Raw genomic sequence first — 126,472 nt, forward strand, 5'->3', positions numbered from 1 at the left:
GACTTCCCCATCTCAATTAGCTTCTTCTCTGATTCCAGGCCCATGGAAGCTAATGGAAGGACTCCCATCTGGGCCTTGTTAGAGTGTAACTGAGCATCACTTGGTGCTATTGTCCCAGAGAGGACTATACTGTTTGGTACCTCTAGGCTTGTGCTGCACTCAGGGATGAGAAGAGAAAGATTTAGGGCCTGTTTCCCCACACACTGCAGTAAATGGGGTAGCTGGGCACAAAAAGCGCACTGAGGAATTCCGGCCCCTAGCCTGGTTGACAAGCTCTGGTGCTGAAGGGGGATTTTTGATAACTCTAGGTTGTTTTATTGCCATGGGAGGTTTGAGGCCGACGTTCAGTCCTACACCCAATGCTCATATGCGCGTCCCAGAGAAAAGGAGAGGGGGTGCTAGTTTGGTTTAACTGAATGTTTTCCTTGGAGAGTGGACGCCTTGGTAGGGAGAGCCCAGCCAACTGCAGAGAGCAGCAGATTCCTGTCCTAGATCAGACAATTACGACCTGATTGGCAGGGGAGCTGAGCAGCCGCAGGGCCCATTGACAGCTCTGGGAACTGCAAGTGCTCAGCACCTCTGGAAATCAGCCCATTCCTTGCACCCATCTCCAGAGGTGTTCCCCTAAGGACTGCAAAGATGTTCCACTCGGCAAGCCAGGTCCTTTCCCTTAGATGTGAGGGCAATCCAGCCTAGCGCAGCAGCTCCCTGTAGAGACTTGCCCTGTAGCCTTGTGTCTCAGCTCTCTATTGTCTGTCTCCTACTGCCTGCGAGCCCAGGACCCACTGGTGAGATCTGCGTTTGTGAGAAGCCTCATGCTGGTGGGTGAAGCTGTCACCCAAGTGAGCAGGATTCCCTTGGTGAGCCAGGACACATACACCGTGCTGTCCCCCCTGCTGGTGAGTGAGCACGCTGGGGTCCTGGGAGGGGTCCCTAGGTCAGATGCACATGCCAGAGTAGTCGGCATTGAAGGCCATGTGCTGTGTTTGCGACCGGGTGCCCAGGGCTCTACATTGTGCACTGCAAAGCCAGTGCTGACACCAGATTCTTCTGGTGCGATTCCAGCCCAAGGAATTAGATGACACTATTTTCCATTAGTGGATTCATGCTGCTTACACCTGGGACAATTCCCCATCCCACTTCTGAGGGATCTGCCCGGCACCCAGAAAGTGCCCTGGGGATTAACTCCAAGGGTATTCACTCTGGGACATGATCCTGAGGCGTTAACAGGCACAGCCTTGCCTTGGTTTCAGGAAAATACTTGACCTCAGCTGTTCAGGACTCTAATGCTCCCATTCACAATATCGCCTCCGCCCAGATCCCCCTTCCCTGCTCCGTGGCAGATGCTGAAGTTTCCAGATGTGCCACCAGGAATGGCAAAATAGGCGCATTCTGGCCACATAGCAACTCCCAGGCCATCTTCCCAGCTCCGTGCCCCAGTGCACTGCACGCTGGGATGAAGGTTCAGTGGGGGCAGCAAACAGCGTTTGGAGATTCCAAATCTTGCTAAGTAACTGGGCTCCCTGAAATTCTTTTGCCTTTGACTCTCTGCTTTGCACTGCAGGAGATCCTCAGATGCAAGGACCGGGCCCGGCTGCAGAGCCCCGACCACAAGTGTGCCCTGCTGGCTGTCTCATACATAGGGTACGTCCATGGGGCCTGACTCACCTGCGGAGCTCAGCAGCCAGGGAGGGGCAGATGGAAGGAGAGGAAGTGAGGGAGGGACAAGCTGCACTAAGAACCAGAGAATGCTTCTCTCTGCTGGCTCACATACAGGCCATTTCCTCCTTGGCCTCCGGGTCACTTTATCCCGCCCCCATCTCTGCGTATTGCCTGGAAAGAGTGAGCCTCTCCTGTCAGCATGAAGTGCTGTGAATGGGTGCGACCGCAGAGCAGGGCCAGAATCATCCCTGAAGAGCAGCTTCCCCAGCAGAGCCCCTGCCAGGCCGAGGGGGCATAGGCATCTCCAGACAGAACCATTCCCCAGGTGGTGGCTCTGCTGGAGATGCCTCCTGGAGCTCTGCTGCTTAGGGTGGGAGCTGTCCCTCCTGCCATCAAACTCAACCTGACTCATGCCGGGACCTGTCTCCGTTCTAATGGCCCCATCTGCTCCATTCCTTCCAATCAGGAAATTCCAGCCTCGCCTGTCTAAGGAGCAGGTGGCTGAGACCATCAGCACTTGTATCGCCAGCTCCATGATTCAGCGTCCAACCCTGGCAAAGCTGAGAGGGACTAAGGTGGCAGAAAGCTCCGCTATCCGGGCAGAGGTTAGTGAGGCATAGACAAAGCTGCAACTTCCACCTGCATCCTTGGCTGGGAAACTCAGCCACCCCCCTGCTGAGTAGCTGGACCCTGGCCCAATGCAGAGAGCTACATGTCTAGCCAAATCCAGCCCCTCGGTTTATTTTCCAAAGGGCTGGTGACAAGTGGCTATGCAGTTAACTCTGCAGTTGGGTTGGCAGGGAGGACAGCTGTAGAGGTGAGTGTCTGTGAGACTGTACAGAATTACCCTGGCTTCTTGGCACAGGGTGCTAGAACCTACACCCAGTTTACACCAGCTGAGGTTCTGGCCCAGGGCAGTAAATAGCATATGGTGCAGAGGGAGCAAAAGCATGGATTCGAGACAGCCACATGGCCAGGCCATGACTCACTCTGCCACAGAAACAGATATTGGCTGGAGCGGGGATGAACAGCTCAGCCCATGGCAAGCCAGCGGGGTGTTGGGGGCAGCTGGGACCCCTCCAGAGGGGGAGGGAGGGGGCCTTCCCTCCAGAGCCCAGCACAGTACATGTGTTGCTTGGGGAGACCAGGTGGGAAGGATTCTTTGGGAAAGGGCAGCCCATGGTCCAGGTGAGACCCATGTCTATGTGCAGAGGAAGCAGTATCACCTGGGTAAAGGGACCCCGAATACCAACAGCACCTGGCTCCAGACAGGGGGGATCCACTCATCCCCCTGAGTCGTGCACCCCACCTCCCTTGCTATTTACTTCCCTGCTTCTCTCTGCTCCAGTCTCTCCAAGAACTGCCCTGGGAGGGCCTGGATCATGTGCTGCAGACATTCCTGGAACAGCACCTGACCCCCACCATGCTACTGCATCTGTTTCTGGTATGATCAGGAGGGGAGAGGGCGAGGGACCCATTTGCACTGGCCATCTGGGGATGGGCCGGCTGCTCAGGTTCTACCCAAACCACAAGAGGGAAGGCTCTAGTTGATCTCGGAGAGAGCTGAGCAGGCCTCCCAGCTGCTGTGAACTAGCCAGTCCCCACGGGGCATACACCCAACCCTGGGATCAAGCAAGACAATCCTAGTCTTGCTCCAGGGGGTGTCACTTTGGCCTCCTAAATTTGGGTTGGCACCCCTGTGCCCCTGAAGGAAACAGCCCTGAGACCCCACAGAATCAGTGGGGAGAATCCTCAAAGCCCCGAGCCCAAGACCCTCAGACCTGTCCCAACGCCCCCCAGACAGGAGAGGAGCACTGAGTTCCAGTGTTGGGATGCAGAGGAGAAGGGGCTAAATGCTCCATGTCCTCTCCCTGCTCGGGCGGGAAGCAGTTTCTGGGGGTTGCCCCGACATTGCTGCCACTCACACGGCTTTCTCCCTGCTCCCCAGCACTTGCAGCCATGGATCTGCTCGCCCCGGGCCCTGGAGAGGACACGAGCTGTGAGAGCCAGCGCCCGGCTCTTCATGTTTTATCGATTCAAGGCCATCACCGAGGTGAGCAGCGCAGACCCTTTTGCCCCTCCAGAGCACTCACGGGGAGGGAGGGGAGATGATACAGACAGAGCTGGACTCACCCCAACCCATGCCCTGATTTTCTGTTTGGTGGCCCATTAGGACCTGAAACCCATGGCAGAGCAGGGCTACATGGCCGGGCTGCTAACAAGCCAGGCCTTCGATGCTGAGGAGGCCACCCGATACTGGGCATCTCAGGCTCTCTACTGGCTCTTCACGCCTTGCAAAGGTAAGATGGAGTGCAAGCAGTCGCCACTTCTCAGCCTTTACAGCCCCAGCCGTTACCTAGTGAGCAGGGCTGCAGAGAGAACATGGCGCCTTCATCGCAGCCCTGACCTGGAGGGACAGAGCAGAAGTGGGTTGGTGCCTACCGGGCTAACCTGGCATTTGCCCTTCACCAGATGCCTGGGATCATATGGGACCTCCCCTGATCTCACCCCACCCCAACACACCTTCTACATCAGGGTGATAGGTGGGCAATTGGCCCAGGAGCCAGCTGAGAGCTCACCCCAGCTGCAGCCGGAGTCTGGCTCTTTGGCACCTCTGCCCTGGCTTCATGGGGAGGGGGAAGAATCTGGCCCGAGAGCTCTGCCTGAGTGCTGCTGGTTTCTTGTGCAGCCGTCATGTACAGCAAGACAGGGGCGGTGGTGACTGTGCTGAGCAAGGCGCAGAAGGATGCCAGCTGCAGAGAGAGCCCTGCCCATGTTGCTATGGTGAGTAAGAGAGACTGTAACTGGAGAGACAGACATGCACATTCCCCGAAGAGCAAACCCACCTCCCCGGGCCGCGGCTCGCTGCTCACACTCGGCCTGTGCCTTTCCCTGCAGCTCATCGCGGAACACCTGCAGTCACGTGACCTCATGCCCTTCAGCTTCACCCTGCTGGTGGGCCTGCTGGAGAAGGGGGAGTGTGCTGAGCAGCTGGCGGGCGTCATGGAGGCGGTGCTGAGACAGCAAAAATCAGAGCTACAGGGCCAAGTAATGGCTGGGCATTGGATATCTCGGGCAGCTCCATCTTTCCCCGTGCCTAGAATTCCTGGGACCTGAGGGAGGATGTGGAGGGGAGACATCTGTTCTCACCACCACTGATCAATGGGACCCATCCATGCCCTGTCTGCCGGGCGGACACTAGGCACGGCCCTGTAATCCTTTGCAAGCTTCGATCCCAGGAATCTGGCTTGCCTGGCTCAATCCCTGGGAAATGTGCCCTATTTCCAGACCCATCCCCCAGCTGGGGGAACAGAGCCTGCAGTGTCGTCCCCAGTGTCCACTGACTCTTTGCCCAGTGGACACAGATTGACGTAGGGCATGGAAATGCATCGCAGACACTTAGGTCCCACTCTGGTGCTGAAGCAGCCCAGGTGTGCTGTCACAAGGGGAGGTACAGCAGGGATATGCGGGGGGTGAGGTGTCACTGGGCAGCGGGATTGGGACTGTAGCAATGTGGATTCACCCCTGCGGTGCCTCCTGCTGGTCTCTGTCGGAAATTAGCTCTGCAGCTATTGGAGCGCCCTCTGCAGGCCAGTGATCTGCCTTACTTCTGGCCCTGTGTCCCTCCAAGGGACCCTTAGTGCTACGGAGCTGGATCACAGGTGGAGGTTTCAAAGTATCAAACCCAGAACCCCCCTCGGCTTGGTCACTCACTAGGAGAGTTTATCCACGGCCTCCACCAGGCCATATGACCGTTGACTTCTTTCTGAGCCTGACCAGCTCCTCCTGGCCTTTGCCTGCCAGCCACCCCTCTCAGCCCCTGCTTTGCTTCCACAGGTGCAGGATCTCCAAGCCGCTCTTTCCTACACACTGAGCCCACCCCGGGGGGGGCGGCTGAGTGATGGGACAAGAGACATCCTCCACCTACTGGCTAGGCAGCACACTAAGACTGCAGTCAACATCCTCCTGAAGATGCCCTGGCCTTACAAACAGTGAGTGCCGGCCCTTCGGAAAGGATAGAAAATCCCCCTCCAGCCTCCGAGCCCCCCTTAATGGGGTCACTCCACAGCACCATGGTTACATGCAGCACAGATCCTCCCTTTGCACACAGGACCCAAGGAACAGCCCTGCCCCAGCATGCGATCACCATTAGCCTCCCTGTCTCTTGGAGGGCTCCCTGTCCCTTGGAGGGCTTTAGAGCTATTCCTAGCACAGCTGTCACCCTCTCCCACTTCGTTCTGTGCACTGCTAACCAGTCCACCCCCTCCCGGTTCAGCTGTGCAATGGCTTGGCTGTCTGAAGGCCAGAACAATCTTCCAGGGCCCCTCATCACAACACAGATCAGGAAAGACCCCATGTGAGCAGGGTCACCCCCTCTGTCAGCATGGCCCCCCGCTCCCAGCAGGTCATCCCTCCAGGCTGAGGCAGGAGAGGGGCCAGCCTAACTGCATCGTTCCCCACAGATGCCCCTACACTGAGCATGTCCCACAGGGGCACCCCCTCCCCCCAGCTGGGAAATGCCCTCTCCCCCTGGAATCCCAGCCTGGTCCCTTCTCCATCCCCGCACACTTTTAGACACCTCATCCCACCCCTAGAGGCTGGTCTTCCCCGATTCACCATCCTGCCAAGTTCCCCAGGGCCAGCAGCGCTTTTCCTGCATCCTGCTCAGAGCCGACAAGCATAGAGCCCATTTTACAGCTATCTCTAAACCCCCCACCCCAGAGCCATGGCTTGGCCAGAAGTGGAGCCTTGTTCCTCCGGAACCCCCTGCCCTATGGGGAAGGAGCTCCTGTTCTCCTTGCCCGCAGCACCCACTCTCTGCCCCCCCAGCTCAGGTGATCCAGCCCATCACTTAACCTGAGCCCGCACCCCCCCAAGGGTGGGCACCTCCTCACACCAGCCCCCACCCTTGAGCCCGGAGTCACTGTTTCCCCCATGGGGGCTCTAACCCCAGCCCCTCTGGTTCCCATCAGGAGAAGGCAGCAAGGGAAGGAGGGGGCCCCCCAGCTGGGAGGAGTTAATCTGGCCACCTCTGCCCAGCCCTTGCTGTGACACAGCGCTTCCTGGCAGTGCCCAGGCAAGAGGGTATGAACCCCTTAGGACTGGCCAGGGCCTGAAGGGCCTTGAGGTCAGCCACCAGCAGGCTCAGCCTGCTGCTTCTGGTACGTCGCCCCTCAAAGGGCATCATCCCCAGTGTGTCCCAGGTTGGCCCATCCTCTGTGTTAATTCCTTACCTGCCGTCCCCCTGTCTGTCACAGCCACATCAAGGCCATCTGGAGGTTCCTGGGTGCAGACCCCATGCTAACAAGAGAGGTACTCCACATCCTGCTGTATGACAGCCCGGAGAAGGGCTGGGCTAACCCAGGACAGACCCAGGACAGGAACTGCCCCCAGCCAGCCCGGCTGCCCCCGGCAGTAAGTTCCCATCACTGGCATTCAGCCCCCTTTCCTGGCTCCATTCTGCACACAGCCACGGTCTTCTGACTGTATCTTTTCCCTTCCAGACCACATACGGCCTGTGGGAGCTGATCGGGGCCTTGGGGCAAGCGGACACCCTGGAGGGATGCGAGGACGACCTGTTCGCCTCTTGCTTCCTCGCCATCGCCAGCCCCCCGACACAACATCTCTCGGGAGTCCAGCAGAACCAGCCCAGTGACACCAGTCCACGCAGGTAATGTGTGGGGCTGATGGATCCCAGCACTCACGTAGTGTCTGTGCTAGCCCCTAGGAGGGGGAAGCTTCCTGCTTGGACCCTCATTGTCCAGGGACCTCCAACGCCTTTGGGGGACCGAGGGTTCAGATCAGTCAGGTTTCTTGTGCTGAGGAGCAGGCAGAGCTGCTCCCAGATACTCAGGGAGCCAGAGAGCTCCTCAGAGTGAGCAGCTCAGCAGGGTTATGAGGGAGCTGAACCGGGGGGCAGGGGGAGCAGAGCTGGGGAGCAGGGCAGAGCTGGCTGCTATCTCTATTTACTGTCTGCTTTGAAGGCTTTGGGACAGGCCGGGCCTGTCACTGAGCCACTTCATCCCTTTTCTGCCATGGGCCCTGGGGAGCAGGGCTCAGGACGGCAGGACATTCACGGGGGCACTGCCTGTACTTTTCTCCCCAGGGTCAGTTTCCTGGGGGGAGGGGCAATTTTCACATCTTTGAAGGAGAGCGAAGGTCACATCTGCAGACACCCCCCCACCTTGCCCTCACAGTTGCGGGGGGAGAACCAAAGGCAGAAGTGGGGCAGCATCTATTCCCATCCTGATCCTTTCAGTGCTGCAGCAAGGGAGTCCTACCCCTCAACCCCGCTCAGAGAGCAGGCATCCCCGCATCACCATCTCCTGCCTCCTTCTCTTCCCAGCATGGCCGTGCAGGCCCTGGCACGGGTGCTGCGCCTCAGGGGCAGTCAGCCAGCTGTGGAACTAATGGACCAGGAGCAAGGCTGGCAGCTGCTGGAGGAGGCCCAGCCCGAGGGGTTCACTCTTCTTAGCAGGTGAGGACAGAGGCTGGAGGAGTCACGTTCTCGCAGTGGGGCAGAGATGAGAGGGGGTGGCTGGGACCGGGCCGGATTCCGGCATGTGCAGGGTTGTCATGCACACATCAACACGAGCTCTCATTCTCTCCCAGAGCCATAGTGAGCCACCCAAACATGGCCCTGAAAAGCATCCCACAGCTTCTCCTTCCCAGCCTCCAGGCCAGCCAGGAGGGCGAACGCATGGCCTGCACCACCCTCTTCGCAGAGGTGAGCCTGGAGGACTAGGGGGGAGGGTTAACCAGGCCCAGAAGATGATGGAACAGGGGGCCAATAGCTGGTCAGCCAATGAAAGATGGTCCTGGTGGTGTATTGCTTGTAAATTAATCCCTCTGCTGGGGGATCTGTGGTGGGGTTTGGGAGCACCCCACTGGAACCAGAGGGAGCGCTCTGCCCTGCACATATCACTTCTGTTAAGCTCAGCTGAATCCAGCACCTCGTGAACAGCAGTCGGTATGGATCTAAGTCACCTCCTGGGTCCTGATCATACTCCCTTCCCCTTGCTCCTGCCGGGCTAGGACCCACTGGCCTCACCCAGCCCTCTCTGAGATCTCCTTTCCTTCCCTTTAGTTCCTCGGCAGCCCTCTGCTGATGGAAAATGAGCCCAAGGCCATGCGGAAGCAGGTGCTGAAGGCCATGCTGCAGCAGACGCAGGACAGCAACATCCACATTCATGGCAGAGCCCTGCATGGCCTCAAGAATGCAGTGATCGCGTTCCCGGACAAGGTGAGTCTGGAATGGCAGAATACTAGGCAGAGAGGGCTGGGTAGGAAGCTCCTGATTCCCCTTCTCCTCAGCCTATCGCTCCTATGGAGAGACTGGTCTGTAGGCTAACTTGACCGGACTGTGGTTACACTAAGGCTGACAGATCGTTGCTCACCGAGCGGTGTCCAACCCCTTCTCTGAAGGTCAGGAAGAAGCAAGAACAGATTCTGGCGAGCTTTGTCCACACCGTCGACCCCTGCGCCATTCTGGACGCGACGGAAGGGCTCTGCTGGATGCTGCGGGACCCCAAGGCGCCTCTGAAGGCGCATGTTGCCATCCCGCTGGCCATGCAGGCGAGAACATTCTTTGAAGATGTAAGTACCAAGCAGGGTAGGCCCCAGGGTGCTATAGGGCACCCCACGGGGGGGATGCTCAGGACCTGCCCTCACACAGAGGGGGCTCAGTGGCCGATGCAGGCACATTCCTGGATTTGTGGGGCAGCTCAGCTCCTCTGCCAGGGGAGGCAGGGATAGAATCATTCTTGGGCTCTGGGCCCACAATTGTTCGGCAGCCCTGGGGCCCAGCAGGAAGGAGAGGAGTTTGCAGAGAATTGTCCTGTCGTTTGAACTAGCTGAAACCTCTCCAGGCTCTGCAGCTGCCAGGCTGATTCCCAAAGCATGTAAGGGCCTGAGCCTGTTCCCCCTAACCACCCTGAACCCCCTGTCTGCAGGAGAACAGCGGCCTGAGGCGAGCCTCCATAGAGGTCTTTGGCCGCCTCAGCAAATTTGTTTCCAAGAGGTCATCCCTCTTTGGGGCTGAGGTGGAGAAGAGCATGGGGACGCTGCTTATCCACCTTCAGGACGGGGACCCCCAGGTGGCCCAGGTGAGTGCAGCTGAGGGCTCATACGGGCAGGGGTGGCTACTGGGGGCATTCTAACAACATGGCAAGGGTAGTGCAAACTCCCTCCTCCCAGCCCCAGATCTCTTCAGTGCTGCCCTGTGGCACCCAGGACCCCCCACTAATCCAACCCTCTCCCACCCCTCACAGAGCTCTGCCAGCCCTCAGAGTGTAGCTGTGGGGTAGATCTGTGAGGTTTCCTTCTCCTCCTCCATTCCCCACAGGCACCTCCAGCCTCCCTGCCCAACCAGCCTCTCCGAGGCTGTGGCTCTATTTTACAGGCTGCCCTGTTTAGTGGCCAGGCCCAGGTCTATCTCTGGCCCCTAGCAAGTGAACTAACCCAAGTAGGGCCTCAGGGAAGGGCAGGTCGCAGAGGCCGAATGGGTCTCCATTGCTGCTGCCCTGCCCTCACCTGTGTGCTAGCTCCTGCCTGGGAATGACCAGCCTCCTGCAGCAATCTCCCCTCCACCGAGTAGCAGCCCCCAGTAGTGCCTGGGATTGCGGGGAGGCCAAGTACGTTGGTCACCGGGCAGTGCTGTTAACCACCCAACAGGGACCCCAGGGAATAGCCCCTTCCCAGCTCCAGGAGTGTCCCTTTCCGGCCTCAGCACTCGGGCTTGGCTCCCCTCAACCCAGCCAAGCTGGAGATGCGGGCTGTGGGGGCCTGGGGAACAACCATCAGGCCAGAGGAGGTTCTGCAAAGAGCTGTCTCCTTGCTGCTGTGGCACAGCGGAGTCTCCCCAAGCCATGCAGAGCCTGCGAGTTGGCAGCCCGTTGTGTTCAGGGAAACTCATCCAGCTCCCTTCTTGTCCTCTCCGGCAGGCGTGCAGGGTGGCATTGCTGCACTGCACACCCTTCCTGAGCTACCAGCCCCTGCGCACGCTCGTGCGGAGCCAGCTGGCCGAGGGAGCAGCCCCCGCCATCCCCACCTTCCTGAGTGAAGCCTGCAGGATCCTGGTGAGTGAGCTCTGGGGCATGGGCGCTGCAGGACTAGGGAGTGGGAGGACCTAGGCACAGAGGATTTCCCTGCTCCAGGCCAGGCCGACTCTCACTTTTTGCCTCCCCAAGCAAAAAAAAGAGCGACGCCCCACCGACCCCCACCCAAGCGCCGCACCACGCCCCTGAAACAAAAACAACAACAAAAAAATCCTCCCCCGCTGAACCAAAAAACCAAAAAAACCTGACCACCCCCTGCTCACCCCAAGAATGGTCACCCCTTACAAGGTGCCGCCCCAAGCACATGCTTGGTCGACTGGTGCCTGGAGCCGGCCCTGGCTCCAGGGAGCCCCCCATTGACTCAGCCCCATCCCCCGCCCTTGCGGATGGCTCCCCTACAAGTCAGCTCTGTCCCATGGGAGGAGTCAAGGGGAAGAGGGCTCTGGCAGCCAGGGGTTCCTCACCTCCCTAGCAGGCAGCTCCCCTCAGCCTAGGGAGGATGTGTGGCTTGGGACTAACTGGGTTCTTGGCTTCCCAGCTCCAGGACTGCCCAGGGAGGCTGAGCAAGAAGGCTGCCCTGAGAGCAGCAGCTGCCCAGCAGCTGATAGGTAAGAAAAGAGCTGGAGCTCTACTTCCTATTATCCCTGCCTGCCCATGAGCCCAGGGCCCAGTGCCACATGCACACTGCAAACAGGGGGAGGGGCTGGCCGCCTCTGCCTGCACACAAACACACCCACCTCCCCCCACACACACCTTCCCACCTCCCTGGGATAAAGCGGGAACCAAGACTCCCTGCAGCCAGATGGCCAGAGGGTCTCTCTGTCCTGGCCCTGGCCAACCCCAGCACCTGCAGCAGGAGCAGGCCCAAGGGAGAGATCCTCCCTACAAAGGTCTCACCCTGGTCCCCATCCCACCACCCCCGAGGCACTGGCCCCAGCCTGGTCCCCCTGCAGCCTGTACAGGGAGGGCAGAGTTTCACAGGAAGCTCCAGGCCTACCCACCCCAGCTACCACCAGCCATGAAGGCAAAGAGTCAGGGCAGCAGCTCTGCCACACTGTGCTTCATGCCAACTCCCAGTGGGTCTTGTGTGCACAACACCTCTTTCCTAGCCTTTGTGGGGCACGAGGCCAAAGGCAAAATGATTCCAATAATCTTGGGGACTGACCCTCTACCCAGCTCCTTCCCCTCCTCTGCCCAAATGGATTGGGGGCAGGGGGCACCTTGAAGGACAGAAATACAAGTGGTAGCTGGTGCCCTGCATGCTGTTAAATAACTAGACCCGCCTGCCTCCCTTAGGTTACATGATGGAGAATTGAAGCCAGAGAAGAGCAGGAGGCTTGGACCACCCACCCTGCTGTAAGTGCCAGCTAAGGGGTAGTGTTGTGCTGGGAGGAGGGGCAGGGGGAAATCAGGGAGGGGCTCTAGGGGCAGGGGACAGCACAGTGGCTGGGAGCCAGAACCCAGATGGAGTGACCTGCAGAGTGTAGGAGAAGGGAGAAAACCCTCAGGGCTGGTTCTGGGGTATCCTCTCCCCGGCCATAGTTTGAACCTCCCTGCCCCATGAGGTGTTGCCATCCTGGCCTGGCTAGAAGCCATGGCTGGTCAGCAGAGTCTGGGAGTCAAAAGTGAGTCGTTCCTGGCAGGCAGGAGGCAGAGGCAAGCAGCAAGGGGGTGGACTCCACATGAGTGAGGGAAACAACCTCCCATGGGAGACCCGGATGCTAGAGGATACTTTCCCCCACTCCCTTACGAGCTGCGGTGCTGCTGGCAGGGACTCTGAGCAGCCCCAGCCAAGGGCAAGGCTGGGGATTGATCTGAGCCTTGTTTGGTGTTAACTCTGCAGAACCTAGCTTGGCATATGCCAGGAAGTCATGTTGCAAACCCAGCACTAACCATCTTTCCCAAGGATTGCTGCCAGCCCCCTGCAAGTGGCAGCCCCAAGAGCTCCTGCACACACAGAGCAGCTGACCCCCACCCCACCCCAGCCCCAGCTATGCTTATGGGGATACGAAATTCTAGCTCTGAGCCTCCCTGCCTTCAACAGCTGATCATGCCCCAAAGGGCTGCGCCAGAGCTGAGGAAACAGAGCCAGGTGCTAAGGAAACACATCCCAGGGCTGGAGTGTGCAGTCCAACCGCTCCCGTGCATCACGGGCATTAGTTCTGTCAGAGGCTGACCCTGCCAGCTGCTCACTAGGCAGAACCCAGCCAGGTGCTGAGCAGGTATCCTAGGCCTAGTGCTTAAATACCTGTAGAGGCGGCAGTCAGCCCAAGAAGGGTTGGCAGGGGTTGGCGTAGAGCAGTGGTCCCCAACCTTTTTGTCTGGCAGGCGCCAGACGAAGGACCGTGGCAGCGGTGGAGCATCTGCCAAAATGCTGTCGAATTTCTGCAGCATTTTGCCGGCGACGCCTCTCGATGCCGTCACTTGTCGGCAGCAAGCGGCATCATCAACAGGCGGCACTGCCAAAATGCCACAGAAATTCGGCGGCATTTCGGCAGATGATCCACCGCCGGCCAGGACGCGGATGCATTTAGATGCCCCCGCAGGTGCCATGGTGCCCACAGGCACCGCGTTGGGGGCCCCTGGCGTAGAGTCTCAGACTGAACTGCAGTCCACAAACAGAGCCAGTGTCACTTCTCACAGCCCCAGTCCACAGAGCAAGAGAGGACTAAGGCTGCTGCAGCCAGAATTTCCTTCACTCTGGCTGCACGGCATGGGCTCGCCCAACGTGTGACCCTGGCTGTCAGAAAACTCCCCAGCTCCCTTTAAAAAATGACTCTTCCCCTTCCCCCATCACGGCAGAGGATAAACTGCAGGGGCCAGCTCTTGCTTAGGGAGGGAGAGTTTGAGCTCCTTAGATGGCTAAGATGGCTTGTGAATAGCAACTAACTGAAGGAGTATAAACAAACACAGAAGCCTGTGAAAGAATGGGTGGATTCAAGAGAGCAATTAAAGATGACAAGGACATTGCTGAGAAGCTAATATTTTTGTGTGTGCATCTTCTACCTTTATCACAGAGGCTGTTGGAGAGAGATCTAGTAAGAGAGGTACCATCGGGGCTTGAGAGAACAGCAGAGGCGGTCCAAGACCAAGCTGATAATTTACAAAGTAACCCCCACTCCCACTTCTTTGAACTGGATGGGTTTCGCCCTCGTAGAAGCCCCCTGAGAGACGATTTGACCAATCAGGGGAGTTCCGGGGCTGGGTGACCTATTCAGAAGTGGGTCATGTGACCCCTCTAACAACTCCTCCCACCTTCCTCTACCAATGAGGAGGAAGGGCCCTACCATCAATCAAACCCAACCTCACCCCTTAATCCTTTAAACCCTGCCCACCTGTCACAGAAGTCCTGCCCCATGGGGATATTACTTCCACGGTCAAGGCGGCCACATGACTGGAAGCAAGGTGTGCATTGTGACCCCTCTAAGAACTCCTCCAACTGCCCTCTACCAATCAGGATGGGTTGCTTCCCCTGTAGCTCCGCCCCAAGTGGAGATTTGACCAATCGGGAGGGAGTTCAGGGGTGAGGTGACCCGTCCGGAAGTGGTTCCTGTGACTCCTTTAGGAACTCCTTCCATCATCCTCTACCGATCAGGAAGGTTTTCAGCTGTTGGGGACCATCCCCAAGAGGAGATTTGACCAATAGGGAAGAACTCAGGGGAAGGGTGGCCCATCCGCGAGTGGTTCATGTGACCCCTCTGAGAACTCCTCTCATCGCCCTCTACCAATCGCTTTGGGTTTCGGCTGCACAGGACCGGCCCGAGAGCAGATTTGACCAAAATAGTGCAGGTTCTGGGACGGGGTGAACTGCCCAGAAGAGGGTGGTGTGACCCCTCTCAGAACTTCTCCCAGTACCCTCTGCCAGTCAGAGCACAGCACCATCACCCCATAACTCCCAGCACCAGGCAGAAGAGGCCATCTTTTACCAAGAATGCATGTTTTAGAAATCATGGAAACTTGGACTCCTTCACCACTCCTGTGAGAACTTGGGCCTTTGTTTTAGCCCTGAGCACCTTTGGACTTGTGTGGAGAAAATGCTACATCAGCAACAGTTCCAGTGGGGGTCCTTTGACTCAACCGTTCATGGATACGCAGGAACCTGGCCCCGAAACCCAAACCCTCGTGAGGCACCCCGATGAGTGTGATGGCCTCTCATTGTCCACCCCCCTAGAGGTGGAAGGCAATCATGGCTTGGAAGAGTCACCAGCAGACAAGGAGAATGGAAAAGACGTCACTCAGGTAAATGAATGATTAAGAAGTGACGGTTGAGGATGTGGTGTAATGGGGTTAGGAACCAACCCGAGATTGCGTAAATCTGAAAACAAGCAGTGGGGATACTTATACTGTTTCTTTTCTGAAAAATCTCTCAACAGCTTGACAATGCCTTTCTAGGTCCCTGTCCAAGGAAGGAACAATGCTTTTGTCACTATCACCTACGATAAATCTCATTACGTCCCTATCAGTAAACACCACATCGACACCATCACCACTGAAATAAAGACAGATCAGAACAGATGCGTCTCATTTCGCTTCGGAAAGGTGATCGTCAAGCTGCATTTGCATCTGGAGAGACAGCGAGGTTTCTAAAAAGCAAAATGCTATTATGATGATCCTAAAAAATTACGACCACCCCCACCATCTACAGGAACTATTACAAAGCCCAGGCTGGATACGCCCTTCCTGGATATCATGGGGCTTCCGTGATGTACGGGGCTGGTGTGGGTGGAATATTTCGTAGCCTCTTTTGAAAGGCCGTACCGCTTTTGAGGAGGGGGCTAGAGATTATTAAACCCCACGTAAAAACTGCTGCTCAAAACATAGCTAAAAGATGTGGTTGGTAGGTCATGTCTCCCATGCTGTTCTGGAGAAGGTGGGGAATACAGCCTCACAGGAAGGATTGAGGATGATGTACATTAAAAGGAGGAAGAGAAAGAGAAATGCCTCATACCCGCGACACACAGGTCCCCCGAAACCCTTTTAAAGAAGGGCTTTGACATGCAGGGCCGGCTATAAGCGAAAGTCCAAGAGGAAGCATGGGCAAAAGAGGAGATGGTCTCTGCCTGATAAAAGAGAGATTTTAATCAACATGGCTTTTGTTCACTGCGCATCTGAAGAGTGCATCAAATCTGAACTAGACTTGTTCCAAATAGCTCCTGCGCAGACCGGCATCGAGAAAAGCATCTACACTGAGGTGCCACCTCTGTTGGCCGTTTACGGAGTCTGCCCCCATTGACTTTTTTATAGCAGGGAATGGCATAGATGATATGGATTTAAACAACACACTGCTTTACCTGTGTTGCATGATTGTAAAAGGAGACGGAACTGAACTCGCCAAGGATGCCACGGTGGGTCTGGTGAATTACCCCGTGGCCTCCATTTTCAGTCAGTTGGATGTCACACTGGGAGACCACCTCGTAAGCCAAAGCAACAACTGTTACCCTTACAGGGCCTTTATAGAATCAGTGCTCAGTTACAGCAACGACACCCTCGCCACACAATTTTCCGCTGGCCTGTTTTACAAAGACACTGCTGGACCACACAAAGAAATGGAGTTGGATGGAAGGAATCTAGGGTTTGTGAGGCGTGCAAAGCTGATGGCCCAGAGCAGAATAGTAGAACTGCTGGGTCATTTACATAGCGACCTGTTTTTTCAAGAAAAACTTTTGTTGAACGGAGTGGATGTGAAAATTAAACTGACGTGCAGTAAAGATGCTTTCTGTTTAATGGGCAGTGCGACTGAATGGTTTAAAGTGTACATTGTATCAGCGTCCCTTTTTGTGAAGAAAGTACAGGTGGCCCTGAGTATCCATCTTGGGCATACAGAGGCCCTGCTTACCGCTAATGCTAAATACCCTGTGGACCATGTGGGAATGAAAATGTTTAGCATCCCTGCGGGCAGCAGGATGAGTAAGCAGAAGAACCTGTTCTTGGGACAGTTACCCAACATGCTTGTCCTAGGGTTTGTGGATAATGATGCCTTTAGTGGAAGTTATGCTAAAAATCTCTTTCATTTTAAACATTATGATACTAATTTTGTGGCTTTGTATGTGGCTGGTGAACAGATACCAACCAAGCCTCTGGAACCAGACTTCGAGGCAGGATGCTACGTAAGAGAATACATGAATCTGATACAGATGGCTGGTAAACACATGAAAGATCGTTCTCTGTTAATCGACCGTGAGGAGTTTGCACAGGGTTACACCTTGTTTGCCTTTGACCTGTCTCCTGACCAGGAATGCGCCAATCACTAGTCCCTGATTAAAAGCGAGAACCTGAGAGCAGAAATACGTTTTGGGAAAGCTTTAATGGTCACCATCAAAATGATCATGTTTGGGGTTTTTGACAATGTCATAGAGATAATCAGAGGAGAAACGTTCTGTTTGACTACATGTGAAGATGAACACCGTGCAGCTCTCACATATCTTATCAACGGACCTTTACACAAAAAAGAATTTCTTAGATGTGTTCTCCTGTGATTGGCTCCCTGGAGGCAAGCTATCTCAGAGACCCTTAGGTTTGGTGGTCAACACGCATCCACACAACCAACTGGGTGAACATTGGCTCGCCTTGTATCTGGCAGAGCTTAACCATGGAGAGTTTTTTGACTCATATGAGCACCCCCCGAACAGTGTGTTGTTTCCTAAAAGAATTATGAAATTTAAAAAAAAAAATGACACGGACATTGTATTTCACAATAGACAATTACAAGGCCTCCACTCCATCGCCTGCGGCGATCACTGGGTGTTTTTCTTACATCAGCGTAGCAAGGGTCTATCTTTTGACCGGATTTTAAAACTGTATTCTAACAACTTAGTGCAAAACGGCCGGATGGTGATGAATTTTGTAAAAAATAAATTTAAATTCTTGGGCATGTTTAGCCTTGCTCAAAACATGTTTCAGCAAGCCCAGATATGTGTGTCTTGCAAAGATTTTCATAGCCACGTTACCCAATAAAGCACCCCAGGTTAGGGGTTTAAAGACAACTGATATTTGGTGGGATTTTTTGTTCTTTGTTTTTTGTTTGTTAGTTTGTTTGTTTTAAAAAAAAAGATGATCAATTCAGAAAAAGTACACGGATTTAAAAAAAAAGTATAGAAATGTTTTCTTTAAGGCAAAACATTACCAGTTTTAAACATTTTAGAACATGAAAAAACATTACACACTGAGCCATTCAGATCTTTAAGCCAATTTTCATTTTTTAGATGGCAAAAAAGGGGTCACCGTTTCTCGATCCACCCTGGTGTCAGCGGTCAAGGCCTTCAGGCATTCCAAAAGATCTCTGTTGGCTGCATTGCTCATGACAGAAGATGATACGTTCAGTTCCATCATGACATTCATAAACACATTCCATCCTTTAGGTACATGTCTGCTAGGAACAGAGCACGTCTGGGTGACAGCCCTGACTAAGTCGAGCATGTTAGACCCATTAACCACAGAGCCTTTGTACACAAAAGCCCCTTTATCATTCCACGAAGAGACATTTTTATTCTGGTCGTGCTTATTTAGCAATACTAGTGCATTGTTCTTATAATACTTATTCACATTATCCATCACCTCCCGAGCAACAGAGTCTGAGGTCTTTGGTGTTTCTGGGGGTTTGGTAGTCACACTCTATTCCTGTTCCGGTAGAAACAGACTTATTTTCCCTTTATCCGCATTGCTCCACTTCATGTACATTAGGTACCTTTGAAGCATGGACCTGTAAAGTTTAGCCTTTTCGTATTCAGCTAAGTCAGTTCTTTGAAGAACAGACTTCATTTCACCATCCAGTAAGGGAGTTGCCATCATTCTGATATTTTCCTCTGCCAGAGGGGGACCCTTAATTGTTCCAGTTGGCTGCTGGCACCAGGTATATTTTTTCTGCATACTCCGTTATCGATTAGTCAAAAGCCCCATTATCAGAGGGATAGCAAAACTTAACAGAGGTCCAATAAATCCCCCAGACTGCTTCATCAGATGATTCTTTCTTTTAAGTGAAACCCTTTTATTATAACAAGTTTTTATAAGCATGCATCTCTTTTTCAGCACGCACACTTGATTTTGTGTCAGAAGAACTAGGGATGAGCTGTCTGCTGAGGATTTCTAAAATCAGACCTCAAAGCTGCTACAGAGCAATAGAGAGTTGCATGTTGATGCGATGTTGCGCCTCGATGTGACAGTTGTAAAAAATGGGTGGGGCTGCTCGTAGAGTTTTAATTTCTACCCTCAGTAGTCAAATCATCCATAAAAAGATGATGTTTAGTAGACCTGACTTACACCAGTACTAGTTTGTGTTTTGCGGGTGGGTTCTTGGCCATTATGTCCAACTGTAAACCTCCAGACACTGAATTGTTAGTGGGGGCGAGAAAGTTGCATGAGAAACTGGGGTGGTCAGATCAAAAAAAGGTTCTGCTCAGTGACGTAGCAACGTTTGAACAGCATTATATGGATTTAAACAACACACTGCTGTACCTGTGTTGCAAGATTGTAAAAGGAGACGGAACTGAACTCACCAAGGACGCCGCGGTGGGCCTGGTGAATTACCCTGTGGCTTCTATTTTCAGTCAGTTGGATATCACGCTGAGAGACTACCTCATAAGCTAAAGCAACAGCTGTTACCCTTATAGGGCCTTTCTAGAATCAGTGCTCAATTACAGCGATGACACTCTCGCCACGCAATTTTCTGCCGGCCTGTTTTACAAAGACACAGCCGGACAACACCAAGAAATGGAGTTGGATGGAGAGAATCTAGGGCATGGATGCCCCAGGGCTCCATGAACTGGGTCAAGCAGCACTTTCAATCTGTTACCCTTATGTGTCCCAGATTCAGCACATCCCTATCCCCACTCTCACATCACAATTGTACTGGTGGTAACCTACTTGATGAGCAAACCCCACAGTATTTTGGACACTGCAGGGATCTTTAGCTTAGGTTAAAAAAGCATTGCTGTAGAATAAATGGGGAAAGCTAATAACATAAAAGAGTAAAGTTCAGCAAGAGAGAGAAGCAACCAGCTTAACCATAAAAGTTATTTATTGACTAATAGAGATCACTACACAAGGATGCCTAAACCAGTATAACATACATAAATAAAGGTTAATACCTAAGGTAGAGAGGAAAACAGAGAGAGAACGAGAGAGAGAGAAGGGGATCTCACCGCTCCCTGAAGCCTGAAACTGGTGGGGGTTCCCAGGTGATGATGGTAATTCAGTGTCCTGAGGGCAGGAGACAGGCAGAGCCCCCAGCACGATCAGTCAGGAGATGGAGTCCCAATGGAACTGATGCAGAGCTTGGGTCTATGCATCAGAACACTTGTTGGAGGGTGAGTAGGGATTTTTGTTGAGAAAATACAATGATTCAAGGGAGAACACTAGATTTGTTTCTAGGTAAACTGATGATTCAAGGGTTTTCTTTGGGCTAGACCAGGGGTAGGCAAATTATGGCACTCATGCCAAAGGCAGCAAGTGAGCTGATTTTCAGTGGCACTCACAGTGCCCGTGTCCTGGCCACCGGTCCAGGGGGCTCTGCATTTTAATTTAATTTTAAATGAAGTTTCTTAAACATTTTTAAAACCTTATTTACTTTACATACAACAATAATTTAGTTATATATTATAGATTTATAGAAAGAGACTTTCTAAAAATGTTAAGATGTATTACTGGCATGCAAAACCTTAAATTAGAGTGAATAAATGAAGACTCAACATACCACTTTTAACAGGTTGCCGACCCCTGGGCTAGACAATAGGATCTGATCACTCTTGGCTATGAGTGATGTTTTCTTCCAGGGAGCTCACAATGCAGCTAGGCTGCTTCAGTATTTTGGACATCAGTCAAGGATTCCTTACTAGAATTGGTCTGATGACTGCTGAGCTGGGCGTGGGCAGGCATAGGTTCATTAACATCTGGAGCAGAGATTCCCATGATGCAGTGCTTCCATGCTTTTTCTGGTCCCAGAATTCAGTGTGGTTCTCTGTTCTCCAATCTGCATGCAAATTGAGATGTCTCCCTGTCCCATCTTTCATGCAGATGAGGCTAGGGGAGTTGTCTCTGTTCTTCATTCTGTATGCTCATGGAGATGTCTTAATCTTGTCACCTTTGTCAGGAGGAGTCTAGGTGTGTCTCCCATCTGCCCTTCACTGCTCTCTGCAAGTTTTTTCCTCTGGTGGGTTTTGGTTTAAGCAGAGGCTGGTGGAGGGGTGTGTGTGTCTTTCATGAGTCAGGCTGGATACTGCACCCTGGTTCCCCAAGAACACAGAGCTGACTGGTATCTAACCCCCCCGTTGATGGGGTGCTTGCTCTGAGCGAGTATCCCCATCACAGCCTTACGCCGTGGTACTGGCTCTGATCTTCCATCCACTGCAGCTGCCGCATCAGTCGTTGTATCCAATAAATCAGCAGAACCAGACCAATCGCTTGTATAATTTGGAAACCAGTGATCACCACAATGGGATGAAGCATGAGATTCAAAAGACCTGTTGCACTGGGGCTCCACCCAAGAAAAGTCTCCCACCAGGAGTGATGGCCTATGTTCTTACCTTCATGGCAATGAGACCCATTCCCAGTAAAATGGGGGAAACCTCCTTGTAGAGCTCAGGATCGGCATTTAAATGTTGTACAGTCCATATAGGCACAGTAAACTTAATATCACAGCTAACAATGTTGGTTACATTACAGAAACAGCAATTAACGTAAGGCACGGTGGGTTGGATTCAATGTCCATTAATCAACACAATATTATATCTTGTCCTTACACACACACATGCTTTACAACATAGACAATAACAGACCCCCTTCCTGGATAACATCAAAGGAACAGTGAGACTTATCCCTAGGTTATCCATTCATCCCAACCCTTATGGCTAGTTCCAATCCATGTGAGAGATATTCATGCCCTCTAAGTGGATTTGAACCTCCTTCGGAGAAATCTGAGGTTGAAGAACCAAATGTTTTTGTTAATCGAATTTCAACACATGGGGTCCTGAAACTGGGCCTCTTAAATGTCAGAGGGAAGCAAGGTTTGTAATCAGAGGGTCGACATTTAAAACTGTTTTTTTGTTATTGGCCCAATTCCACTCTGTACAAACTGGGCTCATGAAATCCCCCAAAACAGCAATACACCCACAGAATATAAACCAAATTGCTAGCATGAGCTTGTCACAATGTGTGCCCTTTAATGGAACTACCCAGTCTGGGGGACCTTGCTGAATCAAGTCATGTCCAGCTAAAGTCCAGTTCAGCGGTTCCCAGTTTCCAAGGAACCGTGTGATATTGTTGCCTGCTGGCGTGATCAGAGACAGCTGCAATTCATCTCCAGATAACGGAAGTGTCTGAGTTCAAATGACAATGATGCCAAGGCTCGTGTACGGGACCTGTGAGGGGGCAGAGAAGAGAGAGAAACTTCCCACACTCCCCCCGTATATACTGGGAGAATCTGGGACCAATATTGCAGGGTGAAGGACTTTTCTGGCCTTTTCTTGTCTTAACATCGGAGTAGGCACTGACCAGCCCACTCGATGCGTATTTTCCAATGGCTCAAAGCCGTTCCTTCTTGCTGGCCAAGAAGGGTGGCCAACAGGATGGAGAAGACAGTCTTACAGGTCAGGTGGTTTATTCTTCCAGTCTTTGAGCCGTGAAGAATTAAACCATTTTCGCCAGGATTTTTCATTTTTCCCATTTAGGATTTCTACCTGACAAACACTGGGGCTGGCCAGATTCATAATAGAGCAGTGGCCATCCCAGGTGTGTGTAAAGAGCTACTTAGCAGTGACAGAGGCAATGTTGGTTTTAGTAGGGATGGCTTCCATCCTGGATCTTTCTAAAATAAAGTTAGTGGATTTATACACAGTTGAGAAACTTTGGCAGCTAGAAACTGAACCAAATTTCTCAGCACCTACACTGTTGATTGCTACAGGCAATGATTCATTCTGAGCTAACTTAGGTAACTCACTTCCACACCCTTCAGTTGCAGCAAACTGCTTGCAAAACTAGCATGAGGTTTTATTCCTTCAGGGGCACTTTTAGGCAACAATTCATTTTCCCCAGAAATTTTGTCCTTTCCCTTTTTAGTTAGGGGTTGCTCTACAGAAACATCTTTCTGGGTTTCACTTGAGTCCAGAACGACTTCTGAGACAACTGACATATCCTTAATCAGCATAAGCTGAGAGGCACATTCTGTCTGCTCCTCAGACAGAAGATTGGAGACAAACTCTCCCTCAACAGATAAACTGCCATTTCTTAACATTCACAACGTTTGGAATTCCCTCCCCTTTGTTCCCAGACAAATGTTTGGAGATTGGGGTAGCTCCCTCTATAGGCAATCATTACCCCCAACAGACACAGGCTTAGGAACACTTCCTTCCTGGGTTTTAGTTGAGTCCAGAACCACATCTGGCACAACTGACAAATCCTCCATCAGCCTAAACTGAGAGGTACTTTCTGCCTGCTCCACAGACAGAAGATTGGAGATATTTTCTCCCCCCCCCTCCCCCCCGCAGTTAAACTGCTTTTCTGACTAGACAAACAGTTTGACCTTCCCTTCCCCTTGTCACAGACCACATGACTGTTCACAGACAAACACTGGGAGACTGGGATGGCTTTTCTAACAGGGAAATCACCACTCCCAAGAGACAAACCATGGGAGACACTTTCTCCCTCATACTCGTTGAGCTGAACCTGTTTAGAGATGGGTCTCCCTTTTCCACATGACCTGAGACAAAGCATTAATCAGGATGCTGAGGGGCTGGCAATCATATTTTCCCATATGCTCCCCTAAATTCACCAGCTCCTTCCAAATCATGTTCCTAAGGGTCTCCTTGGGTTGGCGCTGCCCAGAGTTGTTGGAGATAGGGGAATTAAGATTGGGAAGGTGCCTGGCAGAGTGAGGACCATTATTTGTAAATGTGATGGCCTGCATGGGCTCTGAGGTAGTCTTTTTAATCCTATTTGTATGCATGTACCATTTTTGTATTCAAAGTTATGAATGTTATGAACATTGGCTGTGTACTGGCTAGATTTCTAAATAACCACAGTAGAGCATTTGGTCAGTTCCTGGAGAAAGGAATATTGAAATTAAGTACCCAATCAAGAAACTCTTAAAGGACAATGGATCTTGGAATGCTCCAAGCCACATAAGAAGTCTACTTGAGGACGTTCAAGGTAGCATGTAAACAATGGATGCTACCTGTAAAAACTGTGAGTCATGCATGGACATGTGACTTGCCCAGGTGACTCCAAAACTCCATCTTGGAGCTGGACTTTGCATAGGAGTGAGGAAGGGGAGCTCTGCCCAAAAGAGAAAGTCTATTTAAACCCCTAGGAGACCCCTCCATTTTGTCTTCAGCTGGCTAAAGAGAGAATCTCTCCACCCCCCAGGATACTTGAAAGAAACTGGACCTCAAAGGACAGTGTGCAAGGGGTGTGAGTGATTGCTGGACCAGGCTAAAAGGAGATTAGTCTGTAAAAGGGAGCATTCTGGAACTGGTGAGGATTTTATCTGTATTCAGTTTGTTTAGACATAGATTTGCGCATTTTATTTTATTTTGCTTGGTGACTTACTTTGTTGTGTCTGTTACTACTTGGAACCACTTAAATCCTACTTTCTGTATTTAATAAAATCACTTTTAACTTATTAATTAACTCAGAGACTGTATTAATACCTGGGGGAGCAAACAACTGTGCATCTCTTTCTATCGGTGTTATGGAGGGCAAACAATTTATGAGTTTACCCTGTATAAGCTTTATACAGGGTAACACTGATTTATTTGGGTTTGGACTCCATTGAGAGTTGGGCAGCTGAGTGTTAAAGACAGGAACACTTCTGTGAGCTGCTTTCAGGTAAACCTGCAGCTTTGGGGCAAGTAATTCAGACCCTGGGTCTTTGTTGGAGCAGACGGGAGTGTCTGGCTCAGCAAGACAAGGTGCTGGAGTCCTGAGCTGGCAGAGAGAGCAGGGCTAGAAGTAGTCTGAGCACATCAGGTGGCACCTCCCAGGGGGTTTCTGTGATCCAAACCGTTACACCTATGTAATGCACAGACCCCCTATCGCACACACATACACATACACAAAACCCCAGCAGCTTTATAAACCCACCAAACCAAGTTTGCAACCAAATACTTTTAAAAACCCCACACCTATGTCTTGCACAGACCCCTCTCTCACACACAAAAACAGCAGCTTTATAAACACACCAAACCAAGTTTGCAACCAAATGCTTTTTAATAAACCCACATGCGTTTAAAAGGCACATGGTTGTTCTGCTTCCCCTCATGTTTGTTTGGGCCTTCAGGTTAAAGAACAAGCAAAAATGTTAGTTAGTATTACCTCCAAATCCCTATACAACCTGTGTAATACCTGAAGTGGTTTCTCTGTTTGTTTGTTTGTTTTTGTTTTTTAATTTAACAGTATTAAGCATAACTATAGTGAAAAATTTTTTACCTTGGCCTAGTTGTGAAATGCAGCTTCAAGTTACTGGTTCCGTGCTAAACAGATCACACTGCAATAAAGATAGGCACCTTTAATAAGACAGCATGGCAAAGAGTGGCATTATATAATATATATCTTCAGAGTTAAAAACAGGGAACAAAGCTCCTCCTCTTACAGTCCAGCAGCAATTCAAGAGAGTTTCTGTTAAAAAAGACAGTCTCCAAAATACCTGAGGTTTTTATACCGTCCTAACTCTTTGTTTCAAACACATCTCAAAATAGTAGTTAGCAGGTTAATTTAATCACCACAGCTCTGAAATAATAGATACTTAATGACTTTAGGCAGCCCTCCTCTCGCATTCCCTTTTGCGATCTGCGGTGGGGGACTCAAATTTTCTGCACAACTGGGCTTTTTTTTCTTTTAGTTAAAATATGTTTTTCTGTAGGGCCTTCTTACAGTATTAAACATTTCCAAGTGGGGGACCTTTGCCGATATCAATGAATGTCTTGGGGCTTGTTTTTTTTAAACACGTTTCTTTCATGCTTAAGGTTTGAGGTGGGGGGGTTTCTAGAAAGAATGACCCATAACATTCCACCAGCTACTGGGCCATATTTAAACTGTCCAATAACATTCTACCAACTCCAGGGGTTATATTTAAACTGTCCAATAGCGTTCTACCAACTCCAGGGGTTATATTTAAACTGTCCAATAGCATCTGCCAATTCCTGAGATTTTCTTTCATTTCATATTAATCAGAACTCGTCATCCTTACCCACCCACCCCCCTTACCATGGGTGCACACCCATCAAATTTAACCCTATGAGTACAAGGGTGAGTAATTTCAGTCACCTTGGCTAATTCAGTGGGGATGTGGTTAAAACCATTCAGTTCAACAGAATAAGTCAGCTCTATTGTACTCAAACACATGTCTGATCCATCTCTGTTTTTTTATTTTTTGCTTGATTGTTTTGGTTTGGTTTGGTTTGGTTTTTGCTTGTTTGGGGGTTCTTTTGCTTTTTGTTTTATTGTAAACACATTTTTAGGATTTTTCCCTCCCACAACATACATTTCAGGTGTTTGCTGTAAATGGTTCTCTTTTACACAAAAACACAAGAGCTACGTTCTCACAAACAATTTATTTTTTATTTAAAAGACATAAAGCTCCTTGAAAACAAACTAAGATGCTTCATTAAAACTTTTAGCTCACTTAAGGGCCAGAGACCTTCTAACAGAAACACAGATAATCACAAAGTACTTTTCAATGTGTGTTTTGGTTTGTTTGTTTTTTTAATTTACTGCTACCCTCACCATTCTCTAACTTAATCCTTGTAGATTTCTTACAAATAGTCTTTTTCTTTAGCAGGTTTCTGTAACTAGACGGTTAATATAATGCTGTAAGCACGTCTTCCAGTTTGGTCATTTTCTTTAAAACACGGTCAGAGTCGCCACTGAATTGCACAGCATTTAACAAGGCCATCCCTTGCACTAAATGTTCTTGGGTCGGGCACAAACATTGCATAGTATAACCTATTGCAATAACAGTGTTTAATAAGCTTTCCAAACACAGCTCAGGACACAGGCCCCGGAGCTTGCAGTTTATATCCACTGAAGTCCAAGTCATGGTGCCATTGGGCTGGCGCATCTATGACACAGCCCTCACAATCTTCAAAAAGCTTTTCCCTAAAGTAGTGTTTAAGGACAGCATAAACAGCAGTCTGTACAATAGTCCGCATGACTTTTTTACGCTCACAATGTGGCACTGGCTCAGATAGATCCATGCCACACCTCATCTTAAACTGATAGCTGTCATCCTTGGAGTCCTCTTCAACAATTTGTATCGGCGTTGAGCAAAAACAAGGTGGACCCGGTTCATCTTTGCTACTTGATGCAATGCTGTCCGGGGCCTCTAGAAAGCTGTTGAGAGATTTTCAGACAAGAAACAAGTTCCCACTGCTTGTTTTTCAGATTCACACAACCCCTGGTTCCTAACCCATTACATCCCATCATCATCCATCACTTCTTAATCATTCATTTACCTGTGCGATGTCTTTTTCATTCACCTCACCTTCCTCCTCTGGCGGGGTGTCTCACAGGCAGTTGGGTTTCGGGTTTCGGTTTGGGTCCCGGCGTATCCATCAATGGCGTATCCTCGGTCACTCCCACCTCCTCCTCGGAACTGTCGCTGATGTAGCGCTTTCTCCATGGATGGTCGAAGACCCTTGGGGCTAAAACAAAGTCCGAAGTTCTCATGGGGGTGGTGAAGGAGTCCATCTTTCTGCGATTTCTAAAACACAGGTTCTTGGTAACAGATGGCCTCTTCTGCCTGTCACTGGGACTTATGGGGTGATGGTTCTGTGCTCTGATTGGCAGAGGGCACTGGGAGGAGTTCTTCGAGGGGTCACACCACCCTCTTCTGGGCAGTTCACCCAGTCCCAGAACCTGCCCTATTTTGGTCAGATCTGCTCTTGGGGTGGACCTATGTGGCCAAAACCCACCACAATTGATAGAGGGCAATGGGAGGAGTTCTTAGAGGGCTCACACAAACCACTTCCAGATGGATCAGCCCACCCCGGACTTCCTCCTTGTTGGTCAAATCTCCTCTCGGGGGTGGTCCCCAACAGCTGAAACCCCACCTGATTGGTAGTGGGTGGTGGGAGGAGTTCTCAGAGGGGTCACAAGAACCACTTCCAAATGGGTCACCCTGCCCTGAACTCCCCCTGATTGGTTAAATCTCCTCTCAGGGTGGTCCTATGGGGGCGAAACCCATCCTGATTGGTAGAAGGCAGTGAGAGGAGCTCTTAGAGGGGTCACATGGGGCAGGACTTCTGGTGATAGGTGGGCAGGGTTTAAGGGGTCAAGGGGTGGGGTTAGGCGTTGACTGACAGTAGCGCCTTTATACTACTAAAAGCAGGATGAAGTCCAGCTCGAAGTGGGAGTGGGGGTTACTTTGTAAATTATCAGCTTGGTCTGGGACTGCCTCTGCTGCTCTCTCAAGCCCTGATGGTACCTCTCTTACTAGAAGAGAACCGGTCTGGGACAGATCTCTTGCCAACAGCCTCTGTGATAAAGGCAGAAGATGAACATACAAAAATATTAGCTTCTCAGCAATGTCCTTGTCATCTTTAATTGCTCACAGGCTTCTGATCTCCATAAAATGTTTTTAGTGTTTGTCTATATCCCTTCAGTTACTTGCTCTTCACAAGCCATCTCAGCACTTCCACTTTCCCACTTACATGCTACCTGTTGCAATTTAGGCTTCTGTTTACTCCCCACCCTGCCTCTTTTAAAGAATTTGTTCAGTTCAAATAAACTCTTGCCTCTTGCTATTATTAGTGACCTTGCTGGTTAGGAGCTCGCTTCACTACAGAGCCAATGTAAAGAGCTCAAACTCCCCCTTCCTAAGCAAGAGCTGACCCGCGTAGTTAGTCCTTGCCAGTGATGGGGGGGGAGGGGAGAATTGGTTTTTAAAGGGAGCTGGGGAGTTTTCTGACAGCCAGGGTCACATGTTGGGTGAGCCCAGGCTCTGCAGCCAGAGTGAAGGAAATTCTGGCTGCAGCAGCCTTAGTCCTCTCTTGCTCTGTGGATTGCGGCTGTGAGAAGTGACACTGGCTCCGCTTGCAGCCTGCAGTTCAGCTGGAGACTCTACGCCAACCCCTGCACACCCTTCTTGGGCTGACTGAAGCCTCCGCAGGTATTTAAGCACCAGGCCTGGGATACCTGCTCAGCACCTGGCTGGGTTCTGCCTAGTGAGCAACTAGGAGCTGGGTGGAGAGTCAGTCCCTAAAATTACTTGGCCCAGCAGCTGTGGGATGGGTGTTGGGTTCTCAGGGCCTATCCTCACAACAATTGCTGTTCCATACTCGAGCCTAGCGAAGGGGAAGGAAACATCATACAAAATCAGGCTTATATATTCTGTTGCACCTGTTCACTCCCCAGATAGAGACTTGCAAAGATCCACACCCACAGTAGATTCCTCTCACCACATTTCCTGATGCCCCGTCCCTCCCTATTTACAACCAATGCAGTTGGTTGCTTTTTAAAGACAAGTGCATGTTGCAAACTCATTTCCTTCTTTGCGAACAAAGATTCAGGTGGAGAGAAATTCAGGTGTAGCTTTTCCTGAAGCTCTAGCTACTTCAATGCTCTGCTCACACAGGCAGGCTAATCATATGGGCTGCACCACGCTGCTGTGTGGATGAGGGAAGCCTATGGACGGTGGGGTGTAAAAGGGCAGCTGATGTAGCCTAGATGGGCGCATACTCACTGGAGATGCTCAGACCAAACTTGGGTCAGGATGCAATGCTGCAACAGTCCAGCAGAGGGAGCCATCCCAGGAGTAATGGGCAGGCTGCCAGTGGATGTCCCCATATAGCAGGGGTCAGCAACCTTTCAGCAGTGGTGTGCCCAGTCTTCACGTAGACACTCTAATTTAAGGCTTCGCATGCCAGCAGGGCCGGCTCCAGGGGTTTTGCTGCCCCAATCAAAAGAAAAAAAGTCGCAATCGCAATCGCGCTCTGCGGCAATTCAGCGGGAGGTCCTTCGCACCGAGCTGGAGTGAGGGACCCTCCACCGAATTGCCACCAAATACCTGAATGTGCCACCCCGCTCCGGAGTGGCCGCCTCGAGCACCTGCTTGCTGAGTTGGTGCCTGGAGCTGGCCCTGCATGCCGATAATGCATTTTAATGTTTTTTAGAAGGTCTCTCTCTAAGTCTATAATATATAACCAAACTATTGTTATATGTAAAGTAAACAAGGTTTTCTAAATGTTTCAGAAGCTTTATTTAAAATTAAAATAAAATGCAGATCTTATCAATTTAGTGTGATCCTTGCCCTTGCTTTTCCTTGCTGGTGGCATGTATTTGGATACTTTAAGCTGCAGACAGGCTTCTGAGTGATCAGTTGTTAACCGACTGGAATCCCAGATTGGCAACAGAGGTGAGTGGAGCTGGTGGCTGGTAGGGCTGAGCAGGGCCGGAGGCCTGGACCCTGTCTGGCAGGGGGCCTGCGCTAGAACTCCCACCAGAAGCAAGGTGAGTGGGGCTGCAGTGGGGACCCCGGCTCACAAGGGGCCAGCAGCCAGAACCCCAGAGCAGCGACGGGCTGACCAGGTCAGCCCGCCGAGCTCTGGAGTTTCGGTGGTGGGCTGAGCATCTCCACTCGCCCCCCTCTGGGGTTTTAGCCACCAGCTCCTGCCAGCCGGGGTCTCAGTTCGCTGCCAGCCTGGGGTTCCTTCACCCAGGCGGCAGTGGGCGCTGAATAAGACCGGCAGCAGGACCCCAGCTGGCAAGGGACCAGCAGCAGGAACTCGAGAGCAGTGGCAGGCTGAGTGGCTCAGCTAGCCCCACTCTGGGGTTTCGGCCGCTGACTCCTGCCAGCCGGGATCACAGCCCACTGCCAGCCTGGGGTTCCTTCCCCCAGGCCAGCAGCAGGTGCTGAGTGGGACTGGCAGCAGGACTCAGCCCGCCCCAGGTGCCATCCAAAATCGGCTTGTGTGCCACCTTTGGCACGTGTGCCGTAGGTTGCTGACTCCTGCCATATAGGCAAGAGAGCACTTGCAGACACCTGTAAGAAAGCAGAAGGATGCCCAGGTTACTGCCTTGTGGATTTCCAGAAGGGAGGGGTCTCGCTCTCACCAAGATCTACCCCAGCTCTGATCTCAAGGGCAGGAGCCTTTTCTTTGGCTCCACAGGCCTCACTCATACACCTGCCAACCAAGCAAGGCCTTTGAGCTCCGTTTGCACCATACAGAACAAATGGGTGGTCAGACTCACTCACCTCTAGGGCTCCCTTTTTGTATGTCTAGGATTTTTCCATCTTCTCCTCCTCCACAGAGGGGAAGAGGATGGAAGCTCCAGCTCCTGAATTGGGCTATTAGGGACACACACTGATCACCAGTGACTTCTTGGGGAACTACATAGGGAACCCTGGAGACAAGGGTATTTCCCCAACCTGCCTGTGGTGGAGAAACATCAAGATTCAGGTTCCAGGAGTCCAGAACCTCTCGAATTTGCCCTCTGCATTCCATTACCTCTGGGTGGAGCCTAACAGAAAAACAAGAGATTAGTGGCCAAGGGCACATAGGGCTGCCATGTACACCCTCCGGGAACCAAGGCTTGGGAGAAAAGGCTAGTGGCCTGCCAAGCAGCAGCAGTCAGGCTTGGCCTTCTCTGGCCCTTCAACAAATCTTCCCCACAACCTCTGAGCTACATGCAGGCTGCATGGAGGGTATTGCTCAGTGAGAATTCACCTCCGGCAGGCAGCCCTATGGGTGGGGGCCAGAGGTGGGGAAGAGATCAGAATTACATGAGCCCAGGATGAGCTTCCTCTCTTAGACAGTAGAGCTCAGCAACCTGTAGCAGAGGCTAACACCTCGAATCCAAAAGACAACGTCATCATCATGTTCAGCCTCACCACGAGCAGGCGCCTGGCATGTAATCAAGTCTCCATTTTGTCCTCATCCAAAACCTGAAATCAAACTCCTACCTTCTCGACATTAAAGACGGCGAGCGATGCCCATGTTGTGTAAACAGGTAGCGAGGTTATGCAACTTGGGCAGAAACAGGCACCCAAATACTGCACTGATAGGGGCCTTGTAAGGATGTAGACAGATGAACAGTAGCATCTTTATATAGGAGATCCTTGAACAATGCACCAAGCTACTGGACTCAAAGCAAGAACAAACTTCTCTTGTTCACCTCTCAGTAGGAGAGCTCAGGGAAGGGAAGAGTGAAGCCACAGCTCGTATCGAATCTGCTCTTCAGCAGACTACACGGTGCACATCAGATGTACAGCAGCAGTGTTGATGAATTAATCTAGAACAGTGGTTCCCAAACTGGGGTTTGCAAAATGTTACAGGGGATTCTTGGGAAAAAATTCCCTAATGGCAGACAGAGCTGTCCCTAGGGACTTCCAAGAGCTAAGCAGATCAGAGCAAGCATATCTATCAGACTGAGAAGATTGAAACTTCAAAACTCCTTACAAGAAATGGAAAGGGAAGTGGATATTTTTTGCTGTTTTTTAAATTAAATAGGGGGCTAGTATTGTTTTTTAAATTATTAGGAAGAACAAGTTTAAGCTTTGTTCTAACGTGCATTGTTTGCCTGGACTGCTCAAGACCTGAATGCTTGTGTAGGAGGAACTCTTTGAGTTGGCGTCTTAAGTACCTTCATCAAGGAGTATCAAATGTGAAACAGCATGAAACATAGGAGCCTTGTCTTATAACAGGCTTATTCAAAGTGACATAAGCTATGAAAGTAAGATCTTAGAAGAGTGTTGCCATTTTCATAATGTAATAAAAATACTATAATGATAATTAATAATAAAGTGTGTAATAAGCATGTCTAAAAACAAATTTTATATTTCCAAGATCACTGTTTTTATAATTTATACTCAGGTAAAGGAGAAAATCCCTGGAAATATACATTTTGAGGAGGGGGTTTGTGAGACTTGTCATTTTAGTGAAAGGGGTTCACAGGTTGTTAAAGTTTGGGAACCACTGATCTAGAATGAGAGTACGGTGTCTGCACCATCCGGGTCCAAAATGGGGTAAATGCACACAAGGCAGACTGTTAACAATACTTGGACAATACAAAGCCAACTCCCTCCTCTATGCAAGTTCTGCTGGTTGGATGTGAAGATACAAAGGTGGGGTTGCAGTGTTGGAGGTGATATTTTATAAACCTGCTCCTGGAAGACCAATAAACTGCTTCTACTACACATCCACTTCCTAGGGGAATCCAAAGAGACTAGGTTTCATTTGTGAAACCTTCCAGAAGGCAGCTAAGGAGAGAGATGCTACAGCTGCCTTGGGAACTTGTACTTCCAACAGATTCTCTGCCACCCAACTGGGGAAAGTCTCCATGTGTGTCAAAGACAGGACAGCTTACGGTCCAAAACATCAAATTCCTAGAAGCTGAGAGTGAGAAGTTTGAGAGCACCCCTTGGTGAAACTGCTCTGATTACCAGACGATGGCAGGATTAATTGTCTCAAGTACCATGTCACTAATCCAGCATGCCAGGGACATCACAGAGTGCAAAGGCAAATGTAGTGGTTTACGAGCAGCTGTTTTGCTTGACCTAGATACAGAATTTTGGTTTTGCCTGGAAGGGGAAGGAACAAGAGATTCTTTGAAAGCACTGCAGCTTTAAGCACCAGAGAGGGAAAGGGCTCCTCAGATTTTCAGCCTTCAGTAAAATGTGGTAGCCCTTACAGAGGCAAGCAAGAAACTACCTGGAGACACAGAATGGCTACCCTGAAGTCACAAATCTTTGCTGACCTGTCACCACCTGCTGGCGAAGGAAGCTGCACATGCTGCACTGCTCCTGGTCTGGCCACACAAATGCGCTTGGCAGCATCACTGAGTCAAGACAGCCCTCGCCAGATGTTCTGGCTCTCTTGAAAGTACTGCAATGGCCCAGCTTTACAGACATGCATGTGGGGCCGTGTCCCAGGACAGGCAAACCTGAGGGTGTGTGTGTGTGTGTGTGTGTGTGTGTGTGTGTGTGTGTGTGTGTGTGTGTGTGTGTGTGTAAAAAAATTCAAGGTTCACATTAGGGTGGCTGGGTGTTTAGTGGCCTAAACACCATGACTGTGTATGTGTTAGACCTCAATCTCGAAGCACTGGATGTAGGCAAAGGGAGTGCTGAAGACAGCTCTAAATCAACAAAGAATCAGGCTAAAGACAACTGTTAATGTGTTAAGGAACTAAAAAGGATTGATTTGTTATCTAACAGCCCTGCTGCTAACAGGACAGAGGGAGAGAGGGTTTTTTTTTGTTTGTTTGTTTTATTGGACATTTCCACTGGCTGGTAAATTGTATTACCCCATTTCCCAGACTGACTCAAGGGGCGGGGATCAACCTCTTCCCCCAGCAGCTTTAGTGGAACTGAAATTTACAAGGCTGATAACTTCCTTATTTGTTCTGATCTATAGCAGCTGGGATGACCTACCAACTCCAGGGGAAGAAGTGGCTAATTATTGTCTCTAGGCCACCACAAAATCTTGCAACTGCTACAAAATAAAAAGAGTTTCACACCTCTGAACAGGAACTGGGAATTGCTTACAAATTAGTGTCTGGAATCTAGAGGTGATACCTTAGCAGATAAATCAAAGGGTAAGTCAAACATTGGTCATTTGTGAGTGTCCTAAACAGACATCAAACTTTCAGGTCTACTATCTTCTCTCACCACCTCTAATTCTGTTTTTATTAAAGGAGTGATTCCATCAGATGCATGTTCCTCCCTTCCCTCTGGAGTGTGTGTCAAAATCTCATTGTGTATGATCAAGAAGGAAGAAAAATCTGTAGACAATGGTCAGCCCTGATATGTTAATGGAAATACTGCACTACAGTCAAGTTTATAACATTTGTATAGAAATCATCACATGGATATGTGGCCAAGGATCACATTACAGAATACAAAAAGCAATAAAAAGAAATCTTTGCTATTGTACAGGCTGGGATCAGAGCGTGGAGCTCAGAAGTCAGACATTGGGAGGGATGAAAAAGCTGTAGGTGAAAACCCTGCTGCTGGAGGAGATCTCCTTGTTTTATTGGGTTTTTTTCCTGGATACCTTGAACAGCAGGAATCCCGCCATGTTAACCCCATTCCGCTCAAACAACATGCAAGCACAGACTCTTGGACAGAACACCCACAAAGCAGCAGCAGGTGTTACTTCCAAGCTGGTAAAGTCTAAATCATCCAGACTTCCACTTCCAGATCAGCTTTAACATACATTGAAAAGAAACACCTGAGGGTGGGGTGAGATGCAGGGGAGTGTGTGTAAAATCTTTGAAATGGAAGAGGACACAATAAAATCCCCCTCCTGTCTGAACACAGCAAAAGGAGGAGATATGGGACAGGTAACTTATTGCTGGCAAACTCTGAAAACTCCCCCATGGGCTCTTTACTCTCTTTTCCTCTCTCCATAGGAGGCTCCCATTCATCACCATGGCTGGAACTACTCTCTGTACATTGGCTGCCAATGACTAGCGACCCTTATAGGCCATGCATTTTCACCACTCTGCCAGGCTGCACAAAGGCTGGAGCGATTGCCCTCTGCCAACCCTCTCTCCCCAACTTCTCCATCTCTCTGCTGCGGAAGGTAAAAGAACTCAGTTCTGAGGAGGAAACCAGCTGTCTTGAAATCCCTGGAACAGATTTCAGAAGTGGACTTTGAAAAGCAGCAAAGCTGCATTCACAGCTCTCCAGTTGAGACAACGGAAGCTGTTCGGGCACAACTGGCAGCATTGTTTTGTGCAAGGAAAAGATGCCTCTTTTGAGGAGGAGAGACAGTGCAGTTGGGTCTGTCGTGGCTTACGAAGTCCATGCCAACTTGTCTGAAAACCAAAATCTTCCAATGCTTAAATATGTGCCAGCACTAAACTTTATGCTTAAAAAAATTATATATCCCATTTGTGGATTTCACTAGTGAAATGCATCACACAGCCTACCCACCTTGCCTTTCTCCCTCTCTCTCTCTCTCTCTCACACACACACACACACATACACACACACACATAAAGCAGCTCTAATGAAATACTTGTTTGGTACTTAGGATGTTTTCACCAATACTGAGAGGGAAAATACATAAGCACAATCAACCCCAGCTAGGTAGCTCAGCAACACATCCCAAAAGCGAAGGTTCTCTGAGCTGGAAGACCAGGTGGATAAAAATTACCCACCCAAAATAATAATAAAAAAAAAATTAAAAGTTATATAATAAATATTTATATATCTTAACAGGCTGCTTAGAACATGGTCATGTTCACCACAAAACACACACATTGCCTCCACCTTCTCCCTTCATATTGTGAAGCCAATAATAAAATGGTCAAATGCCCCTCTCCGCACTGCAAACTGCATGCTGCATGGTGCCTTTCAGAACAGGAACAGGGCCATGGGTGAGCGAGTGTCTTCCTCAATAAGAACCAAGACGTATTTTTATTTACAAATGAAAGGAGAGAAAAGTTTCCACACAAAAGCACTACAATGATAATTCCCTTTGGAAAAAAGTGTACTAAATGTCTCCATAGGTCTGTTTGTAGGTACTAACTCTCAAGCCACCTGGTACTATGGTACACAAGAAGGTGGTACAGTTATGCTAGCACATCAAGCAAACTTCCTTTAATAAAAAACAAAAAAAACTGACAATATGTACATTTATTTACAAAAAGGAAGGGGAACATGTTAAAATTGTGTTGTTTCTGCTGTGTGTGCGTATGTGTATGAAAAGCTGGCGCATGGCACTAGGAAAGACTAGTAAAGAAGCAGGTACAAAACAATCCCACTGGCACTAGAAAGGACAGATCAATCTGAACTAGCTGAATCAGGAGTCCAGCAGCGGGAAGAAGGGAGGAGTCGAGGGTCAGATCCAGGAGATGGTGTTCTCAACAGCTGGACTGCACAGATGGGTGACCCCGGGTGAGATCCTGGCAAACCTGCAGCAGCCTAACAGAGGAGAATCCAGTTGTGATAGGCACTTCTGGGTTTCACGACATATCTGAGTATGTAACTTTAAATGCACCACTCCGGTCAGGATGTGTGCAACATCCAGTTCTCTTCCCTTGAAGCTCAGGCCATTGAGGAGTCAGTCTCAAAACTGCTGCTGCGTACGAGCTAGCTGCATTTCTCTAGGATCACTCAGTTCTGAAAAGGGTCCTTCCCTCCACAGTGCCCGCTGAAGTCAGAGGCCTGTTGGCAACAGTTCGAGCTTAGGTTTGTAGAGATTCATTTTCCTAAACCAAATCACGCTGGTGACAGACTGTACCAGCTTCGCACTAGTCAACTGGCCATGTTACGGAGATACACAGTGACAGGAGAAAGGCATCTTCCTTGTTTCCTTGATATATACACACACACACACACGATCTTCCCTCATTCAGGGACTTTACGGTGTCTTGAATACTGTGCTGTATTTGACACGGTACTTGTTAATGCTCACAAAGTGCAGGGTCTCTGTATCACAGGTAGTGGTACAGGGCACCAAACCCTCCAACCCTTCTCCAATTAGCCACTTGTTTGTCTCAGCTGCCATTTCACGGGTCACATGCTCCTTGGTCCATTTGTTCACCCAGGCTTGGAACCACTGGTGCAGCCGCTTGCTCACTCTTTCATAGGACTACAGAAACGGGAGAGACAAAAAAAAAAGGGCTATAGCCACCAACATTCAAGATCACGAAACACTTAAAAAGCAAAAACAAATCCACTTCCCGGAGGCAGCGTATGAAGAAGCAGGCACAGCCATCCTTATTCCCCAATTGGAAAGCCCCAAAAGCCTAGTGTTAATGAAAATTAAGTCTGTGAAATCAAGTGCTCAGAAGTCATCAAATACAAAAATCATCAAATGTTTGTTGAACTATAATATTAACTCTGCCACAGTGTCTATCCTGTATATTTTATTACATGGATTCAATGCTGTGTTAATGAACAAAACAGGGACACACAAAAAATACATGTGCACTAGAGCAGAATTAAACACTCAATAGAAGTAACTTCCAGAAGTTCCTGACTTGACTGCTTGATTATAACCCTAACACTGCAATAATGCTAAGCTTCTCCTATCTTTTCCTGATTAATGGCAGTGTCAGGTGATGCAAGACTGTAGTCAGCCTTCAATGCAGGTGTTTATAAAAAACAATACAGAAAAAGTCTCACATGCATGCAAGAATTCCAGCTGGATTAGAAGAGAGGGATGCTGAGATGGATATATTTGTTCCCAACCTCTTACAGCACATGCGTGCATGCACACAGCACCCCACTAAAATAAAGTTATTTGTGGACTGAAACAGAGCCTAAGAAATTTCAAACTAAAAAGGAATCTCAGTAAAGTTATGAGTAATTGAATAAAGGGTTAGTTGAAGTTTAACACTGACTTAATTACAGTGGTCAGTCCCGGTAACTACTAAATGTAACCCTTCTGGCCCTCTGAGTTGGCAGCAACAAGGGCCAGGTTCAGTACCTAGGGGTTCCATTTCAATAACTCAATGCAAAACCGGCTCGAGCCCCCACCCAGTGACCTGGCACAATTACATACCACCCCCGGGTGCCTCTAGGAGGCAATACTTCCCCTCTAGCAAGCACAGAGTCTGAGGGTACGTCTAGACTACCCGCCGTATCGGCGAGTAGCAATCAATTTCTCGGGGATCGATATATCGCATCTCATCTAGACGCAATATATCGATCCCCAAAAGCGCTCCCGTCGACTCTGGAACTCCACCAGTGTGAACGGTGGTAGCGGAGTCGAAAGGGGGAGCCGCGGATGTCGATTCCGCACCGTGAGGACGAGAGGTAAATCAATCTAAGATTCTTTGACTTTAGCTACGCTATTCACATAGCTGAAGTTGCGTATCTTAGATGGATCCTCCCCCTCAGTGTAGACCAGCCCTGAGTGTAGCAAAATCCTTTTAATAAAGGAGGGAAACAATGTGGCATTATGTTGGAGAAACACTACAAACAGGATTTATAACACAAACCATAAGCAAAAGACCCACCCCCAAGTAACTTTGGCAGTATCCTTTTCCCCTCAGGGTCTTAAGTCCAACCACCCAAAAGATCACCCTGAAGTCCCAAAAGTCTCTTGATTCCAGCAACCCAAAAATCACCCAAAAGTCTCTGTCCCTGGTCAGTGCAGCTCCAGCATTCAAAAGTTTATCTGCAGAGTTCTACCCCACCCCATCTCCAGCTGGGTGGAAATGGGGGGGCGAGAAAGGGGCACACAGGTGTTAAGAGGCACCTGACGTGATCCAAGGCCGACTGCCCTGCCTCTCTGTGGGGTTCTGCTGCAGCCTTCATCATGAGCCGCTCCACTCCACCAGCCATCCGGTGAGCCACTCCAGCCGTCCCACGAACTGCTCCACTCTGCCCCACTTCACTCCACTCGCCATCCCATGGGCTGCTCCAACCATCCCACAAACCGCTCCACTCTGCCAGCTGCTTAACAATATATCTTCAGGCTCCCCCACTAGTTAACACAGCACTCAGTGATCTCAGCTCTTAGTAATTTTAGCTCTTTAGTGACATCTATGTGACAAAGCGGGGTTTGTTCAGACCCCTTCTCCTGAACATAATTCTGCACTCCACAAGCTGTGACAGACATTTCAGAAGGTGAGGCAAGAGGATTTTAATGCATACAGACATATCAACCAAGGGTAGATCTATTTTTTAAAGTACATTTTTGTATTGAAAAGAAAAGGTGAAAAAATTGTGCATAGAGGAGTCTGATTCCTATCTTGTATACATATATTAACATCTGAAATAAAGATATAACCAAAAGACATGTTGTGTAATATGTTCAAAAAAGGGAGAGAAAAGGAAAAATAAATCCCAATAGTCAAAATAAGGTGGTGGTGGGGGGGAGTTCCTAGTTGCAACACATTTTGTCTCTGCTACAGCATATCTGCTGTTCTTCAGGGGCTAAAACTCCAAAATTACTATGACCAAGAAGTTTAAAAGGCAATGGTCATTTGTTTCTTCTGATAAGCCAGTAATGGGATTCCAAACCCACAGCAAATCATCTGAGGTCCTAAAGATATAAAATGTCCAAAGACATGAATCTGAGTAGTGTGGAGATGGTGAAGTCTTTAAGCAAGTGTCTGTTCACTTCATCAAGGTGCTCTAAAACCCAGCAAACAAAGAACACAAGGAATCATCTTGTTCAGACAGCCTAACAACGGAGTAGCTGGTACACAGTCTCCTGTGGGCCACCTTCCATAACTGAACGTGGAGGGACCTCGTTGACAAAAAGTTCACTGGGGGAAGATTGCAATGGTGCAAAGAATTCACACTCTTGCATACTCCCAAGGACCCAAAATGGCATGGGGGCAATGTTGGTCAGGGAGGATGTCCAAAAAATGGGCAAAGTTGGTTAATGAGGGGCATAACTAGAGTAGCTAAAAGTGTATCCTAACTGCAGCACATGCTGCTAGGACTTCGGTAGGACCCTCAGTGAAAAGTAAAGAAACTTACATATACTGATGGAAACCCCAAATAGTGCAAGTGACCTGCTCTCCTTTGCCTGAATTTTGCCTGGGGCACAGCGGACAGGCAGTTGCATGGAGGTGTAATTTACATCTGCTATTCCAGGAAAAACAGATCTGTCCCAATCTTTTCTACCTGGAAGCTCAAATATTTGATTTTGGACATTGCACAGCTGTGGGGAGGACATGAATTATAAACTCTTTTTTTCTTCACTCTGAATTTCAGTTCTTATTGACCTTACAAGTAACACCTCCAACTACTTTAAATTTATTGACTTGATTTCAAGGTGACTGTGTCCCTTTATTAAAAAAAAACCCTCTCCTCTGCTGCATTACTAATCCACTTTATTATAGAATTAATGAAGCTTAATTTACTAATTATTATCTATTCTTTTTACTTTTCACAGTCAATTCAGCTTGGCCAATGAGAATGGACTAGTCAATTTCACTTGTATTTAGCATGAGCTCCAGATCTGGGATCTCAGGTGATTGAACAACATTGCAATAGTTTGTGCATCACTCTTCAAGCAGATAACAGCAGGGCACAGAGCTCTTTGGTTTGCTAACATGCTCAGTGCTGGAGGAACAATAAAACATCCAGTCGGAGGGACATGGGAAACATAGACTTATTAAGACGGAAGGGACTTCAAGAGGTCATCTAGTTCAGTCCCGCTAACCTGCTCTTAAAAATCTCCAATGATGGGAATTCCACAACCTCCCTAGGCAATTTATTCTAGTGCATAACAACCCTGACAATTAGGAAGTTTTTCCTAGTATCCAACCTAAACTGCCCTTGTTGCAATTGTCCAATTGCTTTTTGTCCTATCCACAGAGGTTAGGGAGAACCTTCCTTGTTAGAACCTTTTATGTACTTGAAAAATGTTATCATGTCTCCTCTCAGTAGTCTTTTCTCCAGACTAAACAAACACAATTTTTTCAATCTTCCTTCATGGGTTATGTTTCCTAGACCTTTAATCATTTTTGTTGCTCTACTCCAGATTTTCTCCAATTTGTCCACACCTTTCCTGAAATGTGGCACCCAGAACTGGGCACAATATTCCAGTTGAGGCCTAATCAATGCAGAATACAGTAAAATTATTTCTTGTGTCTTGCTTACAACACTCCTGCTAATACAGCCCAGAATGTTTGCTTTTTTTGGCAACACCATTACACTGTGGACTCATAGTTTGTGATCCATTATGACCCACATATTCCTTTCCCATTCTCCTTCCTAGGCACTCATTTCCCATTTTGTATGTGTGCAACTGATTGTTCCTTCCTAAGTGGAGTACTTTGCATCTGTCCTTATTGAATATCAGCCTACTTTCTTCAGACTATTTATCCAGTTTGTCCAGATCATTTTGCATTTTAATCATGTCCTCTAAAGCACTTGCAACTCCTCCCAGCTTGTATCCATCACAGATTTTATATGTTGACTCTCTATACTATTATCTAAATCTTCAATGAAGATACTGAACAGAACTAGACCCAGAATGGAAGGGTCACTAAAAAGCAGTTTCCCCAAGCTCCTGGCAGCCCCCACGTACACGTGAAATGAAGCCGAGCACCCACCCTGCCCTCTGTGAAAGGCCCAGCTGGATGTGACCTGGAAGCCGCCCTCAGGGCACCCCCCTCGCCCCCAACGCTCGCTGCCTGGGGCACAGCTCAGGGTTCCACGCCCCGTCAGCCCCACCCCTCCCGCGTAACCCAGCACAACCCCGGGCTCGCCAAGGCCCCAGCGCACGGAACAAGCGAGTAGCCTGACGCTGACTCACGCCCAGACTGAGGCTGCCCTCGCCGGGCACCTAAGCCACCAGTAAAAACACTTCCTCCAAGCAATCCCACCCCCTCCTTTATTGAGCCTGGAACTATCGCGAGAGCGGCCGGCACAGTATCTTCCCCCTCCCCCCAGCTCATTCTCACGAGATCCCCGCTGTTTTTCCTTTATTGCCAGGACCCAAGGTCTCGCGCGAGCTGTGTCAACTAATCGGATGGGCAAAACTCATTTCCAGTCTCGCGATGTTTGGTGATGGCTCCGCCCCCACGGCCCCCTCCCTGAGTCTTCCTCGTCCCCCTCCCCACGTAGAGTTAATATGGTCGCCAGCGATGGACCCTGCAAGGCCAGGTCAGTGCGAGCCGATCTTGGCGGGGGAGGGGTGATTCAGCTCCCGAAGGGCCCCGCTTCAGCCTAGCGCCCCCGCGTTCCTGGTCTGGTGCGACCCTCCCCCTTGCAGTTCGCGGCCTGGCTTGTACCTCAGCCCCAGCTCCCCCGGCCTGGGCCCGCGACCCCTGCTCGCAGATGCCCCCGGAGTGATGGTTATTGCCCCCGGTGCCTTTATCGTCTCATCACCCCCCCGGACCGGGTCCGCTTTCGACGCCGTCGCTGCCACCCCCCCGCAGCCGCCTCCACTAGCTCCCGTCCTTTGTTCGGCCCCTTTCCGCTCTCACCGGCTTGCACCGGCAGGCTCGCAGTCCCCGGGCGGGGGGGGCTCGGCCGAGTGGGGGTGAGTCCCTTCTCCTCTGGGCAGGGCCCGAGGCAGAGCCTGAGGCGGCGTGGAGAGCCGCCCGTGGGCACCACTGAGCGGCACCGCGAGCAGCTGCCCCCTCGCTCCTGGCACCGCTCCCTATAGATCTAACGGTGCTGCGTAGCGGCCCCTGCTGCTGCCCCGCACCCCATCCCAGGGGAGCTCTCAGCCTTCACTCGCCCCCCCCCCGTGCCCCTCCTTGTCTGCACGCCTCTCAGCTGCCGATCAGGGGCCCGGTGCTGCTGCCTTCCCCCCCCCCCCCCCCCCCCAGCGAAATGGCCAAAAAACTGTCCTGTGATTGGAGGGGGGATGGTGACAGCTATACTGGACCCTGAGCTGAGATGGGCCCTCGAAACACCTGTTATGAATGAGCTGGAGGAGTCCCAGCGAACATGATGTACTGGGCCCCAAATTTCTCAAGTCAGGCCTTTCTGTGACCCAGGTCTCTCAACCCTTATTAGGCTCTTTTCCAAGTCATGGATCAGAAATGGGTTGAAAACAATGGATCTCATACTTGTACTCTTCTTGGGTACCTACAATAGATAGGCACAGAGCAGACAGGGCTTTGTTTTTAAATCTTTAATTGAAAAGCTCACTGTGTAGATAACAGAGTCCTGTGTAGTTCATTACTTCAAAAGGTTGAAGGTTCATGCTGTTACTATTTATTAAGCTGCCTCACTTTAAATATTTGTGAATAGATGCCCTATCTCACTAAGTGTCTTGCTCCATTTTTTAAAACTAGTATCTCCAAATCCTTCAGTTATTTTTGTTGACCTTTTCTGGTTCCTCTTTAAGTTCATTATCCTGCAAACATTTAAGCACATGAGTAACATTTTGCCCATAAATGGATTACTTGAGCATGTTTGCAGATTCAGGGCCTTACCAGAGATCTTACCATCAAAGCAAAATAATGTGTAAAGTACCCATGATGCTGCATTTACATTACAATGAAAATGTAAGCAAAGTAGGAGGTGAAAATGTGGTAACCTACTAAAAAAGAGAAGCTTCTATTGCTGATACAGTCTTTTAAAATCAACAAAGCCATCTGTCTTATGCATATACTTAACTTTACTCACCTGAGTTATTCCATTGATTTCAGTGTAAATGTTTGTAGGACTGGGAGTGGGGTGGTGTCACAGTTTTAACTTTTGTTTTAAAACCAAATTTGAATTTCTTAAACTATATTGAGTTCTTTTGGCCTTCCTAAGAGATATTACTGATGTTCATTTAGTTTAATATTATTTGAGTGGCAATAAATATTCTTTCTGTAAATTCCATTCCTTCTGAAAACAGTTTCAAATTAATACGCAGTTCTTTTCTACAGATTTTTTATCTTCACTTTTTAAATAAGGTCCGTTATAAAGTGCATTTCTGTCTATTATCTTTAGGTACTTATATGGCTCTTGTTACCATAGTACTTATCCTCATAACTCCCCTGGGAGGCAGGGAACAATCATTTTGCAGATGGGGAACTGAGACTAGATGCCAGATTTTTAGGCATCTAAAGATGCAGATGAAGTGGGTTTTAGCCCATGAAAGTTTGTGCCTAAATACATTTGTTCGTCTCTAAGGTGCCACAAGTTCTTGTTGTTTTTGCAGATTTTTAGTGGTATTTAGGTACCTAGTGGGACTTACAAAGTTTCCTAGGTGTCTAATTCCCATCGAGTGCCTGACTCCCTAAGAGGTTTTGAAAATCCCACTAGGTACCTATCTGCAAATTTAGATGCCTAAATATCTGGCCCTGAGTGATTTGTCCAAGGTCACACAGGGACATCTGTGGTGAAACAGGGAATAGAACTGCATTCTTTTGAGCCCCAGGCTACTGCTTGAACCACTGCACCATCCTTTCTTTCCACGTAATAATTTGCTGCATTATTTTTCAGAATGCCCGTTCCAGTACTTAATTGAAACATTAAATGACAATCCAGAGAAGAAGTTCTACAATATCGCTAAACTTGGGGGCACCAAGTATGGTAATACTACTTTTTAATAGTCTTTTAGGAGTATGGTTCCACTAGTAAATATGCATCAGTTATGTGACTACATTGTCTTTAGTAGGTTTGTAAGAAAGCGTGTAATTTTACCCTAAACATGCTGTTTTATTAAGTTGATTAATAATTTGCTTTAAGTGAGATAAAAGGAATGATACTTTTCCCTTAGTAGAAAAGTTTGGTTAAGCGGGGGATACTTCTTGGCCTTTTATAGGCATAATAGTTAATATAGTAATAAAAAAACATTTTCATTACAGAAAATAATCATTTCTGTTACGGAATTAACAAGCGGTGACAAAAACATAAACTCTGTATTACCTCACATGTAAATAAAAGTTTTTACAGAAATGTATTCATCGTAGTCACATACATGAAGAAGAATTATGCATCATTGACTCATTTACTTTAATGACAATCTCATATTTCTTTTGAGGGTTTCTTTGTGTCACAGTTTAGGGCCCAAAGCATCTTTATTTCCGTGCATGGTCCAACAAGGGTACCTGCTGCCAGGTTCTGGCTCCCTCACTGTTGTCTTTCCTGGGTGGAGACCCATCTCTTTCTCCCTCCTGACTGGGTATTTCCAGCCTGAAAAGTTCCTTGATTATACTGTGAATTCACTGTCAAAGTCAGACTGCCTGCTTTGCCTTTTTTCTCAGAGATGGTTAACCGTGCAGTTGCCACAGTCATAAGTTACCAAACAGCACTTCCTATGCAAGAATATTTATTCTTTGGGTATAAACATTACAGAGAAAACATTAAAGAAATAAAAGAACCTACATGCATGCTAATAAGCTTACAGAGATCAGTCCAGCTGTCTTTATGATGAGCTCTGGCAAGTGAGTCCTTCAGCACCCCTCCAAAGAGGTTTCTTTTGTGGTCACAAGTTCATAACAGCCTTCGCTCAAAACTAGTGCACATGTGAAGAATTTAGGCCCTCTTTATACAGTTTGGAGGTATTTGAACTGAAGTAGACAATCAGTAGACAATTGGTTTCTCTCCCTAGGGCTTAGCTTCAAAAGGATGGATTCATAGTGGGTCATTTGCATTCCTCTGACCCTCCCGCCCCCCTCCCCAGGTATTTCGTAGGAAATCCACTTCATGTGTATTGTTCCAAAAAGTCCTTTGAAATTCCTAATATCTCTCAGAGATTGCAGTAATCCTTCCACCTCCTAAAGAATTTCCATACAATTCCACGATAGTGCACAAACAGCATTTTCAATACAGTGGATCCCAAAGGTGTGAAATTTAGTTCAGTAAGGTTTAATTCCATAAGATTTGCCCATGATATTCAGGGGGCCATTTAGGGATCTGAGGCAAAAATCTGTCTGGGGATTGGTCCTGCTTTGAGCAGGGGGTTGGACTAGATGACCTCCTGAGGTCCCTTCCAACCCTGATATTCTATGTCTAAGTGTCACATCTTGATTTTAATTTTTTGGGTGAACTTGTGTTCATGAAAATGATGAAACCAGCTAGAGCCAGACAGACTTTATGAAAGTTTTCTCATAGAGTTCTTCAAATACACCTTTGTCCTGACACGCAGTTGACTTCTCTCTCACAAGGCTGTTCATCTAATAAGTAGAAAACTACACATACATCACTCAGGTTTCATGCATTTTGTGGAGTGAACTTTGTCAGGGGAGTGGGCTTCCTCCAAATAGTCTTGGTTGCTGATGACTTTCCTAAAGCCCAGTTCTGTTCAGTAGGACTACTGCTGTTAGCCTTGTCTCTTTTGCACTGTTTCTTGCTATCCCATATCTCTCCTCTTCAGCAATTCCAAAAAAACCAAAAACCTCTAGTTCGAATGGCAGCAAAGATATGAAGATAAACGTAAATGTGAACAGCAGACAGACAGCTCCTCTGTCTCTACTCATAGCTTTTCAAGCAGCATCAGTAGAGAAGAATTAAGAAAACCAGTCAGTTTCACTGGTGCTTTTCAGAGTCTTAAGGACAGCAGTGAAATTGAACAGAATTATTTCACTTTCTGTCTGAATGCTTTGGAAAGCTATGAGGAGCCACAGAAATCACTGGAGCAATTTAGGGCAAAGGACTGTGTAAATGGAGACTGTGGAGGAGTAGACTAATAGTGACTCTCTCCAACAGTCAGAGTGTTGAGTTGGGAGAGGGAATAGGAGATGTGCCTTCAGAGTTATCAAACACGCATTAAAACAGACAGAGACTGTTATGAAAGAAAGAATCCCAAAGCCGAGCCCCGAGACAGCATTCTGGTAGGAATCGTAGCACCTGCATCTTACCGGTCATACATCCTGGATCTCCTTTGTGACTCTCTGTCCTGCAGTTTAAAAGTTCAATTGAGTTCTTTGATTCCAAATTGCTATAGAGAGTCTGATTGTGTTAATATTAAAGTGGGAGTAGGGAAAAAAAAAAAAAAAAAAAAGAGTGTAGCTAGGTGACTAAGACTGAAAAACCCTTTCTGGAGAGCTCTTGAATGAACACACACACACACACACACTCCCTGTCCCTGTCCCTGTATGGTAGTAGGGAAGAACACAACTGACAGGGAAATAAGATCATTTTGTTCTGGTAGTTTGAATATTAAACACACTTAGTGCTGACATTACACCACATTTATTTTAATCAGATTTCTGTACAATTTGCTTTTCATATGAATCACCTAATTAGAGAATTACAGTGACTGCCTTGTAAAATGTATCTAATGTAGCATAAGCCACCAAACCCTGAAGCAATAGTTTGTAGGCAGGCAAAGTCCATGGACTTGGTTGAAACTGCCATTTCATGTGTTTGTTAACATTCAGATCTGAGCTTTGGTCTCTAGAGCTGAAACACTAATACGTGAACCTGTTCGACCAGTTACCTAGCATCCTTTATTTCCCCCTATTACTGTACTCTCATTTGACCACCTGAATTATTGCTGAATGGAATGATGTTTGTGAGTGAATGATTGTACCTAATTTAGTACCTAAGAGCTCCTTTACTGCCTTCAGTGGTGACTGGCAGCCCTTTCTTTTTTTTAATCTGTCCCTCCCCTGTGTTTTCTCTTCCTTGAAAGCTCCCAATTTTTTACTTTGCTGTTACTTTATATTAATCAGGGCTTGTCTACATCACAAAGTTGCAGCGCTGGTGAGGGGGTTACAGTGCTGCAACTTAGGAGGTGTACACATCTGCAGGGCATCACCAGCGCTGCAACTCTCTGTTTGCAGCACTGGCCATACTCCCGTTTTGTCTCGGGTATAGAGGATCCAGCGCTGGTGATCCAGCGCTGGTAATCAAGTGTAGACACTTACCAGCGCTTTTCTTGACCTCCGTGGAATAAGCAGGTATCCCAGCATACCTGAGGAAGCCTCTCTGGTAATCAAGCAGGTCTCCTTCCCCGGTTTGCTCTCGCGTTCCCCGAACCCCAGTGCAAGCAGGTTTCCTTCCCTGCGGTTTGCAGGGGGGTTCGGGGAACGCGAGAGCAAACCGCGGGGAAGCTGGTCTCCTTCCCCGGTTTGCTCTCGCGTTCTCCGAACCCCAGTGCAAGCAGGTCTCCTTCCCTGCGGTTTGCTCTCGCGTTCCCCGAACCCCTGAGCAAGCAGATCTCCTTCCCTGCGGTTTGCTCTCGCGTTCCCCGACCCCCCGAGCAAGCAGGTCTCCTTCCCTGCAGTTTGCAGGGGGGTTCGGGGAACGCGAGAGCAAACCGCGGGGAAGCTGGTCTCCTTCCCCGGTTTGCTCTCGCGTTCTCCGAACCCCCCTTGAAGTCGCCCAACAGCGCTGCAGTGTGGCCACATCTAACACCACTTGCAGCGCTGGTTGCTGTAAGTGTGGCCACTCTGCAGCGCTGGCCCTATATAGCTGTACTAATACAGCTGTAACAACCAGCGCTGCAAAATTGTAGATGTAGACATACCCTCAGTTTAGGTCTAGATATCTCCCACTTTTAGAGCCCACACGGAGATTATTTCTTGTCTTACTGTCACCTTCTGTGAACGAAGAGGAAACTCCACATAGTGATCCATATTCTGGCATTAAATTCACCCTATACATGGAATATCATTGCTTCACTGTTCAATCAAGCCATTATTCTCTTCCATTCAAATCCTCCTTGAAAACTCACTTCTTCTGTAGTGCCTACAATAAGTGACTCACTATTCAGTGTTTGTTTTATATATTTAAAAACAAAATCCCCAACCCTCCCAGATGTGCACACTCCTCACCATACTGCTGTAGCCCTCATCCTAACTTGACTGTTTGTCACCCTCACATATTTTGGTCCATCTCTAATAATGTCCTGACCCTGCAATGAGCTCTGTACAATTGGACCTCTACACTTGGGTGGTATCCCATTGACTTCTGTGGGGCTCTGCCTGGATTCACATATTCAAAGATCATTTTTGGATCAAGGCCATTTTTTTCATAAGCTTTTATACTAAGGACCAGGTCTTCCTCTCTTCCGTGAAACATTGTTGCACCCTTCTGAATGCTATAAAATAATAATAGAGAACAAATGCACATTGATTTAGTGTTTCCTTGTAACTGGATTGTATTCTTGTGCTCTGATGGGGTTGGAATGAATTTCACTGCATGATGTGTCAAATCTCTTTAGTATAGTAAGGTGCTATTTGTTAAAACATATATAGGTTAAAAGTGTTTCCTTGACTAATTCATTTACTTTCCCATAACCAGATATTCTGCCTTATTCCATACGGGTACTGTTGGAAACTGCTGTCCGTAACTGTGATGGCTTCTTAGTAAAAAAGGAAGATGCTATGAATATTTTAGACTGGAAAACAAAGCAGAATAATGTTGAAGTGCCCTTCTATCCTGCCAGAGTTCTTCTTCAAGACTTTACGTAAGTGAAATATTTTCTTTTTTTAATTACATTTTTCTAACAAAAGTTTTCGAAATCTGTCTTGGTTCACCATGCTCAGTGAGGTTACCAGTCTTTTCTCAGGGCTGAAAACAAAATGAGGTGGCCCTTGTGAAGTTTAAGCATTCCATCAGTGAATGGAAATCCATAGTTTTTGTTGTTAGTGCACTTTCAGTGATGTTCCTACATTGTAAATAAAGCCTCTGCTTCTGCAAGTTGGTCCAAGAAGGCAGATGTGTGTGCCCACATGGAACTTTGCTGGGACTCCATATGGGTGAAGGTTTCTGTCTGCATGGAGTAACTTGCAGAATAAGGGCCAAAGAACCAGCTTGGTGACACTTTAACTGTAGCAGGATTGTGTGATGATGCAATGAAATATTTAGAAATCTTACTTGTGATAACTTAAGGTCAAGTCTTGCTTGTTTTACTGAATAAATTGATAAGTCTACTGAAGTCAATGGGACTTCTTACATGAATAAGAAAAGCAAGATTTGTCCATTAGAATGTTACCTATGGATTATTGAGACTTGTGGATGTGTGGTGGCTAAAAGGGTTATCCTTAAGCAGCTACAGAATATTAAACTTAGCACATTTAATTTTGCCAAGCTGGGCAGTCATTTATTTTCCAAGAAGCCATGCAGAATAGAGAAGAACTCTGTGTAAGCTCAAAGCTCATCTCTCTGACAAACAGAAGCTGGTCCAATAAGAGATATTAGTTCACCCAACTTATCTCTCTAAGAAATATCCTAGTAATATAAAAATATATGGAAGTGATTTAAGTGTTTAGTTAACAAATCAAATCATAAAACTTTCATAAAATTTCAGTTTATATCAGTATTCTTTTCCTTTCCTTTAGTTTTGTATGTTGTCCTTAAAGAGTGATTTTTATCTGTAAAATGGGATAACAGTATTTAACCGCTTTTGTAATGTGCCTTTCGATCCTGAAATGAATACTGCTATAATATAAGTGAAAAACACAAATTGCAAAGTAGTAGTAGAATATATAGCATATGCATTCATTTGTATAGCAAAGTGGTAGTGTACAGCTACCATACATCCAGAAGTGGCCATTATGCTAAGGTTTCCTTACAGTTCAGGAGCATAACAAGACAAAAGGGCAAATACCAAATGTAATCAGTTGGCTAAGGAATTTGCATGTTCCTATTTGACACAGTTTTGAAATGTGTTGGATGGTTATGCTTGGGCTTAGGATGGCGCACAGTTTTTATTTAGATATATTTAAACAAACACAGCACACGAATACTTAATATTCCTTAAAACATGTTAGCCAAAGTAAAACGAGCATTACGAGATGGTATTCAAATAGGCTGATATGGAGGGTGAATTAAAAACAAGCTTCTACAATTAGCTTTATTTTAGAGAATTGTCAGTGCATCATAATACATGTAAAGTGCTATTTCTTTGTTGTTCTTTTGTTAGTGGAATTCCTGCAATGGTGGATTTTGCCGCCATGAGGGAAGCAGTGAAAAATCTTGGAGGAGATCCTATGAAAGTCCATCCTGCCTGCCCAACTGATCTCACTGTTGACCATTCTTTGCAGATTGACTTCAGTAAATGGTATTTAATCTACATAATCTAGTTCTCTTTAATGATTAAATTTTACGGGTAGTCAGTGTTCTCAATAGTGCTTTATTCACTGCTCCTTTGGTAGCACAGAGGTAGCCCATGCAACCGTCATGGATTTACTGTGTAATAATTCACGAATACCATATGCTCTATACATTTGATGTAAGGGGGTTTGCTATATGATTATAAAGTGAATTCATGCAGGGGTCAGTTGCATATATGTAGGAAAGAGGTCTGAGAGAACCACTCATTTACCCACATTTGAGGGACAATATTAGACCCATTTGCTTCTAACCCCCTCTCAAACCCATATTGTGCTCCATGGCCCTGTTACAATCACAGATTGTAGATGCATGGAAACCTAAGACAAAGGGCTTCTTGGGGGATAAAACACATTCTCAAGCTGTGAGGACAGTAGTTGTCAGGAGCTGTTCAGGAGCAAAAGGCTGACAGACACATCCCTAAGGAGGACCTCTGAAGCCACTGGACCTTTTTAAGCTTCCAAGTGATGGTTAAGTTTAAACAGTACTTTGCTTTAAGAACATAAGGACAACCATAATGGGTCAGACCAATGGTCCATCTAGCCCAGTATCCTGTCTTCTGGCAGTGGCCAATGCTAGATGCTTCAGAGGGAATGAACAGAACAGGTAGTCATCAAATGATCCATTTCCTGTCTCCCATTCCCAGCTTCTGGCAAACAGAGGCTAGGGATGCTTCAGAGCATGATTTTGCATCCCTGTCCATCCTGGCTAATAGCCATTGATGACCCTCTTCTCCATGAACTTACCTAGTTCGTTTTTGAACCATGTTACAGTCTTGGCCTTCACAGATCCTGTGGCAAAGAGTTTCACAGGTTGACACTGCGCTGTATGAAGAAATACTGTCTGATCGCTCAGAAAGCTGTCTGGTCCCTGTATTGACTGAGGGTCATACCTCCTGAAGGGCAGACTTACAGGTGCCGAGCCCAGTTGGGCCTGCTGAAAAATCACATTGGTACGCTGGGCTGTAGCCCAAGACTAGGCTGAGACTGGCAGAATTGCAAAATCCCAGCCCAGGCAGTTAGAGGCACAAGACCTCATACCTGAGGAGGTGCATGCAGAGGGACAAGAAAAGGGATCAGAGGCAGTGTTATCATGAGATTGTGTCTGGAAGTTTTGACAGCGTGGAAAAGAAAAGCTTTAAATTATACTTACCTTTTGCCTCACACATGTAACAGTATGTCTACACAGTAAAAGCTGTGCATGTGCTAGCCTTCTCAAGCTACCTTGAATCCAACTAGCATGACTAACAATAGTGGGGAAGACATCACTGTGAGGGATAGCAAGCAGAGTATGTACCATGGGGCTGTGCCAGGCTTGTGCTACCCATGCAGAAGGTCTGTACTGCACTGTCTTCACTGCTTTTGTTACTCTGCTAGATGGAGTGAAGCTAGCTTGGGTAAGCTAGCTGTGCTGTGTAGACATACCCTATGTGATTACAGCTCCTTTTCTTCTTTCAAAGCATGTAGCCTCCCAAAGGGCATATTGACTGGTCTAAACTGGTTAATAGTGATTTCAGTCTCCGGTGAATTGAAAAAGTTCAGAACTGCTGTGAAAGACAGTCTTGTGCATATTTGGTTTTTGGGTGAACCTTTTAAATACATACACAACTCCAATTTTGGCAATGGTAATTTAGAAGAATGAAAAGCAAGAAAGTACAGTAGAATCAAGTTAACCAAGCTTCTCTTATCCAGCTCTCAGTATTAACCAAATCACCAGCCATCCCAGGCTGACAGTAGCTGGGCTCGGGCTGTTAGCCCCAGGTGGCTGGGACTCCTGCTGTCAGCCTGAGCCCCAGCTACCTGGGGCTGACAGCCCGAGCCCTAGCCACCCATTCTCCAGTTTATCCATATTTTTGGTTATCCGATCTGCCTGCGGTCCCAATTAGACCAGATAATCGGGTTTCCACTGTATAGCTGTGAAATTATGATTATTTTGTGATATTGCTTCTCCAGCAGACCAGTTCTTTTTTTAACCCTTCCTTGTGTTTGAAGGGGAAACGCCCAAATTGTGATTAGTTAAGTCTGAAATTATCAGAAAGGCCAAATGTTGGCAGGAGGTCTCAACGTGCTGCTTTCTACTGATATATCCATTTCCACTAGTTCACTGTTGGAAAGTCCACAGAAGTCTGTCAGCAACTGCTAAAGTGTGATATGAGGCCCTTCCCCAGGGTGCTGCATCTGCATAGCTTCCAGTTCCCGCTAGCCGAGAGATTGTGAACTGAGCTTAGATTCAGACAAAATGCCCTGTGAGGTGGTATGGTATCCTGCCAATAGACAATGGAAATTTGTTCTTTTTATTTTAGAGCAGCAGAAACATTGATAGCCCTGTTTTTCAATGTGGCAAATTATTGAATGTAACCATTAGAGGTAAAAAGTCAATCATCTTTCACGGTGGGTTTTTTCAGTGTGTTCCTGTTAAGATTGAGTGTGGTGTAAATAGAGTGTAGTATGGTAAACGTGTAGATGATTTTAAAAATGTTTACCTACAGTGTTTTATGTATGTACTTATATTATTTTCTTGAGCCTGAAGTATAATAATTTTATATTATTAGTATTAAAATGTGTTTATTGCTTGAGCCCTTATTTCCAAAACACAATTAAATATAAAATATCACAACTGCTTCCTTGAGTAAACTGTAGCAAGAGACGATTCCCCAGGGATCTAACAAATGTCGACAGTGCTGCAATAGAGAGTAAAACCAAACACAATCCCCAACCCTTCCCTGAGACAAGACTTTTGTCACATCCCTTCCCTTCCGACCTTGAGTAAACAGTGCAAGGACCATCTGTGTCCTGTTAATAAATGTGGTGTTTGGTAGACCAATCAGGTGAGTAAGTAGTTTATATGGCAGATATTACAGTTCCTTTTAGAAAAGCTAAAGGTCAGTACAGTGTATTTTTGTGTGGTAACCATGATGTATTCTTTGGTTAACTAAACTTACCCAGTGACACTTTACTTTGCACCAAGGTTGTAATAAAATGGTGACCTTTTAGATACAGTTGGTCATTTGTTGGGGGTATTTTTTCAGTAGGAAAATGTTTTTATGCACTTGTTTCATTTTCTGTTTAAAATGACAGTGCAATACAGAATGCTCCGAATCCTGGAGGTGGTGACTTACAGAGGCCGTTGGCAAAGATTTCTCCACATAAAGCGCAGCCTCGGAAGGTACCTTGCAGGGGCCAAACTGGCTGCAAAGGGCCATGTGATGCTGGAGAATCAAGTCGCAACTCAGGAAAATTTTCTGCGCAGATTGAGAATACTCCTATCCTCTGTCCATTTCATCTTCAACCAGTGCCTGAGTATGAAATGCTTTTATTGCTAACATTTAATTGTCAAATCCTTCTTTTGCTGGAGGGAATTATGGTTGTGTTTTACCGACTGGAATGCAGGCCCTTTTTGTGTGCTGTCTCCTAGTTCAGCACTTCCTTTTAGTTTGCAGTGCTTTTGATTTAAATTTAAGGTTGAGCAGAACAATTGTACCATGCTATCAAATGATGCAGGCTTGTCTCCAGAGCAATAGTACAGCTTTTAAAGTGTTTGCCTGCCTTGTGAAAGCCTGTTGGCTAATTATAGCTAGCTTTTTGGAGTTAATTGTAAAATTTAAATATTGCCTACAAAATACAAAAATAAGCTGTCTGTCCTCCACAAAGCAGGCATTGTGCCTTAAGCTGCACTGAAGGAGCCTCTTGGTTGTCATCCAGAATGCCTGCAACAACTGACAGAGATGCTGCTCTATGCTAAATATGCCTTTTTCTGCATCTCCGTCCACTCCACCCAGAAACAGGTCTGAGCATTTAGGATGGTGTCTAACACCACAGGTGTTTGAACTGACCTAAAACAGGAGAAGAACTTAGGTAAAGCATTCTGCAGAGGGTCATTTATCCTAGTGGTTGATTGTCTTTTCAAATCTGAGCTGGAGACTTGCCTCATTTCCTTGTAAGGGCAGTGATACATAGGAACAGTGCTCTATAAATTAGTTAATGTAATAAGGCACAGTTGAGACTTTGGTTTAAATCTGAAAGTCCCTATTGTTTTATATTTCAATGTAAATGATTTACAGAAGGTTTAAACTCCTTTCTTTCCTGATAAGAATTGGACATCCCCATACTAGCTAAGAAAGCAGTCTATATATCATCCCCAAGGCCACAAATAACCTCTAATCCATCTGTCACTGAGTTGAAATGCAGCATTACATCTTGGCTGTATGTGACACCCCACAAAGGCCTCATCTGCTTGACTTTTCCCAAGTTTCATTTATTTATAGGTCCTTTTGCAGCACTCCATCTATGACAATTGCATGCAATAACCCTCATCTTTCAACTGCCACCTATCTTCTCTGATAGATTGGCTAGATCTGTCTTTCTGTGGCTGACATATCTAGAATTCCAATGCTATATCAAAGAGGAGACCCACAACAATACAGTATTTGGATTGTGTTGCAAATTTTATTTAAAAAAATATTTCAATCTCTTTTGCTTTTTCCAGACAGAAACAGAAATGTGATGAGAAAAGTTAAATGTTTTCTGCAATCTGGATGTTGCTGATACCAGCACACCCTTTTCTACCAGCAGTGGCATTCATTAAGCTGCAATTTGAGTGATGATTATCCCTTAGACCTTTGTAAAACAATACACTATATGACTTTCCTCTGTTGCAGAAGAGAAGGGGGGAAAGGTCATGATGTAAAATGCAGCCCTAAAATATAATTTAGAGAAGGGCTTTTATTACTTTCTCTCACAAAAAAGCTCCCAGAGAAGCAGTAGCTATAAAAACACAATCCAGCAATGAATTTCACTCATTTAATAAAATGATGCTTTTAATTACAAACACATATGAACGCAGATGACTAACTTTCCTGTTTAGACACTGTGGTGATGAGCGCCCTATATATAAGTAAATGAATACAGTTCCTGGAAGACATTTACAAATAAATTATATGGTATCTTATTGGTGTTCTAGTCAGCAGTTAGAGGACTAGAGTTGAAAATGAGCAATTCTCTTGCCAGCAATAACATAAATCAGACACCTTATTTCTTTCCCAACATCAAATTGCTTGAGGTAAGCAACTCCTATGAATATCAGTTAGAAGTACCTTCCTTGTTTGACAGTGCAGTTATTGTTGTCCCTCACATGCTGGGAAGGTATATTTTTCTGATGAGTGTTTTTTGAGGTTAATTGTTTCAGGCAAATTAGAGCTAAAAACTCTCATTTATGTTGTGTGTGATGAGAAGACCAGTCCCTTTCTCTGCTGTTTTCAGAGGGCATCTTCTCCTTTCTTCACTTCCTTGTTTGGAAGAAATTGCCTCAGTCGTGTCTAAAAGGATTTTAAAGAATTCTGCTATTTGCAGTGATGAATGAGCAGTCTAGCAAATAAAAGCAACAAGCAAATCTCACTGTTTATCATTCAAAACATGCCATTGTTTATCAATTAATTTTAATTAATTTCTAGGCCTGAAACAGTGTTAAAAAACCAAGAGGTGGAATTTGGCAGAAATAGAGAGAGGCTTCAGTTTTTTAAGGTATGCCATTTTTTTCTACAGCCCTTTTATTATATTTTTTCGTTTGATTTGATGTTTTGTCAAGCTTTCAAATGGCCGTGGCAGTTCATGATGGTAGAGGGGGATTTATTATATCTCTTTCAAAATGTCAGGTTTTCAAGTCAGAATTTTTGAGTGTATATTAGTACAGCTGATTAGTGCATAACATGATGATACAATTTTTTGGAAGAATGCCCAAGTAATTGATGACTCTTAGGCATTGTAGAGCCCTAATTAAGGTGTATGTGGGTTTTTTAAAGGAGGAAGGGTACAAAATATTAATAGAAATAGTAAATAAGTTAATATTAACTGAAATACTGGATTTATTTGGATTTAAACTTTTCCCAAGTGTTTGTAACCCAAATATCGATAGTATGGTGTTCGAGCCTGAGAACCGGAAGTGATGCTAACTGGAAACAAAAGTGAAACTGACCAGACACTAAGGACTTGATACTTTGGGGTGCAAAACATCCTAAATTTCCATTGAAATGAAAGTGTGTTGAGAGCTCTCAGCACCTCAGAATATCTGCCGCAGATTATCTGTCTGCGTCTCTACAGCTTAACTGCTTCATCAGTCCAAAAGTGTTTTCATCTAAAGTGTCAAAGGAATTTTTAGCTGGTAGACAATAGAGCCCATATACTTAAAAGTTGGTACTGTCTGTTGAATCAACAATCATCAGCCTTAAGAGGACTGGAAAGAGGTGCCATATATGAGAGATTTTAAAGCCTAAATACAGCTGAGTTTCGCACCAGCCTTATCCCTAGACAAAGCCCTGATCCTGCAAATCTCTGTTTAAGCCAATAGTCCCATTTAGATCAGTGGGACTACTTCTGAATGGGATTTGGGTACAAGTCATTGCCACTCTGATAACCAGCTAGCAGTTGTGGTGGGGTTGCTTTACTGATGTAAGTCATTTCTCCCTTCCTCTGATTCAGTGTGTTTCTGTAGTGCTTGCTGCTAGCCTAGGAACTTGTGACCTGAATTCTGATCACTATAAGGCAGCATGATGTGCTGCTATTCAGTCAACAAACAGGATACCTAACTATGTATGTTGCTGATTGGCTAGGGCATTTTTCTTCTGTAGTACCATTACATATAATTACAGTAAAAGCTGTTTTATCCGGCACTTCACCAGCCAGAAAGCTCTATAAATCGGCATTTCTGATCTTCATTGGAATTCTGGTTTATAGTCCGGTTAGCCTGGGGCTGGTGCATAGGAAGGGGTGCGGAGTGTGGACTTTGGAGGAGGGAGTTTGGGTGCGGGAGGAAGTTCAGGGCAGTGGGGTGGGGTGCAGGCATGTCAGATCTGGGGGGATGGTCACCTTGGGCGGGTCCCCCCAAGTGGCAACTTGTCCTGGCTACTCCTAGGTGGAGGTGCAGCAGGCAGCTCCGCACTCTGCCCCGCACCGAGCACTAGCTCCACAGCTCCTGTTGGCTGGGAACCACAGCCAATGGGAGCTGCTGGGCCGGCGCCTGCAGGCGGAGGCAGCGGGCAGAACTACCTGCTGTCCCTTCACCTAGGAGCAGCCAGGACAGGTCGCCACTTGCGGGGAGCCGCCCAAGGTGACTGCCCCCCGGATCCAGCACTCCGCACCCCAACCTGCTGCCCCAAGCCTCCTCCTGCACCCAAACTCCCTCCCTCTTAGTTAACCCACATTTTTCACTTACCTGCACCCCTTATTTCCCCAACATGCTTGATAAAACAGCTTTTAGTGTAATTTAACACATAACCAACTAAGAAAGAAAGAAATTAACAATTAAAGTGCAGTTCTACTCTGAAAAGTAACTCTGAAAATTGGGTTTCCATGTTTGTGATCTGAGTTTACAAGTAAACAGGTGACATGGTAAACAAGAAGCAGGCAGCATTATTTCCTGAAAAGGTAAACAAACTTGTTTGCTTTCACGATTGGCTGATCAAGAAGTAGGATTAAGGGGATTTGTAGTCTCTAAAGTTTTACATTGTTTTGTTTTTGAGTGTAGTTATGTCACAAAGCATTCTACATTTGTAAGTTGCACTTTCATGATAGAGATTGCACTACAGTACTTGTATGAGGTAAATTGAAAAATACTATTTCTTTATCATTTTTAGAGTGCAAATATTTGTAATAAAAATAATATAAAGTGAGCACTGTACACTTTGTATTCTGTGTTGTAACTGAAATCAGTATATTTGAAAATGTAGAAAACATCAAAAAATATTTAAATGGTATTCTGTTATTAACACGATTAATCACGATTAATGTTTTTAATCGCTTGACAGCCCTAGTAAAAAGATGTTTTTCTAAGTGTCAGCTTTGCAATCTCAGCCAAGTTTGTGAGAATTAATCTGTATTTTTTGCAATCTCATAAAACATAATCAGTACCGATGGTTCTGCTGGCCAAGTATTACCTTTGGTTACACTTGTGCTTTCCCATTGTCTCAGTTCAGTGACATCTGTATGAGCCCATTGCTTTCATTAGGTTTGTATATATAAGTGATTATGAATTTAGTAAATAATTTTGTTGATGAATAGGAAGGAATAGAATCCAACTCATTCTCTCATAGCCGTAATGGCTTTGCAGTACTAACAGGGGGAATGAAAACCACAGCCAGGAATATCAGATGATGTGTGTTTATATACCCCCAGGAAGCAGATGTGTGGATTTTTACATAGTCACTTTTCAGAGTAGAACCATGTATAAATGCTGAAATTGTGTATATCCCAACTTACTTGAACAGCCAATTGTATGTGAAGAGCAAGTACGATGATGTTCATTTTTTTTTATTCTTTATTATGTGTTCTTTAAAGTTATGTGGCTTTATGTCACTAAACAGAGTTTAGCGCACCTTCTTTACAAATGCAAAACATCCTGGTTGATTTAAATATAACACAATAACCTTTTTTTTTTTATATTCTCTCAAAAATATTATAGTGGGGTTCAAAGGTTTTTAGGAATGTTGCTGTAATTCCACCTGGAACAGGAATGGCACACCAAATGAACTTGGAATATTTGTCAAGAGTTGTTTTTGAAATTAAAGATTTCCTATATCCCGACAGTGTCGTTGGCACAGATTCTCATACAACTATGGTAAATGGTTTGGGGATCTTGGGATGGGGTAAGTATTTGGTTACATGACTTGATAATTTCAATTGCATTTGTAAGTTTTTGGTTTTTTTGCTATCTAAATAGAAAATAATTACTATTTAATACTTTTTTCATATTGGATATTTCTCTGTTTCAAGCCTAACAGCATTTCAGAACTTGAAATTTTATTTAGGGGAAACACATTTTGAAGATAGAGTTTCATGACATACAAATAATGGACTGAAATTGTTTGCAGTTCTTCTAAAAGAAACTAGAAAGATTCCATATAGTAAGGCCAGTTTCATTCCCAGGATAATAGTGATTCACAACCTAAACAGTTGGGTTTTTAAGACATTTATATAATGCATAGATGAACGTTTTGATGTTGTCACTGGAAATCAGTCAAGAACTGTGTATCCTGAGAAGGGATTTGAAGGAAATCATAATATTGCAAAGCTCTTGTTACTGTAGTTAGACGCACATTGGCATGGCAATGTGGGGAAGCTTCCATGGCTATTGTCCATGCTGCATGTGTTCTCTGGATGAATAGAAAACTTCTATACAACACCTTTCACCAGCAATAAATTCCTTTTTTTTCTAATTTAAAGAAAAATAATTATAAGGAAATTAATTCAATGTTCAGATAAATACTTCTTTTTGAATGTGAGTGTGAAATTCAGATAAATATTAGTATAGTTGTTATATAAAATCAGTAGTAGATAAGGTACACAAGGCCAGGAGGATTAAAATGTGATAATTTAAGCAGTAGTTTTGCAAGATTCTTTCATGTCCAATCTTTTTAGTAGAAGACATCTATATTGTACATGTCTTTCAGTTGGAGTCAGATACAAGTAAGGATGTGTTATTTTACAGATTATTATAGCCTTTAACTTCATTAGACTTTAATATGCACTTCAAAATGTTTATTAGGTCAGTTACTTAGCAGAATAAAACCAGTTTAATATTCTCCCTCCAGGTGTTGGCGGTATTGAAACAGAAGCAGTAATGCTGGGAATGCCAGTTGCACTCACTTTGCCTGAGGTAGTTGGATGTGAGCTGACAGGCTTAGCCAGCCCACTTGCTACATCCATAGATGTTGTTCTAAGCATTACTAAGGTAATTTAGAATTCTGTTTAATCCTAAATCAAGCAGACTTTGTTATTGTGGGAGTTCTACCCAAGATGCTTGGAAAGTGAAATAAAAGACATGCGCAGTTTCTGATGCAGTATCATTAACTGTAGCTATATGAAATGGCAAGATCTCTGTTAACCCCTAAGTACGCATCTGCTCATTTAAGTCCTATTTATTTCCTTTTTACCAGTGGTCCCTTAGAGGCCATACATATAACTATGTATTTACAGACATTTTATAAATGTAACTAATGTAATTGTTCCTAGTGAGAGCCTTTACGCAGTCTCTGCAATGGAAAAACCCTCCTGTTTGACTTTTGGCTCCAAAGTGTTTCTTCAAAACCCTGCTTTTGCTCTCAACCTGGGGTAAATCAGGAGTAACTTCACTGAAGTCAGTAATTACAGCAGTGTAACGGAAATGTAGTGAAAGGAAAATGTGGCCCTGTCTCTCTGGATCTCCACTCCTGGGTTTTGTGGCCTTTGGTAAATGGTGTCAGAGTGATTCATGTTGGTATGGTGAACGCTTCCTTTCAGGTCAGATCCTTAGCAAGATTTAATCAGTTTGTATTTTTCAGTTTTTCACTACACTTGGAGTTTTGTCTTTATAAATCAGAAATTGTAAGAGGGGGTAAATATCAATGAGTCCCTGCTCTCCAAGCCCAATGAACTAGTTACAGTGGATTGCAGCATCACACAGAAAAGCCTTGTTTGATTTCTGTTCCCAGTATACCCTAGCTGTGAATGCAGCATGCTTGGCTCCAAGAAATGAGGAGAGTGTAATAATTGGAGATATACCCATCTTCTAGAACTGGAAGGGACCTTGAAAGGTCATCGAGTCCAGCCCCCTGCCTTCACTAGCAGGACCAAGTACTGATTTTTGCCCCAGATCCCTAAGTGGCCCCCTCAAGGATTGAACTCACAACCCTGGGGTTTAGCAGGCCGATGCTCAAACCACTGAGCTATTTCCCCCTACCCTCTTCACAGTTTACCAGCAGCCATGCTAGCCTAAGGAGGACAGGTGTTGGCATCCTGGAAGGATTAGTGAGGCAGCGTACAGTGCCTCAAAATGAATGGGGGTTATCCCAGGAAAATTGGGGGACCATCAGGGATAAGGTAGCACTTAGGTTTCAATGACTGCACCCAACACACCAGTAGTGTCGCTTTGCTTAACTATGTTAGTTCCAGTGTGGTGGTTTTATTTTCAGAGTTGTTCCAGCAACATGTGTTGCTGCTTAGATATTTGTGATTAGTCTTCTCATCCTGACCTCTACAAATATCTTTTCCCTCACGCAGTTATCTCATTCTTGTCATTGCCATCCACTGTTCTCTAAAATTTCACTGCCTTCACAGCTAGGGTACCTTGGGGAACAAGAGAGGGGGAATAGTGTCTAACTAGGCTTTCCTCATAACAGTACAAAACACTGTCACTAGTTCACTGGCCTTAGAGTAGAGCTTTAAATTCCTTCCTCTGAATCTTTACCACCTTGACTACCAAATGAAAAGCCACATGTTGCCTTGTGAATTCCTGACTCGTCCTAGCAACACTTTAAAAAGCACGGTACACTTACTGCTTGAAAATCTGCTGAACTGAGTCAATGCAGAGAGATATCATGAGGGTTTTTACCTCTGTCAGAGTCCAGTCTAAGTGATAAAGTTTTGAAGTTTGTGGACACGATTTAGGTATAAAGAAGTTTTGCACTGTATTTCATTTTGTAAAATTAGTAATGGTTACTAATTTCAAACTGTTGCACCAAACATTCCCTGTAGTATATCTTCTATTCAGATGTTTTATAGTTCTGCATTTCATTTTTAACAGCAACTCAGGCAAGCAGGAGTGGCTGGAAAATTTGTTGAGTTTTTTGGAACTGGCGTTTCCCAGCTGTCTGTAGCTGACCGAACCACAATAGCAAATATGTGTCCTGAATATGGTGCTATTCTGAGCTTTTTCCCTGTTGATAATGTGACGCTAAAGCACTTAAAGCATACAGGTAAGGATGAAATTAAGGTAAAACACACATGATTCAGCATATTAGCATTTTAAACTCACATGGCAAGTATTTTTATCTAAAATTGCATCATGCGTTCCATTTGGACAGTATTTTTCTTCAGGATTATAACCTGCTTGATGGAGATAATGTAATGAGTTCTGCTGTGCAGGAACATTCTGTGTCATGGGGAGCTACTCTGCAGATCCCTCCCATGAATAGCTGCATGGACACAATGGAATTTTAAATTTAATAAAAATTATATTGCTTTAATTAATATCAATTACCTTTTCTGTGAAAGTGGCCATTGGGTCTTGGAGATTATTAGCATGTAAATTTCCTTGTGGCACTGCATTTCATTAATTACGGTTTTTCTAGTTAAGCTAGGAAATAATTTTTTTAAATCTTGATGGATAGCTGGCGTGCCTCTGAAGCTTGTACCAAATCTGGTTATATTATGTCTTCTTTGATCAGTCTGATCATTGCCATCACTGTTCAGGGTCAACTTATTCTTGAGCATGCAGAGGTCTTCTTTGTCAAGACAGGCCATTTTCCCGCCCCTCCATGAGTTATGCTATAAGGCCAGGTATGGCAACATGGTAAAGTGGTTCCTCTTGACAATTAATGAAATCTTCCTTTTATATGATGGGAAAAGATTTGTGAGCATATATTTAAAAATGGTTTGTGCCAGGATGGATTAAACGTGATTTGCCTTGTCACTGTGGACCTCACAAACCATTACTTCATCTAACCAGTGTTTGAAACAGTGTTAGAGACTGAGATATATGTGGTTCAGACCAACCAAGTAAACCATGTTTAATACATATAATCAAAATTGGTTTTAACCCATGTTTAAAATGATTTATAACAATTTGAAAACAAGTTCAGACAGAGTTTGGTGGCTGCCGGGAAACTAAGCCTGCCGAGAATTGTCTTTTGCAGGATTATTTTGGTGTGTCTCAGCTTAGTTGGTTTTTGAGTTATCTTTTGGTTTCTCCCTTGTCACCTCCTATAAAAGTGAAATTCAGTCACTCCTCTTGCCTAATTTGGCTCAAAGGATCAAGAAGTGTTTGCTGATGCTTCCCATAGACCATGTCATAGTGAGAAGGGTATATGCTGAATGAATGTTCCTTTTCTGAGGTCCATCTTAGGCTGCAGTGAGGTGATCAGATGAAAATGAAAAGAGCTCTTAATTATGAACTAATAGTACATATGCTTTCCGCAAGCTATTCAGTTTGTGTAGCTTGTCCGTCTTTGTTTCAAAGATTGAAGTACTGTATTTCACTTTTAGATTTTGTGTCTTCTCAACAAGCTGCTAATAGAACAGAGGTAGAATGTATATGGAAGATTATATGGCAAGAAGACATATTCAGGGCAGTTATTAAAGTGCAAAATCATAATTGTTATGCTCTTCAGTAGTGCTTGATTCATGGAATCCATGGGGCAGCACACAGATTCTGTGCGAATTTGTCAAAATATTTATTTCTGAGAACCCGAGTTACAAGTAAGTTATGCCTTTTTTTCAGTAGCATGCCTTTTCCCATGTCTGGAAATATTTTCCATAGGTTTTGACAAGGCCAAGCTTGAGTCCATGGAAGCATATCTTAAAGCTGTGAAGTTATTTCGAAATAATCAGATTTCTTCAGAGGAACCTGAATATACCCAGGTATTTATAAAATGACTTTTGCTTTTGCAAATATTTGTATTCATTATTCATAAATTATTTTATTGAATTGTTGCCATTTTTAATTGACATTTGTACATGAATATCTTAACTCATAGCTTTGGATAGTTAGATACTTTACCAAAAAAACCAACAACCTTACACACCATAATAAGTATAGGAAAGGCTGATTAATTCCTTTCATCAACCAGCTCTTTTAGGGTATCATATAAGTCTGACTTAATGAGAAATTTTGGCAGCTGGCATCAAAGCTCACAGATTGTTCACGATAAAGGGTTGTTAGTCATACTCCATCTTAAAAATGGAAGTCTCACTTTTCAATGGAAGAACATCACAGAACATTCAAATTTACTAAACTGAATAGGCCCAGTTACCTTGAAAAACTAGGGCTAAATGTGCTGTTACCTATCGGCAGTGTCTCCTAGCACACATTACTGTTTTGTTTTGTTTTTTCTTTTCCAGATAATACAAATAGATCTGAGTTCTATAACGCCATATGTCAGTGGTCCAAAGAGGCCACAGGATAGAGTGGCTATTACTAATATGAAGAGTGATTTCCAAGCCTGCTTAAATGAGAAGGTTTGTACAACTTTGCTTTTAGTGGTTTGGTAGGTAGATGTATTTTAACTCATTTTTTGGCTTTCATACTGAACACAATAGTTTATAAAGTTATAGTCCATAATCTGAAGCATTTATTTTACAAATATTCACTGCCTCAGTGAGTGTCCCTTGGGCATAGCTCTGTGTGCTAACCATCGTAGGAATGTTACTGGGCCTCAAACAGTAGAAAATTTGAATAAAAATTGCAAAAAGCCTCAATTCATATTATGGACCTAAGAATCCACTAAGCAGAAAAGTGAAAATGTTAAGCAATCAGGTGTTCCATACTTCTACAGTTTGTCCATTTAAGTCATTTTTAATTGCTAAATTAGTTAGGTATATGAGTGGGGTTTTTTTTTGAGAATTTCTATTTTAAAGCAAAATTGGGGCAAAAATTATTGTACAGTGCCATTTCTTATGAATGAGTTAAAAATACCTCCAAATCAGCCTCATTGTTTGAAATTGAAACGATGATTCTCAGTGGTTTTGGGAGGTAAATTCAGTTTACCCCAGCTTAATATAACTGTAAATTTAAAAAAAAAACAAAAAAACGTGCCTTAACAACCATGAGCCTCAGATTTCCAGTGCTTTTGAATGGGATCTGAATTTTCAATCCTAACATCCTATCAGGGATCAAGAAGGGCTGGATCAGCACTGAGTCAGAAGTAGAATTGCAAGTACTGTACAGTCAGATTCAAAGGCCACTGAAATCTGTCTACTGCTTCAGTGGGCTTTGGATAAGACCCACAGTGTGTAGCAATCAGCTGTGGTGGACTTGCCTTATGTGGGAGAAAAATCAAAGACTCAGTAGTGAAAAAAAATAGATGATCACAGGGAAACTGTTTGAACTGACTGGGAATGGTGTCTCTGGATGGGCCATGAAGACTTCTGGGAGATTAAATGTTACAGGCCCAGGCCCAGTTTATCTTTAATCCTCTCCCAGTCAAACTTGGCTTGACAGCTTACTGTCTGATTAACTCATCTTTATTATATTTCAGACTGGTATAAAATAGTGCTGAAGAAATGTAATTAATTAGGTTTAGAGCAGGGGTCGGCAAATTTTTGGCCCAAGGGCCACATCTGGGAATAGAAATTGTATGGTGGGCCATGAATGCTCACAAAATTGGGGTTGGGGTGTGGGAGGGGGTGAGGGCTCTGTTTAGGGATGCAGGCTTGGGGGTGGGACTGGGAATGAGAGGTTTGAGATGCAGGAGGGTGCTCCGGGCTGGGATTGAGGGGTTTGGAGAGTGGGAGGGGGATCCAGGCTAGGGCAGGGGGTTGGGGTGTGGGGAGAGGCTCAGGGGTGCAGGCTCCGAGCGGCGCTTACCTCAAGCAGCTCCCGGAAGCAGTGGCATGTCCCTTCTCCAGCTCCTGCGTGGAGGCGTGGCCAGGCAACTCTGCACACTGTCCCATCCACAGGCACCGCCCCTGCAGCTCCCATCGGAGCACTGGAGGGAGCCATTGAAGCATGTAGGAGCCGGAGCGGGGCCGAGCCACATGGTCCAGCCCCCGACCCAGCGCCCCGGATGGAGTGGGACCAAGCCGCGTGGTGCGGCCCCTGACCCTGCTCCCTGGCAGGAGCTCGCAAGCCAGCTTAAAATGGCTCGCAGGCCGGATTCAGCTTGCGGGCCATAGTTTGCCCACCCCTGGTTTAGCGAGTAGAATATCTTGTACATGATGCTGGAGGAATTGTTTTTAATGGACCCATTATGGTTTATATTAAAATAGTCTTGAGCCTTGCCACATGATACATGCATTTCTACTTTTGCAAACTACATATACCTGAATGAATGTCTATTCCTTTAAATAAGGGAATTCCCTTAAAAGAAGGGGGAAAACACTCTAAGGATTTGATCCTGCTTTTGATGCATAGGCACTTATTGCCACACATTTTGTACTATTAACAGTGGCAGTTATAAAGGTATATGGATGAGTGCATCACTGTTCATTTGAGGGAAATGAGTCCTTGCACTCATCTCTGAAGACTTATTTGAAAACCTGTTAGATTTCATTCCACTCATATGACTGAAAAACACTTTTACAGAGTACATGAGTCTTAAGTGACAGTTCACATAATCGTGCTATGATGAGGTACATATCTGTTCAAGTGTTGAATCTGTTATAGTTGTTGAATTGTCTCTGTTCTTGACTTGTTATATATTTTGTCATCTAGATTGGCTTTAAAGGGTTTCAAATTGCTACTGAGAAACAAAATGACATTGTGCCCGTTGAGTATGAAGGAAATGAGTACAGACTGTCTCATGGATCTGTTGTCATTGCTGCAGTAATTAGTTGTACAAATAACTGCAATCCATCTGTCATGCTTGCCGCAGGTATGTTGAGACTGGTGACAACTAACTTTGGTTCACTGTTGCAATCTGGTGTTTACATGGTCTTCGTCAGTTTTGACCCAATTCTGCAAATGCTCAGTGCAGGGAATTCCCAGCGTCCAGACCTTTTAGCTCAAAGTTACACTGTTCATTGTACTTTTAGGCCTGAATTCCTGTTATATGTATTGAGAACTGTGTTAATGAGAAGTGGCCTTTATTGTACACAGTGCTGTGTAATTTCAAAGTTTCTGTGGCCTTATCAGACATCTATAAAAACTAGGTGCCTCTGAAGGTAGTTCTGATAAGTTTGTATTTGGTTATGTCAGATCATAAAGTAAACAGTCTGTTTAGGGCTCCTTTCAAAAGGCTATGGATATCGACATAACCATTGATAGCGTCAAGAGTTTTAATCCTGAATGTAGGGTGAAGTTAGCCTATAGTCAGATGCTAGCTGAGCTTTAATAGCAGGAATTGAAAAGTCAGTGACAGAACTTGGAATAAAACCCAGGCAGATCATCCTTCCATGCTCTGACCACTAGACCATCCATTAAAACATGGAGAAGAGATTTTCTGTCAGGTAAGGACAAGAAAATGGGCATCTGCTTGATCTGAATAAGAAAACGAGTATGACTTATTATTGATAAAACAACTTTGTTATATTACTTGTCTAAGGAATATTACAAATATATACAGTAAATTGTGATTTCCTTTATTTTCCCCTCATCACAGTAATTTACCTACCTTACACCATTTTGGTAGTTATAAATCCGTTGCTCTTCCAATAAATATGCACAAGTCTTATTTAACTATTGCTTTGTTTTTCTTTAGGTCTTTTGGCCAGAAAAGCTGTCGAAGCTGGACTGATGGTTAAACCTTATATAAGAACAAGTTTATCTCCGGGTAGTGGGATGGTTACACATTACCTCAGTTCAAGTGGAGTGTTACCATACCTCAGTAAACTTGGTAAGTTTAACTTCTTTATTCATACTGACAGAGGAAAAGTGGTGCATGTGTAAGTGGATTTATGTATAGTCTTTAGATTTGGCCCCAGTTCCACAAGGTGCCTACTTTAAGCATGTGACTAGTCCCATTGGACTTTGGGACTACTTGCATACTTAAAATTAATCATACACATAAGTGTATGTTGGATCAAGGCCTTGGCACCTGCACATACAATTTACAAGTTGCAGGTGATCTCCTGTGCCTGAGCAGAGCCCTGTTTTCTTTAACAGAGCTCCACAGGACTGGAAGCTTGGATTGTAAATTTTTCAGGACAAGAACTATGTCCTGGCTTGCTTGTCTGAGACACGTACTATACTTTTGACTGCTCAGTAGCAATAATAATCAGACTCAAATCACACTGTGTATTAGCTTTTTTTATGCATGAGCTTTACTGCCGTTGCTTACATTTCACTAAGTAATAGCAATACATCAGGAGATATTCTGGAGACCTGACTTAATTTTTGTAATTCACCAAGACAAATGAAAAGTAATGGGATTTTTAGCTCTTTTCAGTGTACTCACTATAAAATGCCCCGCTACCAAAAAAAAAAAAAAAAATTTTCCCTCAGCTTCAAATGTTTCACTAACACTCATTTTAAATAATTGAATCTGCTACTTACTCCAGTTTTTCAATGCAGGTTTGAGGTTGTTGGATATGGATGTTCAACATGTGTTGGAAACACTGCTCCCTTGCCAGAAGCCATTCGAAATGCGATAAAACAGGTACAGCTTAAAGATTCTGACAGTGCATATACAATGTAGCAGATTCTTTTATACTCAAATTGTCAGGAAATAAAAGAATCTGTATAAAATAATATACTTTGTCCGTGGCTGGAATTTTGCAGTGCATTTGGAGATGCATCTTTGCATGCCAAATGGAGTATATAAAGTGACTAATTTGGTGTCTATAATAAGAAGAAAGTTGTAGTGAATACAACTTTATACTACGCAAATCTCAACTGTAAGATGAAGTTTGTGTATTCTTGCAAGAATTAGTCATATTGTGTGTGATATATACATATGCTAACCTGAGTTTCTGCTATTTTCTTGTCATTGGCAAAGCAAAGTTAATGGGATGTGATACAGAAATGAGCCACTTTACTGTATATCTAGTAATTCTGTGAAGCACAAATGGGTTTTGGAATATTAAAAAAAAGTCACAAGAGTGAGCAGCTTTTAGACAGCTAAATGGTAAGCTGCCTTTAGCCATGTCACTGCTATAAGCTGCTGAGTCCTTAAGGCTGCCGTTAGCAAAGAAAAGGTGGTGATAAAAAGTAGGAGAAAAAAGTGGAGAACTGGTCTGATTGACTTAAGAGGAGACATGAGCAGACCAAGAGTGAGTTCTGTGACTGGGGAGACAGAGTGGGAATAATAGTGGTAGAGAGCAAATTACCTTTCCCTTTAGGGGCCTCCATAAGTAGTTAGGGTGCCTTTAACTTTTTTTAAGACAACAAAAATCTAAGCAAACTGTCATGAATGCACCTATAAGTTTGTGAGGAGTGCTAAGAAATGTATTTGTTTCTACCTTTCAGGGTGATTTAGTTGCTTGTGGAGTTTTGTCTGGAAACAAAACTTTGAAGGCCGTCTCTGCGACTGTGTCCGTGCCAACTACCTTGCTTCTCCACCTTTAGTAGTTGCTTATGCTATAGCAGGCACTGTTAATATAGATTTCCAGACTGAGCCTTTAGGTAACTATTTCTTTATATCTAATATTTCAGAACAGTACCAGTTTTCTTTGGGTGCTTTGGCTTAGAATGTCTGCCTTTTAATGGCAGCAACTTTTGCATTTTCTGTTTTGAAACAGGACTATCAGCCTTAGACCACTTCATCTCCTTTTATTTATACTCAGATATTTTGTCTCATGAGAGAAGGGGGGAAATTAGATATTTCCCCAGTTTTTCACAACGTTTGTTTCATTTAACTGGTATTTGAGCATGCAGGGAGCATTACATTATTATAGTACTAGACAAAGAATGACCATGCTTTTCATTCATAGCGGCTAAGAAATAAAAAATCAGCTGATAACTTTTTTTGGAATCAGCTTTCGCATCTTTGAATAAAGTCTCAACATATATGGGGTTTTTTGTTTGCTTTTGCTTTTGAATAGGCATTGATCCTAATGGCAAAAATATCTACCTGCATGATGTTTGGCCCACTCGAGAAGAACTTCAGCAAGTTGAGGAAGAGTATGTGATATCATCCATGTTTAAAGAACTGAAAGAAAAAATGGAGGTAAGATAGGTCTGTCATTTTAAATAGTTTAGAAAACAGTGCTTTTCTGGATAGCTTTAATGTACCTTCTGGTTGAAACAGCAGATGGTATGGAGGGTTCTAATACCATAATTAAGATTAAGAGACGAAGATATGGCCACCTGTATTCTATTATACTGGGGTTCTTAAACAGTGTATCATATATACTTGTTCATAAGCCGAATTTTTTTTGTGAAAAGGGAAGCACCAGGAAGGGGGTCAGCTTATGAACGGGTATAGAGAGGGAGAGGTGGGACACAGGCCCTCCCTGCCCCCCAACAGAGGGAGCAAGGAGAGGCAGCAGAATCAGAAGGGAAGAGGCAGGGCCAGAGTCTCTCCACTTCTGGCCATACTGCTCTCCCCCTAGCCTCCGAAGTAGCCCAGCCCAGCCCAGCCCACTGGAACATGCTGCCGCCACGCCGCCCGATCTGGCCCGCCGGAGCAGCTCCAGCCAGGCCAGAGGCATCCTCCCCTGACCCTCTCCAGATAAGGTGGGAAGGGATGGGATGGGGAGGGGGGGGTCCCGGGCTAGGGGTAGGGTCATGTGGGGAGTGGTCACGGGTTACTTTCCTGACTCCAGCTTCTCCCCTCAAAAAAATTTCCCCACCAGTTGCTGTCCCGGCCCGTCAGGGTAAGCAGCTGGCGCACCGAGACACTTTGTGTACTTAGATTTACCTCCGTGCCTGCAGATGCTCGAGGTAAACAAATCATCTCGGCCCACCAGCGGCTTATCCTGATGGCCTGGGAGCCAAAGTTTGCTGACCCCTGAATTATAGAGTTGGCTTATGAACGGGTCATAAAATTTTTCCATTTTTACTTATCCATCTTTGAGGGCGATTGGCTTGTAAACGAACCGGCTTATGATCGAGTATATACATTACGTTACGATGGTATCTCCCACAATATAGTATAACCTCAGAAAAAACACAGTTAAAGTTTTTGCTTTAAGACTGTATAAGATAATTGTAAATCGGTTTCCCTGATAGTCTGATTGGCTAATATACTCTCTATTTATAGAAAGGCAATAAGCGATGGAATTTTCTAGAAGCACCAGAGTCAGTTTTGTTTCCATGGGATTTGAAGTCCACATATATCCGATGTCCTTCTTTTTTTGATAAGCTTGTAAGTACAGTGGTTCCATCTAAAATAATATTTTGGGAAGTGTTGAATACTAAAGCAAGGGGAAAGTTGTGTTTCAATAAGCTTTGGTTGTATCTGATCAAGTTGTGTAGCATTAACCATATTTAAATGTCTCTAACTGGTGTTCACCCCATTGGAATGAATGGAGCTTGTGGATGGATGCTCCATTTTTGTCATGAACAAACCAGTTTAAATATGTTTTGTTCTAGGAATCCTGCGGGTAAAGTATGTATTTTCTTTTTTCTGTTTTCCTCCCCTCTCCCTCCACCCCCCCCCCCATAGGCCAAAGAGCCAGTTTCACTACAACCAATTGAAAATGCCCATGTCTTGCTGTATTTGGGAGATTCAGTAACTACAGATCACATATCACCTGCTGGAAGCATTGCAAGGAATAGCGCCGCTGCTAAGTATCTGACAAACAAAGGGTATGGATCTTAACGTATATTTAAGCCCCTTCATTTTCAGTTTAAACCAATTTTTACTCAAAATCTCCCGGGTTTTACAAAAAGTATTAATCATTTTTTTTCTGATTTTCATCCTGCTTTTGTATCTTCAAATATATTTTAAAAACCTTGTTTTATTTGGAAAATACAATACATTGCATGAGATATATGTATTACGATAATACATTAGTTTGTGTATATATGCAAAGCTGTCTGTTGAAGTAAGGCTATGTATTTGTCTAGAAGATACACACAATAAACAAACAGGCACTCACGCAAACTCTGAAGTGTGTGTGCATCTGAATATACTGATGAATCTCACACCCACGTACAAATTTCAAGCTGTTAGCAGATAACAGTTTAAAGATTTGACACACTAAAATGGAAAGAAAACAAAAATCTATCAGAATATGTTTCAGAACACACACAAGTATTCAAAAGGAGAAAAGGATGAAGTCGAGTGCGTGTGCTGCAAATGGTGTGGCCCAATTATTAAATGTAAATATTTATAGGTAATAGTTCTAACCCTACAACAGTAAACTGTTTATTCAAATGAAACGTTTTATTTGGGGATAAGAGATGTATTATTTTCTTAAACTCAGAGGTGACGTTGTGTTTTGGGTTGTTTTAGTTCTGCAGCAAATCATGTTGATGAACAGAATTCAAAGCATTATTCTACTGAATACTTTTCCCCCCATCTTTCTGTCCAGCAAAATAAACCCCTATATTTACCCAGAAAAAATAATAATATATTTGCACTGATTTTTCACCTGTTTTTGTTGTTGTGCTAATAAACACCAATAAATTCCCAGGAAAAATTAAATAAAATAAAAACTAAAAACGAAGGGCCTTACATATATTTTATGAAGCAAATGAATCTACTTTATTTTTTGTCTCAGTGGGGAACTTAATTTACCATATAAACAACTGATCATCAAAATTGCTTTGTTCTGTAAATGCCATTATGCATTAGAGAAATTGTGTATGTCCTGGTTAAAGTGTCAACTGTCATTGCTGTGATTGTAGGCCATCATCAGAAATGTATTTGAAATTTCTTTTGCCATCCGAACAGCTGAAATCTATTTTAAAATATCCCATCAATAAGATAGACCATTGTGAAAGGATAATGGTCTGCTGCCAAATCCATCTCAAAACATAGATGAATTGTTAATTTACAAAGCAGATAGCACTAGTCTTGTGCTAATGTTCTATTCTATGTACATTGATTTTACATAAGAATTATGATGATGCTTTCACTTGATGGGTGTTGAACACAGTATAGGGACAATTGCTTACTCCACTATTGTTGCAAAATTATTGTCCTTGGCAAAGAGAGCAGACTGGCAAACAGATGCACGGAACACATCAGAGACCAGCTTGTTCATAACATGCCTTGTTTAAAGACTGACTTGCCCCTGTAAGAATGTGAATTTGGCTGAAGGTTTGATGTTGAACACCCTTAACTCCCAGTGAAGTCTGAGGGTACCCAGCTTTTCACAGGAGGTGCAGAGCTCCTCACAGAATCAGACCTTCCATTTGGTAGCACTTTACACAGACTAATTGTACTGTACTGCACCAACAAACTCCGGTTTATCAGCCAAATATCTCAAAATAATGGCTTCCGATGCCCACTGTTTGCCCATAACTATCTCCCTCAGTCTAAATGAAGGGTACTCTGTAGAATGAATTCACCTTCATTGCCAACTCAGCTATCTCACTCGTGAGACTAGAACGTGCAGATACTGCTCATGTCGATTTCTTCTATAGACTGCTTAACCCATTTTTGTTAGAAAATTAGTCCTCTAGATTTTCACCAAAAAGCCACTTAAAACTCAGTTCAGTTACGGTTGTGATGTTCATTAGCTAGTGCTCTATACCACCTAATGGTAAAAACCCTCCAAAACAATAGAAGTAGACTTTCTGTTGAATATTAAATACTGTCTTACGATATTTGTAGCCTCACACCTCGTGAATTCAACTCTTACGGAGCTCGAAGAGGTAATGATGCTGTGATGACCAGAGGTACCTTTGCAAATATCAAGCTTTTGAATAAATTCATAGGAAAACCAGCTCCAAAAACAGTTCATTTGCCATCAGGACAAATGGTGAGCATGTATTCATTCAAATGACTCAATTAAGGGCAATGGGTTAGAGCTTGTCTAATGATTTCACTTTCTTTTTTCTGCAGCTAGATGTGTTTGAAGCAGCAGAGTTGTACCAGAAAGAAGGCATTCCTTTGATTATTTTAGCAGGGAAGAAGTATGGACTGGGGAGCTCAAGAGACTGGACTGCAAAGGGGCCTTTTTTACTGGTACTGTTATTCTCATTAAGTTAGTTTCAAATGTATTGTTTTAAGATGGTCTTTAAGCATCAATTCATGTTAGAAGCTGTCTTCAGTTTAAATTTAAATATTTGCAAAATACTGTTTGCTTGAAAATCTATAATCTGTAATTTTTCCTTGGTAGGATCTGCATAGAAGAAAACAGGTGGTTACAGGGCCAGCGTATTAAATTTCAGAAATGTATAATTTATCGGGTTTGACCCACAAAATGGAGATCCAACATAAGAAATTCCAGACTTAGCTAGATAAATCTCACACACAGAGAGAGAGAGTGAGTATTGGTCATGGGCCCCTGGTCCTGTGGAAGTGCTCTGTGCACGCACACAGACAGACACACACACACACCCGCACCCACCCAGCTCTCATAGCGGTTAGTGGGAATGAAGGGCAGGTTTTGTAGTAGGTAAGGTAAGAACCAGGCATGTCCAATAAACCAGACTTCCGCCAGTTTATGATACAGGAGTCTGGAAGTCGCTGCATCTGGGTTGATCAGAAGAATATTTGGTGTTCATTTGAATGGTTGTTTTCATTAAACTTCATTATTATGCATACTGCTGGACTGAAATCGGAAACCAATTATTTTATTTACATTTTATAGGGGGTTAAGGCAGTTATAGCTGAAAGCTACGAGAAGATTCATAAAGGTCATTTGATTGGAATTGGCATAGCTCCACTTCAGTTCCTTCCGGGGGAAAATGCAAATGTTTTGGGCCTCACTGGCAAAGAACAGTTTTCTGTATCATTTCCTCAAGAGCTGTTTCCAGGAATCACATTGGATATTAAGGTATTTTAAAAATATAACATCTCTATCTCAGGGTGCAGACAATTGGAATTATGAAGTAATATGCTGATTTACTTGAAAAAGCAAATATAGTCTTTCCTTCTGCTTAAACTTCTAGTGAACATAAATTGCCAGAATATCTTGAAAGTACATATAATTATAGTTGCCTTCTTGTTCCGTTACTTGTCTGCATGTGCAGCCCCTAATCACTTCTATTTTTCCCCGACACAGAAACTTTGTTAAAAGCCAATTAAAGTTTAATCAAATCCCACTCTCATAACCTGGATTAAAGCAACAGTCTGCATGATTCCTTTCCACCTAGACATCGTGTTCAATGCCAACAGTGACACACTTTACACAGGCACAGGAAAATCACTCCTACTTCTAGCAGAGAATGCAGCACAATATGCTCCCCAAAATTATCTAAAATTGTGCACTAATCTAAAACTTACTACTTTAGCGATTGAACATCTGGAATGGATGGCGTATGCAGATTGAGTTTTTATCTGTCTCATTTATGGTTTGTGGGTAGAGTATGAGTTCAAAAATTGGAGACAAGTTTCTAAAAGTAACACTAATTGTTGTTTTTTTATTTTGAAGACTAACACTGGCAAAGTGTTCAGTGTGATTGCCTCGTTTGAAAATAATGTGGAAACAACAATTTATAAACATGGTGGAATTCTAAACTATGTGGCTCGAAGATTCTTATAGTAGCTACGGACTATATGGATACCTTGCATAACTGGTAATTCTGAAAATGCCTTGTGTGAACCCAGGAATCCATACTATGGAACTGCAAACAGTCCCAGTCCACTCAAAGTTATTTCGTCCATGGATGTAGAAGATTGTGAATCATTGTAGTGACAGCAACAAGATCCTTCCTGATTTTAAATAATATTCGAATGGTGCTATTAACATTGCTAAAATTGACATACGTGTTTTGTGGCAGAAAGCTGTAAGTATGGGGAGATATTTTATCACACCATTTTGTAAATAAAGGATGTGAAATCCAAAACTGAATTGTGCTGAAGATTATTCTGTAAGAAGACTCTTCCTGCAGTTGTTTTCACTTAGTTTTGCACCTGTAAATCTGTGTACTGCTATTTGTTGGTTTAAGGGTAGCAGATGATATGGAACGCTAAGGGGCAAGAGAGATGGATTCTTCCTTGTAGTAGCTAAGAATACAGATCCAAAGGTTTGAATTCATTATCCTTTAGGGTTGACCAAAGAAGGTCCATACAAAGCCCAAAGAGTTCTGTAACATAGGCCGTGGCTCTCTTTACCTTCACTGTGGAGATGGTATGCTCCATCTGAGCCACATCAAGCACCACTGAGAGTAAGATGAAATATTGCACGCTGGGGATATGAAGTCTCCATGGGCCACACCTCTGTATTTAAAAATGAGGATGGCTGCAATAAGTTCTATTTCATGGAAGTAAGATGCAGCTCTGAAACTTTGGGCGAGTTCCTATGTCCCTTTGCTGTAACTGGAGCAGCATGGTTGTCCCCCTTGTGTGACACTGGGAGTTAATGTGTACTGTTTGCAACGTCGCTAACCAAAGTACTAAAAAGCTGAGTTGTGAAAACCTACTTTTAAAAAATGTACTAGGCTTTTAGATTTTCTTCTTTGCTTTTAAGTGTGGCCAACAATTACTATGTTTTGTTCCTCTTAAATTACATTGTAAAGCATTACATGGCTGAGATAACCATATTGTCTTTTAAAACTTCTAATGTGTGCTTTGAATACTCTTCTCTTCCCATGACACCAGAACTCTGCTTAAGATCCCAGTTTTTGAACCAAAGCTAGCTGTTTTGGCATTGCCATTTGAGCTGCTGTAGTTTTGGTTGTCTCAGCACTTCCGTGGTAAAAGCCTATTTTCCATGAGTTTACAATTGGAAATATACTGTCTCAGCACAGGAACTTATTTGGTTTCATTAGTTTTAAAAAAAACATTTTACAACTTTTAAATTAAACAATTTCTAAATCGCTTGTATAAATCAGAATTTCAGATTCTTTTCCCTCTTGAAGCTCTTTTCAAATTATATTTTAAAAATTGGCTGTGATTTATCTATTATGGTTTATAGTTCCTTTTGGGAGAGAGAGAGAGAGAACATTTATTATCATTAAATATTCGCTAGTCCACTGCACGTGCCCAGTAAATTATTTCCATAATTATGCTTCAGGATTTCTACTGCAAATAACATGTATATCAAAACTCCTAAGAGAACAATTTCAGCTTTATTGCATAAATAGGGGGTTGTATTTTAATATAAAGTACTAATTTATACTCAGGCAATAGACTGTAGTGGTCTTTCAGTAAAAAAATATAGGGCATAAAAATACCTTTCAAGTTTTTACATGAAGATGTAATTTTTAAAAAATCCTGTTTAAACCATGTTACAGTTTTGACAAAGTCCTGAAAAGACATGGTTAAAACTGGCAAACTTGTAGCACTTTCAGGTGGTGGTAATTTTCATGACATGAGATAACAGCTGTCAAACTGAACTTTGAATTCCTTGGCTATTTCATTTTATGTCACAACCCTACTGGCATTTAAACACCTTTGTGTGTAATATGCTTTCTGAAGAAGAAAAGTTCTATACAAATTCCAAAATCTTGAGTAATCTTTTACTACATTTTACCAGCTGAGCTATGCTTTCTTTTAGCAGAGAAAAAAAGCATTGACAATTGCCACTGCTTAATAAATTAATTTAATACATTTAAGACAAAAACTACTCAGCTGTGTGACTGCTGTGTTCATTACGTATTCAAAGATTCATTTCTATCTTGGACGTTTGTAATGACAGTTGTGATTGCGGAGCAAATCTTGTTTATTGTATAAAACTGGCCTATCTTAATCTCACTCTGTTTTTTGGCTGAGTGGTATTTTCTCTGGGTTCAAGTGAAGGGTAATGTGTGTTCGTTATTGGGGAGCAAGTGGAAATCCTGTTTGGCATAAAAGAGTTTAAACATCTCTCTTGTCCAACTACCATTGCTTCAGTTCCGCACACAACCTCCCCACGCCTGCAGTTTTTCAATAAAACGCTTGTGGCTGCAGCAGTAAAATACTCAAGAGAAGTGATATAAGACACACCAGAAGTAAATCAATATTGGGACAGAAAATGCAATTTAACAAGACATTTATCAGCTTACAGTTTTTTCAACGTTAAAACAAGTAAATTCTGTTGAGGCATTCCGATGTCAGTCCTGTAGTGACTACTTTAATTCTGCTGCTCCTATGCTTTAAAATCAGTGAAAGAATATTATGAATGCCTCAAAGTAAGCTTTGTTTTCATAGTTCAGGTCCTGCCTTTGCTATTTCACTAAGGCCGATCCAAAGCCCATTGAAGTCAATGGGAATCTTTTCATAGACTTCAGTTGACTTTGGATCAGGTCCTCAGTGCCCACAAGTTTGAAGCATGGTGAATGCTGAGAGAAATGGCACCATAAATGCACCTATCTGTTTTGCTTGTCACAAATTAGCAAACTGCTGTAGAAATGAAGGCACTTGCTTGGCTCTCTTTCCCTGTCCCCGCGTCACGTGCATGTGATCACAGGCGTTACATAACCCTCAGCACAGCAGCAGGGAAAACAAATTAGTTTTGACATAGTGCTAGGATCTAGTAGTTTGACATGCAATAGCCCGATTAAATGATATCCATCTCACAGCAGTGGCAGGATACGGTCCAATTAGAGGACTCCTTTGACCATAGAAAATACAATGTTCAATAAGCTCTCTCTTGTATTTTAAAGCATAGGAGGAAAAAAATACCAGTGTGACTCTTCAAGTATTAGACATATTTAACTTAGAATTTTTTCTTCAGTTTGATTTGGAAAAGAACCTTATTCTGACTTTTCTAAATGTTTTCCCCTCAAACTTTGGGATAGTGTTGATGTTTATAAATTTTACACATGCATATAGGGACATGAAACAAAATGTATATTAATCACATTTAAGCAACTGCAAATCAGTGTCTGCTGTTTAAAGCCAACAAAACAGTATAACAGTTTTAAGTTCAATAATAAGTATTGTATAGAAATATTATCTTGAGACAAAGTTCATTTGCTGACAATTGTGCATAAAGTTACTGATGTTGTAAATTATTTTTAATAAAGAAAATTGTATCACACTACTTGTATGCAACCATCTGTTTTAAAACAAATCACATAGAATGTGTTTAAAATGCCAGCACAATTCCTTATAAAAAGGAGGGAAGAATATTTCTCTTAAAATTTGGGAACTGTTATACATTAAATCACTGGCAGTGCAAACTGCAAATTTCGTGTATGGAGTACTCTGTCTGCAACGAACTGAACAGCTCAGAAGTAGTAAAAATTAGGCAAAGGACTGCTTCCCTCCCTCTCTAATGGCAAATACCTCTGAGATTTTGCTTTCCTTCTCCCTAAATTAAAGGGAGGGAATTCAGATTAAAAACTACATTTTAAAATAAATGCCCCTAGAAATAACACCCTAGAGTACTTAAAGAAAGAATTCTTAAAATCTGGTTGACTTCAGAAAATTCATGCTCTTAATTTGGAGGGGGTAGGAGGTGTTTGCATTTCTCCTTATGAGTCCTTTTCACTTTTGTTTCTAATCAACTTCACTTTCTTGTACTCACAAACTCAATGCTGCAACACTGAGGTTGTAAACATTGCAGGGAATGTTTATTATTTTAAGTTTTCCTTTGAGCTTTCAAAAGCAAAAACATACCCATCTTCAGGGAGAGAGTCTGGTATGTGAGTAATATTTTAAAATATTGTTAAAGCATGTTTTCACAAAACCTATACGTGGGGTCAAATTTGACCAGTCACTTGAACTAGACTAGATGTGTACTCTTCATTTGAACACTTTGGCACTCTAAAGGATATATCCCAGATATGAGATGCCTCAGATTTGTTATAGGGACACCATACCAATTCACAGAATTGTCTTTGGGACTTGTGTTAACCTCGTTCATAAAGGGTATGATTTTCAAGCACTCAGTGTTGGCATTTCTGCTTCCACTGTAGTCAGCGGGAGTGGTTGAGCACTTTTAAAAATCCTAGCTACATTTTTTAGCCTTTTTTCATCCCGGGGTGGGGGGGATTTGAGACTATAAGAAATTACAGAAAGCAAAATAAAGATGATTAATGATGCTTACAAAGTTTTTAATACCCTGATTTAAATTCATTTTTATGTGCAAAGTGTAACAAAACTATAAAACAAATATTTTAATACTTTTTAATTATCAATTGGGTATATGACCTTATCATAACCTTAGTCCCAGATTTGGACCTTAGCGTCCAAAATATGGGGGTTAGCATGAAAACCTCCAAGCTTAGCTACCAGCTTGGACCTGGTACTTGCTGCCACCACCCAAAAAATTAGAGTGTTTTGGGGCACTCTGGTCCCCCTGAAAAACCTTCCCTGGGGACCCCAAGACCCAAATCCCTTGAGTCTCACAACAAAGGGAAATAATCCTTTTTCCCTTCCCCCCTCCAGGTGTTCCTGGAGAGATACACAGACACAAGCTCTGTGAAACTACACAGAGTGACTCCCCCTCTCTGTTCCCAATCCTGGAAACAAAAAGAACTTTCCTATTCCCCCAGAGGAAATGCAAAATCAGGCTAGCAAATCCAACACACACACAGATCTCCCCGATCTCTTCCTCCCACCAATTCCCTGGTGGGTACAGACTCAATTTCCCTGAAGTAAAGAAAAACTCCAACAGGTCTTAAAAGAAAGCTTTATATAAAAAGAGAGAAAAAATACATACAAATGTTCTCTCTGTATTAAGATGACACAATACAGGGTCAATTGCTTAAAAGAATATTGAATAAACAGCCTTATTCAAAAAGAATACAAATCAAAGCACTCCAGCACTTATATTCATGCAAATACCAAAGAAAAGAAACCATATAACTTACTATCTGATCTTTGTCCTTACACTTAGAAACAGAAGATTAGAAAACAGAACTACTTCTCCAAAGCTCAGAGAAAGCAGGCAGCCAGAAACAAAGACTCAGACACAAACTTTCCTCCACCCAAAGTTGAAAAAATCCGGTTTCCTGATTGGTCCTCTGGTCAGGTGCTTCAGGTGAAAGAGACATTAACCCTTAGCTATCTGTTTATGACAGACCTTGATCACATTCCTATTGAAAATAGTATTATCCAAGCAACTTGAAACACATGGTAATTTAAGGTTGCTTTGGCAATGAAACTTCTTCAAAATGTGAAAGGGCACAATTGTAGGTCACTTACTAGCTGGATCACATTTATTACATCTCTTTTTACCTGCTAATACATCATTATAATTTGAATCAAATATAACAATCTGCTTATTACACAGACCCTCAATTACTGAGCACATAATAAGAAAGAAAAAAAGTAACCATAGTGCTGTTTATCACATCATAGTAGTGTGGCTGGTTTATCTTCCTACCCATTTAATTAGCTCCTGGCTTGTTAGGGTTACTCTGCAAAATTCTCAGGATTCTGCCTGACATTTTTAGAAACTTGGGCCTCGGGTAGGCTCAAGATTACTGGAAAGTGCAGTATTAATAATCACTTAAGTCCATATTCTGTGCTGTCAACATCACAAGTGACTGGTCTTAGCGTATACACAATGTGCCTCAGGTGGCACATGACCAGGACACACCACTGAATTTGATCCGCTGGTTGGATCATTAGCTTTCCCGGCCTCAGCTGGGTACTGATGGGGAATGCGATGTGAATGCTGATCCATGCCCCCTGCTGGCTGGTGAAAGATTATTAAGAAAACAGCAGAGATTTGCAACAGACTTTTGAGTCCCCAGAGTCTTCAGTCTATTTAGAAAAGGGGATCAGCCTGCAAGTGCCTCAGTCTGGCTGTTAGGTATATAGCCCCCATTACTGTAGTATCATGATTGTTAATGTGGTTGTCCTCCTAATGCCGCTGGGTGGTAGGAAAGTGCTGTTATCCCCATTGTACAGAACGGAAACAGGCAGAAAGACACTTAAGTAGCTTGCCCGAGATTCTATTATAAGAAGTCTGTAGAGGCTTAGGAAACAGAACCCATCTCTCCCAAATCCGAGGCCTTCACCCTCATATTGTTTTTAGCACAGACTAATTCAAAATTGGCCTCGGAATTTCCCCTGGATTCAACACAGGGAATTTGATAGTCATAAACCCATACTGCCTGCCTGTATGTTGACATCCAGGAAATGAACTGAGAGCCTTTCAGGAATCTGATAACGGACAAAATTAGGAGACTCCAGATCCATGATGAGCTACTGATGTATGATGTCTGTGAGCAGGGTCCTAGTGGGAAGCCAGCTATGGACACTCAAGGTGAACTGCAAAGAATGGGGCAGACAATAGTGTTAAAGCTGGTGGATATTCCAATACTTAGATTTACCAAGTCAGCACAAAACAGCTTCTTTATTACCTTACTGGTTACTCAGAAGTCCAAACAACACAATTCCCTTAAAGCAGGTGTGGCTAACCTGTGGCTCTGGAGCCACGTGCGGACTTCAGAAGTTACTATGTGGCTCCTTGTATAGGCACCAACACCGGGGCTAGAGCTACAGACGCCAACTTTCCAATGTGCCAGGGGGTGCTCACTGCTCAACCCCTGGCTCTGCCACAGGCCCTGCCCCCTCGCCTCAGCCTGCCATGCCATCACTCCTCCCTCTCAGAGTCTCCTGCATGCCACGAAACAGCTGATTGGGAGGTGGGAGGGAGGGAGGAGGAGGAGGTGCTGATCCGTAGCCTGTGGGCAGGAGGCACTAGGAGAGGTAGGGGGAGCTGATGGCGGGCTGCTGACATATTACTGTGGCTCTTTGGCAATGTACATGGGTAAACTCTGGCTCCTTCTCAGGCTCAGGTTGGCCACCCCCGCCTTAAAGTGATCCAGCCTCAGACCTCCATCCAGGTACCCACATCAAATATGATATACATTTCTCTAAATCTTATTTCATCATAGAAAAGAAAAGGTTCTACCAATCCCAAAGGATTGGACACATTACCTCCCAGGTTATGGAATATTTCAAATCTTACCCAAATACACACTACAGCCAATTCTTATTAACTTAACTAAAATGTGTTAAAAAACAAAAGCGAGAGAGTATGGTTAAAAGATCAATATACATACAGACAGGAGTTCAATTCACTGAGGTGCAGATTCATAGCAAAGATGGTGAGCTTTGTCTTTGCAAAGAGTTCTTTCAGAATTAGTTCACAGATTATAGTCCAATGTCCAAATAACATATTCAGGGCATACCAGCATAACTGGGACCTCAGTCTTGCGACTCAAACTTCCCCTGACGAAGCCTGAGCAGATCTGAGATGACAGAATCAGGACCCAAGGATCTTTTATACAATTTCATGTCTTTTGACAAGTTGGAGTTCCTCAGGGAACAAAAGGTAATTAGGATGACTTTGAAGGAGGTCCATCATCGGTACTTAGCTAAATGAATTAAGTAGGCCGTCAATTAGTCACAGTTAACTCACATGATTAACAAAAATATTTATCATGATAAAAAAATTAATCTCGATTAATCGCACTTATAACAATAGAATACCAATTGAAATTTATTAAATATTTTGGATGTTTTTCTACATTTTCAATATTGATTTCAATTACAACACAGAATACAAAGTGCACAGTGCTCATTTTATATTATTTTTATTACAAATATATGCACTGTAAAAGTGATAGAAATAGTATTTTTCAATTCACCTCATACACGTACTGAAGTGCAATCTCTTTATCATGAAAGTGTAACTTACAAATGCAGATTTTTTTTTGGTTACATAACTGCACTCAAAACCAAAACAGTAAAACTTTAGAGCCTACAAGTCCACTCAGTCCTACTTCTTATTCTGCCAGTCACTAAGACAAACAAGTTTGTTTATATTGACTGGAGATACTGCTGCCTGCTTCTTATTTACAATGTCGCCTGCAAGTGAGAACAAGTGTTCACATGGCACTTTTGTAGCCAGCGTTGCAAGGTATTTACATGCCAGATATGTTAAACATTCATATATCCCTTCATGCTTGGGCCACAATTCCAGAGGACATGCTTCCATGCTGATGATGCTTGTTAAAAAAATAATGTGTCAATTAAATTTGTGACTGTATTCCTTGGGGGAAGAATTGTATGTCTCCTGCTCTGCTTTATCCACATTCTGCATATATTTCATGTTATAGAAGTCTCAAATGATGACCCAGCACATTTGTTTTAAGAACACTTTCACAGCAGATTTGACAAAACGCAAAGAGGGTACCAATGTGAGATTTCTAGAAATAGCTACAGCACTCGACCCAAAGTTTAAGAATCTGAAGTGCCTTCCAAAATCTGAGAGAGATGAGGTGTGGAGCATGCTTTTAGGAATCTTAAAAGAGCAACACTCTGATGCAGAAACTACAGAACCCAAGCCAACAAAAAAGAAAATCAACCTTCTGCTGGTGGCATCTGACTCAGATGATGAAAATGAACATGCATCAGTCCACACTGTTTTGGATCATTATCAATCAGAACCCTTTATCAGCATGAAAGCATGGTGGTGGTTGAAGCATGAAGGGACATATGAATCTTTAGTGCATCTGGCATGTAAATATCTTGCAACGCCATCTACAACAGTGCCATGCAAACGCCTGTTCTCACTTTCAGGTGACATAAACAAGAAGCAGGCAGCATTATGTCCTGCAAATTGTAACCAAACTTGTTTGTCTGAGTGATTAGCAGACCAAGAAATAGGACTGAGTGGACTTGTAGGCTCTAAAGTTTTATATTGTTTTATTTTTGAATGCAGGTTTTTTTACATAATTCTACTTTTGTAAGTTCAACTTTCATGGTAGAGAGATTGCACTATAGTACTTGTATGAGGTAAATTGAAAAATACTTTTTTTTTTACAGTGCAAATATTTGTAATCAAAAATAAATATAAAGTGAGCACTGTACACTTTGTATTCTGTGTTGTAATGGAAATTAATATATTTGAAAATTTAGTAAACATCCAAAATATTTAAAATAAATGGTATTCTATTGTTTAACGGCGTGATTAATTGCAATTAATTTTTTTAATCACTTGACAGCCCTAGAATTAACATAAAGCCATTTGCTTGTTCCTCCACAATTCACAGCACATTTCAAAGAGAGATGAATACTGAGATATCCCGTGTTTGCAATTCATTGAAATGATAAGATGCTTTTTGACCTCTAAATTATCAGAATACAGCATAGACAGGGACTGTTTATTACATTGTCGACCCTACTCATACATATGTAAATACACAAAAACACAAACATTATCTCCCCTCATGTCTTTTGAGGGTTATTTATTTTGCAGGAAGTTTAACTCCTTCTAGCCATGCATCACAATGTCACTGAATAGGAAAGACAGACTCACTATGTGTGTTAGAAAACTACAGACACAAGCCAAGACAACCCATATCTTCCTTGACTGATTTGTACTGCAGTAGTGCCTAGAGAGGCTTCAGCCACATTGTGCTAGGTGCTGTAAAAACAGGTATGAGTGAGTCTTTCTCCAAAGAGCTCAAAATCTACATAGACAATGCACAAGAAAGGATTATTCTGTCCATTTTATAGGTGGGAACTGAGCCACAGCCTGATTGTGACCTGCCCCAATCAAACAGAAAATCAGCAGCACAGCCAGGAACTGATACAAGATCTCCTGAATCTCACTCCACTGCCTTAACCACGAGATCATCCTGCCGCTAGTTGGGAGCTCAGTTCAGGGCTAGCTTAGCATTTGAACAGGAACCGGTACTGTCCACCTCCACTACTTTCAGGACGATGGCTTCCCTGTGACTATGAACTGCCTTGAGAATGTTTGTTACAGGGCATTGCAATAGCACAGACAGTTGTCCCCCGCCACTAGCAGTAGCGATGCAGGCTTGTCTACGTTACCCGCTGGACTGATGGCAGCGGGTCTAGTCTAGACACGATAAATCAACCACCAAGCACTCTCCCATTGACTCCAGTACTCCACCAGGGCGAGAGGCGCAGGCAGAGTCGATGGGAGAGCATCAACCATTGGACTTACCGCAGTGAAGACACCACAGTGATTAGATCTAATTACAGCAACTTCAGCTACGTTATTAACGTAACTTGAAGTTGCACAACGTAGATCAGTTCCTCCCAGCGTAGACCAGGCCTTATAGAGCCTTGCACCAGTATCTTTACAACCAACAAGTTATTCAGCCTTCATGTAGTCCATGGGATGTAGGCCTGGTCTACACTGGGGGGGGATCAATCTAAGGCCTGGTCTACACTGGGGGCGGAGGGTGGGAATTGATCTAAGATACACAACTTCAGCTAGAGGAATAGCATAGCTGAAGTCGACTTACTTTATGTCCTCGTGGCGCGGGGTCGACAGCCACCTCTCCCCCGTCAACTCTGCTTCCGCCTCTCACCCTGGTGGAGTTCTGGAGTCGACAGGAAGCACATTCGGGGATCGATGTATCACCTCTAGTGTATTCATACCCTTAGTTACCTAACTTCAGCTACATGAATAACACAGCTGAAGTCGGTGCACTTACATCAACTTACCAGGGTGTCTTCACTAGGGTGAGTCGACTGCTGCCGCTCCCCTGCCTACGCTTCTCCTGGAGCAGGAGTGCAGGAGTTGATGGGAGAGTGCTCGGGGATCGATTTATCATGGCTAGACTAGACACGATAAATCTATCCCCGCTGGGTGATCGCTCCCGTGGAGCCAGCGAGTAAGGTAGCTATGAGGGTAGACAAGCCCCTTGAGCCTCCTTGCCTGGCCCCTAACCCCGGTAACTAACTCGGGCTGCCCCTCCTCCAAAGGCGGGGCGCACCCAGCAGCCAATCAGACGTTTCCTTATAATCCGCCCCCGGCGAAGAGCCGCGGAGCTGGAGGGATTCCTCCGGCTGCCGAGGCGGCCAGCGGAGCGGAGCTCAGCGCTGTGTGCGGTATGGACCCGTTCCGCTGAAATCGGAGCCAGTCCGCTTTGCGCTGGCGGTGCGGGGCGGACGCGCCGGGAGAGGAGCAGCGTCTCTCTGAAGCAGACCCGGAAGGCTTTGCCGCTGTAAGGGGCCAGGATCAGAATAGACGCAGCGTCCTGGCCAGCAGGGCTGCTTCTTTCCGATCTGTTGCCATGCCGTTTGCTGCTAGGAGGCTGGGAAACCTGCCGTAACGCGGGCTGTTGGGTTGGCTGAGATCGCTGATGGAGCGTTTGGAAGGTGTGGGGCACGCGGCTGTCAGAGGCTGTATTCTGAGCCGGGACTTCCTACCTCGACTGCCAGCTGCTGTGAAAGCTGCAGTCCCTCCTGGCCAGGCAGCGGCCGCGGATTCCCGCCCCGCCGGAGAGCGTGGGGAAAGAACCAGTTTGGAAGATGGACGGTAGCAGGTGTAAGAACAAGGGGGCCTAGAGCCCGTGTGGGCCATAGGAGACAGGCCAGGGCTGTGGCACAGGTCAGAAATGGCGCTAAAACGGCGTTTGGTTCTAATAGGATCGTTACTGGGGAGCATAGTTTGGTTGCTGTGGATGGGCCCTTGAGAAGCACTCACTCTCCTGTCCCCCCTCTGTACCCAGATGAGTAGTAGTATGTCCCATCCCACACCAAAATGTAAAAGCAGGGGCAGCTCTAGCTTTTTTGCTGCCCCAAGCACAGCAGGCAGGCTGCCTTCGGCAATGTGCCTGCAGGAGGTCCCCGGTCCCGCAGATTCAGCGGCACGCCTGCGGGCGATCCACCTGTCCCGTGGCTTCGGTGTACCTGCTGCCGAATTGCCACTGAATCCGCAGGACTGGCGGAGCTCCCGAAGGCATGCCACCAAAGGCAGCTTGACTACCACCCTCACAGCGACCAGCAGGGCACCCCTTGTGGCTTGCCACCCCAGGCACGCACTTGGAGCGTTGGTGCCTGGACCCGCCCCTGTGTAAAGGACGGGGCTGTTGACTTCAACAGAGTCCAAGGTTCATCAAGCAACAAAGAGTCATGTGTCACCTTATAGACTAACAGACGTATTGGAGCATGAGCTTTCATGGGTGTATACCCACTTCGTCAAACACAAGGTTCATCAAGGCTCTGCAGAGGTTTTGAGGAGAATTGTTTACGTAGCACTTTCAACAGAAAAACTGACAACTGGCATTGGAAAAAATTGAAAGGAACCTTTTGGGAATGGATTGGATGTCTTTAATGGTCCTGCTGTTTTGAATGTATTGTTTATATTGACACTTAACATTTCTTGATCGTTAGTTGAATTTTGAAGGATAGCCTCTGGCAGAAGGATTACACTTATTTTTTTACAAGTTCACATTGGTTGAAAAGGTTATCTGATCTTGGATCTGCATTTAAGAGCCGTGGATAGCATTTTGATCCCTTTTTTTCTTAGGAAATTGTTGGCACATTAGCAATATGCCTGGTGACCTTGACATTGACTGATGATATTTTATATTTTGTGCTTATTAATTTTACTAGCTAACATCCACTAAGTTCATTTTTGTTTTATTTCTCAACAAAAATTGTGTGTGTGTGTGTGTGTGTAAATGCTGGACTGGACCAGCTTACCCGGTGGCGATTTAAAGGGCCCAATGCTCCAGCCGCTGTGGGGAGCCTGGGCCCTTTAAATCACCACCGGAGCTCCTTTAAATCACCAGAGTTAAAGGGCCCAGGGCTCCCCACAGCAGCTGGAGCCTTTGACCCTTAAAATCACTGCCTGAGCCTGGCTGTCAGAGCCACAGCAAGGATTTAAAGGGCCCAGGGCTCCAGCTGCTATGGGGAGCCCTGGTCCCTTTAAATCATCTCCAGAGCTCTGGCAGCGGGGCTCAGGCTGGGATTTAAAGGGCCCAGGGCTCTCCACTGCTTTACCGCATTATATCCGAATTCGTTTTGTATCGGGTCGCATTCTGTCGGGGTAGAGGTGTGTGTAGATAGATATAGATATCCTTATGGAAACTGCAGCAAAGGATGAAGTGAAGTTACAAATAAGAAGCTGAAAAAGAAAGAGAGAATGCACGTGGAGAATCCTGAATGGTTAAACTTTCATTAAACACAGAAGCTTTTTTCCCCCTCACTAATAAATGTATGAAGCTTTCTACCCAAGAGTTTGTTTTGTTACATTAACTTGTGCCCGTATTAAATGGCATAATACAACTGAAATCTTCTAATCTCTCTGTTTTCTTCTAGATATACAATGTCTTCTGGAAACATCCAGAAATCCCAGACATTAATTAAACCAGCATTCAGTGAAAAAGAAGCCATTGAATTAGTTGAAAGGGTATTTGGATTAAAAGTATCTGCGATCAGATCACTCCCTAGCTATGATGATCAGAATTTTCACCTTCACATTTCAAGAAGTGAGGGAATAGCAGACTGTGCTGACGAGTATGTTCTCAAAATCACCAACTGTGAAGATAGCCAGAATCCTGAACTCATTGCAGTGCAGACCCAGATCATGATGTTTTTGAATGTTGAAGGGTTTCCTTCAGCTACGCCCCATCTTACTAAGGACGGTAACATAATGTCTCTAGAATCATTAGGTGAGAGATTACAAAATCCTTCAAAAAAATTACCCTCTGCTTTGTCATCCTCGTGCCACAACAAGCTACCACTGAGTATCCCAAAGGATTTGTCCTAGTGATTGCAATTGGGCCGCATTCTCCTCTGTTACACTTGTATAAATCTGGAGTAATGCCACTGAAATCCACACCAGCATGAGTGACCTAGAGCAGCTGCATATCTGCAACAGTTGCCCTCTTTCAGGTGCTCAGCTTGCACATACAGCATTCTCTGAACTGTTGCAGTAGCAGTGTGTTGTAGGTTACTGTCCTACAGGTCCAGACACTGCTTCCAATCCACTGTCCCATCGAATTTTCTATTTCTGAAATGTAAGCACTTAAACTTTATAGGTGAAATATCACCTCTCCTCTGGGGAGGAGAGCCTTGACCAGAAAGCTCACTGCCAGCATATCCAGTGCACTGTAGAACTGTGCTAGGAAGACCAATTGCACCTGTGCAAGTGGAATGCCAGTGCTTTCTGTCCTACACTGGCACTACCATGGTGCAGGGAGTCCCAGGGCAAGAGGCAACTTAGGTGAGTCTTGCTCAGAATAAGTGCAATTGATAAAATGCTTGTGCACCCGTACAAACACTTGTGTGTGTAGGCATGTGAAGTGTATTAAAAGAGATGTTCAGGTAATTAGGCTAAAATTCTCTTGGTAGCTCTAGCAGGGTGTGACAAGGTGCTGGACAACAGCACTAGTACCAGCCTTCTGATCTCTGAAGCACCAGTTAAATTGCCCTGGAGTAAACTTGAGGGACAAAGCTGTGTGTAACTGATAATGTGGGATGGGCTGAAGAAAACCCAGAAGACATTAGCCAAGAAAGCAAAAAAGGCATGAGACAGACAGGCAGGCCTGAGAGAGCCAGAGCCAGGGGAGATCTCTCAGGGGAAAGATATCTTCTGTAAAGATAGTGGGGAGAATGCTGTGAATAGATTGCATACGCTGTTTGACCAGAAGAAGGTCTCTGAGCATAGGTGCTGGAATTAGGGGTTCAGGGGATGCTGCTGCACCCCCTGGCTTGAAGTAGTAATAACAACCCAAATCCATGTTTTCCATCTTCAGCACCCTCACTATAAAAATTGTTCCAGCACCACTGTCTCTGAGCAGTTTATGCCTAGAAAACAGACAGGAGTGGAATGATGCCTTGTCACACAGGGTCATAGCATGGTTTAACAGAGAACTGTGAATTCTCCAAAGGAATTTCTGCCCATATTAATTCTAATTTTTCAGTTAACTTCCATTTTTGTATTTGCTTTCTGCAAATGTTCTAATGTGTTTCTGGCAGGACTGTTTGTAGAAACAGCAAATATTGCAGTGAAGGAATCACCAACAAGGAATTTGGAATTCACAATCATGAGTATTCAGACCAGAAACTTAAGCCTATAGGCTATCCTCATCCATTAAGGGAACAGAAACATGCCATGTGACCTAGGTGGTCAGTCAAAATAACTTGAACTTCAAATAGTGAATGCATCAAACTGTTCACAAATAGAAACAGAACAGAAAAAGACTTAGTCATAAAAATTATTCAGAAAATACATTCAAATTAATAGAAGTGAGAAAATGCTGATCTGCTTGCAGGCAAATCACAAACAAAAAAAGGCAAACATCGTTAAATAAATCTTATTACAAGTTATTTCCCCAGCTCCATGGTTGGGGGATGTAGTTTCAAACACAGTTCAGACCCATCTACAATGCAAGAACATGCATGGTGGGAGAATACTCTATTGAACCTGGTTCCCCCAATCCTGTAAATCAATATGGTAACCAGGGCCATTGAGACTCGTCACTCTGATAGAGAAACCTGTTATTTTAGGTCCTCTTTAGGCCCACTGCAATCAATGCAAAGTCTGACATTGGTGTTGGATCAAGCCTTTTGTGTGCATGAAAGGGGAACCTTCCCAAGGTGTGTCACTCTCATACATAAAGGCAAGGAATTTCACTTACACTCCACATGCGCTGAGCATTAGCCTTTCCTAATGTCACCTAGTAAATCTGTTCTTTGAATTTGTCTCTTTTTGAGCTGAGTTTGATTTCGTTTGTGATGGGAGAAACCTCCTTGTCCTTGCACACAACAATCTTCAATGGAGTATGTTGAAATGATTCACAATCTATCTCTTTGCCTATTAGGTACTGGCTCTGTGACAAAAAAGTACATGGTGAGACTGCTGACCTACCTCCCAGGCATGACTGTGGCAACAATATCTACAAATCCTCACATTTTATATGAGATTGGGAAACTAGCTGCCAGACTGGATAAAACTCTCACAGAGGTGGGACTTTTTGTTCTCAGCATGCAAGTGGGAGTGATCTGTTTCCACCTAGTATTTTATGCACTTCATAACACGTATAACTAGCGACATCTCACAGTAACATCAGAGCCATTCACGAGTCCTGCAGCTTCAGAGCTACCTGCAAACACCACCTGAACACTGCAGACATAGAGTACTCAACACACAACAGTGCTCTTGTGCGTGGCTCTGTAGTACGTAACTATGCCCTAGCCATGGCTTTCGTTATTCTTTCCAGGCTTGAAAAGAGAACACAACCATGTTGTTAAGTACTACAAATCTGCGTCCACTTAGAACTTCACGTTTTTCACTATGTTTTGTATTGTGACCAACTGGAATGCCTCAGTGAACCAGGGTTAGAATTCGGAGTAGCAGCCGTGTTAGTCTGTATCCGCAAAAAGAACAGGAGTACTTGTGGCATCTTAGAGACTAGCAAATTGATTTGAATATAAACTTTTGTGGGCTACAGTCCAATGAAGTGGGGCTGTAGCCCACGAAAACTTATGCTCAAATAAATTTGTTAGTCTCTAAGATGCCACAAGTACTCCTGTTCTTTTTTCAGGGTTAGAATGTGGATTTTCCTGCTTGGACTGAGCTGTCTCCTCTGCCAGCTGCCTTCACCTCAAATAGCTTGTGGTTCCTATGGCTGCTCTGTTTTATGCCGGAACTGGTGCAGTGCAGCCCAGCCCAGAGGACAGGGGAGCAGTATCTAGCTTCCCCCAATCCTGTGTTGAATGGATCTCGAATGCAAGATTGAATCTAGTCCTTAGCCTTCAGCCATGTTCCTCAGTGCACATAATAGTGGATTATATTAGACAAGGTCCCCAAACCCACCTGTGGCTTTACTGTTTAACAGCATGTCTGCCCATTATTTTACCTTGTACTTTAGGGGATGTGTGATGCTCTTGTGGTTAAAGCACATAACTGGGAGTCTAAAGATTTGGGTTCTATTCCCAGCTCTTCCACAGACTTAGTGTGATCTTGGTCAAATTACTTCACCTCCCTGTCCCTCTCAGTAATGTTGCTGAAGAAATGTATATACTCCATCATGCTGGCGTATAGCCAGTTAAGGTACATCTATGTCACAATCGAGAGGTCTGACTGCAGTTTATGCAGCCATACCTAAGCTAGCAGAGCTGGCGCTAGGCATAAGCAGACCCGGGCAGCTCAAGGAGAATGCTTCCCGCACACAAGAGCTATGAAGCTGAATATGTAGATGTGTGTAAAGTTCTCTGAGATCCTTGAATGGAAGGCACTATAGAAATGCAAAAGACTTCATAGCAATGCACTCTGGCCCCTTTACATAGGGTTAAAGGGCCAGAGCACTATTAAGGGGTCCTAAAAGCCTCAGTTCTGGTGGGGGGATGATTTCCCTGGCAGAATCACTACAGCAGGCAGTGATGAGGCTGCTTCTGAGGACTCCCTTGCAAGCTCTGGTGTGTAGGGGGGAGAGGGGCGGTGCTTCAGAATCCGGTAGTGTGGAGATTCTGGACAATGCTGCATCCTACAGGGAAAGGCTGTCTGCCTTATTCCAGGGCCTCTACAACCCCTGGGGCAATCCAGGACCAGGAGGATACAGAGGAGGCTTAAAGCTACCATAGACCCCTACTGCATGGGCTGCACATTTTAGGCTGTGCCTCACAGAATCTTGCCCTATATGTCTTTCTTACTAATAGAGACACAAGGTGGGTGAGGTAATATTGTTTATTGGACCAGCTTCTGTTAGTGAGAGAGACAAGCTTTTGAGCCACACAGCTCTTCTTAGTCCTATTCTTCACAGAAGTTGGTCCAATAAAAGACATTACCTCACCCACTTTGACTCTAGTATCCTAGGACCAATATGGCTGCAACTATACTTTCTTTCTTATAGTTATTTGCCTTCTCCCTCTGGCTATTGTCTGTAATTTTGTTGACGGTGTACAGAAAATGTGTGCATTCCCAGTTTTAGATGTACTTTTATGATGGAGTCACGGTATTTTGAAGCACATTTCACTGTGTATTCAAAGTGAGGAATATTTTATCTCTTTGAACTTTCAAAATGCTGAATAGAGCAAAAGTGATGGTGTCTGCTCTTCAATGTGATTCCAGCAGGTCAGCTATTTTCAATTTTGATATGTCCTGAATTAGTGGAGAGTGTATTAGGCAGGAGCGATTCGTGTCTAATGTGTGACGCAGCGACTCAGGGAGCAGTCATTTTGCGACACCACATAAAAAATTCACTCACCTCCAAATAGCCTTCCCTTCCCTTCTCCACCCACTTAATCTCCTCTCCCTCACTTAAACTAAAAATTCTTCCTTCTCTTCTTTCCTCCCAGTGGAGAGATGTTCAGGCAAAATCACTTATGGCCAGCTAATGAGAACATCCTTACTTTGCTCCTTTTCATCAATTTAATTTGGCTTTCAGCTGAAAAATACGTATAGGAATTCTCAAGTATGATGATTATTGTTAAATGAGTCCCCCGGCAGTGAGCCTAGACTGGTGGGTCAGATTATGACTGTGAATGTGAAGGTATGTCTGCTCTGCACTCAGGAGGTGTGATAGCTGCACTTGTTGGCAATTCCAAGTTACCTTGCTAAAAATAGCAGTGAAGTTGCAGTGGCATGGGTTAGCTGTTAATATGTACTCAGGTGGGTAACTTGTGTCTCCCCCTATGTCGCTGCAATTTCACTGCCATTTTTAGCAAGTTAGGTCAATCAAAGCTAGCTTGCAAAGACAGTGCTGCCCCATTGGGGTCCCTAAGCAGGAATATTTTAGGGGGACCTCCCACACATAACACATAATAAAAGCAAATAGGGGGCCCTCCTTGAGCTGCCTGGGTCTGCTTATGCCTAGCGCCAGCTCTGCTAGCTTAGGTATGGTTGCATGAACTGCAGTCAGACCTCCCGACTGTGACATAGATGTACCTTAACTGGCTATATGCCAGCATGATGGAGTATATACATTTCTTCAGCAACATACCTTCCTATTTGTGATCTCGTCCAATCCCCCTTAACTACACTGAAGAATCATTAGCCATAACTTCACCTGGCAATAAGAACAAAAGAGAATCTCCCCCTATTCTTTAAAATCCCTTTTAAATTGAATGTGTGTGCTGATGATTAGTGCACTGTTCTATGGAGTTTATTGCAGCTTTGGAGGCCAAAAAACTTTCGGATCCAGTGTGCCCCACGGTTGTGCTAGACCTTTTTCAGAGGGGGCAGATAAAAACTCTGATCTAAATGCCTCTGGACTTTGTGAGAATTTGGATCTGAATCCAAACTTTGCAGCTCATGAGCCAGCCATTCTTAGGGATTTTAACAGCTAGTGACTGGGACTATGTACATTTGCAGCCTGAAAATCACTTTCATTCATCATTACAGCTATATCAGGCGCTGCCCAGTGCATGAGAGATGATTTAAGAGATGGTTTCTGAAGGTATCGGAACAGAGGCATGCTCTTTTTGTGAGTGAATAAAGCTAGCACGCAGGACAATACTGTTAGAGAGGAAGGATAGTGCACTGGATAGGAAATCAGGAGATCTGAGTTCAGTTCCTTGCTCTGGCACAGACTTCCTGTGTGACTTTGAGAAAGCCACTTTTATTCTCTCTCTGCCTCTGTTCCCCATCTGTAAGATGAGGATAATAGTACTTCCTCACCTCCCAAAGGTTTTGTAAGGATTAAATACATTAACAATGGTGAGGTTCTCAGATACTGGTAACAGGAGCCATAAAAGTACCTAAGGGCTGGTCTACACGGGGGGAGGTCGATCTAAGATACGCAACTTCAGCTACGCTATTCGTGTAGCTGAAGTCAAAGTATCTTAGTTCGACTTACCTGGCATCCTCATGGCAGCTAGTCGACTGCCGTGGCTCCCCCGTCGACGCTGCTTACTCCTCCTGCCAAGGTGGAGTACGGGTGTCGATTCACGGATCGATTTATCGTGTCCAGATGAGACATGATAAATCAGTCCCCGATAGATCGATTACTACCCACCGATCCGGCAGGTAGTGTAGACGTACCCTCAGATAGGTAGATCTATATGGATTAAATATATATATATACACCCAAGGAAAACTGGACAGAATCAGCCTATTGTGTCTGTCTGCAACTCCTTTCTCTATTAGTGCTAACCTCCCAATGACTGTCTTCAGAGCCAGAGTTCAGGTATGAGGTCTTAGCCATGCCCATAATTAGCATAACCCTTCATGTAGGAAAAGCTTCTTCTATTAATAGATTGTCCTCCATAATAGAATTGCTGCTTGACCTTAACTGCTCTGTGGCTCATCAGCAAAATGGAGATACTATTGACTACTAATGGGTGTTGTGAGGCTGATTTCATTAATATTTGTACTGTGCTTTGAGATCCTCACAGGGAAGGTGCTAAAGAAGGGAAAGGTAGTATTACTATTATGTATTTATTATGTGAAGTGGACATCCCAGAAGCTCAACTGGCTGAATTTTTTGAAAATTCATTTTGACCTGACTCTTTTTATAGTAACCATTTGAACCATTACCAGTTAACACTGGTACAGATTGGTACACTTGTAACAGAACAGTTGTGCATAATATGCAGACATTTGTGACAATTCCCTTAATGTGCTGTTTCCAGTCAAATAAATTTTAAACCGGATGGAATGCAAAGTAAGGTCTTCCTTTCATCTTTGATTAAACAAAGTAATGAAGGCCAATAAATCAGCTAGTAATTGAGTTTCTGTTACATAAGAGAACTTTGTGCTATGTAGTACTTTTCATTAACCTCTACTTCTAATTTTCTTGCTACAGACTTCAGATAATTGTGCTACTGAAATTTGAATGCCAGCATTACTGACCATGCTTTTAAATGTTAAGCGCATTTATCAGTGTGGGAAAGATAATTTAGTGTTACAAGAATCCATGGTGTTAAAATGCAATTCGGTTGAAACAATTTAAATAGACAAGCTGCTCTCAGACTATATATATATATGTTACATTATCTGAAGAGAGAGAGAGAATAGATAATTAACTTTAATGGAGAATGGGGAAAAATCCATATGCTCTATATAACTTCAGTTATACAGTTTTATTTATTTAAAAGGAATAACCTTCTTCTTGTCACTCGAGACACACAAAATCTAAGGTTACTATAGCTGATAGATAGTAGAGGAAAATAATTTCCTTTTTTCCCCCGTTAGTTTCCATGTACATTTGACAGCACTTTGTATATAGTAAGTTTTTCACTGTTTCCCCATTAGATTCTCTGTTTACCTTTGTGGGTCTTATAGAGACTTAAGGGAGAGGAAAAACATTTTAAAAATAGCAACATGTTATGGTAAAACCATAAACATTAGCAGGGGATACTCTAAGGAAGGTATAGAACCTGAATACCGTATAACTTGTATTTTAAAACTGAGTAGAGTTCACACTGATGGTGTCCATCTCTCCTGAACAGCTGACATTGCCTGTTATAGAAGGTTAAAATTGCAATGTTTGATCACCAAGTGGCATTGTTCTTACTAGTGCAGTACTTCTTATTGCATCAGAGATGCTGTAATAGTATGTAGTCACATTTTAGTTTTGAGGCAGTATCCTGTTCATTTTCTTCTCTGTGATTTTCATCCATATTTCTATTTTCAATTATCCCAAACCAAATAAACTATATCAAACCAGCTGGGGGCTAGATTTGCCACTGCAGTGTGCTTTTGCACTGCACCACTGGCAGAATCTGCCCCTAAAACTAGCTTAGCCAAGCCAACCCAACGAGATTGTGCCAATATAAAAATGGCGAAAATTAAGAAAGATACTGGTATGCCACTCCTCCTCTATGCTGCTTTCAGAAATTACCTGTGCATGTGCAAGAGAGAGAATGGCTTAGTGGCCTAAAGATTGTTTGAAATACCTAGATTCCCTGGATACACAGGGTCAAATCAGAGTACAGTTGACTTGGCTGTTCATCTTTTCAAAGTAAATAAAACAAGATGCAGTTAATTTACTGCATACAGATCTTATGGGTGAGCGTCTGCCTGTGTTGAATGGACTTTTTTATAAGCCTAGAGCTTTGCTCCATTATCATTGGACCAAGTTTCCTATCCCTTGCACTGTTGTGCAGTATGCTGAGAGCCAGCTGGTTGGCCAAGTCTGTCCCAGAAGTGGTTGCATTTAAGTGGTCAGATTGTATCCACTTTTGGTAAATACCTTCAGATTCTGTCTCTTTTACACTTTGGCAGCAGTGTATGTATAGCTTGTTGTGCCCAAAAAGTGTTATTGAATGTATGCAATTTGAGAGGCACTGTGGGATTCTTACAGATTAAAGTTTCTACGTGTATGTAAGATATTATCATCACCAGCACTTCTATAAAATTTTAAAGAATGATGAATTGCTTAAATTAATCTTTGTTACTAAAAGATGTAGGTTGGGTATCAATGTACTGAACCAATCATCTTCCAGGACACTGTTGGTATTGTTTCCCTGATCAGCTAGTCAAATTTTGGGGTACTGGGGATGTTCCTGGTGAAAGTAGAAATTGATGGAGTCTGGTATTTTCTTTGATGCAATCTTAAGTATTTACAAGAAATGTACCAAGTCCTGCTTTTCCAAATGCAGGAGGAACCAAAAACAAAAGGAGGAGTTTCTTAGCTTACAGCCCAAGCCCCTTTAGCCAACAGCCCCAAAAGCCCTCTCTCTAGCTTTTTCCAGGATGACACTGTGCTCAGATGCTACTGCTCGGCTTTTTTGCTTTTTTCCTCTGTCCCTCTCTCTGTTCTTATCTGTCCTCAGTTTCTGTGTTCTCTGCTTCTCTCTTTTTAGGTGTGGCCCTTAAGTGTTTCTTACAACTATCTTAAGGGAAAGATTTTCACACTTCGGCTTGAATGAGGCTTTAATTTCAGACCATCACAAGGTTTCACATGGTATGAATGTCAAAGCAAAGCCCCTTCTCCATGGACTTGATCCAAAGCCCATTAAAATCAATGCATTCTAACTGACTTCACTGAGCATTGGATCAGGCCACTTCTTCATTGTAGCAGAGCTGTTGTGTACAGTCTTTTTGTCTTTCTTGTGTTTTCTTTAAGAAATTCCATCATCCATCAATAAAAAGTCTGCATCGAGGGAAGTTCATTTGGAACTTGGCAAATGTTCCTCTTCTAGAGCAGTATATTCATGCCCTGGGCCAGAACAGTTATCGTGAAGTTGTGGAGCAAGTTATTCAGCAGTTCAAAGATAAAATAGTACCCAAGCTAAGGAATTTTCGAGCCTGTGAGTATTTTTAATGCAATTATACTGTAATGTGATGTAAGACATTTTTAAAAGGGAATGTGTTTGTAAGAGGTGGCAAATTCAGGGGATAAATTATTTACTTTATCCAAAGGACATGTACAGATTTCCACACAATGCACCATGAGCATGCCTCAGAAACAGGACTGGGAGGGAATCATCTCCATGAATGAAAGAGGAGTTCAGTCTCAGGGCTTGTCTACACTGGCACTTTACAGTGCTACAACTTTCTCACTCAGGGGTGTGAAAAAACATCCCCCTGAGCACTGCAAGTTGCAGCACTGTAACATGCCAGTATAGCCAGTGCATCAGCGCTGGGACCTACACCCCTCGTGGAGGTCGGGGTTTTTTAGCGCCACGACTCCACAAGCCACGTTAAAGGGCTGCTGTGGCTGCGCTTTAATGTTGCCAGCATAGACAAGTCCTCTGAGACTGCCACCTACAGTGAAGGTTTTCATTATGTAGACACCAAATGGTAGAGAGACTACTAACTCAGAGACTACTAACTCATTTAATATAGGCCACCGGACAGCCATCAGATAGCAATGTCTTTGAAGCCCTCTGTGCGATCCATTGCATTTGGAATGCACTTAGCATATTGTGGGTGTTGCCACAAGTTAAATAATAAATTATCACAATCCCATTGCCAGTTGGCATCTAGTCACCTATTACGTAGGATTAATGAAGCTAAGGTTCTTATTAGGAAGCAGTGAGACAAAGCAAGGCATCATGGATTACAGGAATATTGTCATGCCTTAGTTTTGTTATGAGATAGATAAGTATATATATCCATTTACACTCCGAGTATTCACATATGATGAGGAAATCAAGTGCATATTTTCAGAGTGGTTTTCTTAAGAGAATGAAAAAAGCCAGAGGAAAGTTTCTTCTGTTTATTATTTATACATAATACTTTTCCCATTTTTTCTGCATTTAGGTATCAATCACGGGGACCTCAATGACCACAATATCTTATTAGATTCCAACACTACTTCACCAGAGAATCCACAATATAGAGTGTCTGGTATTTTGGACTTTAGTGACATGAGCTATGGTTACTATGTATTTGAATTAGCAATAACTATCATGTACATGATGATTGAGAGCAAGGATCCTCTCAGTGTAGGAGGGCATGTTCTTGCAGGGTTTGAAAGCGTTGTACCATTGTCAACAGAGGAGAGAGATGCCCTGTTTCTCTTGGTAACTGGTAGATTTTCCCAATCACTTGTAATAGCCTCATACACTTCCCTCTTGTATCCTGAGAACAAAGAATACCTAATGATCACCGCAAAAACTGGATGGAAGCATTTATTAAGAATGTTTGACGTGGGCCAAGAAGCTGTAGAGAAGATTTGGTTTGAGACTGCAAAAGCATATATGAACAATGAAGGTGTGTAGCTTTCATACCTTTATTACAGACACAAATGTTCATATACTTACAAGTAAAGATGCACCTAATAAATTATGTAATTGTACAATTTGTATTCACTACATTATAAAAAGTAATTTTAAGATAAAATAATGCCTTGTGAATGTTTTCAGAGATGTATCAATGGCTCTTAAGACAGTGATTTTTTTTAAAAACTACAAGGTGTCTGCTCATGTTCAGTTACCAGAGCCGTGCATGCACACTGAATACTTACACACCCAAACAGCCAGTTATTTATATGCCTAGAGACACTTGGCTTGCTAAATGTGCATTGAAATTGTACATTTTTTTCACAGGTAATTGTCCGTGTACAGTTTAGAAAATTGGGCTCAACATTGTTACCTAGCAGCTCTGTGTTCTTGGGGAACCAGGGCACAGTACCCAGCCTGTCTGACTCATGGAAGACCTCCCCCGTTTTCTCCTGTCTCCTCCCCCCTCCCCGAACCAAAACGAATCAGAAGAAAGACTTACAAAAAGCAATGAAAAGGCAGTGGGAGACACACCTAAACCCCTGGGATAAGGGTGACAGGATTAAGGAAACTCTCCTAGCCCCATTTGCATCGAAGATGGGACAAGGAAGCATCTCTATTGGCATACAGAATGGAGAACAGAGATTCCAAGGCAAGAACCACACAGAACTCTGGGCCCAGAAAAGCAAGGAAACGGTGCATCATGGGAATCTCTGCTCCAGATGTTAATGAACCCACACCTGCACACACCCAGCTCAGCAGTTAACAGACCAATTCTAGTATTGGTATCCAAAATAGCGAAGCTCCCTAATTGGGTTGTGAGCTCCCTCCCAGGAACACGGCCCATAGCCAGAAATAATCAGCTCCTGTTGTCTAGCCTGAACAAAAAGACTTTGGTATACTCCCCTGAGCCATCAGTTTACACATAAACAAATCTAGTGTTCTCCCTTGAACCATTGCTGTTTCTCTACAAAAACCCCTACCCATGCTCAAGTAAGTGTTCTGATGCCTGATCCAAAATCTGCATCAGTTCCATTGGGACTTCATCTTCTCCTAACTGATCGTGCTGAGGGCTCTGCCTGTCTTCAGCACTACAGACCCTGAACTACCACCAGCATCTGGGACCTCTGATAGATTCAAGCTTCACAGAGTGGTGAGAACCCATCTTTCCCTCTCTCTCTCTCTTTCTCAGTTTAGCCTTCTGACCCTGACTTGTGTGATTAGTTATAACTTTCTAAACCTGATTTTTATAATCAAATTTAAGTTAGATTTAGTATAACTGTTTTGTTTGGTTGGTTCCCCTATGGTTATTACCTGGCAATAAATAACTTTCATGATTAAGCTGGTTGCTTTCTCTCTCTTTCTCTCCCCCCTTGGGTGTTTTTTGGTTTCCTCATTTGCTCTGCAGCAACACTCCTCGTACCTAAGCTAAAAGATCCCTGCAGCACCCAAAAACCAAGGGCCTATGAGGGTGGCAGCTTGGAAGTGCTGTTTAACACACTCTACTGAGTCCAGGGACATATTAGGGGTCAGCTTGGGAGTGCTGATTAACCCAGTCCTCTCAGTTAATGTATGTGTTCGTCTGATTCTGGGGTTGGAAGAACCCAGCCCTGGGGAACGTAGGTCCTGCAGGATAGTGCCATTGGAAGGGAACTTGCAGCAGGGAGAAGTAGAGCTCCATATGAGAACACAAGTGACACAACCACTACATTGGTAGAAGTACAGAATCCTCCCCCTCCCCCTAAGAATAACCCTAATAAATGAGCATACCCCAAAGTAACAGACAAAGCTGGTAACAACATGTTTCTACTCCAGTTTTGGGCTGCCAGTACAGAAAAGATGTGGACAAATTGGAGAGAGTCCAGCAGAGAACAATGAAAATTATCGGGGCGCTGGGGCACATGACTTACGAGGAGAGGCGGAAGGAACTGGGCTTGTTTAGTCTGTATAAGAAAAGAGTGAGGGGGGATTTGATAGCAGCCTTCAGTTTCCTGAAGGGGGGTTCCAAAGAGGATTGAGCTCGGCTGTTCTCAGTGATGGCGGATCACAGAACAAGGAGCAATGATCTCAAGTTGCAGTGAGGGAGGTCTAGGTTGTATATTAGCACTGTTTCACTAGGAATGGGTTACCTAGGGTGGTGGTGGAATCTCCATCCTTAGAGGTTTTTAAGGTCAGGCGTCACAAAGCCTTGGCTGGGATGATTTAGTTGGTGTTGGTCCTGCTTTGAGCAGTGGTTGGTCTAGAAGATGACCTAAGATCTCTTCCAACCCTAATCTTCTATGATACTCTGTAAATCTAGCTAAAGGCTATTGAAATCAATGGAAATATTCCCCTAAATTTCAGTGAACTTTGGATCTAGTTCTTAATCATACTTGTCCATATTTGCCTGATCATATGAAGTATATTTTCAGATAAATTCCCCATGTTTAATTTTGGCACAATACACAACATTTATTTTACCATTTTAATCTTTGCCAGTTGAGATTTTATTTCATATGGACTTTTTTACAATGTCTTTTGGAGAATTCAAATGTACTGCAAGGACACAGCAGTAATTCCACCTGGATACATGCAAAACTAAGTGGTATCAACGTGCCAGTCCTTCACACTAATACTGTGGTTGCTGGCATAACCTTGTTGAACATAAGAACAGCCACACTCGGTCAGACAAAAGGTCCCTCTAGCCCAGCATCCTGTTTTCCAACAGTGGCCAATGCCAGGTGCCCCAGAGGGATTGAACAGAACAAGTAATCATCAAGTGATCCATCCCCTGTCACCCATTCCCAGCTTCTTGCAACAGAGGCCAGGGACACCCTCCCTGCCCATCCTGGCTAATAGCCATTGATGGGCCTATCTTCCATGAACTTCTCTAGTTCTTTTTTGAACCCTGTTATAGTCTTGGCCTACATCCTCTGGCAAGGAGTTCCACAGGTTGTCTGTGTGTTGTGTGAAAAATATTTCTTTTTGTTTTAAACCTGTTGCCTATTAATTTCATTTGGTGGCCCCAGTTCTTGTGTTATGAGTAAATAACAGTTCCTTATTGACTTTCTCAACATCAGTCATGATTTTATAGACCTCTATCATACCTCCCCTTAGTCATCTCTTTTACAAGCTGAAAAGTCCCCATCTTATTGATCTCTCCTCCTATGGCAACCTTTCCATACCCCTAATCATTTTTGTTGCCCTTTTCTGAACCTTCTTCAATTTCAATATATCTTGTGATGGGGTGATCCCATCTGCATGCGGTATTCAAGATATGGGCATACCAGGAATTTATATAGAGGCAACATGATATTTTCTGTCTTATTATCTATCCCTTTCTTAATGATACCCAACATTCTGTTTGCTTTTTTGACTGCTGCTGCACATTGAGTGGATGTTTTCAGAGAACTATCCACAATGACGTCAAGAGCTCTTTCATCTAACTTAGGCTCCATCATTTTATATGTATAGTTGGGATTATGTTTTCCAGCGTGCATTACTTTACATTTATCAGCACTGAATGTCATCTGCCATTTTGTTGCCCAGTCACCCAGTTTTGAGAGATGCTTTTGTAGCTCTTCGCCATCTGCCTGGGACGTAACTATCTTGAGTAGTTTTGTATCAGCTGCAAATTTTGCCACCTCACTGTTTACCATTTTTCCCCAGATCATTTATGACTATACTGACCAGGACTGCACCCAGGTCAGACCCCTGGGGGACACGCTATTTCTCTCGCCAATCTGGTTACTGAAGAAGCATTGAGGAGCCTGCAGTGCCCTGGCGCCAGGCCGAGCAGATTCAGGGCCTCCCCAGGGTTGGTGCATTCTCAGTGACAAGGGGGTTAGTGAGGCAGTGCCAAGGCTGCCCGGGGGGGGGCAAGTGGAGCAATTTACCCCAGGCCCTGGGCTCCACAGGGGCCCCACAAGAATGGCTGAGGCTCCCTCCCCAGCCCCACCCAACCCCGTCTCCGCCCCTCTCTCGGAGCCTCAGCCCATCCAGCAGCATCCCGGACAGCTGCAGCGTGGCTCCGACTGGGCCCCTGAGCTCCACCCCACTCAGAGCTGTGGTAAGGAGGTGGGGTTGCGAGCTCCAGGCTGAGCTCAGCTGCCTCCGCTCGGCATGGAGCTCGCAGCCCCACTCCCTTACTACACAGCTCTGAGTGGGGCGGAACTCAGGAGCCCCGACGGAGCAACGCTGCAGCTGTCGAGCAAAGCTCCTGGATGCGCTGAGGCTCTGGGTGAGAGGGAAGCCGGGGGTAAGGAGCCAGGGCCGGGGCTGGGGGTGTTGAATAAGGGGCAAGAAGTCCCAGGAACAGTCAGGGGACAGGGAGGGGGCAGAGGTTCGGGGGACAGAGAATGGGGTGGTTGGATCGTGGGCATTCCGGGGGTCTGTCAGGACTCAGTGGGGGGTGGATAGGGGTCGGGGCAGTCAGGGGACAGGAAGCAGGGGTGAGGTCTTGGGGTGGTGGTTGGGGGTGGAGTATCTGGGGGATGGTGAGAAGACAAGGAGCAGGATGGGTCTGGGATTCTGAGGGGGGCGGGCAGTCGGGGGCAGGAAGTGAGTGGGGATCAGATAGGGGGCAGGACCAGGCTGTTTGGGAGGCACAGCCTTCCCTACCCTAAAGCTAATTCAGCAGTTTGAGGCTTGCAGAAGAGCCAAGCTATTAGCTTTTCCATTAGGGCTACCATCCCTTTCACTTCTCAAATGCCAAATTATAGTCTATATTTAACTTCAGTGCCACAGGGAGATTCATGTCAGGGGAGGGTAGCTTCATTTAAAATTAGCCACTGAGGGGCTATGAGAAGAGCAATATCATACACCACCTACCTCCTTCCCAACCCTACCAAGGGAGACCGCCCCCCCCCCTGCATTCCCTGAGGCTCCAGAGGGGTTAATTCAATAGTTCTCAAACTTTTATACTGGTGACCCCTTTCACATAGCAAACCTCCCAGTGTAGACCTCCCCACCTTAAAAATTAAACACATTTTTTTATATATTTAACACTGTTATAAATGCTGGAGGCAAAGCGGGGTTTGAGGTGGAGGCTGACAGCCCACGACCCCCAGTAATAACCTTGTGACCCCTTAAGGGGTCCTGACCCCCAGTTTGAGAACCCCGGGTTAATTTAATGTTAGCACCCTGTGTCCATTCACATGCATGTGCTATTTTGAGCATTTTTCACAACATAGGGCTTGTCTACATCACAAAGTTGCAGCGCTGGTGAGGGGGTTACAGCGCTGCAACTTAGGAGGTGTACACATCTGCAGGGCATCACCAGCGCTGCAACTCCCTGTTTGCAGCGCTGGCCGTACTCCCGTTTTGTCTCGGGTGTAGAGGATCCAGCGCTGGTGATCCAGCGCTGGTAATCAAGTGTAGACACTTACCAGCGCTTTTCTTGACCTCCGTGGAATAAGCAGGTATCCCAGCATACCTGAGGAAGCCTCTGGTAATCAAGCAGGTCTCCTTCCCCGGTTTGCTCTCGCGTTCCCCGAACCCCCGAGCAAGCAGGTCTCCTTCCCTGCGGTTTGCTCTCGCGTTCCCCGAATCCCCGAGCAAGCAGGTCTCCTTCCCTGTGGTTTGCAGTGGGGTTCGGGGAACGCGAGAGCAAACCGCGGCGAAGCTGGTCTCCTTCCCCGGTTTGCTCTCGCGTTCCCCGAACCCCCGTGCAAGCAGGTCTCCTTCCCTGCGGTTTGCTCTCGCGTTCCCCAAATCCCCGAGCAAGCAGGTCTCCTTCCCCGCGGTTTGCTCTCGCGTTCTCCGAATCCCCGTGCAAGCAGGTCTCCTTCCCTGCGGTTTGCTCTCGCGTTCCCCGAATCCCCGAGCAAGCAGGTCTCCTTCCCTGCGGTTTGCTCTCGCGTTCCCCGAATCCCCGAGCAAGCAGGTCTCCTTCCCTGCGGTTTGCAGGGGGGTTCGGGGAACGCGAGAGCAAACCGCGGCGAAGCTGGTCTCCTTCCCCGGTTTGCTCTCGCGTTCCCCGAACCCCCGTGCAAGCAGGTCTCCTTCCCTGCGGTTTGCTCTCGCGTTCCCCGAATCCCCAAGCAAGCAGGTCTCCTTCCCTGCGGTTTGCTCTCGCGTTCCCCGAATCCCCGAGCAAGCAGGTCTCCTTCCCTGCGGTTTGCAGGGGGGTTCAGGGAACGCGAGAGCAAACCACGGCGAAGCTGGTCTCCTTCCCCGGTTTGCTCTCGCGTTCTCCGAACCCCCCTTGACGCCGCCCAACAGCGCTGCAGTGTGGCCACATCTAACAGCACTTGCAGCGCTGCTTGCTGTAAGTGTGGCTACTCTGCAGCGCTGGCCCTATACAGCTGTACTAATACAGCTGTAACAACCAGCGCTGCAAAATTGTAGATGTAGACATATACCCATAGGCTCATCCCAGATTCTGGAACAAGCTCAAATGCTCAGTTCGTGGAATATGTACATAAGCTATACTAAAGCCAAACCCACAGTAACAGTCTCCAGTTTGTGAGGGACCCCATGGAGCCAGTCTCTAGGAAACAGATAAATGCATGGAGGTTAAATCCATTAATGGCTATTAGCCAGGATGGGTAAGGAATGATGTCTCTATCCTCTGTTTGTCAGAAGGTGGAGATGGATGGCAGGAGAGAAATCACTTGATCATTACCTGTTAGGTTTACTCCCCCTGGGGCACTTGGCATTGGCCATTGTCGGTAGATAGGATACTGGGCTGGATGGACCTTTGGTTTGACCCAGTATGGCCATTCTTATGTTCTTACCTAAATGAAACCAAAGTTATGGAGACGGATATGAGTCAAGGAAGCCAACAGAGTATCAGAAACCTGGAAAAATCTCTGACTGGATTGGCTCAGATGTTTGGTCACAAGCTGAGTTTGTTCAAAAGTTTTGGATTTTTTTTTTATTGTTTCTTTAAACAATCAAACACAGCAAGCAGCAAATATTTAGCCACACACTTCTGAAACCCCAAACCATATTCAGGTTTTGGCAGACTAATTTCAGCTTTTAAATAAAAAAACCACAACAAATTTTGAAGGAAAGCAGACATTGTCCATGATTTTCTTCTGCTTTTTAAAAACCCCTAGTTTTCAATCCAGAAAAAGTTTTGACGGAAAATATTTGTCCAACCCTTTTAATGAGCTTTAGTGCCTTTTAGCGCTAGCTGATGTTGAGACCCAGTGATCCCTTGTAAAGAAGTTTTGTCAAAACTAGGTTTGTGCCGAGAAGCAGAAGATTTATTTTTCCCAGGGCCACCCGTGGGGGGGGAAGCAAGTGGGGCAATTTGAGCCGGTCCCCGCAGGGGCCCCCACAAGAATATAGTATTGTATAGTACTGCCATTTTTTTATGGAAGGGGCCCCTGAAATTGCTTTGCCCCAGGCCCCCTGAATCCTCTGGCTGCCGTGGCCAGTGCCCGAGCTGTTTAAACGAGAGACACGTTGAAGGGGCTGAGCCCAGCCCTTGCCAGTGTGACCGCGCGCTCCCTGCTCCAGCTCGGAGGCGCCTGGCCACGGGAGCCGCTCCTAGAGCGCAAGCAAGAGGCCCGGGCTAGGAGCGGAGCGATCCCCCGCCCGATCTTCTCTCCGCAGGCAGCGAGCTCTGCCCCGGACGCTCAACCTCCCGCCTCACCCCGGCAGCGCCTCGCTGAGCCGGGACTCGGGAGTGCCCCGGCCAGTGGCCAGGCCATGCTAGCGCGCGTGCGCGGCGGCCATTTTGGCAAGCGGTGAGGGGTTGAGTCAGTGGCCGGTGGCAGGGCGGTCTCTTCCCGGTGGACGGGCCTCTCAGTGCACCTAGCGCGGCGGTGAGTGCGGGGCGGCCGCATGAGGGGTGGGGGCTGGGCCGGGCCTGAGGAGAGTAGCAACCCCCGGTGTGAACTGAGAGGTGGTAGGGCCTTCCCGTGCTGGGGGGGGAGGGGGATGACTCTGCAGTGCAGCCGCCTGCCAACTGGGCCGGGGGAACCCCATAGCTTCTCACGGGACGGTGGTTGTCCCCGGCCCCTCTCGGTAGGTCGGGGCGTAAGGAGTCTGGGCAGGGCCTGCCTCTCCCCCCGCCCCCGCTCCGCACAGCCCCCAGTGGGCCGGGGTGTAAGTGGTGCGGGGGTTAGCTCCCAAGTTCCTCTCGTGTAGGGAGTGGTGTCTTGTCTGTCCCCAGATTTCTCTTTCTGGAAATATGGACTTTGCAGCGAGAATGAGGGGCAGAAACCTGCCCCAGCCTCAACACTTCCCAGTAGGTACAGTCTCTGATCTGCTTCATTACAACGATCTCTGCTTTGACAGAATGCATTAAAAGGGATCTTTTTTATCAGGTTTACTTAGCACCTGTCGAGGTGATTCCCACTGACCCCTTTTAAATACCCCATCACTGAGATTCATGTATATTAAAAACTTAACTGCCACATTTTAAAAGACCCTTCTATTAGAATAATAAAGAAATGGAGGTTCTGTTATTGAGCTAATTACTGTAATTAGTTCTTCTGTACATTATTTTTCAATGTCTAAGTGATAAATATATGTAGTTATGGTCTACAAACCTATTCTTTATAGTGACTGTTTTGTTTTTTTTTACAGTGTAACAATAACAGTGTACAAGCAAAATGGTGAGTTACTATGCATGAAATAGAGACCTTTTTGTGTCTGAGTTCAGCAGTATCATTAAGCTCTCTGGAGCTAAATGACTTTAAATAACAGAGGCCCCAGTCTTGAAAATACTTATACACATGTTTAACTTTACCCACCTTAAATTGGGATTTTTTCCTAAATTAAGCATGTGCAAAAGTGTTTACAGCATTAGTTGTAAAACTTTGTGAGGAAGACAATGATTGGGATAGGGATAAGAGGAAAAAGTGTTGACATAAATGTAAATTGAGCGCTCATCCTTTGACTAGAAACAAAAGGTAACTTATACAATAATGACAACAAAACTACCTGTAATGGTATACATCTCACCGATATTAAACTGAAATCACTGTTACTGCTGAACATGATTGACAATATTGCTGAATAAAGTTTCTTCTGTTTAAAGGGGAAAAAATAACTAGAGTTGTTCTGTTATGTTTTTGTTACAGTCTCGAAGATATGATTCCAGAACTACTATATTTTCTCCAGAAGGTATTGTTCTGTAAATCGGAACCACGTGACCAATCAACTTCTCTCCTTATGCCTCCCCAAAAAGTTTAAATAGCAACTGAAATATGTAGAAGTCCTGAGTGTTGACAATTCACCTGAGTTCGTTTGTGACACAGAAATCAGATCTTCACATTAAGAGGAACACCCCAAGCTATAAGGGCCATAGTGGAGATATGCTTTTAATTTTAATGCAAATTGAGATAATTTTAAGAATAAAGTATAAAAGTTCCTTTAGCTTTACATTTCTTTTTGAAGGATCTCCAGCTTAATTTATATATAGTTCTTTCCTGTTCCATTGGCAGTGAATTACATGCTCGTGCCCAGAGGGGCTGACTGCCACCACCCTTTTGGTAGTAAGTTTAGGAGTGTTTTTTCAGTCCAGCTTTGGGCAAAATTCAGTCAGATTTTGCAGTTAACTTTGTCAGCCAGAGGGTTGCTTGTGCCAGCCTTGATACACTCCCAGTTTCCAGAAAGACAACCGCATTCGTCCTTATAACTCCAGAAACAATGCACAAAAGTGTGAATTGCAAAACCATAAGAATTTTCATGTAGGAACAGATCCAAAGGTTTATCTACTCAGTATCCTGTTTCCTTTTGTCAACAGTGTTTAATGCTGAATGCATCAGAGGAAGGTGTTAACCTTCCAAGATTCAAACCATTGTTCAGTACTGTCCTAGGCAGTGGAATGACAAGGAAAACATTTCCCGGCTATTGGCTAAGCCCTGGCACATGAGTATTAATAGCCCATATAATAGTATGCTACCTAGTGTAACATTTGATGCTACTTATTCATAGAAGTGTCTAAAACTCCTTTTTGAATCTTGAAAAATCCATGGTTTTTGTCTCAGTTTCTGCTTCAGTTAGTTTTGTAGATCAGGGTTTCTCAACCTTTTTCTTTCTGAGGCCCCCCACATGATAGTATAAAAACTCCAGAGCCCAGTGGGGAGAGAGAGGGTTCGGGGGCATGGGGAATCAAACCAGCTCCCAGCGGAGTCCGGGGAGGGAGCCCCACGTCCACCTCTAACTCTCCTCAGCAGGCCACCTGCCTGTCTGGATTGGGAGGAAAGGGGGATGAGGAGGGAGGTGCAACCAAAAATTGTAACTCCGAGATGGAGGCTCAGCTCAAAAAGTTTGAAAACCGCTCGTGGTTGAGGGAGGTGGTAGCTGGAGGCTGTATGCGGGCAGAGGGGTAGCTCGGTGCCGGGAGTGGGGGTAGCTAGGGGCTGTGTGCTGGTAGGGGAGTAGCTCAGGGTGCAGAGAGGAGGGTAGCTAGGGGCTGTGTGCCGGGAGGCCTCCCTTGCAGTCTCTGTTCCCTGAGGGCTCTGCCAGCCATGAAACCAGGTCCCCTCGCCCAGGCGGCTCTTACCAGCTGTGTGAGCAAAGGGGCTGGGAGCTGAGGAGCAGCTTCAACCACCTGCACTAGCAGCAGCAGCAGGAGATGAGGGAACGACGCAGCTTCCTGCTCCATGGCACCAGCCAGAGTAGCAGCTGTCCCACACTGCCTCGCTCTGGCTTGCCACCTCTTACCTGGCTGGGAGAGAGGGGTGGAGCTGCCCCAGGACTGCCCTGCTCTTGCTGTCTAGTTTCAGGGATGCAGCACGTCTGTGTCCTCCCAACTCTGCCCATGGGCTCAGGGCTTCTGCCCCTCTGGAATTCAGCCCTGCTGCTCCAGGCTTCAGCCCTTTTGGGGGTGCTGAGGATTGGGACTTCAACTCCGCAGTTCCTGGCTTCAGCCCTGCGGGAGCTGCTGGGGCTCAGGCTCTGGGTTTTATCTGCAGAGTCCCGAAGACCCCCTGAAAGAGTTGGTTCGTGGACCCCCAATGGAGAACCACTGTTGTAGATAAGTTGCATTTAAAATTCTCTGCAAGGGCAAATCTTTATTCTGTCTGAATCTGGCACTGTGTGTGTTCATTGGATTTCTTACTTGATTCTGACCAATTAACTTGCCATCAGTGACAAACCTAGGACCTGATCCTGTGATGTGATGACTTCAGTGAGAGTTAGTTAAGTTATGCTTAGTATGTTGTGTGAGGTGCTCAACACCTTGTAGGATTGACCACCTTCAGAGTTAAATGATTGAATTTACCAATGTAAACGTCTTTTTCTAGGTCGCTTGTATCAAGTTGAATATGCTATGGAAGCAATTGGACATGCAGGCACTTGCCTGGGAATTTTAGCAAATGATGGTGTATTGTTAGCAGCAGAACGGCGCAACATCCACAAGCTTCTTGATGAAGTCTTTTTTTCAGAGAAAATATACAAGCTTAATGAGTAAGTTGAGATGTTGGTGAAATATGTTCGCTGCTGTTATAATTGCTAATAGGGTATTTAATTACCTCTGTCATTCAAACAACCTGAGTAGTTTTGAGTTCTTGAATGAAATTATTTTATCTGTGTTACCTTTAACAGCTCTCAGAAATTATGGTTATAGCAAAATCTTTCTTTTCTAGACAGAATAACCCATATGTTAAAGCTAATATGGGAATGTTTCTTGCGATCAGAGCTGGTATTTCCCAATACGGGGTGCTATCACTGCATTAGCATTTATGTGATAACGCTCTGCTCTCTGATTTCCTCATTTCTCCTCATTTTCAGATTTACTCGTGAACAAATTTACCTGTTGCTTCTATTGCTTATCGGTTTTCATATTTCAGTGATGCGCACTCTGTTACGTACATTACGTTCCACTTCCTGTTTTTCTTCATTTGCTCTCTGTTCTGTTTTAAAACTGAACAATTCTGCACATTATTTCTGAAATAACATTGGTCCCTGTCTTGTTCAAATGTTATCTTTAGTTCGTATAGGCTGTAAGTCACATTTCAAATCATGCATTTGTTTTGTCTTTCGTATTTTCTGTGGATATGAGTAAAGCATGCATTAATATTCTCTGACATGACTGTAGTAGAGGTGATCCATATCTCCATTTCTCAATCTTTTTTTTTCTAATTATTCAGATTTTTGTTACCAGTGTTATCAACAAGAATCATACTGTGGATTGTTTTCCACTCTGCCCAATAAAGGTCTGGATACTCATGTTCACTGGAGTTCTGCTTGGTGCACGTGAGGCATAAGTGACTTTGCCCTCTTTCCCCCTTTCCTTTCTGCCCTGATCCTGGGGGCAGCCAGGGGCTTATTTAGCAGGGGAAAAGAACTGGGTTATTCAGGAATCATGTTACCTACAATCAAAGGAGTGATTACTTGTGTCTGCTCCTACTTTTTTTTCTCTAAATTCACTATCTGGATTATTTTTCTACTTATGCATTTGATCCTGTCTGCTTGAGCAGTGGATATTTTATAGCCATCTCAAATTCAGCAGGAGAAACACTAAATTTAAGCTACTTGGCGCAGTTAAGGATATTGCAATACTCTTTGCTAAAAATAAATACAGTTAAGAAAATTGTCATCTGTTCTCATCTGAATCAGTTGTTTCTCTCAAATAGTTTTTCCAGTAACAATTAACCAGTTTGTCAGTTGTGCACACAATGAATATCCTCTAGAATCTCTATTAATAAGAATTTAAAGTTTTGTTTTAGTTGGTCATTGCACAGTATGTTTGACCCAAATAAAAGGTTATGTCAGAATGATACTGTGCTGTTATGGGAGTGGTTACAACATGTATCTGACATAATGCAGTGGCAGGAACTTATGGCCTTTTTTGTTTAAGGGTATAGCTACATTTGGAATTTCAAAGCGCTGCCCCAGCAGCGCTGCGGGAGCGCTGCCGCGGCAGCGCTTTGAAGTGTGAGTGTAGTCGAAGCGGCAGCGCTGGGAGAGAGCTCTCCCAGCGCTGCATGTAAACCACATCCTTTACAGGTGTAGCGTGCAGAGCTGGGAGCCGCGCTCCCAGCGCTGCCGCCCTGATTACACTGACGCTTTACAGCGCTGTATCTTGCAGCGCTCAGGGGGGTGTTTTTTCACACCCCTGAGCGCGAAAGTTGCAGCGCTGTAAAGCGTCAGTGTAGCCATGGCCTTACAGTGTGTGGGTTTCATCGTAGGTATGAAACTGTTCTTCCTCTGCAACGTTGCATAATGATATAACTATCGCTCAGGTATTAATAACAATCCAGTGAACTTGTGTATTTATATTTCAGGGATATGGCTTGCAGTGTTGCAGGGATAACTTCAGATGCTAATGTTCTAACAAATGAACTGAGACTTATTGCACAAAGGTATGATCATAGATTTTTGTAGCTTTACATAAGAGCTGTAACGTGTGACAGTGAGGACTTAAGACTAACCCTGACTTCAAATTTAATCCTCTAACAAGGAAAATGCTTCTCTTTTGTTCTCTGTATGTGTATTAAAGTTTAATCAAACAAAAGGAATAAATGTTCTACATTTTTGCCCCTGACTAAATAAAGTTTTGCTTTTACTTTCATGTATGGTTGGCTCACGTGAGCGGAAAGGAGTAGCTCTAAAAGAGCTTTAACATTTACCAGAACCTAACCAATGGTTTAATGAATACCTGGTACCAGTCAACAAATTAACTTAAGAATTATAAAATAAGCAAATCCATATATACTATTCTGGTCCAATTATATACATGTTATAAAATGTAATGCCTTGCATGTGAGCCTCTTTTTATTTTTTTTGTGGGGGCCTATATATATATGGAGCATATACCCAACTTTAACGCTATTCGGCTAATTAAATATACTAGCAGAAGATGAATTTGTTCAGTTTTAGATGATTTGACAAACCAGGCCAAGAAAATGGAAAATAACAATCTATCAAACTCTGTTTTACATTATCTTATGTATTCCAGACAGCTCTAGTTTATAGCTGAATCTCTAGTCATTTAGAACAATAAAGGAAACAGTATAGTTTCCCCGTTTGTTTACATTGCATAAAATAGATAACCAAAATGGTTGGATTACATCCACTAAGGATTTACCCTGTTCCAGTGAAATGCTAATCAATTTATTGTTAATGTGTTAGAGGTAGTTAGTGTACTTACTTCAGAAATGTCCTTTTTTTTAAAATGAAACACTTTTAACTACTGGATAGCTAAGTAAAGTCCTAATAAACATGTGCAGCTTCAAGGTTGTCTGATTCCTTAATTAAGGAATAATATATAGTTACAGAAAGTGTTCTCAAATATAAATTTGGTTTCTTTTAAAGAAACATTTTATTTGCCATATCTCCTCATGGAGTACAGAGCCGTTCATATATTTTAAACTACGTTTGCATACTATCACCCAGATCTGTGAAAGGATGCACTTTCATTATACCCAAGGATCTGGTTCATTACTTTAATACATTTTTCTTAATTTATTATTATAGCTGTAGTCTTACAGTAAATTTACAGACGTTGTGATGGTAATGTCACAAGTAATAGAAGTTGTGTTGAAATTTAAAGTTACAGGCATGTGTACTCTTTACTAAATTGCTAACCTCAGTCCTTTTTGGATAACTGATAAGTTGTTGTTCCATTCTTATAGCCATCCTTGTAAGATTCATGTTGCTTTCATTTTTTAATTTTTACAAGACACCTGTCTTGCCAACATGTTTTCTCTACTAATTTATCCTGCTCCAAAAAGATTGTTCCAGATTCATTGGTCTCTGTTCATGGGCCATCATCAGGTAATATACTGAGCCCACTCACTCTTGTGACAAATGTACAACCTAATCATTATGGAAAAATTCAAAGTGATTTTTTTATTAAGTCTTGTGAAACAACTCTGGCACATTTTCTATTCGAAAGTTTGGTAATAAAGACATTGATGCCAGGGATCTTGTTCAGTGACTTGTTTTGTGTTCCTTCTGCTCGTTCTCATCCTTCCACTAGCTAATTTTACTTTTCATTCCCCTGTTGCAATTTCCATGGAGGTTGCTATCACACCCCCATTGCAAATTGGATGGAAGAATTACTAAATAATAATGAGACCTAGTACTTTATGCTGTGATACCAACTGTGTGTGTGTTGGGATTTCCATTCTCATTCTGATAGAACTGTGAATCAAAATAATATCTTAAGCATTGCTGAGCTCTGTACCTGAATTATGGAGCTGAAAAAACAAAAATCTATTATTTTTTATTTCTTTTGAATATTAGGTATCTATTGCAGTATCAAGAACCAATTCCTTGTGAGCAGTTGGTAACAGCACTATGTGATATCAAGCAAGCTTATACACAGTTTGGAGGTAATAAGGAGGAGGGATAGCTCAGTGGTTTGAGCATTGGCCTGCTAAATCCAGGATTGTGAGTTCAGTCCTTGAGGGGGCTATTTAGGGATGTGGGGCAAAAATCTGTCTGGTGATTGGTCCTGCTTTGAGCAGGGGGTTGGACTACATGACCTCCTGAGGTCCCTTCCAACCCTGACGTTCTATGTTAAATAAATGAAACATACTGGAAGTTTTAAATATCTAAAGAATGATTTTATGAAGTTATTTACAATACTTGGTTACTGGCCTATAAAATTACTAAGCACAAATGACCCCTGAAAAATTGCCAAAGGAATTAACTTTTGTTTCCAAATGATGGCATTGAAATGATAATGAATTTATAGATACTAAATGTGCTGGTATAGACACAGCCATTAATCACTATTGAAAATTTGGTGGCTGAGATGTAGGGCTTTTTGATCACAGCGATGCCCAGAATCCCAACAGGAAGAAATTAGTTTTGTGTGTGTGTGTATTTATTTATTTTATTAAATCTAGGACCCATATATTGTACCATTGTAACTATGGACTAGCAGCTGTGGCTAGGGACATCCGTCTTCAAATACTTTTTTAAATTATTAGTGTGGGTCAGACAACTTGGTTTTGTGACTTTTAGATAACAATGTTATAGCCTAGGGAGTGTTTCCAAATACACAGAACTGTGATGTTTCCACAAACACAAGCAATAAAAGTGTTTAAAACGCAGACGACCCTAACTGGCTGATAACCTCCATTATATTTGTAGTGTGACTTGACCATTAATGTACTTTGATTTCTGGAGCTCTTATGCTAAAAATTTAAGGATGGTCATAGAAGATTTGTTTTAAGATACTAAGATGGTAAATTCTAGTTTGTTTACATGGAAATAAATTGCTGGTAGGGTAAGTGATTGAAATAAGACTACAGCAGCATTCTTCCTCACATCTTAGAAGGAAACAATAAAAGGATTTATAGTAGAGCTTATCTAAAATACCAGAAGTACAGAGCAGTCTATTAAATCTTAGATCAGAGGAAAGGATTTAACATTTTCCTTGACTTTTTTTTTTTTTTAAAGCAGCGTTGGGGACCAATCTAGTTACTAAATTTAGATCACTAATACCCATGTATTTTAACAGGAAAACGTCCTTTTGGTGTTTCATTGCTGTACATTGGCTGGGATAAGCATTATGGATTTCAGCTGTATCAGAGTGATCCTAGTGGAAACTATGGAGGATGGAAAGCCACATGCATTGGGAATAATAGTGCTGTAAGAGATTTTTTCTTAATAGAACAAAATAAATGAATTTGTCCATGATAAACCGTGTACTAACCACAATTCCATATTCATTACTACCACAGGCAGAAATAGTTGTAAAACATTTCCTACAGGAATATTAATGCCAGAGAGTATTAATGATCTCTGACAACTGACGCCAGAACTTTAAATTGCCTATATGCATTGCTTTGCATTAAATAAATCTCCATTCTTTGTCTGACAGGCAGCTGTGTCAATGTTAAAACAAGACTATAAAGAAGGAGCAATGACCTTGAAATCTGCACTTGCTTTAGCCATTAAAGTGCTAAACAAAACCATGGATGTTAGTAAACTCTCTGCAGAGAAAGGTAAGCAGTATTGCTCTCCCATATTTAAAGGTAAACCTGCTTTAACTCCTTGCTGCTGAAAAACCCAAACACTTGCTGTAAAAAGATTACAATAAACTGGATATGTTTCAAACAATTGCTTTTTAATCAAAAATAAGTCAGTGATAATGGAGTTTTAGAAAACAAACTAGTGTATTATATTGCCACACAAGATAGTTGTAGCCGTGTCAATCCCAGGATATTAGAGAGACAAGGTGGGAGAGGTAGTATCTTTTATTGGACCAACTTCTGTTGGTGAAAGAGACAAGCTTTTGAGCCACATGGGGCACCCTCTTGCCTCTCACCAACAGAAATTGGTCCAATAAAAGATATTACCTCTCCTACCTTCTCTCTCTCTCTCTCTCTTATATTGCCACTCAGTTTCAGTGGACAATGGCCAGTTTTGCAGATGCAGGAATTACTAACTCTCAACTTGAGCCTGCGAACAAGCACATGCTTAACTTTGTTTATATGAGCAGAGCCATCCCGGGGTTACGGTGAATCAGGGTGACCGCTCTGGGCCCTGCGCTTTGGGAGGGCCACTTGCTGCATGGCAGGGAGAGACGAGGAAGAGCCCACCGACCAACCTCCTCCTCATCCTCCCAGTGCATTTGGCCCACTGGCAGGCCCCACTGATCAGCACTTCCCCCTCCCTCCCAGCGCCTACCACTGATCAGCTGTTTCCCAGTGTCTGAAGGTGCTGGGTGGGAGGGGAGAGGGGCAATGTGCTTGTGGGAGGGGGCAGAACTGCGTGGGGAAGGGGTGGGGAGGAACGGGTAGGTGGGGAACACACACCCTCCCCACCCCCCAGCAGATAGAAACTTGGTGCCTATGTCCCAGGCCCTGCGTCCCCCTAGGGACAGCCCTGTATATGAGATTAGTCCATTTATTTTTTTTTACTGCTCACATGAGTAAGTAACACATGTACAAAAGTGGTGACAGAATCAAGGCCTTAAGTTGAGATTTTCAAAGGAGACTGTTTTGAGTTTGATGCCTAACTCCCTCAGGCTCCTTTGACAATCCTAACCATAAAAAACCTTGTCTATTAAATATTACTGATTTAAGGTAAAAATAACAATGCAAATATTTTCTGTCTGTTTCAGTTGAAATTGCAACATTGACAAGGGAGAATGGAAAGACAACAATTAGAGTACTAAAGCAAAAAGAGGTGGAACAGTTGATAAAAAAACATGAGGAGGAAGAAGCAAAATCTGAGCGTGAAAAGAAAGAAAAAGAACAAAAAGAAAAAGATAAATAGAACTTGAAATCAAGCATTTTATAGATTATGTAGGACCTGCTTCAATGAAAGATTTGGATTTCCACTTCATGAAAGCCTGCAAATCTGATACAGTGGAAAAGCCAGAAATATTACTTATTGAGCCAGGCCCTCAGTCGTCATAAAATTTAATACTTGATGTACGACCTCTTGCATTGAATTACTATTACTTTAATTCTAGAATGCATTTATTTCTTACATCTTTTTGTTTTGTATTACAGAATAAAATGTAAAAAGAATGGCAATGGGTATTTTATTTCATCAGTAACATCTAAATAGAGTGATTTTTGACGGAAGTTAAATATTTTAAATCAGTCTAGAGCCTATACTTTGGCTACTTGGTAAGTAACAGTTATGACATTACTGTGAAAAATAAAGCCTTTCAGAAGTTTAGAACACCCTTACAGAACATTTCTCATTTAAAATTCTAATACTGAATGAAAGTATACTTCTCACAAGATTATCTATAATTTTTTGGCATATTAAGTTTTTTATAATATCCATTAAGGCTGCTCTGCTAATATTCCTGTAAGCAGTATGAGTACTTCTAATTTGTGGTAAATACTGTTAGTTTAATATAACCTTCCAGAAAAGTATACACTTTCAAATAAACTAATTGCCAATGTTTAAATGACTAAGATATCAAAATAAGCTATTTTCTCACAAGTAAGTAACATGACCCTCCCTAAGGAAGTTTACTTTTTCTTACATCTTTAAATCAACCATTTCCACTGAACTTAGGCTGTTTGACTGACTTTTGTATTCCAAGGGCATTAAACAGTTTCTTCTTTGTTTCGTGCCATAGCTTGATGCTACTGGCTTTTCTGACGTTGCAGGGAAGGATTAATCCACTCCCAACAGCTGTATCCATTTGCTTTAAAATTTATGAAAATACTTTAAAAAAAATCTGAATAAATCTAAATAAATTTTTAATACTCCTCACTAAGTACTGACAAACTAGACATTTAAATTATTGGGAGAGGTTAAAAAAACAAAAAAAACCTTGTCCAAACTTAAAGTTCTACCCATTAAGTATGAAATAAAAATCCATATGAAACAAATATATGTTGAAGTCCTACAACTTAGAAGAACTAACTTTTCATTCAATGCTAAAGCAATTTCATCTAGGGTAAACAGCCAGATAGGTATTGTATAAGTGGTGATATGCCTTTTTACTGTCCTTTCTATTCAATAGTCTCAGTTCTCTGACACATCCCAGAATATCACTGGTAATTCCTAAAAAAATGGACTAAGTGATTGTTCCTTAACTGAGGGGGCTTTAACTGATGGATTTCAAGCTGTAATATTGGTCGTTGGGCCTTTTAGTTTAATATTCAATATTTCTTATTGTTCCTCTAAAGGAAACCAGGTTCACAGGATTGAATGTGATCTGAAAAAAGTTGAGTTCAGTTTCATGAGTGATTTTATTTTGTATAATCTATCCCAGATAGTTTTGACTGGTAAAGCACCTCCTCCAAATGTGGCCAAAAATTGCCTGCAGTCGGAACAAAAGTAAATGAATATAGCCTGTTGCCTCAAAGGAACATAGAATTCTATCAGATTGTTTCCAAACATCCTGCATTAAAAGTTTAAATGATTTGGGGATCATAACTATGATTTATTTTAAGATGAGGCATTTGTTCCCATATAATATATAGCTTTCTTCCTGTTTGTTTTGTAAGACTTATCTAGTTGATAAGGTCATACTGAATTCTCTCAATTTTTAGTAGCATATTATATATCAAATTGGATTTAAAAATATTTTAATCCCAAGATTTTACATTAATGGATTTATGTATGATTTACTACTAACTATAACTCAGTGTAGTTAGAGTAGAAAGAATTTTTGACATTGTTTCAGCTTTAACCATAAGAGCAAGTTTGCTGAAAAAATGGAATCCTGACTAAAATTGTTCATTATATAGACTAATGCAAAGTATTAAATTCCCTTCATTATATATGAGCATCATAAAAATGAAGCTTAAACTCTTGTACATAATGGAGTTGCTCCTGGTGCATTAGTCTAGACTAGTGTAGAAATGCCAGAAGTTTTGAGCCTTTTCTCTTTTTAAGGTTACAGAAGTGCACATATTACAGTGATGGGGGCCATATAAGTACCTAGTATCCCAATAGTCATAGTTCCAAAAGTAATGGACTATTTTTGAAGACATTAACACCATCTGGAAAAGATTAGATACACACAATAAGTGTTCTCTCTGGCTGCAGGGAATCTAATGCAGCAGTTGGCTTGTGTGTGCTGTATAAATGATGTACACACAATTATTGGCTTAGCATAAATATAGTTTGGAGGGGCTGTCACAGCACACCCCACTTAAGTGTCAGATGTCTAGTCTAGCTGACACCTTTCTCAGGATGGGGTCTGACAAAATGGCTGTCTCCATTCAAGGGTTTTAGGCTCCAGGCTCATGAAATTCCTTGTGATCATTTCAGCAGGTGGGGACTTCAACAGCTGCAATTCTTGTCTCTCCGGGCAATAACGGTTATTCAGTGACCAGGCTAGGTTCATGAAGCAAAGTACTATTTATTTAGAACCAGAGTATTTAAGACAAAACATCTTACAAACAATAAACAGCTTTTCTGCATACCTGGCTTACCTGGTGATAAAGACCATATACTAAGGTCAGGGCTGATATTTTATACAGTTTGAAGTCGTTTGTTGCTTTGTCATCTTAAACCAGGTCAAACCAGTCTAGGCTATTGCTTCAGGGGGGTGTAGCTTCAAAAGACTTAATCTGCATTGTTTCAGTATTGGGAATCTGCATTATTTAACCCCAAGTGTCTTTAGTTCCATAAGTTCACCCACTGATCCAGGAAAACAATCACTAACAAGCCCATAAATGTGCCTATAACATTTTATAAGGTTGATAAATTAGTCTTTGGCCCAGATTTTTAAAGGTATTTGGGCCTTACTGCTCTTAGCATTGCAATGCCTAGCTGATTTACGAACCTAAATCTCATTTGAAAAGGGATTTAGGCACTTAGGAGCCTAAATCCCATTGATCAAATATCTACTTTTTTAACTTGTACTCCCATCTGTTAGTATTCATATATTGTCTCCTGTCTTATAACTAGATTATAAATTCTTTGGAGCTATCTTTTTGTTCTCTATTTGTGCAGCACCTTAGCAGAATGAGTTCCTGGTTCATGACGGGGTCTCCTAGGCACTATAGTAATGCAAATATTCAGAATAAAATGACGAGTAATACTACATTTTTAAAAGTTTTTTTTTTTTTAATTTAAACTGTTATAGTAATAGAGAAAGCCAATGTCCCTTAAAACACTGAAATGGATGCAGGCCTGCAGCATTACCAAGGCTACATCTAGACTACCCGCCGTATCCACGGGTTAAAATCGATTGCTCGGAGATCGATATATTGCGTCTCATCTAGACGCGATATATCGATCCCCGAGCGCGCTTATATCGATTCTGGAACTCCACCAACCCCAACGGAGTTGCGGAATCGACAGGGGGAGCCACGGACATCGATCCCGTGCGGTGTGGACGAGTGAGTAATCCGATCTTAGTTATTCACGTAGCTGAAGTTGCGTATCTAAGATCGATTCCCCCCGTAGTGTAGACCAGCCCCAAGATGTTCAATAACCAGCATTCCTCTAACATCTGAAATATACAGGAAAGTTATAGTACACATGAGTCAGCTTCCTCTCAATTTCTGGCTGTATTTTGATCAGAAGTAGAAAAGTATATTCAACACTAAATGTATTCCAGATAACCTTGCAGAGGTCTGTTAACACTATGCCCAAACTCTTACCTGCTTTTCCCAAAAATATATGTAATATTTGACCATGCTAAATCTATCTTCTACGTTCCTTAGCCTTGAAAGAATGTATTTCTTGTTCCCATCACAGTATCTGTGCCTCTTTCAGAGCTAAATTAGGAAAGGGTTATAAACACCAAAAACAGATTTTAACAAAGCTCAGTGGTTTGAGCATTGGCCTGCTAAACCCAGGGTTGCAAGTTCAATCCTTGAGGGGGCCACCTAGGGATCTGGAGCAAAATCAGTACTTGGTCCTGCTAGTGAAGCCGGGGAGCTGGACTTGATGACCCTTTGGGGTTGCTTCCAATTCTGTGAGATAGGTATATCTCAATATATATTTTAATATGTTTATTTCAGGTTTAATAATTCCCATTGTCTTTCTACCTATTGACATATTTATTTTTAGTGCACAAAGTAGGAACAGTTTACAATATACTAGTACCTAAGTATTCTATTTAGCTGTCCCTCTAAATGTAGGGTTGTTTTCCAACATGTAAGTTCATGTAGTGTTGTCTGGTAAGGTGCATGTTTCAAATGAATATATTCCCTCTCTGGAAATGTTTGCATTATATGATAATACTGAACAATAATATATAAAAATGAAGTGTAGTTCTCATTTCAGTGGATGCTGGAACTGGTAAGAGTATTCACTAGTGAGTTGTTAGGAATGTGAGGATCCTTTTGTAATCACAAAAGTTATTTATTTAGTAGCAAATTAGGACTAACTATAATCAGTATATCATCTGAATAAAATGCAATCTTTCCCTGTATTCCTTGTAATCATTCCTAAAATATCTCTGCTATTGTTGGCCTATACATAAACAGTACCATAACAATTACAAAAAGGAGCAATGCCAAGGGCTCAGTAAACTTGTTCTCCAGATTATTATGCTCTCTCTATTTTTTTATGCTCTATTCCAGGGGTCGGCAACCTTTCAGAAGTGATGTGCCAAGTCTTCATTTATTCATTCTAAGGTTTTGTGTGCCAGTAATACGTTTTAACGTTTTTAGAAGGTCTCTTTCTATAAGTCTATAATATATAACTAAACTATTGTTGTATGTAAAGTAAATAAGGTTTTTTAAGATGTTTAAGAAGCTTCATTTAAAATTAAATTAAAATGCAGAGCCCCCCGGACTGGTGGCCAGGACCCGGGCAGTGTGAGTGCCAATGAAAATCAGCTCGTGTGCTGCCTTCGGCACACGTACCATAGGTTACCTACTTCTGCTCTATTCGCTTTTATGGAAGTTCTTTGACCTACTGTATTTTGCCTGCGTATAGCAATGTATCTTAGGTAGACGACAAGAGCTTCTCTCAGATCTACCCTCTTGGTCCAATCAAATATCTATTTGGTGTCCAATTATAAAAGCATACAAATTAAGAAGGCCATCCAAGCAACTTATATAAATAGGTAGTCATGTGTATCATAATACTATATAAATAATGAAAATAACATTGTCCATTATTTGACTTATTCTTATTAATCATGTTTAATCCCTTTGGTACTGGGGAAGTACATATCTTCTATCAAGGCCAAAACTATTCAAAATCAATAAGTATTTGCATTAAGGAAGAGAGGCAAAGTACAAATGTCATGTGGTACTGTAAGTTACACATAAGTAAGTGGGAGTAAGGAGTTTAAATGACAGAAAGTTAAATTAAAGTGGGAGAGAAGAACTGCTTGAATGTATCCTTCTGTCTTAGTTTCTTTTCCTGCTGCACTTCTCCCTTTTTGTATGAGTTACACCAGTTAAGTCCCTGATCTTGAAGGCTGATCTGTGCAGAGGATCCTTTATTACCTGTATAGAGACCCGTTGATTGTAATGGAGCTCTGCATGAGTACAAGGGTCCACCTGCACAGAACCCAGTGACATCAGTGGGTCTCTATACAGATGCAAGGGACCATCTGCGCTGATTATCTTGCAGAATTAGAGCTTTAGTATCAGACTAAGGAGAGGAATGATGGGCCAGTTGTTAGGGTACTATCCTGGGACTCAGGAGCACCAGGCTGAATTTCCCACTTTGCCACAAACCTCCTGTCTGACCTTGGGTAAGTGATTAAGTCTGTCGGTGCCTCATTTCCCCATCTGTAAAATGGTGATAATAGTAGTTGGTTGCCTCATAAGGGTGTGCTATGAAGACAAATACATTAAAGATCATGAGGCACACAGATAATATGATAATGGAGACTACGTAAGTACCTAAAATAGAGAGATGATAAACTCCCTTACATCTACTGACAAGTGAGTAGTATATATCACCTTGGCACAATGAGCTTATGTTTCCAGATAATTGTTGTAAAAGTATTCTCTTTCTTGTAGTCTCAGACGAGACTTCTAATTAAAAAATGTCATCCAAATATTTTCCCAATTTCTTTCAAAAACTTAAAATACTCTCCATTAGGACTTTTCAACTCTAAAGACCCCTGCTTTTCAGGTTTTAATTGCTTCATTCACTTCTATTATAACAGATTTTTCAGACAGGGCTTTTAAATTAGTGTTTTTAAAAGGATTGATTTTAGTATCCCATTTGCTAATTTCATACTACTTTGCTTTAATCTGGAAAAAAAAATGCACTTCACAGAATTTTGTGAAAGATATCTTATTTTACTAATAGAACTGAGCAATTTGCTATTTTTATCTGTAATTAACTTCCAATTTACTGGTTGCATTACTGGCTCTGATGGAAGATTCATAGAAGTCACTTTAGTGGGGACTTTTAGAATCTCCATTTCTGGTTAAGTGGATCCTATTAAAGATACCAGAAATTAAAGTATTACTTATGCAGTTATTTTGATATGCTTAATGCTAGCTATTGCAATGTTAACATTTTGTTCAAGTTAAAAATACCAGTGGCAAATTAGTTTATTTGTTATTTACTATCATAATAAAAATATATACACATGCACCAGATGCAGGAGCGGATTTACCATGAAACAAACTGGTGGCACAAGGCCGGCAAGGACAGGGGAGCCCCCAAAATGCAGGACAAATATCTGACAGCCTGCCCCCAAGTCCGAACCGGCGGTGCAGCAGGGCTCAGGCAGGCAGGCAGACTGCCTGCATGCCATGGCTGGTGGCCCCAAGCCGCTCCTGGAAGCGGCCGGCTGCTGGCATGTCTCTGTGTACCCCTGGTGGGTGGGGCACGTAGAGGCAGGCAGCATAAGGAGACCCTCTGCCCTCTTTCCCCAAGGGGCATGCAGAGACATGCCAGCAGTAGGGCTAAGGCAGCTCACTGCCTGCTCTGCCGCCGCCTCCTCTCCCTTTGCACTGCCTGAGTTAAGCACCACCCCTCTGCCCCCCTCCAGCACCCCAACCCCTGCCCCAGCCCAGAGCCTGCACCCAAACTTCCTCTCAGAGCCTGCCCTCTGCACTCTTGCACCCCAACCTCCTGTCCCAATCAAGGTCTCTCACTTTATTTTCATTTACTTCCCATTACTTATAGGAGGAAAATGAAGAGAAAAATAATGAAAAAATGGGGGAGATAAGAGAGAATGTTCTTTTTCTTGGCTGGATCCCAAGGGGGGGGCCCAAAAATGAAGCTGTGCACAGGGCCCCACTAACTGTAAATATGTCACTGACCAAATGACGCTCAATATATTTAGTATAATAATGGGCACGTACCTAGACTTTAATCTTTTTCAATCTTATAACATCTAATTACTCAAATGGCACCCATTTGCAAGCAAATTCATGGTTATGAAGAAAAAATAATTTGTCTTTTATGCCTTGAAAAGTCAATAAACTA

General features: G+C 44.1%; 4 protein-coding genes and 3 long non-coding RNA genes across 13 annotated transcripts; 5 read left to right on the forward strand and 2 right to left on the reverse strand.

The window, feature by feature from the left end:
* Window positions 1-7,299: 7,299 nt before the first annotated feature.
* On the forward strand, window positions 7,300-8,315 carry LOC115658517. The gene is made up of 3 exons (XR_004002318.1): window positions 7,300-7,333; window positions 8,009-8,140; window positions 8,275-8,315. It is a non-coding gene; the product is annotated as an uncharacterized LOC115658517 (long non-coding RNA).
* A 7,703-nt stretch (window positions 8,316-16,018) lies between these two features.
* On the forward strand, window positions 16,019-16,969 carry LOC115658803 (uncharacterized protein F54H12.2-like). Its single transcript, XM_030578253.1, has one exon. It carries the CDS (start codon window positions 16,019-16,021, stop codon window positions 16,967-16,969), a length of 951 nt encoding a protein of 316 aa, XP_030434113.1.
* Window positions 16,970-41,994: 25,025 nt separating this feature from the next.
* Window positions 41,995-79,487, forward strand: IREB2 (iron responsive element binding protein 2). Its single transcript, XM_030577222.1, is given in 23 exon segments — window positions 41,995-42,222; window positions 44,506-44,595; window positions 49,255-49,420; window positions 50,879-51,016; window positions 54,144-54,365; window positions 56,516-56,585; window positions 59,518-59,701; window positions 60,647-60,786; window positions 62,617-62,788; window positions 64,351-64,451; window positions 64,932-65,048; window positions 67,243-67,402; window positions 68,228-68,362; window positions 69,039-69,124; window positions 69,934-69,970; window positions 69,973-70,089; window positions 70,509-70,633; window positions 71,669-71,773; window positions 72,074-72,216; window positions 74,192-74,339; window positions 74,423-74,545; window positions 75,174-75,359; window positions 75,957-79,487. Coding segments are annotated over 23 exon segments (2,982 nt in total). The 5' UTR covers window positions 41,995-42,116; the 3' UTR covers window positions 76,068-79,487.
* LOC115658396 lies at window positions 55,852-86,979 on the reverse strand. 4 transcript variants are annotated; one of them, XR_004002266.1, is made up of 4 exons: window positions 86,894-86,979; window positions 86,692-86,769; window positions 70,538-70,615; window positions 55,852-56,380 (listed from the first exon to the last, which is right to left on the reverse strand). It is a non-coding gene; the product is annotated as an uncharacterized LOC115658396 (long non-coding RNA). The 4 variants fall into 4 exon arrangements; XR_004002263.1 differs by lacking the exon at window positions 86,692-86,769 and having other exon boundaries at window positions 86,894-86,966; XR_004002264.1 differs by lacking the exon at window positions 86,894-86,979 and having other exon boundaries at window positions 86,692-86,869.
* Window positions 86,980-87,199: 220 nt separating this feature from the next.
* On the forward strand, window positions 87,200-101,299 carry HYKK (hydroxylysine kinase). 4 transcript variants are annotated; one of them, XM_030577225.1, is made up of 6 exons: window positions 87,200-87,280; window positions 89,498-89,850; window positions 92,005-92,147; window positions 99,193-99,376; window positions 100,332-100,784; window positions 101,120-101,299. In XM_030577225.1, exons 2-6 carry the CDS (start codon window positions 89,505-89,507, stop codon window positions 101,140-101,142), a joined length of 1,149 nt encoding a protein of 382 aa, XP_030433085.1. In that variant the 5' UTR covers window positions 87,200-87,280; window positions 89,498-89,504; the 3' UTR covers window positions 101,143-101,299. The 4 variants fall into 4 exon arrangements, with proteins under 4 accessions (XP_030433085.1, XP_030433083.1, XP_030433084.1 ...); XM_030577223.1 differs by having other exon boundaries at window positions 87,212-87,782; XM_030577224.1 differs by having other exon boundaries at window positions 87,213-87,396.
* Window positions 96,140-105,768, reverse strand: LOC115658397. The gene is made up of 4 exons (XR_004002267.1): window positions 105,758-105,768; window positions 102,846-102,858; window positions 101,747-101,751; window positions 96,140-98,158 (listed from the first exon to the last, which is right to left on the reverse strand). It is a non-coding gene; the product is annotated as an uncharacterized LOC115658397 (long non-coding RNA).
* A 2,651-nt stretch (window positions 105,769-108,419) lies between these two features.
* On the forward strand, window positions 108,420-119,175 carry PSMA4 (proteasome subunit alpha 4). The gene is made up of 9 exons (XM_030577808.1): window positions 108,420-108,546; window positions 109,313-109,341; window positions 109,810-109,852; window positions 111,979-112,141; window positions 113,962-114,039; window positions 115,925-116,013; window positions 117,150-117,280; window positions 117,513-117,636; window positions 118,758-119,175. Exons 2-9 carry the CDS (start codon window positions 109,339-109,341, stop codon window positions 118,910-118,912), a joined length of 786 nt encoding a protein of 261 aa, XP_030433668.1. The 5' UTR covers window positions 108,420-108,546; window positions 109,313-109,338; the 3' UTR covers window positions 118,913-119,175.
* The last annotated feature ends 7,297 nt before the right edge of the window (window positions 119,176-126,472 follow it).

This window comes from Gopherus evgoodei, chromosome 10 (genome assembly GCF_007399415.2).
Source record: "Gopherus evgoodei ecotype Sinaloan lineage chromosome 10, rGopEvg1_v1.p, whole genome shotgun sequence".
Lineage (NCBI taxonomy): Eukaryota > Metazoa > Chordata > Testudines > Testudinidae > Gopherus > Gopherus evgoodei.

Excerpts from the sequence above, each read along its gene's own strand:
- LOC115658803 (XM_030578253.1), top strand. The coding sequence starts at position 16,019 with ATGATTGTAAAAGGAGACGGAACTGAACTCGCCAAGGATGCCACGGTG.
- HYKK (XM_030577225.1), top strand. The coding sequence starts at position 89,505 with ATGTCTTCTGGAAACATCCAGAAATCCCAGACATTAATTAAACCAGCA. Across the intron at positions 92,148-99,192 it reads TGGATAAAACTCTCACAGAG|AAATTCCATCATCCATCAAT; the intron begins GTGGGACTTTTT and ends GTTTTCTTTAAG. Across the intron at positions 100,785-101,119 it reads AGCATATATGAACAATGAAG|GTAATTGTCCGTGTACAGTT; the intron begins GTGTGTAGCTTT and ends TTTTTTTCACAG.
- PSMA4 (XM_030577808.1), top strand. Across the intron at positions 112,142-113,961 it reads AAAATATACAAGCTTAATGA|GGATATGGCTTGCAGTGTTG; the intron begins GTAAGTTGAGAT and ends TTTATATTTCAG. Across the intron at positions 114,040-115,924 it reads CTGAGACTTATTGCACAAAG|GTATCTATTGCAGTATCAAG; the intron begins GTATGATCATAG and ends TTTGAATATTAG.